Here is a 144179-nt window from a genome sequence, read left to right as displayed (position 1 = left end):
CGGAAAGGTGAAGGAACTGGATACTTTTGTAGCATGACCACTAGGAGTGTAACAAATTATTGCTTTCAGTTTAATTTAAGACTTTAATATGAGATGTTTACAAGATGATGCCCGTTAAAAGGGGAAAGATGATGTTATCAAAAAGCGCTTTTTAACAATATGTATTTAATTTAAAGTTACACAACAGAGGAACAACGTTTTTGTGCATATTGCTATTTGTGTAGTTTCTTTTTAACAAAAGGACATTTCTGCCCAGAGACCAATACATTTATTAAACTCTGCTATAGACAAGATTATTGTTTGTTATTTATTAGTTTATATTAATCATTTATTGTTTATTATTATTGTTCTTTCATTATTATTTCTGAATTTTGCCACGTAAACTTAATCGTACCCACAGTGTTGTGAGTGCATCCCTAAAAGCCTCACTTTAACCATGAAATTTTGGTAAAGTAAAAGTCTTGTAAAACCTTCCAAACTGAAGATTCGCTCTCCGAGTGCGTCCACAATATCCTTCAGCGCTGACTCGTCTGTCACATTAAAGAAGTGTTTGTCATCTGGATCGCTGGCAATGTACTTGATTTCATTGAGGAAGGCCTCAGGGTTGATTCCTCTGCGGTTGTAGTAGCCAAGAACCTAAAAGGATCAGATTAAACAGTCTGTCACTAAATGCATGAAGCCAGGACCAGCATAACAAATCTCCCATCCTTTAATTGCCCTGAACCGAGCTGATATTCGCACTCATTGAGCAGGTTTCTGATAACCAACTCCAGTTGACTTTCAGCCAAATGACTCAAAGGGTTTAGACACTGAATGGAAATATGTGTGCCCTATCTCCACAGGAGTAATGGCAAAAACTAAAAACCACTGCGGCTTTGAAGAGATCATTCACGCCTTCGTGTGTGTTTGGAGCTCTTGGAGGACTCTGAGTGTTTTGGCTCCATTTGTAACTTTTGAGAGAGCTGCTATAATTGAACCCCATGAAGTCACCTCATTAATGTTTATGGTGTTTCATTGCTCCACAGGGAATTTACTGCCCTTCAGAAAACCAAGTTCAACCTCAACTGTAAGCCATGTAATCCAGTTCAATAACTGATCTAGCAGACTCACAGCGATGGCATAACGGGTGATCCCGTCCTTCTCACTGTCCTCAATGGCTTGCTGGAGATCAGCACTGTCATGTGACTCTCCGTCAGTTATCACAATCATCACCTTCTTGGCTCCACGTCGTCCTCCGTGTTTGAAAGCTTGGGAGCTGTAAACATGTTTACTATGTTTAGTAAAATGCAGTACAGAACGGAGGATTACTGAAGTGTTCGTTTGGACTAACGGAGTTACTGTACCGTGCTGTGTTGATGCCAAGAGCTGTGTTGGTCTCCTCACCACCCCGCTGGTCGATACTGCGTGCCCTTTTCACTACTTCCTCTACTGATTTGTAGTCACTGAGTTTGAATTCATGGACAACCTTCTCACCATACTGCACAACTCCAACCTACACAAAGAAATGCAATGACAGTGATCTATAGCAACAAAAACATCGTCTTCATATTAATGAAACATAATTCTGAGGACACAAAAACACGGAACAACATAAAATACATTAAAGACTATGAACGAAGAGCAAAATGTAGATCTGTTTAACATACGTTCTCTTAGTATTTTTTTTGGTTTGTTTTTGTACAAACCTGTATTTGACCGGGCCCAATGTAGAACTTCTGAAGAATGTTGATGAGAAAAGCCTGCACTTCATACCAGGGATAGATGGAGTTTGAGCCATCGAGAACAATCACTATGTCCATGTAGGTTTCGCACCCTGGAAGGATAAGGTACAAGCTCCCAGATAAGGATCTAATCCTTTGCAGAGACTTAAAACCATCAACAACAACAACAACAACAACAATCTTTATTTATAGAGCACATTTAAAAGCTTTGGGCATACCAAAGTGCTTTACATAAAACAATAAAAGGTTCAAACATTGATAACGGATAAATAAAAATAAGGAGTTATGTTCATAGATAAAAGCTACCAATAAGAATGACTACAGCACATGGGTAATAGCAAGATAAAAGCTGTACCACCATAATAAAAAACACCAATAGAAAGATAGGAGGGAATTAATACAAGAGGTCAATAGGTCACAGCAACCAAACAAACAAACAAACAAACCAGCAATTAAAAGGTGGAGAAGGCAAGTTTAAAAAGATATGTTTTAAGCTGTGATTTAAAAGAATGAATAGAATCAGATGCCCGGATGCCAATCGGGAGATTGTTCCAAAGCACAGGAGCAACAAGAGTAAACGATCGATCAATGAATCTCATCATTTAAAAACGTACTCTGAAAGGCAGGGGCGATTGTTCTGGAGAACTTGAAGCTTGCATTGACTCTGGAGCATATGCCAGTGCTGTAGTACGAGCTTCCACACTCATACGACCATAATGGTCCACAGGCCTGAAAGAAAGCATTGATACAAGCAAGATTATTGACCTCAGCATAATACAAAAAGCAAGGTTCATGCCAAGAACAGCAGCATTAAAACCATGTAATCAAAAGACAATCTTGTGGGAAGTTTTTCTTTTCCCCCTTATTTGGACAACTGCAATCTTATGTGTTCTTACACGCTCAAAAAGTTCTGCAGCAGCAGGCCATTACTGTTTGTTATATTTCATAAAACATAACTAATTTTTAAAGGGGCTCTCACCACAAAGCTGTTGTCTTTAGGGTTAGATGTAAGCGTCATTCCCAGTCTCATCTTGTCCTTTCGCTCTGATACGTTTGTCAGAGATATCCTTCCTTGAGGGAAAATAAATTTCACTGAGATCTATGATGGACTGTTTCAAACACACATAAAGAAATACGCTATCCACAATCTGGAACTTTGGTTTGTGTCAGCAACATCTACATCCTCAGATCTAAATGTTTACTTCATGAAACTTCTTGTGAGTACCTAACAAGCACAACATGTGCAACCCGTATGAAGAGGCATGTGGTAACATTTGCGGCAAATCACACAAGTGGAAATGCACATAAACTGTTTAAAAAAATAATAAAATGTGGAATGCATGGTATGGTACCCACATTTCTGTCTGACACATGTCATCATGATGTTTACTGACACATGAGGTGAAAAGCAAGCAGGAACCGCGGTAAACAGCTTTACAAAGCATGCATTCATTTTGCATTTATGATGGTCCCTGTCAATGTTTGGACTCTTTTCGTGATGCTCTTGTAAAAATGAAGAGGTGTTTTTAATACTGCACCTAAATTGAGCTTGGCGCAACCGTTGCCGTTGGTTCGTTTGCTCAGTGAGCATTTATAAACATCCCCCGTCTGGTAAGCACCGTTCATTTCATACGGGGCACCCACTAATAACCTGAAAAACAAAAAACAGAATCCAAAAGTTAGTCACTTAAATGTTTAACAGCAACAACATCAAACTTTCTTATTTTTGCAACTTTCTGAGGGAATATGATGGTGACTGTTAACATCAAAGAGGAACAAAAAAAACACATGGGCTGACCTAAAATGCTTAATCATTCTTTTTTCCATGGAAGTCACTACGTGTAATCTAATCCAGCACTGCCCCGTCTCATAATCATTAACAGTTCCACGCAGTCACACCTAGAAGCTGGCCAGTACAACCAGTCACTGCTTATAAGCAATATCTTTACAACAGAGACATCAGAGGTGCAGGTTCAGTAACGATAGGAGGAAATGATCTTATTTGCATTTAAGAATCTGATCAAAACACTCAAGTTGCTGCAGGACATAGCATCAAATTCAACAGCAAGGCTAGAAGCCATTCATATTCAGATGTTATCGTAGTTTTTAGCATCGCTTTTTCTACGTGCTGCAACGGCTCACTGTGTGACAATCAAAACTACCGACGCAACAGCAAAGGAAACAAAACCCTTGCTTTATAACATGTAAGACAACTTTTGAAGAGTGGAGACGTGAACATTATTCTTATTGCAGGAAAAGACCATGGTGGTAAAGTGCAAACTGCAGCCAGGGCAGAAACAACTGCATTACACTCAGTGACGTTAATTTAGTTTGTTGGGGCACTAGGGGACCCCTCCAATTCATCACCACTACAGTATGATATAAACAACTGACAAAAATTTAAAAAAAAAAGTGCACTTTACTTAAAAGTTAGATTATTCAAGACTCTCTCTCACATAGTGAAGGCTAGAGTAGCAGCAACTGGAGAGAGTGGACTAAGGTTAGACCCTTGGGTGGGCTAGTTTCTCTTATTGTGACTGAAAGCTGCTGGAGTCTAGAGTTTGTCACTTTTCGGGGAACCCTTGCTGAGCAAATGCTCCAAAGAGTAAGCTGCCTTGCAAGCTCTGCCTCTGATTATGCAGCTAGCACAATATCAGCTACTTGGGCGGTCGTGGCTCAAAGAGTTGGCAGTTCACTTGTAACCAAAAGGTTGCCGGTTCGAGCCCCGGCTCGGACAGTCTCGGTCGTTGTGTCCTTGGGCAAGACACTTCACCTACCGCCTACTGGTGAAGGCCAGAGGGGCCGATGGCGCGATATGGCAGCCTCGCTTCTGTCAGTCTGCCCCAGGGCAGCTGTGGCTACAACTGTAGTTTGCCTCCACCAGTGTGTGAATGTGAGAGTGAATGAATAGAGAAACTTAAATAATGTTTTCCAAGAAGGAAGCCAGAAAAGGCTGTATCCACAGAGCTGAATACATTTTTTTAAAGTAAACCTCAGGCTGAACTAACAGGGCTACTTGTTTCTCCTGAGAAACTCATGACAGCTTGGGTAATACAAAAAAGACAGAAGTTTGGACAATAAAGGTGACCGCGCAAATATTTAATACTCCTGCTAAGTGTCTTTGGATTTGGAGACTTGCTGAAGTCTGAACGTCTTAATGTTAATGTGTTAACGCTAAGGTCTAATCACTGCTACAGTAATGGTTTCACTGGGACGTCCGAGAGGAATAACTGACTTATTTGAGAGCTGTCACATTACTAAACAGAATTTAGATGTCCTCAAAGAACAGTGCTGAGTGCCAAAGATTCTTTTCACATGACGAATGTTTGTGAGGAGTCACTCCTGTACTTGACTTCACAGTAGGTTTCCTGTGTGGGGTCAGTGAGGTCTAATAAAAGTCACTAAAAAGTTTTAGACGACTTCATTTGATGGAGAATATAAGTTATCTGGTGATTTTTCTTCAGGGCTGATGGAGGGCGTAAAGATCTCAAGGAGGACTATAAATCAAAGGAGTTTCCAACAAGTCCTCCAAGGTAAACAACAATATCAGTTTCTTGTTCCTACCTTTATATGTGACCCATTTGCTGAAGCCCCCCCCCCTCATATAGCAGAGCTATAAGAAAGAGCAAAACAATCCACAAACGGAGGGTGGAGGTGTCGTGGAGGCATATTCCCGCTGATTTCCAGCCAGGAAACTGGCACGAGATTTCCATTTTGGACCATTTCTTTTTCATTGTTAGTTTTTACATTATTTCTGAACCAAAGTTTGTTTGACTGGCTTTGTTTTCAATTTAACTTAACATTTGGTAAGTTTTATCCATCAAGGCTTGCTGTTTATAGCTACGATAATATATACTACTGTGCAAAAGTTTTGAGCCACATCTCATTTCCCACACACTGCACACCATGTCTTTTAGCTAATAGTTCACCTTTCTGGTATCTTTGGCATTTTTTGTATCTTTAATAAAATGGCAAGAGAAGATGTGCTTTTGCAATAGTCTGCTAGCAACAAAATGGGTTTATCTGCTAAGTTGTCTGTTATGTGTAGATGCAACACTGGCTCATCCCTTGAGTTAGGTGCCTTTTTTAGGTTCGAATGATTCATAGGGCAGTGTGAAGTGGTCTAACAAACAAAACAGAAGAAATTGTCAGATACAAGACTGAAATGCAAGAGACAACTAAAGAAATATTCCTGAAGAAAAAGAAAAATACAAGAAGGCCTTGGTCATTGCGAGTGAAAAAGATTAAAAAAGGAATGACAAGGACGCTTTCTGTGTACCTGTTACAATATTAACTAAGATAAGATAAGATAAGATAACCTTTATTAGTCCCACACGTGGGAAATTTGTTTTGTCACAGCAGGAAGTGGACAGTGCAAAAGTTATGACGCAAAAATTAGAATACAATAAGAATAAATACAGTACACAGCTGTACAGAATAGAATAAAATAATATACTATATACAGTAGAATAAAATAGAATAAAAATATACAATAAGATAAAAATAGAATACGAATGCTATATACAACTGAGTAAAAATACAACGATGCCAGAAAAGATTATTGCACTTAGTGTTATTGCACATGTGTGGATGTGTGTGTTTGTTCAGTTAAAGTCTTTGTTGTGGAGTCTGACAGCAGTGGGGAGGAAAGACCTGCGAAATCTCTCCGTCCCACACCGTGGGTGCCGCAGTCTCCCACTGAAGGAGCTGCTCAGTGCTGTCACAGTCTGCTGCATGGGGTGGGAGACGTTGTCCAACAGGGATGACAGCTTAGCCGCCATTCTCCTGTCACTCACCACCTCCACTGGGTCCAGAGGGCATCCTAGAACAGAGCTGGCCCTTTGGATCACCCTGTTCAGTCTCTTCCTGTCCCCAGCAGAGATGCTGCCGCCCCAGCAGACCACACCATAAAAGATAGCAGAAGCCACCACAGAGTCATAGAAGGTCTTCAGGAGTGGGCCCTCCACTCCAAACGACCTGAGTCTCCGCAGCAGGTACAGCCTGCTCTGCCCTTTCCTGTAGAGGGCGTCTGAGTTATGAGTCCAGTCCAGTCTGTTGTTCAGATGAACACCAAGGTACCTGTAGCTGTCCACAGCCTCAATGTCCATACCCTGGATGTTCAGTGGTTGCAGTGGAGAATGCTTGTGCCTGCGGAAGTCTACCACCAGCTCCTTGGTTTTACTGGCGTTGATCTGGAGGTAGTTCAGCTGGCACCAGTCCACAAAGTCTTGAGTCAGTCCTCTGTACTCCTTGTCGTCCCCATCAGTGATGAGGCCGACTATTGCAGAGTCATCAGAGAACTTCTGCAGGAAGCACTGGGTGGAATTGTGGGAGAAGTCTGCAGTGTAGATGGTGAAGAGGAACGGAGCCAGAACCGTTCCCTGTGGGGCCCCCGTACTGCAGACGACCCTGTCCGACACACAGCCCTGAGTCCTCACATACTGTGGTCGGTCGGTGAGGTAGTCCAAAATCCAGGTAGTGAGGTGATGGTCCACTCCAGAGTTCTCCAGCTTGTCCTTCAGAACCGAGGGAAGAATAGTGTTGAAGGCACTGGAGAAATCAAAGAACATGATTCTCACAGTGCTTCCAGCGGTCTCCAGGTGAGCGAGGGAACGATGTAGGAGGTGAATGACGGCATCATCCGCGCCAATGCCAGGCTGGTAGGCAAACTGAAGTGGGTCCAGTGATGAGCTTGTTAGGCGCCGAAGCTGAGCCAGGACCAACCGCTCCAGGGTCTTCATCAGGTGGGATGTCAGAGCCACCGGCCTGTAGCTGTTGAGGTCCTTGGGGCGTGAAGTCTTTGGCACTGGTACAACACAGGAGGTTTTCCAGAGCTGTGGGACTCTTCCCAACCTCAGGCTCAGGTTGAAGAGGTGCTCCATCACCCCACACAGTTGGTCCGCGCAGGACCTGACGACCCTCGAGCTGATGCCATCTGGGCCCGCTGCCTTCTTGCCATTAATCCTCCTCAGTTCCCTCCTAACCTGGGTGGTTGAGAGAGACAGGCTGGAGCCTTGTGTTGAGTGTGTATTGGATGCTGTTGTTGGGGGTGGGGAGGAGTGAGCAGGGTGAATAGAGGTGGTGTGAAGTGTCTGAGGTGTCAGAGGTGGAACAGCAGCAGTGGGGGTGGGTGAGTCTGCAGCCGATGTTGTAGACTGTCTCATGGTTGAATCAAATCTGTTGAAGAAATGATTCAGTTCATTTGCCCACCTCACATCCCTCCCAGGCAGAGAGTTCTGCTGTTTGTGGCCTGAGATGGTTCTGAGGCCTCTCCAGACTTCACCAACGTTGTTTTGCTGAAGCTGGTTCTCCATCTTCTGCCTGTAGCTGTCCTTCCCATTCCTTATCAGTCCCCTCAACTCTCTCTGCACCCTTTTCAACTCCTCTTTGTCTTTGGATTTGAAGGCCCTCCACTGTGACATAAATACAGTGGTCCCTCGCTTTAACGCGGTTCACCTTTCGCGGCCTCGCTGTTTTGAGGATTTTTTTTGGGTGCAATTTTGCATCCTTTTTTTTGTACAGCGCATTGTGTTCTGCGTCCTGATTGATTGACAATGGTCTACAGCCAATCTCGTGTCTCCTGTACAGTACAGAATGCGTTCAGCTTGTCAAATTTACATAAATCTTTGATCGCTAGCAGTGTGACTGTGACGTGCTGTACTGTATTTTTGTAAGTTTTCTCCCCAACAAACAACAATGTCAACAAAACGTTTTGCACCATCAAAGGCAACCGCGGGTGTCTTTGGTTTCATTCTATATTTCTGGACTTATTTTTCTACGAAGGTTTGAACTTTGAGAGTCGGTCTGAGCAAAGGGTATAAAGTGTGTAGTGAGGGGTTTTACAGCCTGAAAACATCTATAATAAGTTAACTACTTCACGGATTTCACCTGTCGATAAATGAGGGACCACTGTATTCAATCCTCTGTTATTATAAAACACCCTCTGCCGAATGTAAAATATCTGGTATCTGAGATAATGATGTAAAAGAAAATCACCCCCCTCCCTTGTTTTGAGGAGGGGGGTGATTCAAATGAAAACTCCACAAATAAATCAAACCTAAAGTACTGAATTAAAAAAACCCTCAGCATTAGTGGCAAATACCTACAGTTTTACTGTTACTCAGATTTCCTGAGCTCAACTAATTCGGGCATTAAAAGGCAGGTTGTATCCTAAAATACTCACATTCCTGGAAAGGCTTCGGAAAATTCTCTAAGTCTGCGACAAAATTAAACAACATTTCAGTCCAAGTGAAAATAACAGGCAAAGCAGCTGGCAAAAAACAGCTTTGGTGCCCCAAAGGAAAGATACCGTACACCACTTTATAGCAAAAACAGAGCAGGATCAACCTCCTGCATGGACCTTTAGGCCAAAATCTCACAATTAAACGAGGACGGATCTTTAGCTTAAGTACTTTGAGGTTAGGCTCATGATTGTCAGACTTTCTACCTTGTTCCAGTACTTGACATTACATGATGTCCATGATTTCAGTGGGAATCAAAGGCTTGCACTACTAGGCACTTCATTAATAACAACATTGTAACACTTTGACTGCACATTTACCATCTCAATCAGCAATCACAGCAAGAAGGTCCTGGGTTCGAATCTACTGCCTGGCTCGTCTCCGTGGAGTTTGTTTTATACTTCCTGTGTCTGCGAGGTTTCTCTCCAGCTTCCCCCCACAGTCCATAGAAATGCATGGGTTATATTAATAGGTGATTTTAAAATAGCCATAGCCTTTTATCCCATAGCAGCTAGGTTAGGCTCCAGCAACACCTGCCATCCTGAACTGGATAAAAGGAAGGAAATGGATGGATGGGTGGCATGTGTCTGATATCCCCATGTTGGTGTTGTTCCTACATCATCATAATAAAGTTGATCTAAGATCAACATTGCAACTGAACAATCACATTGTCATGATGTTATAGCTTTGCAATGTGGAGGAAAAAGAAAAAAAAAGTGAAATCCTGCAAGTATTCCTACATAATCTGTTATAAAATATATAAAAAGTACCCAATGTTTGTCCTTTGGAGAAATGAAAAGTAATGGTTACATTTTTTGTGTTTTTCCTTTTTATTCGTATTTGTTCACCTGGGAAGCTAGCTCCCAATTAACACAATTCTTCTGTATTAACTTAATTGACTGTATTGACAACAAAGTTCCCAAGCTGAACCGGACTTTGTGGTGGGAATGTTTGATTGTGAGCTTTAGTTGGGAAAGTTCTTCTTGGGCAGCTGTAGATTCACTGTAGCCACATTGTACAATCAGGGCACAATCACTAAAAACTTAGCACCAGCTGTGACATTTGACATTTTACAGCAGCAACTGCAGACAAGAGGAAATGTTGTTGTAACAGTCCATCACTGCACATCAAAGAGGACATCATATGGGATCAAGCTTCAGTGTTATTGCTCCTGAAGCCAACTTTAAAAGTCTCACAGACTCTGGAAGTCATTTTACCACAGGGGCTCCAGCAGTGCTCATATTTTCATAGCTATTAATATCACGATTATTACTTCGGATATTGCTATCCCTTGGCCAGTGGAGACACAGCAGCTTAAGTTCAGGTCAGGATACATCTACCTTGATGAAAAGGGACCATTGTTGCCTTTGACTTGGATGCCTGCCTTAGGACCTCCTGAATTTCACCAGAAGCTGTTCAAATAATCATGTTCAGGAGCTCATTATGGTCAAACGCTAGCTTTGGTTCATCATCACAGCAAGAATGCTAATGACGATGAAAGAAAGTATTTGACCCAAAATGAACACATGGAGCTTTTCTACCATGGTTACCAATGAATACAGGATTTGGGGGTTTGAGGAAGTGCCATCCCCAAGCCCAGCCTGTCATTAATGTGGTCATTTTTTTCATATTTGGAAGGCGGAGATGTATTTGCTGTGAAACCACATCCATGCCCCAAACATGAGTGTGCTACTCCAGTGTCACGCTTGCTCATCACATTCTGTCCATTGGTATTAACAGGATATGTTTCCTTTTGTTAGTGCTGCCTCATTAATTGAGGGGATTGTTATGGTCACATAATTATTTTTCCAAGACATTTATTTCCCATATCTGCTCTGCCTGGGAGCATTGAGTTGACGGTAGCAGTAATCAGAGGATTATGAGACATTAACAAGCTCTTAATAGTTTTTTTTTTTACTTACTGTCCTCAAGTACGGAGAGGGAGTGAACATCCACATCCACCTTTTTCCACCAGAATGGATTATCTCAACAGTTACTGAATGGATTAGACTGGATGACATTTGGCTCAGATATTTATGGACTCCACCAAACTTTGCTGACTTTTGTGAGGACTTGTCTTAGCATAACCAGCAGGTCCAAATTTTCAGTTGTTCAATAAGCTATTGTTATATTTACTTGGCACTATTGTGGTTTGGGGATTCAGATGATCAAATGGTGACCACAGTTATACATGTTTGTTTTACAGGCATTTATCATTCCCTGACAATGTAAAGGCAAAAAAACTCAAAACATATAACTGAATCTAAATATCTGAAAACTACAAATTTGTCTGCAGACACTATGGTTCCCAGATGATGAATCGTAATGGATTTGGTGGTAACTTTTCCTCTGGAAACATGTGGTTGACATTTGTGAAAACTGAACATTTAAATTTTGCCCTCACGATCAAATGCAATTTTTTTTTTCTGAGCCTTTCACTCTGTAGCGCCATGATAAAAATATCCAACTTCTCCAATAGCTTAATTTTCAACTAAACACCTTGGTGTTAATGGACTATAAGTAGGGAGCAATATGCTATTTCTGTTCTTTATTTTGGGTGTTTTTGTTCCTAGTCACATAACAGATACATTCTGCAATACTATATACAGAAATTAAGTTTGATAACACATATATAACAACTATAGACAGTAAAAAATATCTGTGTTTCTTCTGGTTCAGAAAAATTAAGCTAATGTGGAAGTGCCTTAAACTGGATTCTATCTGAAGGCCACCAGATTGCAAAAGTTGTGACTTCAAAAAGACTTCCAGTCCTACAGATGTCTACAGGAAAACAGCTTTAGGACTCGACCTTTTATAAACACTTTCCTGCTGAGTCTATAGGCTCAGTCACTCATTCTGGGTCATGCTGAAGTTTAATTCTACTTAAACTATAAGAAACCGATCAACTAAATTTGGCACATAGCTTCATCTTCATCTTCACCCTGAAGGTCTTTATCTATCACATATCATGACATCATCATGCAGCCTAGCAACAAAATATCATGTTAAAATGACCTCTTATTAACATTTACAACACCTTAAGAAAGCATCACAACAACAACATCTAATTGATTTTTGAATTATCATATATATATATAATTATTATTGCTGCATTATGCGTTGCATATTATGACGCAATAAGATTGCCTGGCGACTACGTACCAATTGGCTTAAATCACCTGTTTTTAACCTTTATGCACCTGAAATATTTTTTTGACTTCATGACAATACCATCTCGTTTAGGATTACATGCCTAGCAATCACCTAGCAACAGCTAAAATGACCCATCTACTGCCACTATTTTTATTTTCTTTATTTGTACTTTTCATGTGGCTAAATCCATCAGTTGCCAACAGGTAAAAAGCCAAAGAATATCATAGCATGGACCTTTAACAGTTGTAATAACATAGTGTTCTTTTAGTGCCTGAATCAAAAGTAGGTACACTGAATTCTCTTTTATAACCTTTTTTTTGGTGCAGTTCTGCACAACAAGTGAAATAAAAGAAGCACTACTTAAAGCAGAGGTGAAAGCCCTCACAGACACTCTGTAGTTATGTTTCTAACTGAGCTGAGGAGTAGATGTCAGGTCTCAAAAGAGCAGACCTGATATAACTACAGTAAAATAAACAGCAGAACAGACAGTGGGGGGCCTCTGCAGTGTATGGCACAAGTATGCAGGTTAGTGCATCCCATCAGATTCAAAGACTTAAGCTCTTTGCCAACTGGAGGTAATGTGGCCTCATTTCAGTAACCCAATGAGTGCCTGCTGTGGCAGGGTGTTTAAATCACCCCGTTGAGCAGACATGTGGAGAAATGGTGCATGCCCTTTCCTCCGTAGCTCCATCAGCAGTAATGCACAGACCTCAATAAATGTTGTTGGGCAAAATAATGTCCTTTACAGTAAACACTTGGCAAATAAAACAACCTTAAAACTCAAGAGGACTTTTCGCAACTTTTGCACATTTTAATAACTCCAATGGTTAAAGCCTCTTAAATACTGGAGATTATTTTTGAAACCAGCCTTCATTTTGATCTTGACCATAGACGACACGTTTCGTGGCTTTATTTTCTATGGTTATGACAAAATCTGTTGGCAAAATCTGTCTACAGACAGACAGAGAGGCCTGCCAAAGTTCTTAAAAGTGCCTTTGTAACAGTTCCCAACTAGCTGTCATTCCAACTGCAGTTTTGCCAAAGCCATTTGGGAACAAGGTAATATTAGTGGACACTAAGGGCAAACACTCATGTCTGAAAGAATAACACATAGGATGTGGTTAAAGCGACATAATTCACAAGACTGTTGACCAGGAGAGTGCTGTTTGAATCCTGTGTCACTTTTGAACTTCTTTTCATTGCTTTGTTGTTGTTTGCTGTTTCACTTCTTTATCCTTTTCAACTTTCTTTGGTTTTCCTTTTTACTCACTGCTTAGTTGAGCCATTGGATCCAAAGGATTTAGAAAAGACAGTACAAATTTACCCTTTCACAACATTAAATGACACTGAATGGTAGCTACCAAATTAAGATTTTGCTAACAAAGCCTTGACCAAAGTAATGTAAGTAATGCATGTCTTTTGGCCTGTCTCCCTCAGCCCTAATCAGTCACACCAGATGGCCGCCCAGCTGTGAGCCTGGTTCTGCTGGAGGTTTGTTCCTGTTAAACGGGAGTTTTTCATTCCCACTGTCACCAGCTGCCTGCCTGTTTACAGTGATTTGTGATTGTTGAGCCTTTCTCTGTATTATTGTTGGGTCATTACCTTACAATATAAAGCACCCTGAGATGAGGGTTGTTGTGATTTTGCACAAACAGAAGGGAACTGAATGACATGCACACAAAGACTCACAAGCTGAAGAAAATACCAGCTTTGCTATCAGCTGTGATAATAACCTACCTAAATGCAAAGAACCAGCAGATATCTTTGTCTACTATTCTATTTTGGTTCTCAAGTACAGCCTTTTAAATACAGCTGCATTCTTGCCTAACTTCAGGTTTTGGTCATAAAAGGCTTTTTTTTCCCACAGAGTCACTTTCCAGCTGTGATCCTGTTCCTATCCAAACATTCACAGCTGAGGGAATGAGAATTCAGTCAAGTCTGGAAAAGTTAACTGTGCTATAGATTGGCGCACAAGCTCACGGGCCCTGTCAGTAAGTGTAAAAAGTCTAGTTCTCCTGGAAGCCTAGTTGACATGAAATCAGTTGAAGGGAAACTGGAAGCCTAAAAAGCATAAATGATCTGGAACAATCCATTGCAATTTACAGAATGTGTGTAGTTTATTTAATTGACTTATTTAAATGTTAAATGTTAAACCACATGTGTAAATATACTAAATAAAAGCAGTTTCACATGATTTCAGGTCCATGCAATCAGCAGTTCATTCTGAACATTATACATACATGGAACCCAGAGATAAGGAAAACGGCATCAGTGACAATATACTGTAGTAGATATGACAAGGATTTAGTCAAATTTATTCAGTGGAGGTAAACTCCAGAAATCACCCTACAGATGTGCAGCAACTGCATAGAGGAACTAGGAACTCATGTATGCAAGTCAGTGTGGATAAAATGATAACGTAATCTAAACTTGTTTTAATGATCTGTAGCTCTCATTAAAGTGGTATTTTTACATTGGCCACAGCTCATGCGACATTCCTGCATCCAGCTGAGAGCTGTCAGACTATGTACTGTGCACACACTCCCACATGCACATACAAATATACACAGACAGTCTTGCATAAGTGCACAGCTGTTTGATCACACACCAACTCTTGCTGCTCTGACTTGCTGCTCTGACTGTGTTAGTTCCCACCCAGACAACACAGTCATCAAGTTTGCAGATGATACCACTGTGGTGGGGCTCATCTCAGGGGGAGATGAGACTGCATACAGAGCTGAAGTTCAGAGGCTGTCAGATTGGTGTGCAGACAACAACCTGGACCTCAATACCACCAAAACAAAAGAACTGGTAGTTGACTTCAGAAGGAGGAAGTCCGAGCTGCAGCCTGTCAGCATCAACGGGGAGTGCGTGGAAAGGGTCTCCAGTTTCAAGTTTCTGGGTGTGCACATAGACACAGACCTCCAATGGAGCTCTAACACCTCTGCGGTCTTAAAGAAGGCCCAACAGCGTCTCCACTTTCTGAGAATCCTCAGAAAAATGGACCTGAAGAAGGAGCTGCTGACCGTCTTCTACCGCTGCTCCATTGAAAGTGTGCTGACATATTGCATCGGTGTGTGGTTCTCCAGCTGCACCACAGCACACAGAAAGGCACTCCAGAGGGTCATCAACATGGCCCAAAAAATCATTGGACATCCTCTTCCCTCCCTGAAGGACCTGTACAGCACTCGCTGTCTCAAGAGGGCACGCAGCATCCTACGGGACGGTACACACCGAGGACACCGGGTGTTTAAGCTGCTGCCGTCTGGCAGGAGGTTCAGGCTGCTGAGGTCTCGAACAAATAGACTCAAGGACAGCTTTTACAACAGGGCAATAGCCCTGATCAGTGTAAATAGCTGACCTGACTGGATACCTCCCTGGACTTTTTAGGGGGAGGTAACAATGTTTAAAACGATAACAATAATATTTATATTTATAACAAGGTGCAATAATAATTAATGTGCAATAATAACAGTGTGCAATACACATACACTTATTCTTCTTTTTTATACTAAGTTAATATACTGTGTTGTGTTGTTTGTTACGTTGTGATGTGTCATATCGTGTCGTGTTGTGTTATATGTAGTGCCGACGTAGGACAGTTTTTCCAATTTCATTGTACTACTGTACTATGTATGACTGTGCAATGACAATAAAGAGTTATCTTATCTTATCTTATCTTATCTTAAACAGTCTTTTAAAAGCGAAATTCAACAGGATGCGTAAGATGTCTGGTGAACAGACAGACGAGTCATAACTGAGTAAAACACTGGAACACTTACTGCTGCAGGCCACAGCATTTTCAGCCAGACAGTAGACTGAGTAGCCAATACACAGAAACAGTATTGTTACAGTAACCAAATCACTGAAAAGACATCTACCGAAACCTGCACACTTTTCACCAATTTCTATTCATCATATGCGTTATATTAGATGCACAAACACCTAACAGTGACAAAATACCAATCCCCTCAACTCTATTTTGCTGTATGTGGTTTACACACTGTTTGCACCTCGTTCTCAGACATTTACAGACAGGTCTGTTGACCTTTATTCCACATGTGTCAATCTCATCAGATCTTTTCATTTCTGGTAGACGTGATCGACTGGCATGGTTGCTAAACAAGTTGGCTTTTCACCGTAATATCTTTAGTAAGTTGCAGGTCACAGCGTTTTTTAGACAGACAGTAGCCAATACACAGACACAGTATTGTTACAGTAACTTCACTAAATCCCTGAGAAGGCATCTATAGAAATCTGCACACTTCACCAAATTAGGAGTGGTATTTAGTGTCTACTACTACTACTGCGACTACTGCTAATAATAATAATAATGATGAGCAGATCCATTGATTGGACACATACAGTCCAAAGCTCTCTGTTAGCTTCTAGCTTTGCTGAGTTGCTGAGTCGTGATTTTATCAAGAAGCAGAAGATGGTAGTTTTGTTTCCACCTGGAATATTGTAAAACAGCTTTATATGAACCATGCATGCACAAGACTAAAGGCTTCACATGCCGGACTGCCATAGAAGACGTGCAGTAGAGGATGAAAAAAGTACAAAAAAAAAGTACACCATTGTATCACCATTAAGTAAAAACACAGGTATTTAAATTCAGTTCTGCTCTTTGATTGAGCTAACTGGAAACAATTTCCTAATGCGTTGTACTGCAACAGTAGTGAGATTAGGTTTTGATTAACCCAGTAACTTACTGGTGCCCACACTTTGGAAGAGCAGGACATGACCTACTAGTCTGCTGTTTTGCCATTTAAGCCTTGTGGCCGACTGCTGTACTACAACAAGGCAAAATGAATGAATGACTGAACGAGTAGGTGAATGCTGAGCATCCCACACACACACACGCAGAAAAAAGGAAAAACAGCGTCAAGATCGCAAAGCAGTCATTTTATGTGTGTGATGCTGCTCCAATGTAAAGTATATGTGGGGCAAAGATTTTTTGACTAGACAGAACCAGCAGGAGGGAAAAAAGACCATGACACTATAAATAATCATCTTTCAAATAAATAACAGGATTTGAAAGTCTAAACACGAACCTCAAAACCTGAAAATGAACTAAATGTCTGCACTTAGAATGGGTTTATATGCTTTAATAATTGGGGTATATTCAATAATGGGGTATATTTAGAGAGCACATTTTCAGAAACACTTTAGAGAAAGGCTGCAGTGAAGATACGTCATGTAAGAAAAGCATGAACTCCAAAACATCAGTGTATTCTGTGGGAGAGAATACGTCCATTTGGTGTGGTCACAAAAGCATAATAAGGGAATTAATTATAAGAATTATAACGTATAATGTTAAACATGTAAAGCTCTATAGGTCAACATAAAAAATGCGGTCTCACTATTACAATGTTGCAGTTTCTGCTGTCATCATTTAAACAACTGCAGGAGGTTACTGTCAGAAAACTGAAAGGGAGGTCATGGAAAGCCCATCCATCCATCCATCCATCCATTCGCTTCCGCTTATCCTTTTCAGGGTCGCGGGGGGCGCTGGAGCCTATCCCAGCTGTCATAGGGCGAAAGGCGGGGTACACCCTGGACAGGTCGCCAGTCTGTCGCAGGGCTAACACATAGGGACAGACAACCGTTCACACTCACATTCACTCGCACATTCACACCTAGTGGCAATTAGGATTATCCAATTAACCTATCCCCACAAGGTCATGGAAAGCATTTCATAAAATTCGTCACACTCGTTATTTTCTGGTGAAGGACTCTGGAAGCAACTGAAGTCAAGTTTTCTTTTTAAAAAGGACATATAATTATATATCTACATAAACAGAACTAATGGTTGTTGCACACACACATACACAGAAGCAAAACCTGAACATGGCACGGTGCCAGCACAGTGCTGGCTAAAAGATATTTTGGAAATGCCAGAAACTAATTCTGGCCACCACGTGGTGCCAGTTGGCCTAGTGCGCATCAGGAGTTTGTGCTATGAGGTAATATGATGAATGTGAGGTATTCGGTTCAGAGCTACAGCTTGATTTGCAAGCACAAATTACTGAGAGGAAACCACCACAAGAGAGGTGCAGTAGATCACTAGCTTACACAGGGAAAAAATAGAGACATCCCAACATCTTTGCCAAGTCAGCTGTCTCTCAGCTCCACATCTTGTCAGCAAGTATTTTACAGTCATTATTTCCTTGAACTCTTAATCTTAGCAACTGATCACTAAGGTGAAGTTTGACAGTTTTATACCAGGCTAAAAATATGCATTACAGTAGGAGATACTGATATTTTAAATAAAATAAAGGCAGTAAAAATTCTGCAATGCAATAAAAGTAGCCATTGCACCAGCAGAAACCATCATAATGTCAATATATGAGATTTCCACTTGATGAAGATGTATATCACACACAAATAAAGCCAGGCCTCCTGTCACATGGACTAAACTTGACTCGCTATCACTCACCAACAGCTTGATTTGAAAGATATAATATCTGCCAAGCTACAAAACATCAGTAAAGAGAATTTAACATGAAAAAGCTGTAATATTTTGCAAAGACGCCGTGCGTAAATAACATGAGTCCTTACCATTTTTCTCCTCCAGCAGCCACATGTTGCTGAACAGTGTATCCAAACTGTGCTTGTTTAGGGCCTTTAATGATCCTGTATTTCTTTGTGTCGATGTTAAAGCAGTCGTGGAACCCTTTGGAAAAGAAAATACAAGTCTTGTCAGCAGCGATATAAGCAGGACTTTAAATACCATCTCCAATGGAATTAGTTGAATCCAAATAGAACATCTAGATTGTATGGTAAATGTTTGTGCTGAACCTCAGCATCTGGCCTGAATACAACAAAGTGCGGCAAAGTCCTCCTTACTCATCCTCAAAATAATCCCAAGTCTCCTGCTCCAGCCTAAACACAGACTTCCCTCCTAACGAAACAAATATTATTCAGATAAACTGAGCTGTCTCTCATGTTTGACTGACACTTTTCCATTAGACATCTGCAGACCCGGAGGAGTTTTGGTTAAACGTGTGTCAACATGGCCACCAACATAGCACATTTTTTTACTTCCATGGGGCATACTTGACAGACATTGTTTACTTCATCCCAGTATGTCAGTCTAAGGTGAAGTAGAAGAAGACAAAATGAAGAGAAGCAATTGAAATTGATATTATAATTAATAGCCGGTGAAATATACTCGGATGCAATCTGAGGGCAGGAAGAATACATGTGCACTCGAGTTTTTCTCACATTTTAGGCATCTTATAAAAACGTCTTCTGCAAAAGCAGATTTTGCATGTCACTAACTTAACCCATTATATTTTATTAATGCTGACAGTAAGATTTGGCCTTCAAATTTCCATGAAAGAGGAGGATCTTTGTGGAGGTGACGAAACGTTACTTTTGGCAACAAAGAAGGGAAAAAACGTAACTGTAATGCAGCTCTGCTTTCCTCTCAATTCATCTCCCTCGCTTCATCCGTCTTCTGCATAATTTGCTGCCGAGCTCTTTTCCGCTAACTGCTATACTTTATACTGAAGAGACCCTGCTCAGTTTTTTTCGCTCGATTAATATTTCAGCTACTGTAAGTTCAGGACTCACATTTACCTTTGCACTACATGTTACTGATATCCTCAATCCAAAACTACACCGAGTCACGTTTTAGGGAAAAACCATCACCTAAAGAGAAGGACATAGGAGGGAAATTGAATCACGCTTGGGGCTTAATGAGACACAGAGGTTTCCTTAAAATTAAAGTGTTTTCTCACAGCTGGAGCTGCAACACTGAGCTGAGAGCTCAGAAGTCTCATCTTTTAACCACCGCAGACCTCTGTACTTCTTACTTTGTGGCTCTTGTCCTCACACTGTAGGGTTTATTAAGTCTCTCACACTCAAGCAAAAAACCACCACTCACAGTTCATTCCCCATGAATGAGACTCTGGGGTCACATTGAGCCAAGTGAGACGTTTTTTTCTTTGTCTGGGAAATCTTTGATAAATTCAAGTGAAGGAATGTGCAACAAAGCTGGACACATGTTCAATTAAAGTTACTCAATAAGAAACTACAGTTCAAAATTCAAGACAGCTGACTCACAGAGAAAGAGAGGGAGAGAAAACTTGCTGCTGCTGTAACTTAACACTATTTTTAATCTGATGTTGCCATAATGAAAACCTTTCAACATTTGACTGTCAAATGTTTGCACTCTAATTACATTAACTGGTGATTCTAAATTGCCCAAAGGTGTAAATGTGAGCTTGAATGGTTGCCTGCCTTGTTTGTGTTAGCCCTGTAGTGATCTGGTGACCTGTCCTGGGTGTACTTTCACCCTGTGCCAGCTGGGATAGGCTCCAGCACCCCAGCCAATCCTGAAGTGGATAAATGGTTGAGAAAATAGGTCCATGGAATCTTTTCTCTTCACTTGCATCAATGTATCTGTTTATGTGGATGTCCAGCAGCTGATCACATGGTCTAACATCGTGTACATTTCTTTGATACACCTCTCAACAAGTGTTCACTGTTCATCACTTTCAAAAAGTAAACTCTGAGATCTTCTTGGGATGTTAGATGGACCTGTTGGGTATTCACGTGTTCAAATTCTTTTTTTTCTTTTTTTTTTAAAGTATCAAGGTGTTGGTTTGGAAGCAAAATACAAAATTTTGTGGTCACCCAGAGCCTCAGCGCAGCTGTGGCAAGTGTGGCAGGAGTCTGTTTGCTGATTCATAAAGCTGTTTTATTGGCTTACGGACCATTTTAATGAGTGAACTCTTTTATTAAAGCAAATTAGGGAAAACTTTACGTTAGAAACCACTTTGAAGACATCAATTTAAGTGGTCAATATTCTGCCACTGCTCCAAATTTAAAAAGGATAAAGAATAGCATCACAAGTATTGTCAGAATGGTTAAATAACAACTGAATTGCTTGTAATTTATAAAGATGTTCTATATTATAAAAATATTGCATTTTTCTTAAATCATAAATACTGCAGAATTACCACTTTAACATTGCTTAACACAGCAGAACAGATTTTAGTTCTGCTGGTGCTTTGACATGTAGAGGAGAGGCTGGATGTTGAGTCCGAAGACAAATGGCCCCCAAATTGTCTGCATTTCTTAGATAGTGAATATTTGGACATGTTAATAGGTTGTCTAAACACACATGAAACTAAATATTTGCTTTCCCGGTTCCCTATCAAGCATCTGTAAACTGTGGCCAAAACTGACAGTTTGGGGACTGCAGGCAGTTTAAAAAAAATAAACATAAAAAAATAAATAAACTGAGACCACACTTCTACCACAGCTACGCTTGGATTCCCAGCTACACAATGAATAAGTCATTCATATATTTTTTTCAGTCAAGTGACCTCAAGTATCTCATAATGTGATTGGCATCACCGTAGACTGTTTGTTCTGCTTCATGAAAAGTTCTCTTAAAGTGAAAGGCCGTCTCTGCCACGCAAACTCTTCAAGTAAATATTGACACATGTGCCACATTGCTCATTTCCTGTGGCACGAATGGTGCACACGACCAGCTCTTCTTTCACCCTATCCCATAACGTCCCCTTAAAGTTTCTATATAGCTACAAACATATTCAGCAAACAAGGTTGAAAATAAGTCACTGGGATGGAGCCGTGTGGAAATAAATCAGAAGGTGCTGCATCATTTTATAGTTATTTTTGCTTTTTGTTTGGGGGGGGGGGCTAATTATAAAATAGAACAGAATATTTTCTGTTCTGATATCTGATATCTGGTGAATAAGCAATGCAAGCAATTATTCTCCTTATCTCGGCTGAAGATGAAGCAAGGAATATTACAGCTAATAATCTCACGGTCCTTGTAATAATAATAATAATAATAATAATAATAAACTTTATTTATAAAGCACACTTAAAAACCAAGGGTATGCCAAGGTGCTTAACAAGTAAAATAGAGTATAGGAGGAGGATAATAGAAATAGGACCAAAGCAAGTACTAAATATGCAAGCAGATAACTGTCACTAATACATAGGAAAGCAACAGGTACAGAGCAAACAAGAATTTAAATGAGCATAAAAGTGCATGATATAAAATCATAAAAGAAATATTAACTAGAGGGAAAGGCAAGATTGAATAAGTGGGTTTTTAATCGTGATTTGAACAGTGCAATGGAATCAGATGCGCGGAGGTCGAGAGGAAGGGTGTTCCACAGTACCGGGGCAGCCAGAGCAAACGCACGGTCACCCCGAGACTTCAGTCGAGATCTGGGTTGGGTCAGAAGTAGTTGAGTGGCAGATCTGAGTGTTCTAGCAGGAGTATGTGGTTTGAGAAGTTCACTAAGATAACTTGGCGCTAATTTATTAATAGTTTTGAAAGTAAGAAGTAATATTTTAAATTGAATACGGTACTTTATGGGCAGCCAATGCAGGCTAGCTACGACAGGGGTAATATGGCAAAATTTCCTGGTACCAGTTAAAAGGCAGGCTGCTGCATTTTGGACTGTTTGCAGTCTAAGAAGAAGAGAAGAGGGAAGACCATAGTACAAGGAGTTACAATAATCCAACCTGGAGGTCACAAAAGCGTGAATAAGCTTCTCCAGGTCCTCATGCGGAATATAATGCCTAGCCTTAGAGATAAGGCGCAGTTGGTGGAAGCTAGATCTCACTACAGCAGACACTTGCTTATCGAGTTTGAGCGAGCTATCCAGCAGTACACCCAAGTTACTGACATAGTCACAAGAAAAACTAGCAAAGGAACCCAGGGCAGCACAGAACAGAGAGAGAAGTGTCAGGGTAAAAAGCACGAGAACTGAGATCATCCAGTTTCCATTTAAAGACACTAAAGTAGCAAAGCAATTTAATATTCTCAGTAATATTAGCAGCTTTTAACGTAAGGTCAGAGTCTTCCTGGGTTTCCTGTGTACCGGTTTCTTTGCCCAGATAAATAAACCTCAGGCCGGTGGCTGCCGGTGTGACTCACATTAGTCTGCTGCTGCTTTTGGCCCAACACCAAGCCGCTGGAGCTCCACCGCAGACCCGCTGATATAGAGCAGCAGTTTGGATGAATTGTGCAAACTGCTGGCTTGGACACATCCTCATATCACACACACACACACGCATGATACAGCACTGTGACGTCTCCTCTTCTTCGCTGATTTTTAAAAAAATCTATCCTGACAATCAATTCTGATGTGTGTGTGTGTGTGTGTATGTGGAAACAGCATCCGACTGGTGTTACATGACCAGGAGCGATATCTTTGGCATGGGTCTTTGTATAAAAGTAAATATCAGAAGAAACAGGATGCAATGACTTTCCATTGATCCATTCTGGATTTCCAGTGATCCAATGGTTTCTCTGGAAAGATACACTTCATGGTACTTCACAGTTGACAATGTACTTTCAAAGATTTTGGCGCCTTATTTCACTGTTATCTATGCCAAAGCAAATACTGTGGGAGGCATGGGGTGTGTAAAACCAGATGCTCCAAGCACACAGGAGCCAACTGGGCACTGCTAGGCTGTTAACCTTCTGAGTTGGTAAAAGGCTCAACAGGGATTCAGACTAAATCTCTGTAGCTGAAGGTGGAGCATAAATTGCTATCGGTCAGTATAGCATTAACTAACTGTAACTAAAACATGAGCAGCTTTTAAATACAGATATAATGGATTGAAATGGCTTTTCATTGATAAGTAGGTATCAGCCTGCAGGAATTATAGGTCTTGTCCACTGATAACAAAGGAGGAACTTAAGTAAAATGAAAATCTGTGGAGGGCAATTGAAACAAATTATTTAGCCATTAATTATAGGCAAGATGTGTCCTCAAACCATTAAACCCTGTTACAGTTTCTTGGATGTGGACACACTGAAATGAGGTCATTTTTTCACACAAATACACAGAAAGAAAAATAAACAGTTCATACTGTATATTCTGCTGGCAGAGTGAATCTAAGGGACATGTTTACACCCTTTATACATATATAGAAGTTTCATATTCATCAAATCCAAACCAAATAGACGTATTTAAAGTTATCTTCTTTCAAAAGTCATGTCAGGCCACACACAGTAATCCACAGCCTCTTGCTTGCTTTCCAAAACATCTCCCGCTACATCACATCTTCTGCCGCAGACTCCAGCTACAAGGTCAGTGTCTCTATTACTGTGGCATCAATCCAGAGGTTTGCTCCAGTGAATTCCAAAACTGATACAAATATTTACAATAGACATTTCCTTTTCTCCAATCTTCAGTTTCACATTATTTACCAAACTTGTAAATTAAAGACCAGTTTGTTTCCTCTTCCAAATAGTTTGAAAAGAAGTGAATAATGCCTTTCTGTTGAGGAAAAAACAGGCAAAACATAATGTACAGCCACAGTGACAAGTTGCCCAGAATTTTATGGAAATGTGGCTGCATTGTGACTATACTGAGCTCAAAACGTAACCATACAGAAATCTCCAGCCCTGCATCGGTTACTGAAGCTTCTACAGGCCATTTAAAGGATGCGGTTGATTTAATTAGCTTTACTAAACATTGGGACTGTATATTACTTTAGACGATAATCATAATAAAGGTCTGGCTTTGAAAAGTACATGCATTTGATGCATGTCATCCTGTTTCTTTCACCCTGTCTGGATGTGGTGCTGCTAAAGTGATTACACTGGTAATTGACCACATTTCTGGCTGAGCACCACTAGTTCTCCAGTCTCTGTAAAGTTGACACTGAAAAGATGGCACGAGTTTTAAGAACATGCCTGCTTCCAGTGTGACACAGAGCTTCTTTGTGGACCTTTAAGAGACAGCGTATCTTTCAGTAAAGCAAATGACCTTTGCCTTGCAGTTTCTTGATACTCATGTGCACAAATAGCCTTTCATCCACTGAAGATACTCAAATCTCGCTGCTTTAGTACAAAGCACACAGATTTGCAAATATAATATCATAATACTAACAAAATAAGTCATCTAATGTAGTAAAAAGAGAAAACCTCTTTATTTTAGAAATGTTTCCTGCTGCTCAATTGGGACACAGTACGATTAAATAAGCATCGTATTTCTATTATTTTAAAGCTACATGAGGAAAAGCGGTTAGATCCACACATTAGTCTGATAGAAGCACACATATATAGTTACAACAATAAACTACTTTCACTCACCCAGCTGCTGGCTGTAGATCCAAAGCAGGAGAAAGCTGTAGTACTCCATATGGTCTGCGGTGCAAGCGTGCCTCAATGTGATGGTGTACGAGTGATGACTGCTGTGAGGGTGTAAGTGGTGGGCTGAGGCACGCACGGTTAAAGATCCCACTCTGATTGACTCGGAGTTAAAGTGCTGCCTATATCTCGGGGAAGTAGGAGGGGACTGTCGAAGAAGAAGGAGGTACACAAACAGCAGGGCAGGGATTCTCCGTCTCTCACAAACTCATTCAGCTCTGTTTGGCCTGACAAACGCTTTTGAAATGATTTAACTTGAGTTTTCAGTAGAGGACTTTTGAATGTGGGTTTTTATCATAGCATACATTTGGAGATTTGAGGTGTTAAGGTGAAAAGGAGATACACACATCTAGTTTCCGAACATATATTAAAAAAAACAATAACCGGTCATATTTTTAGAGTTAACTTGATTTCCAAAAGATTCTTTGGAAATAGCGTAAATCAGCAGCAGCACCACCTTTCCTTTTCTCAATACAAGACTAAATGCGCTTCTTTCAGACTCGACAGCACAAATGCTATCATCATGGCACAACCACAAACTGACAGGTATATTAACAGTGGCAAGTAATTGCGGGGTTGGTATGTTACCTCATGTGCTCTCACTTGAACCATGTTCAAATGCAGAATGTAGACTGATCTAATTTTTGCAGTAAGGCAGATTTTGTGTACATTAGCTTTCACGAAATCACTCTGTGGTCACCTGGTAGATTTCCATGTCGAGCCCCGAAGAGTTTATGTTTCCACACAGCTAAACTGTATTCTAAATAAAGGGAACATAGTTTCTGCCAGGTCCAAACTGTTTTATGGCATTTTACAAATGTAAGCTCATCAATATGCGGTAAATTTGTTATATATATTCTTCATTTCCTTCTGGTGCTTTACTGGCAACCCATCCTAAATAAAGTGGAACAGTGCACATGACCCTGGTGACCCAGAAAATAGAGGAGAGATTTTATTATAACCCAAACCCAAAGATTTTATTTTCTTAAACATATCTAAGTAGTGTTGCTAGCAAACTTTCCCAAGTGTTACCTTTTGAGGCTCCTGGATTGACAAGGTGGAAGCTTTCCAACTCCTAGCCATGAGCTTGTAGTCAAAGCACAGTCAGTTCAGATTGCGAGCAATTAGGCAATAAAGTTGCTGCTACAGACACATTTTACTTGTTAAAATAAATCTGATCCAGCAAGAGGTTTCTTCAGTGCTCAAAACACCTCATTTAGCGGGTGTCCAGGAAGCTTTCTAGACAGGTGCCCAGAAACCCAAAAGGAGCCAGCTCTACTCTGAGCTGTTTGTGGGACCAGATGTCCTTTGGAGGAAGCTCATATTTGCTCCTTATATCCACAGTGTAATTTTTCCTCTCACTAAATGCAGCTAGCAAGCTGCAATTTGTTCAGAACGCTGCTGCAAAGCTTTTGACCAAGTCCTCCAAGTACTCCCATGTCACACCCCTGCTGATTCAGCTGCACTGGCTCCCTATTAAACTCAGAATCGACTAAAAACTCATCTTTTGCTTTTGGTTGATTTTTATTTTATGTTTTAGCTTCTTTGAAGCACTTTGTGATTTTTATCCTGGAAGGTGCTATATAAAGAAAATGTTACTTTTACTTTTTTTAATAGCAGCTATAGATCAGGTTAGGAACTTGGATCAACAACTAATTTTGGGCTAGGCTCTCTTTTACTACCATTAACAAGCTGATTGTCTCCCGCTTCAATTCTTGCCCTACTAGTGAACAATATCCTGTGGTGCATTAGATAAAAGGTTAGCAGACCATCTGGTCTTAATGCTGTTGGAGCTGTGGTCCATGGTTACTGCTTTTGGCCTCACCACCAACAACTTGAAGGCGACCAAGTTGGCCACTGTGTGTGGGTACAAAGAATAAAAATGTTTCACTTCATTGCATAAAGTTAACTAACACGTGTTAGAATTTACACTTACAGAATAACAGTTTTACCAAGAGTAACATATAAATAAAAAAAAGTAAAATAAAACTCTTAGCAAAGGCAACAGCTGTTCTGCATATCTTTCCAGCACAACGCATGCACTATCTTCAAAAGTCAAATGGTCCATGTGAGACTGTGAAATCCTGGACAAACTCACCATGGAATTAATCCAAGCTGACTTGTTTATATTTCTAGATTCGACACGTATCCTGTGAGCTGTTGTCTATTTAAAAATCTGGGAAACGCACATCTATGATTCTAACAGACACCTCCTCTTAGTTTGCAATCACAGTCCCTTTCCTTTTCAACACAGAGCAGCCACAGTTCACACAAATCAAGCCAGCGAGTTGCACTCAAAACCGCTTTAACCAAAGCTTTAAAAAATAAAAAAGAATCAAGACTTGCTTTCATTAAGGGTGCTTAAAAGCTCATTGGACTTATTCCTCCTTCATCACTTCTTTTCAGTAGGCTGCTGGCTGCCTTGCTTCTTTGAAGTCAGGAAATTAAGCCCTTGCCTACTGTGGCACTGCCTGTGTGGATGTGTGTCCGCATAGCATTGCTGATATACATCTTAAAATTACACCAAGACTAGGTGAGTGAAGGTAAGTGATATTCCATGGTCCACATAGTCCACATGTCTGGATTTGATGGTGTGGACTTTCACTCAAACCTACACTGACATGCGATTGTGCTTCCTGCTGGGATTGTACTGTTTTAAAGGACAAACGGGTTACAGCAGCTTACGTTGTGAGCATGCAGTAAATTCTTCATGCAGACTACCAAAATAAAAGTACAAATTCCTCCTCCATCATAGAAATGATTTTCCATATTGGTGGTAAAATTAAAATTGTACAGAGGTTTGGCAGTCAATGTAACATAAAAAAAAGCTAAACATAAAAAGTTTCATAACATGAATTGTTTTATTCAGTATCGTGGGTAAAACTCACAGCTCAAGAATCTCCCACTGTCAGCTTGTAAGACAAATGATAGAGAGAGGAACCTGCAATTATTGGTGCTCTGAATGGAGGCTGTGTGCCAGTGGCGTTTAAGGACTTGGACTTATTTTGTCAGTGTTTCAAGTCCAGGGGGTTGCGAGCATGTTTTACTGCTTACCAAAGCTGCCATGAGGATTTTTAACTCCCTGTCTGTAGGGGAGTGTTAGGGTTAGGAGGAGCAGATGTGAACTTAACAGAGTGTGAAAAATTAGGTTTGAAAATCCTATTCTTTTTACCATATATGCCACACAGAGTCCTGCTGTGAAGTGCAGCCTGAAATCAATATTGAACAGAAGCTGCACTTACCTCAGCTTTTCAGGGCACCCCACCACAACTGCAAGAAATTACCTCAATCACCCCTGGATTATCTGCTTGTGTGTGATATATGGCTGGCTCCTCAGGCTATAATGGAACAAGTCCTATGGGACCAGACTTAAAGAGCCAACCATTCTCAAGGTTCAGGTTGGGTGCATGCCTCGTGCGGATACCCAGCATGTATCACCTATCATAATGTTGTCAAATTCGAGACCTCCAAGGTTGGCTTCTGGGGCCTTCTTTCAACTGATTCTGTCTGTGACGTCAGCGGTTCAGTTAAGTATTAGTTCAGCGGCCAAGGTCAGAGTTGATTGAGAGAGATTTTTCTTTATGACTGTTCCCACAAACATCTTCAAATATGATTTCTGTTTTTTTTTTCATTACTGACCAGAAAAACGCCGGAGAGGGATTTTTGACAGATTTGGACATTACAGTTTTGACTGGCAGCACTTTAAAGCCGCATTAACAGATGTTTGACCACAGGGTGGCAGAAAAAACACCCAATCAAGTCAGTTAAAGTCAACATAATCTTCCCAGCATCTTAACTTACAATAGGTGTCATCACCCATAGTAAGTTCAACAACCCAACAACTTAAAGACCCAGTGAGTCTTATTGTGAAAACAAAAACACAAAAACTAGTGCTGTCAGCGTTAATCTGGTTGGAGCTGCACGGTGTCAGCGCGGTTAGGTCAGTAATGCGTTAGCGTCATCCAGCCCCACTGACAGGGCGATCCGCGCTAACTCGCTAAGGGAGATTTGCCGCGTTAATGTGGTTATGGAGTTACCGTCATTTTAACCAGATTAACGCTGACAGCACTAAAAAAACCCATATCTAACTCCTTGGCTTCTTTTTTATTTCTGTCTCTCTGTCTCAGCGGATGGATTTTCCAAAGTACATGAGATCTGATGGAAGAAGACAATGCAAGTGAGTGTTTAAGTGAATCAAAAAAACGAAACATGTTCAGATTCTCAGATTTGGGCGTGAACTTCGGCCCACTAGCGACAGCGGAAGTTCTTTATGTTGTTCTCAGAAGCTGTTGAGGCCTGAGGCATTTCTTGGAAATCACTCTTGAAACAATCACCTGTATGTACTGAGAGTTACTGTCCACAGGGATGTTACTTTCCATAAATCATGGCCAAGTAAGTCAGGAGCAAGATAAAACAATGAATGCAATACAGCCCACACTCAAACTCCTCTAAGGACCTTTTTTTAAACATGTTGCTGCTCCAGCAGCTGGTTTTCGGGCCAGATCATCGGCTACAGGGACAGCAGGGAGAGATCACTGCACAGATCCAGCGAGTAGCCCTGGATAAACCATTAACCTGGAAAAATGTTTCGGAAGAGCCACTCTGCCAAATAATATGTGGTGTAGCATACAGGAACCAAACAAGACTCAACACTTTTCACACGTAATTATTTACTTTTAATTAAATGAAGAATAGATTCAACATGTGTACATTAAAGGCAATTTGAAGGTATTTACACTTGTTTATTTTTCACCCTGAATAAATGGCAGTAAAGCGTTGTATTGAAACATTTTTTAACAAATGCATCCTATTTTCATTCAAACAAATTATTAATCATTTTAATATTCATTTTCTATTGAAGCCATTAAATGTGGATCTGTAGCTTTTTTGTATTGATCTGTTAAACATTAAATGATGTTGCAGAGTTGTGGTCAAAGGGAAAAGCTGCTATAGAAACAAGACATTCAGTTTCTGGATATCCAATCTAGTAATGACTGAATAAAGGAGGTGTCTGTTTCAACAGACCCCATAGAAAAAACCCTGGATTAACGGAGATGTTCGCGCGGCACTGGCGGCACGGAGCACCGCCTTTGCCTCCGCGAACACATCGGACTACAAACACGCACATTACCAACTCCGGAAGACGATCAAAGCAGCCAAACGTGAGTACAGGGACAGGGTGGAGCAACAGTTTGACAACCCTCGGAGTATGTGGCAGGGACTAAACACGATCACAGACTTTAGAGGGAAACCCAGCACACCGCAGACCACGGCCTCTCTGTGTGAGGATCTAAACGTATTCTACGCTAGATTCGACACAGCGAACACCATGAGACCGGACAGTGTGCGCACCGCGGATGACGTCAGTGCGCACACTGTGTCTGAGGAGGATGTGCGGAGGTGCTTCAGGAAGGTGAACGCACGCAAATCTACTGGTCCGGACGGGATTCCCGGCCGCGTCCTCAAGTCATGCGCGGCTCAGCTGGCTGGAGTGTTCACGCACATCTTCAACCTTTCCCTCTCTCTGTCTGTAGTCCCAGCCTGCTTCAAAATGGCCACCATCGTCCCTGTACCCAAATCCTCCACCATCTCCTCATTGAACGACTGGCGACCTGTAGCCCTGACCCCCATCGTAAGCAAATGCTTCGAGAAGCTGGTCAGGGACTTCATCTGCTCTGCACTACCCGACTCACTGGACCCTCTACAGTTCGCATACCGCCACAACAGGTCCACTGATGATGCCATAGCCCTGACACTACACACTGCCCTGTCACACCTGGAGAAGAGAGACGCGTATGTGAGAATGCTGTTTGTAGATTACAGCTCAGCATTCAATACCATCGTTCCCTCGAAGCTGGACAGGAAACTGCAGGATCTAGGACTGAGCAGCTCCCTCTGCAGCTGGATCCTTAGCTTCCTGTCTGACAGACGCCAGGTGGTCAGACTGGGCAGCATCACCTCATCCCCCATCACACTGAACACTGGTGCTCCACAGGGATGTGTACTGAGCCCTCTCCTGTACTCACTCTACACCTACGACTGCACAGCCACCAACAACTCCAACATCATTGTGAAGTTTGCGGACGACACTACAGTGGTGGGTCTTATCACCAACGGTGATGAGACGGCTTACAGGGAGGAGGTCAGCGCCCTGACCCACTGGTGTCAAGACAACCATCTCACCCTCAACGTCGCAAAGACAAAGGAGTTGATAGTGGACCTCCGGAGGTGCAGAGAAGTACACACCCCCATCACCATCAACGGCGCTGCTGTGGAGAGAGTGAGCAGCTTCCGGTTCCTTGGTGTACACCTGGCTGAGGATCTTACGTGGTCAGTACACACAAACAAAACAGTGAAGAAGGCCCAGCAGCGCCTCTTCTTTCTCAGGAGACTGAAAAGATTCGGCATGAGCCCCTGCATCCTCAGGACCTTCTATCACTGTGCCATTGAGAGCATCCTCACTGGATGCATCACCACCTGGTATGGCAACAGCACCGCCTACAACTGCAAAGCTCTCCAGCGAGTAGTGCGGTGCTCTGAACGGATAATTGGAGGTGAGCTTCCCTCCCTCCAAGACATCTACAGGAAGCGCTGCCTGAGGAAAGCGAGGAGGATCATCAAGGACTCCAGTCACCCCAGCCATAAACTGTTCAGACTGCTTCCATCAGGAAGGAGGTTCTGCAGCATCCGGTCCCGTACCAGCAGACTGAGAGACAGCTTTTTCCATCAGGCCATCAGACTGCTGAACACGTCATAGACACCTCAGCTTCACTACTGGAACTTTAACATTATGCACTCCATACTGTACAGTAACGCCACTGTTTTGCACATATTCAACTCTGTATATTTTATATATTTTATTTATTGTTTACTCTATTTAATTTGTAAAATATGTGTACACACACACACACACACACACACACACACACACACACACACGCGTAGAAAAATATTTAGTATACACATCCAGAAATGCATATACTATTATATATTGTACATATATTTATTAGTTTCAGATGTAGCCATTCTTGTATTTTGCTTGTTTACATTATTGTATTTTGCACAACTCTGTTGCTTGTGAAGCTCGCACACAAGAATTTCACTCACATGTGCTGTACCAATGTACCTGCACATGTGATGTGACAATAAAAGTGATTTGATTTGATTTGATTTGATAAAAAACACAAATCTGTGCGTCCTGCAGAGCTTAAATATTTTCAGCACTAACGCTGATGCTCAATATAAGATTGCTGTACTGCAAACTATAGGTAATTCAAGTCACTTGGTACTTTTCACAACATTAAAATGGAGATGTTAATTAAAATAACCTAAAGTCTATATCTTTACATTTTTAAATGGTGTCATATTGACACAGACACTTTTCAGACAAAAGACAACATCTTACTGTCATTTTCTTATTTGCCAAATTTTGATAAACCTTCATCAAAATGTTTGATAATGGATGTGAAATTCTAAATTTTATTACCAACAATTTCAACTGTAAAGCATTCAACTCAATGCATGACGTATGTGTTCGATTTCTCGTTATGCTCAGGAAGTGTGATCAGGTCAAATGTTAGCAACCTGCTTCAAAACAGATTTGAGGCTATATTGTCCAAAGTGTCTTGAAACCTGTGGCTTAAGATGATTTGTAGGAAAATGATGTGTGTACTTCACATTTAACCAAGGCCATACTGTGGTGTGAGTAAATATACATTGCAAGGATCTATCTTATGCACATGCATGCTGTGTGTGTGTGCATGTGTGCGCACGTGTGTGTGTGCATGTATGTGTTAAAATGTAAAAATATTTACTTTTTTTGCTCCACATATGTGCTGTGGATGTTTTCTAGAGATGACATTTAGAATAAACAGTTTATCCTGGATGTAAACTGGTTTAAGATGTAGGGTTTCAAAAACCATCTTCCCAAAGCTCAGTACTGGGAAAGATATAATGAATCCCACATATCATTATGTGCACTGTGGCATCTTTGAGAACGGCAACTCAGAAACACAGATTTGCATGCTGAGTTTCTGTCAGTTTGGGGGTAGCTTAACTGGGCTCGCACCTGACTAAATGTTTTGTACTGGCATTGTTCATTTTTGTTGCCTAATCACTCCTGTCACGTCTCTCAAGATGTGTTAAACTGAACGAAAGCTGTCATCATGTGCAAGAGCCTTGCACAAACAGACAGGCACAATTCCTAGCTTTTGTCAATGTCTCCAATCAGACCCAAGTCTTGATGAACGTCAAATCTCAAAAAGTTAATAACTATGCGCTAACCGTGTACTTCATGGAGCATTTGTTTCCTCACTCACTGCTATTCAATTGGAGAATTTTTCAAGCTTGAGTTCGCTAGACCTCGATATTAGGCTGTTTTTATATAAACTTACCAGATACTTTGTTAGGTACATGTGGTCCATGGAAATATTTCATCAGTCAATCACATATCAGAAATTCACAACCTGCTGAAGTTTAAACTGAGTTAAACTTTGAGTTAATAGGGAGGCAACAGTGACTCAAATAACAAATTAATAATAGCCTAGGTATGCAGATGAGCTTCTCTGAACGCACAACACATTCATAGTTCATATTGGCTTATCAATGCTGCATAACAGAAGATTGGAAAAACATTACCTAGTTTGATGAGTCTTGACTTATACTATGGCATTTGGGTGGTAGGGTCAGAATTTGGTGTAAACATCTGAATCCATGGATCCGTCCTGCGTTGTATCCTGGTGGTGTAATGGCGCGGGGGATATTTTCTTGGCACACTTTGGGCTCACAGTCGACCTGAGTATTGTTGCTGGCCATCTCCGTCCCTTGTACCCATCTTCTGACGGTTGCTTCCAGCAGGTTAATGCACCATGTCACAAAACTCAGATGATCTCAAAATGGTTTCTAGGACATGACAGCGAGTTCTCTGCAGTCACATGGCCTCCAGCCACCAGATCGCAATCCAGTAGAGCACCTTTGGGATGAAGTGGAACAGGTGATTTACATCTGGACTGGCAGCCAACAATTATGCAGCAGCTGTGTGATGTTATCATGTCAGTAAGAACCAAAATCCCTGAGGAATCATTTAAGCACCTTGTTGGATCCAAGCGATGAAGGATTAAAGCAGCTCTGAAGGTAAAAGAGGTCACTAATTCAAAGATCATGAATATTTTCATAGACAGAAGTGAACTAATAGGATCAGTTCAAAAGCACAAAAACCGAATTAAGAATCTGCCGTTTAGTTTTGATCACTGTTTCACATTAAAAGCTTGTGGCTGCCAAAACCAAAATGGCACCATTGTGCTCATGACACAATACAATAAACAAAACTAAGAAAAACATTGATGAATCTACAAAACTGTGTTTTTAGACACTTAATATTGTGTTCTGGGATGCAAATACATCGGTTTCCATCTCATGATCTTGCTCAGCATTTCTGTGATTTGGCCACCAAGGAGGTCCAAATCACAATTTGATTAGTGTATCACAGGAATAATAGAAATGCTTTTTCATCCATATCAAGTTCTCTCCTGACTTTTGTAAGAAGCTTGACAGTGTACTCCCATTATTAGGTAACTGATACAATCTCATTACTACTCGAATACCAATGGAAAATCCCTTTATAGATGAACGTATTAAAGAGCTACATCCAACGAATGAGAGAAGTAAATGTTACTGTCTGAGCTTGAGTGAGTCATGCTAACTTTTCCAGATCTCTGGCGGAGCTTTGTGCAGGTTGAGTTGTGCCAGTAGCAATAGTGGGAAATAGACTAATGTGGAAACTAAAGCCACACGCCACAAGATGGACGACAATGGAACACTGCAAAGCTCACACGTCCAGATTGAGGGCAAAGCCATGTCTCTCAACACCCAGCTTAAACACAAAGCCCATATGAAAATACTTGCCCGGACGCGTGTGCTGTAGTGTATGTAAGTGAGAATTTTTTTCCCCGTCTTGAGGCCTAATATGGATACAATACAGTAGTCGGAGGCATATAATTTTCACTCTCTCTCATGCAATTCACATTCTGGTAGTATTACTTCCCAGGACAGACATATAAGGGATCTATTAGGGTCACCGCATTCCTATACCCAATCAAGCAACTCAAAACTGAGGTCATTCTGTCTTGTGGCTCAACATAAATTTCTGCCTTCGTCATGTCTTCTTCATGAGAGAGCACACGCTCCTGTTTCATTGTGTTAGGATTTACGTTCATTGTGACACAGATGGAAAAATCGAACCAGGCTTTTTTTTTTCTCCTCTTGGATCTCGATGGAAAACCAGACTGTCTACAATTTTCTGCTTGTAATTATTAGGTTTCACGAAGCTTATGTGCAATTATCTGTTGCAGGTCTACCACTCAAACACCAAGTTAAGCCCTTCTCACAGAAATTTTCAATGCAATCCTTATGACAACACATTAACGGTTAATGCAACACATCTTGTGGCATAGCGTTTCCAAAGGGGAAAGTCTATGTGTGATGTTATTTTCTGTTGTTTTACACCCTGGCAGCTACTGTTCCAATGAGAGACTGAACCTTCTGTTTATTATTTGACCACACTTGGCAGTTTCTTTGCTCATGAGAAGACAGATTCTGTTTCCCAAACTATGTTTGTGTTTTTTAAAGAAGAGTTTAATTTGATATTGCTTAAGGTGTCTGCCGTAAAAAGGCTATAATTCAGTTAAACGTTGTGCTATACATTGTGTTTATAAAAAATCTGCAGACATTTTTGACGTGAAATTTTATTGCTTACCCAGAGATTTTTTTTAAAAAGAAAGAAAACATTATCTTATATTAAATTGTGCCTGATTCAGGTAGAAACATAAGCTAAAGTCTCTGAGATACAAGAATCTAAATGGCTCAAACAATATCCACGTCATATATTCACGAGTAGTTAGTTTTAGTTTAGTGGCTTAAACATCTCATATATGTTCATGTTTTGCAGTTCTCTATATACAGACTCAGTGGGCACTTAATTAGGTACACCTTATAAGTACCAGGTTGGGCCACCTTTTGCCTTCAGAATGCCTTAATTGTTGACGAGTGACTGAGACTGATGTATTTACATCCTGAAACGCAATACTAAGTGGCTAAATACACAGTGTTGTAGATTCATGTTTTTCTTAGTTTTGTTTTGTGTATTGTGTCAACAGTATGAGCACAATGCTGCCATTTTGGTTTGGCAGCTATAAGCATTTAATTTGAAACAGAGATCAAAACTAAACGGTGGGTTCTTAATCTGGTTTTCATGCTTCTTGAACCAATCCCAGGGGTTCTCTCCACTCTATGAAAATATTCCTAATGTTTGAATAAGTGGGATACTGATATATAAAACTATAACTCGCTAGACATTTCATTGGGTACAATCTACTAGTATTGGGTTTGGCGACCGCGGCTCAGGGGGTTGGGACATGCATCTGTAACCGGAAGGTTGCCGGTTCGATCCCCGGGCTCTCTGTCCTGGTCGTTGTGTCCTTGGGCAAGACACTTTACCCTACCGCCTACTGGTGAGGGGCTGATGGCGCGATATGGCAGCCTCGCTTCTGTTAGTCTGCCCCAGGGCAGCTGTGGCTACAATTGTAGCTTGCCTCCACCAGTGAGTGAATGAATAGTGGCATTGTAAAGCGCTTTGGGTGCCTTGAAAAGCGCTATATAAATCCAATCCATTATTATTACTTCTTGGCACAAATCTGAAAACACTGGTCAGAGATTCTGGTACATGTTGACATGATAGCATCACACACTTGCGGCAGGTCTGGTTTGAGCTCTGGTGGAGCCATTTGAGTACAGTCAAGTCATTATCACAAGCAGCAAACCAGTTTGGGATGATTTGAGCTTTGTGACACTGGAAGCAGCCATCAGAAGGTGCGTACACTCTCATATTGTTTACACCAAATCTTGACCCTACAGTCAACGTGTCAAAGCAGAAACAGGCAACGTTTTTTCAATCATCTACTGTCTGATTTCGGTGTGCCCATGCAAATTCTAGCCTTTTCTTAGCTGACAAGGGTGATTTTCTGCTGATATAAGCCAACTGCTTAAAGGTTTGACAAATTGTGTGTTCACAGATGCTCTTCTGCATACTTTGCTTGTAACCACTGGTTATTTAAGTTAGTTTTGCCTTCCTGTCAGCACAAAGGACTCTGCCTATACTGAAATATAAAGGTAATAATCAAAAGTGGTAATCAACTGCCAATTATATCCTGGACCCAAAAGGATTAAGTTAATTTAAAAAGATTTACTTTTAGTTATAATGCTAGTTAGTATCTGGACTACTGTATATCAAATGTATTACGCTCAGTACACACAAATACATCCCAGCCTTGCCTATTATAACCGACATGTTACATTAAATATAGAGTATCCTGAGACGGGAGCTCTGGAACATCAACCTAGAAGAGCTAAGTACAAAAATACAATCTAAGCACAGATATTCTAACTGCAAATGAGATGTTTACCTGGAAATACCAACTCAGACTTTTACATTTTTTGAACAAACCCTGATTTACTGTAAAGGGACAACATGATTCCTGGAGCAGGGTCCAGAGCCGCACAGAGTTCATGCGTGCTGAGTGTTGTTGCTCTGCCAGGCGCAGGTAATTATGCTCCCCGTGGATGTTTGAACTCCCTGTACAGCCATGCATTTTATGACCATTCTGTACCTCAAGACTTCAGGTTACAAACATGTCTGCAGTTTTATAAACTGTTCCTGCTGCTTTTGTATTGATGGCCACATGCCTTTGGATGTCTCTAGAACAATGCTTTGATCAGCCTCTCGGCCCGTCTGATCAGAGAAATCCAACCAGAAACACGTGTATTTAGAAAATTAGTTTGTTCCTGGTATTCAACACAGAAAAATATGGAGGCCTTTCATTTAATTAGTGTGGTTATATTATTTCTCACAGCTTCAAACATTTGTTCCTAACACCAGCTGCTAATACACAGATGTGACTATGTACATGCGCTATTAGCAGCCACATGATGAAACAGAATGATCTCATGCTTTGGTCCGAAGGCTTTTATTTATTTATTTATTTTTAGCAATGATTAGTTTCACAGCTCTTCATAACTGTTCCCATTGTTTTTCTACTATGATGAGCTTCAGCTTAATATTTGACTTCTGTTTCTTGTGCTTCTCAAGTGTTTATGGAGTTTTGATCCCCAAGCAAAACATGACTTAGTACTTGGTGGAAAAACCCTTTCACAATGATAGATGTCTTTTGTAATTGGTCACCAGGTTTGCCCACATCTCAGGAGGGATTTTGGCCCACCGGTCTTTACAGGACAGGGGTCAGGAGAGCTTTGGTTTCATCTGACCACAGCACATTCTCCCAAGTCTTCCCTGAATCATTTAAATGTTAAGTGGAAACTTAGAACAGGCCTGTACACGTGCCTTCTTGAGCAGAGGAACCTTGTGGGTGGTGCAAGCTTTCAATTCATTAAAGCATACTGGTGTTCTTGGTGACTGTGGTCCCAACTGTCTTCAGATAATTAACAAGCTCCTCCCATGTAGCTTTGGACTGACCCACCACCTTTCTTATGAAGATCCCTCACCCCATGAGCTCATTTAATATTTCATCCACTTCTGAACAATCGCACCAACAGTTGCCACGTCCTCACCAAGTTTCTTGCTTCTTCTCTTTCATTTTGCCATGAAGGTGGAAATGTTGGAATGGAAGAAATTCTGTGGACAGCTGTGTTTTATCCACATAATGAGTTGAGATCATGACATCTATAACTGACTGTTTGCCACATGGGTGCACAGCCAGTCTGCGGAAGCCAGAATACTGGCTGGTTTGTAGGCGATCAAATACTTATTTTATTCAGTTACAGGCAAATCAATTTATGACTTTTATTAAATGTGTTTTTCTAGATATTTCACTGATGTCTCGCACCATTAAAGTGAAACTACCAGTTTGCTGGTACTGTTAGGATGCCTGGGTCGTTGACCCAAGGTTTTTGAGTTTATTATTTATTATTTCCAGTCTTTGGTTTTTTTTGAGTTCTGTCTTATGGTTTATGTCTCTGTCTTCTCTAGTTGCTCTGTCTCCCCTGTCAGCTGTATCCCCTTGTCTAGTTCGCGTCTCTGTGTATCCTTAGTTGCTATATCCCTGTGGCCAGTCAGTGTTTGTGTCTGCCCTGGGCCCACGTCTCTGTTCCCTCTGTTGTAGTGCCTGCATGTGAGTCTGTGTCTTTTGTTCAGTCTGTGTTATGGGTTTCCTGTTTTACTTTGAAAGTCCATGTCTGATGTTAATGTGTCTGGTTTTGCTTCCCCTTGTCTCGTTAGGCCTGATTTGCCTCAGCTGTGTTTCCCTCCTGTTACCCATTCCCTGATTGCTCCCTCTGTGTATTTGAGCCCTGTGTTTCTTTGTGTCTGTGTCGTGATCTACCATTTACCTAGCTGTGTGTTCTGTCAGTCCTCCGGTTTAAGTTTATTTTGATTTTTTCCAGTTATATTTTGAGTTTTACATTAAAGCTGTTTTGAGTTACGATTGTCTCCGGAGTCTGCACCTTGGGTCGTATTCCTGTCTGCACACAGCCACTCATAACAGGTACCAGCTTGCGTTGTAAATGAGCAAACTTACAAATTCAGCAGGGGGATCAAATAATTATTTCACATCACTGTATCACCGTGTCTTCCTATCTGTGCTGCCTTTCTCTCTTCAGGTTTAGTGTGAGAGTTCGATATCTGCATGTAGCACTAGTCTTTTGGATATTTCATGTTTTGCTACCTTATGATCTTCAGCCCTTTATCCTTTGTGATTTTTGGACTTTGGGTTTTCTTCGGATTTGGAATTCACCTTTAAAGCTCGTCTTTTGCTTCATAATTTGTATCTCTTGTATGCTGTGTTGTCCTCTACAACAGTGGTCCCCAACCTTTTTTGCTCCACAGACTGGTTTATGTCCAACAATATTTTCACGGACCAGCCTTTAATGTGTTGCAGATAAATACAGCAAAATAAAACCAGTATCAGTACCAAGAAAAAGAAGATTTATTCATAACACACGGGAAAGACCCAGGGAAACCAAGTTAACGATAAAAACGCTAAAAAAAAAAAACCACGCTAAAAACCCTGAAAACCATGAATTTCACACCGAAGCCTCAACTCCTGCGGCCCGGTACCAGTCCGTGGCCCGGGGGTTGGGGACCGCTGCTCTACAACAGTCTTTACGGCCACCACACTGTGACATAGAGATCCCAGGATTCTTTCCCAGCCTAACTGCTATAGAATATTTTGCTTTTATGTTTCATAGAATAGATGTGTGTCAGCGAAGTTATTAAAGTAATTAAATGATTTTGGTGACACTACACTGCCTGAATTATATTAAGTTTTTCATCTTTTTCCAAATTTTGATGAACATGTTTGTAACTCACTATGATCTAAAACATCGATTTGTCATTCATTGTCTTCTTTGCTTTAAGAGAGGTCTATATTTCCTCTAAAGACAAAGCAGTTTGGAGGTAGGCTGTCCAACATACTCTAAAAATCATTTACACCAACTTCCCATTCGTCATTTTAGAGCAAGCAAAGAATATTTCAGGTATCTGAATGGTTCAAATTTGAAATGACCTGAAAAAACAAAACTGCACATAAAAATGCATTCAACTATTCAGTAAGGTTTTGACATGTTTCTAATATGATCCAATAACTCGCTTGTATGTAAATTGCATCTAATTTGCTTTTTGTCATATTGAATCAAGGCAAATGCCCACACTGACCAGCACTGTCATTTGTTCCATGCGGTTGAAATATGCCACCAGTTCCAGGCGGCTGGCACTAATCAGACTTTGCATGCGTTCCAACTTTGATTACCAGCTCAATCAAACACAATCAAGAGGAGGGTTGGGATGTAATTTATGCCTTGCAAATAGGTTTCAACTCTGCAAGAAATAAACAATGTAACAGCAGACAAGAAAAAAAGTTTACAAAACAGTAGTAAATGCCCAAGTTTTAGAGATCACAAAAAGATCCATCCCCTGGTGCTTCAAGAACCACCCAGTAGGTCTGAGTCTGGCAGATTTTTGAGATTTTTGTAAGTGACCCCTGTTTTTGACCTTCAAGCATGAGTCAGTATTCAGTTTTCACTTTTGGCAACACACCAGATGAAATACAGGCTTCTGTAGAAGGTTCAATAGCATTCCAGTGCTTTTATAATAAGCTGTAGTGCTAAGACTGAAATCTTTAGGCTGGCCAACAAGCTGTGTAAGCAATGGTGAGAGCTGCGCTAATTGAAGAGCACCAGGCTTAGTACTGGACTTATAGGCCTGTCTGTCTGTCTTTGCTGCTGCTTCGTCTGCGGCATGAAGGCCACACAAGGCCATATCTACACACTATAACCATTATTTTGTATCCTTACACGGATGGAGCACAGAAAAAAAGGCAGATTTAAATGGGAATGTGGTCATTTTTGATAGATGTTTTCTCTCATAAACGATGGTAATGTGTTTTTTCCACCACACAAAAGGCTAATTTACACCACTGCTGACTTATTGATTTGTGGTTATTATTAAAAATAAGTTTTTGTCTAAAAATACATTTTTTAAATTATTGTTTTTACAAGATGTGTCCAATACTGTATTGTGTGTGTGTGTATCTCTCTCTCTCTCTCTCTCTCTCTCTCTCTCTCTCTCTCTCTCTCTCTCTCTATCACTGAAAAGCAACTTTATGGCACTGCAAAGAAACAGCTCAGAAAAAGTGTGAGTGTGGTTCCTCCATTGTAGAACCAAATGGAAACCAAATGAGCATAAAGCACATTTCAAATTCATCGGTGGGGCCGGAGCAGACCAGAGGAATATTTAAATATATGATGTCTGCCAAACTGACTCACTTCACTCAGTTCATTGAGTGATCTGTGGGGACTTGTAAATTTTGAAAGTGTTTATCCCTACTTATTGAATTTTATGAGAACAAAATATATAGCCTTTGTCCATTGTAAGAATAAAATTAGTGAACTAGAGTAACAATTCCTACTTTTATTTGCCTTATTAATGTCAATTAGTGAAAGAAAATTTATTTCAGAACCAGATAAAGTGGGGGAAAGGTATTTCTTCTGCCTGCTGTATTTGTATTTGATAATATGTTGTGTGGTGTTTCCAGTCTTTTTCTCCGTATTTTATGTCTACTGGATTTGAAAGGTCTGCTTAAGTGCTACCACATGTTAAGCCTTTATACTGCTGTCACTAACTTAATGTGAGCGTGTTGTTTTCCAGACTCTGTGTGTGGTGAATGTGTATGTGAGAGGAGACAGATGCAAAATGACACAGACAGAAAAATAGGGGCTAGATGTATACAGTATATGCATTTGGTTACTCGGATTGGGTCTTTTTCCATGTGGGAACAATCTAAACTGTAAATCACAACTATATCACACTTGAAAACATCCCAATTGATTCATCATTTTACCTTCATAGACCTATCTCTAAATCAGCAATGGGGTTAACTTATTTAGGAAGGCAGGGAGAGAGGTTAGGCATTTTTTTTCAATGTAATATTATAGTTCAGAAGCATCTTTTTTTTGACAGTGGAATTAATCAGGATCTGGGAAGGACTAGGTGAATAGGGGCTTTTTTCCCACCAGACGACTCTGTAAATCTGCCCCAATGACCGGCAGGTGAAAAAATAGTGCAAATGAGAGGCTCAGCGGAGTGAAATGTAGCAGGAGAGGAGACCTGGATGAATTAAAAACTGGTGGAAAGTAATTTCAAGAGTAGGAGAGAATGGAGTGATTCATGTGTTGAGTGAATAAACGGTGGAAATGTCTAATCATGGCTGAGTTATGCATCAGCTGCTCATATCGGCACACGGTGGTGAGAAAACTGGACTGTGTGCGTGTATCATATTTCTCTCTAATATTGTAGGGTCTTTACCTTACACTAGAAAGTGCTTTAAGGCAGCTGCTGTTAATTGGCGCTACATAAAATGAGATGAAATGAACTGAATCTAACTCATGCTTGCTTCAGTCTTCACAGGTTTTTATTTTCATGCCTGCTTCCTTATCCCTATTTTTCTTCTTTACATTTCTTCACTCATCCCACTTCATCCTCACACAGACCCCTACAGTAATCGTTATGCTAACTAAAGCTTAGTTTTGTCCTCATTCCTCCCATGACGTGGAACTATTTCCCAATCAGCTATCATGAGGGGCCTTCAGTTTCTTAATTGCAACTTGAGGAGATAAGGAGTAAGGTCAGAAGAGGCTTTTGGAGAAGCTAGAAAATAAAGGCTTCATCTTTAAGATTTCCTACACTGAAATCTAGAGCTGCAGCATGTCTTTGAGGTATGCTTATTGTCACATTTACAGTTGTGGTCAGAGGTTTGCATGCACTGATCATGGGAATGGATGCCATAGTAATTTGGGTTTTTAATGATTTCTTTTAACTTTTCTTTTTCCAGAGTGGAATGATTGTTCAGCATAGACCTTTAATGACTTTAAAAACGCAATAATTAAATCTACAAGTTTGAATTTATTTTGCATTTTTTTCTAATTCACACAGAGTCAGAAGTATACGTACAATCCACTAATATTCGGTAAAATGTCGCTTAGCAGACTGCAGACTGGTCAGACACTTACAGTAGCCATCAGCAAGCTTCGGGCATAATTCTAGCTGAATATTTGACCACTGTTCTTGGTAGAGTTGGCATTTTAAGTTCATTTTAATTGGTTGGTTTCCTGCCAAGGACCTGGGTTTCAAACATAACCTACAAATTTTCAATAGGGTTGAAGTCAAAGTTTTGGGAACACCATTCCAGAAGGTTAATGTTTTGATGCGTCTCTGGATCATTGTACTGTTTGAACGCCCAAGTTGTCAAGCTGTTGATTAGATGTGAAGTTGAAGAATTTGGAGCTAGTTCCTCTTCATTACTCCATCTAGTTTGTGCAGTGTACCAGTACCACTGGCAGCTAACCGGCCCCAGCGCATGGCACTAGCACCACTATGCTTGACAGCTGGTTCAGTGTTCTTAGGTTTGAAAGCCTTACCTTTACTCCGCCAAACATATCTCTTGTCATTATAGCCACAAAGTTCAATAATTCTCTCGTCTTATCATAAAACTTGGCATTTGGCGCAGGTCGCTGTAAATTTCAACTGAGCGACAAGGTGTTGGTTTTGGAGCATGGGCTTTGTTCTTGATCGGCACCCTTTCAGGCCAAAGCGATGTAAGACTTGCTTCACTGAGGACAGCGACCCTGGGGTTTCAGAAGTTCCCTTGTTGGTTACAGTGGTTGTTCCTGAACATCCTAACCAATTTCCTTTCATCTGAGGGTGACAGGTTGGATCTTCTACAACAGTACAGTACATCCCTGTACAACAGCACATCCCCAGCAGGTCCCTGAGGTCATGTGATCAGGGCTTGCTCGTCGTCCAACATACGAAGCTGAAAACAAAAGGCCCCCAGACTCTGGAACTCCCTTCCTTTGAGCCGGAGATCTGTGGACTCAGTAGTTTCATTTAAAAAACAGCTAAAAACTCATGTCTTTAAACTTACTTTTGGTTGATTTCTGTTTTTATGTTTCAGCTTTTCTGTGAAGCACTTTGTGATTTTTATCTTGAAAGGTACTATACAAATAAAATTTTACTTACTTACTTACTTCTAGATCTTGGTGAAGTGGTGGCACATTTGAATAACTTCTACTTACATACAGTTTTTTGAACTGATGATCTTGGAATCTTGAGTTGTTTAGAAATGGCTCCAAAGACTTTCACAGTTTGTGTAAATCTACAATTCTCCTTCTTAGATCTTCCTGAGTTCCTTGGACTTCTGATTATCAATCAGTCCAATGTCAAAGAAATCCTTTGTATGTTTGTAAAGACAAATAGATGTAATAAACCATTTTCACTGACAAGAAGTTAATAGACCAAAGTCTATTAAGCATATGTATTTTGACCCTGTGTGGATTAGAGAAAAATAAGAATTTGGTTTTGTTTTTTTAATTTTACAATTGGCATGCACATATTCTTTGACAGCTGTGTAAAGTCTTGTTGTTAGTTTAATATAAGTAACAAAAGCCAAAACAAATGTACTAATCTATACATGAATTAGAAGTTTTTAAAGTAATATAAAGAGATGATTTTAAGTATTACTTCTCTATAAGAGTCTTTAAGACAGCAGAATGGTGCAATATATAACTTCTGATGAAATTAGTTACCAACACGCAACAGTCTGAGAGTTGAAACAGCTGTGCATCTATCATACACTAGCTGATGTTGCTTACAACTGAAATTACGGAAACAAGGATTTCTCATCTTGCAGCATCAGCTCTCTCTCTCTTTCTTTCTCCCTTTCAAGGAAGCAGTGTAAAGATGCAAGTGGCAGAAACAGGGAAACACTTCTTTTCCAGATCCTCACAATCCTACTCGCCTTTTTCTTCTTCTGCACTTTCCTCAGATGGAGGAAGTGGTTTGTGAGCAGACTGCGGCTGACTGGAACACTGTGCTGCGCACTGGGGAAGCCGAAATCGGAGCTTCTGTGGATTAAATGTTCCACTAGAGCAACAATTTCTGTGAGGGGGGAATCATGGAGCGGGCTAGGAACCGAAGAGGGGGCTCACTCATGGTACAAACGAAGACAGAAAATGCAATGTAATGCAATGAAGGGAATTTCTCACAATTTTAAATTAAAAGTTGGCCACATTGTCAGTTCATTCATTTTCAGTGCTAGCCATATTATCTACGTTTGGGTAAAAGCCTAGCCACTTACCTTTTTTGTATATCACTCTCTTTCTCTGCATCATTCTTATCTCTCTCTCACCCTCTGCTGTCAGCTGGCCAGCAAAGCATCTACGACAGATCAAGTGCAAGAGAAATCAGGTGACAGTAAATTAATTACGTTCCATCTCAGATAAACTGTGACAGTGAAGGTGATTTAGTAGGTGCAGGTAAAACGTTGCTGATCTCTACACACATTATAGCAATTATGATATATGTCCCTTTCAGTGTGACCTGCGTTACCATAGGGATGAGGAAACTTTGCTGTAAGTGTGCGAATGTGGAGTGTATTTGTTTCATTTTTGTGATGGTTGAGGCTAGTGTCAGTCTGGCCATGATAGGAGAGAGCTGAAAATTCATACCACAAGCCACTGAAGATGTTCCAAACCAGCATTGTGTGAATATAATACATGTCAGCTCCCATAATAGCAATGTTATCAGTGAACGGTCTGGGGTTCATCTGAGTTTCTTCCATCATAATTCTAAAACTCCATAACACTATAACTCTCTATTATTGAATCCTGTTCAGGGGTTATTTTCTGAATGGAGCTAGAAAGCATATGATTGTCAGTTACAAAATATGATATCTCTGTTTGCTGCAATAAATGTAATGGCATGACAGCAGAAGGGAACAGAAGAAGACTGCAGATTGCAAGCCTTTCTTTTGTTACTAAAGCGGGCTATTGCACACAGTAGGACAATGTTTCTGGTTTTTACAGGCTACGTGTTTGTTTGTGCAGTTTTGTGTAGATTTGGTGTTTTGTGACCCTGTCATCACACGTAAATCTAAGTTGTCTTTTGTTTTTCTTTACAAATTGTGTAAAACGTTTTGCTCTTGTAATCAGCTTCTGAACAGTCTTCAGTAAGACAGTTATTTTTTTCAGAAATAGTCAAAATAGTTTTCTGGTATAATACAGCAGGAATTTATTCGTCAATGAGAAACATTTGAAGACAACACTTCTCGCATGAACTGTCATTCTGATGGTATATTAATAAAACGCTTGATTTTACATCATGTCGGAGGTACAGTTTACCTGTTAACCTGCAGTGTGTGGATGCTCATTTGAACTGTTCTGGGAAATGCTTCTTCAGTGCTTCTCAAATACTTTGAGAAATATACCAGAACAAGAGAAACTATTGGCTGCTAATGGTACAAGTTAGTTTCTGATATGGGAGAAACTGTATCAGCTGCACATCAAGCATGAAATAGTTTTTCACTGCAATTTTAGTCTGCTTGCATTGGCAAGATTAGTCGTCCCATTAACTGTTAATACAGCGTGGTTTCTGAACAGTGAGTCAGCTGAGACCTTAAGAACAGTGGTCCTTTCTTGTGGTTTACACACTCCTTAATATTTTCTGTGATGGATGAGTCTATTATTAGCTTGAACCAGCGGCACAGAAGTTGGTTACATCATATTATTGTGTTTTGTAACAATAATCTGCTGAGTAGATTAAATAATGGCTACCAAATAATCCTGCTATACGCTTCAATTACAGTGAAGGCCAATCATGTTTTACTCTGAGCACAGATGTGTGTCAACAGCAAATGACAATCGCGTACCAACACAGTCTGAGGTCTGCACGCAGAGGTTTAGGCTTCAATTAATCTAACAAGAGAGCTAATTGCTGCCAAATACTGTCAAAAATGCAGAATTTGTGAGGTTCATCCTCCTTGGAAAGCTCAAAAGCTTTTACCAACTCAAAAGCAGAATGATAGAAAATAGATAGTTTAAAAAGTCTTTAAAAATGCTTTTTTCAAGTCCACAATGTTTTGATATGCAATTTCAAATACTATAACTTTTGGTCATTTAACTTAAAAATGTGCAAAAATAATTTATTAGGAAACCAGGTTATTTAATCAATTAAAAAAGAGAAATAACCCTATTAGCAAAATCCTGTTTTATTATATTTCAATATCTTAATACTTTGGTTTTTGATCCTTCCTGCTAATAGATGCAATTTGAGGCAAACCTATGGGTAATGTTTTAGCTAACATTGAAGTAAGTAGTAGCTTCTGCACATTACATGTAAAAGGCCTACTACTGATAAAAGAAAACATTCGTCAACATTAGCTTGTGCTTTTTTTATTTATTTATTTTGACACATTATTTATTATCCTTTTTGAGGTTTGAAACTAGATGATGCTCAGCTAAAGAGAGAAAGAGAAAGCCACATACATATTTAACTCAGTTAACCAGTTATCACTTCCTTAAACATCCCAACCAAAAACATCACTGTATAACCTCCATAACTACTTACACTTTTACACTTTTTGTCCTCACCACCAGTATATCATGTATACCCTCTATGAGCTATGAAGCTTCAAGGTTTAAGCTAAGCTAACATTAACTGTTAGCTTAGAAACGTGGTGTTAAACTTGTAGGCCTAAATGCACCACTTCTGTTAATATGATTAAATTTGAATAGTTTCCATGGCACAAGTAAAAGGTATTTTTGCTGGAGAAGCTCCTGCATATGTAAGCAAGGCTTTCCCGGTTTCCTATTAAAAACAGAAGGAATGATAATAGCAATGCTTATATCCAGTACACTTCCACTGCTTATAAAGCGAGAAATTTATTTGAAAATCATCCACTGATAAAGACCCTTAAAGCCTCTGTGTAAAGTTGATGAAAACTTAAAACAAATGCCATGTTTAGTAGGACCAGACTATTACCTGGAGGTAATGATATTGTTTCACCACAAGGTGGAAGCAAAACGTCAAATATGGAATTCCTCGAAAAGCCTTCAGAGGGTTAGACTGCTAAACAATAAGGAAATTAAGCTCCTAATGCATAACAGACCTGGTAAAATACATCCTCTTCCTCTTTGGAGAGCATAGCTAGGCCAGATCAACTGACTGCTGTTGTTTATTATTGCATTTTTCAAACCTAATGTTGTTCACATCCGTGCATGTTAGCTGTCACCGTTAATGAAGACAAGTTCTTTCCACTTCTGTTTCTTTGAGTAGAAGCATGTAGACATATGGTGGAACATATGAGCCACGGTGGCACCTTCAGATTTAATGGTCACAGGATTTGCCACCTCCACCCTGTGGATGATGTCTTTTCCTCCCACACATTTTATATGGTGTAAAGTGGAAAATTTACTTACCTCCAAAAGCCTGAATTAAGAAGTGGCAAGAGATGCAAGTTTCGCACTGTGTTACAGAAATGACCATGGGCTAAAATCCCAAATTTTCTCAAATTTCATCATTTATCTCAGAAATGCTAATTAGTTATGATGTGTGATCATAAACTGAGAAAATCCTGATATAAATAAAATCATCATGTTTAAAATCATGCTGATTTCAACTCCCATCCCCCAGATATTTTCTTCTATATTTGAAAGACCCTCTCCTCCACCCAAAGTATGCAAACAGACACAGGAAATACTATTGTTCCAGACAGGAAATGCTGAGAGTGGGGCCATAGATGACACTCCTAAAACTCTGAGAATTAGGAGCAAAGTGACGCAGATATATGAGTGACATAAAAAACAGACTGAGAAAGAAAACTGCGTTCACTCGGGACTCTCTTTGTCTCAGTAACCTTAACTCCAGCATGTACAGACACTTACAGTACACACACGCACGCACATAAACGCAAGTAGTTACACATAAATGGGCAAAACAAAGACTGTGTTGTGGCTCGCAGCCACTAGAGAAGACTCTCACTCAGCTATTCGGGAATCTAAGCCATGGTAACTGAGCTGGAATCTTGGCCTGTCTCTAGCATCCCTCTATTCAGCCAGTTAGTATGACAAAGATCTGTTATTCTGTGAGTGTGGGTGGATGCCTTTGTGCTACTACACTGAGACACTCAGGGTGAGAAATGCTAAGAAACGTACTCCAAAGTGAAGACGTCATAGACTCTCAAATTTCTTTGAGAAAATCAATCAAAGTTAAAGTAATTGGAGTAATAAGGCAGTGAGGTGTTGTTAGCATTAGGGCCAAATCTGACTGATGATCACTTATGTTCCTCATCAAATGTTTTTCTTGGTTTGTAATGCTTTCATTTACAACAACATAATTTGGCAAAACCAGATGACGATATCCACTGAAAGCTAAGTTCTGCCACGGTTCACCATTAGGTTATAGCATGCATGAATATTAGATTAGTTGGTGTCCTCCAAGGTGGAGCTTCTACAACTTTTACCTGTGTGTCCATTTGTATCTGCCAAGGACTCCTTTATGGTTTTATATGTAGAATTAACATCCCTTCAGTGTAGTCTGAACTTGGTGCAAATATCTAACAGACTCTTGTCTCCCCTCATTATTTCCTGTGTCGTTCACACACTTAGGCACACACACGCACACGGCAGATGACGTGCAGCCGGCTCCATGCCTGAGTAGCAGACTGCGACACAGCATCTGACTCCCCTCCCTCCCTCCGTCTCTATTTCTGCAGTCCTCTCCTATCCCGGGGTCTCTGCTCCCGCCTCCTCCCGCAGCCTTGCCTCACTGCTAATAATCAGTAATCTGTATTAGCCCATCACTAATCATATTGTGATAGACAGTGAGAGAGAGTAGTGCAGTCAGGCTTTGAGCACATCATCCGCATGTGTGTGTGTTTGTGTGTGCGTGCGGGCAGCTGGGGAGGGAGGAGGGAGGGGTGTATCTTAGCAGGGAGCTCTTCCCTGTTGTAGTAACCAACCACACGTCGACTGCCAGCCATTACTTCACTGCAGCAGCAATCAGCCCTTCCGTACTTAGTGAGCCAGACACACTAACCTGTCTGTCCCCTCCTCTTTCCTCTCTCTCTCTCTCTCTCTGTCTCTCTCCCTCCCTCTCCTTGTGTGCATATTCAGCAGAGCTGCCCTCTTCTCCTCCTCATCACTTTGCCACTCCTGCGGCATTGCTCTTTGCTTGAAGGGGACACCGGCCTGCTCCTCACCCACTGATTCTGCATGACTGTCACAAAGGTAAGACCGCTTCGGATCTGGAACAACTTTTAGGATCTCCACACAATTTGGCTCAGGGATGCGCTGAGGAGACCGAAAGCATTATTTTTTCTCATGCATGTGTGTTTTTGAGTAGTGTTGGAGTTCCTGTATAGAAGCTGGTTGTCAGGATGTTGCTGCCTGAGGATGTGTGTCATGTATGGTTTTAATAAGACTACAATAATTGACATTCTCTTACCCTAACTGCATTACATTACGGGTCAGCAACAGTTCATTCTGGGATGAGAAGTCATATTTTTATCCGCATAGAAACTATTTAAAGTTCATTCAAAAAGTCCAAGATGCAATCCAGTAGGAGGCCTGGCGTCTAGTAACAAAGCAGATGCTTTGCAAGCTGTTATCATGCATATTGGACTGATGTGGTGCTAATAATGGGCTGTTAACATGTTTGGCATGTTTCTTTCATTATAAAACACGAGAATCAAATCATGAGGTTGAAAGCAATTTATGTTGTTTGCTAGCAACTGTGGGAATAAAGCATGTTTGAAAGCTCTGTGGTTGCTTTCACGAATAATCACATGTAACACTAATATGCAGAAAGATTACTTTTAGCAAATTATACCTTACATGGATGCTTAGTCCAAGTCCTTCACATGTAAACACATCTCAACTGTTAGTGGCATCAGTGTGACTTCACCCTGATCTGATGTGCCTTGGATTATATTTACGTTTGTCCAGTGATTGGAGTGAAATAATCTGCCTAATGAACAAGTGTAAAAGTAAAATGCAAAAAATGTTGTTCAGACATCAGGGGAACTCTAGCCTTATTAAGGATTAGACAAATCTGAAAATAAAGACTTTTTGGTTAAAGTTAGGTGAAGGGGTGGGGTTAGGCAAACAAATATGGTGGGAATAATGGTGCATCCTCTGGGGATATACTTTGGGGCATTATGCTGTTCTCTCAACTGACAACAAATGTGTTTGTGTGTATTAGCAGCCTAAAGCTAATCTTAAAGTAGGGTAAGAGTTCATGTGCACCTAAGTGTGTGCTGGTGGTCGTAGTTTGTGTTGACGTTCATCGGCGACTCGAATCCTCTTAATCAATTTAGCACACACACACATGCAGAGAGAGAGACAGACAGACAGAGAGAGGAAATTAGCACACCTTCTCCCATGTAGAGAATTAACCTGGACTGAAATAGATGACCTACTGTAGACATGGGATAATGGCCTATTTACACACAATCGTGGTCACACACCTCCATGTTCCACCAAAAAGTGTTGGTAATAGAAAATGAAGAGGTCTGCATTTCCAGGATGCAATCTCCAACACAAACCTGCACAGATTCACAGACAGTTGCTCTCAAAGCACAATTTTGCTGCCAGTGTATGTGTGTGAGTGTTTGTGTGTGAGAGAGAGTTTGTGTGGGAGGTGTGTGTGTGTGTGTGTGTGCTGCTGCGTAGGTGGACGTTCTCCACTATGAGAACTGAAAGAGGAAAAGGTCAGGTGCTCATGTGTTGGCACTTAGCCATAACCAAAATCTGACTGTAGACAAGACGCAAAGCACTGAAAAGAAATGTAATGAATATGACGCTTTTTTCTTACCTGTAATTATGGAAATGATGTGAGGAGGAGGAAGTGAGAGAAAAAAATTGAAAAAAAAAAACATGCTTTGCCATCTTTGTTAAAAAAAAAAAAAAGGTATGAAAGCGTTTTACCCGGTGGTATCTAAACGCTGATGGGTGTGTGGGAGAAGAAGGGAGAGAAAGAGAAGAGAGAGGGAGAGTCTTGGGAGCTGTGTTCATGGCTCTGCCTGCCAACAGCAGAGAAGTCACCTTGGGAAGGATACAGGACAAGGGCCTCTATGCTGACGGGGCTAAACACCCTTCTTCCCCTCAGCGCATAGATGCAGACTGACAATATTGTGGACAGGAAAGCCTTGAGATTCCTCTTTAGTATCAGACCAAGATCTGCATTGCCTTTCCTCGCTGTTTATTTAAAAAGTGTGGAGCTGAAATAAGAGTGTAGATATTTACACAGTTGCAGTAATGCTCTCTTTAAACAGCAGTGAAGCACAGCTCACTTATGCTGCCTCCTGAGCACCAGCATGTCAAAAACACAACAGAATGTGGATCATTTCTAAACATCAAAGAGCACATCTGCATATTTGATTATTAAAAATATTAATCAACACCGCAAGGGCTGTTAAAATCTATTTTCTCTATTTTAGTACATTATAAACATTTTAATCCTTATCCTATTAAGTAGGACAAAAGAAGAAATACAGTGGTTATATATGACTTTAGATTTATCTAACAACCAAAAATAGCTATACTTGTTATTGTTCATTCCATAAAAAGTATGTATTTGATTTGAGGGTAATGAAAGTTGCCGGAACTACAGGAACTCCTGGATGTAATTGAGAAACAGCGGTTGCTATGAAGAAGGTCCACCAACCAGAAAATGATCATTGTAAAGGTCAAAGAAGTGCGTTGCTTTCACATTGAGCTGACAGAGTGAGAAGCTACCGTTCAGTCTTTTAAAATGCTGACAGAGAAAATAGGTCATTGCACGTTTAAATCCACAGCCTTTGCTTTCAAACATGGCCTCACTGGACTGAGTTCTCTGTGAGACAGAGCCATAAGCTCTTTAGCTTTCAAAGACTGACACTTTAGAATAATTTCTTTGGGCCAAATGCTACCAGCTATTATGCTACCAAATAGCATAATACCTCAGATTGATATGATTTGTAAATACCTGAGGGCATCCCTAAACTGTATGACTTTATTATGCTGTTGGTTTACGAGCAGAATTAATGCCCTGTGTGCAACTATTCTACAGCAATATTTTTACACTACAGAGTTGCTAAGGAGCAAGTGATCTACAACTTAGTAGAGTTTTTTCTCAAAATGCAAAAGAATTATTTTAGAAATATCTACTCGTCTCCCCTTCATGTTTGTTTTCATTTGAAATCGATCCATCCCTGAGTTTTTAAGAGGTATGTACACACTGGAAGCAACTTGCAGCAATGTGGAGACTAAAGACCATAGATAGTGAAGATTTTCAGAAACTTCAAGCAAATAAAGGCGACACAACGCTGACAAAATTAAGTGGGTGGGACCCAACATAAACTTTTCTAATCAATTTAATTTTATTTATATAGCTCCAAATCACAGCAACTGTCACTCAAGGTGCTTTATATTTTGAGGTAAAGCTCTTACAGTAATACAGAGAAAACACTCAGATGATCTTCTATGAGCAAACACTTGGAGACAGTAGGAAGGAAAAACTCCCTTTTAACAGGAAGAACTCTCCAGCAGATCCGGGCTCAGGAAGAGGAAACCATCTGTTAAGTCTGCTTAACGTGTTATTTCTGTGGAGAGGTGAATTGAATTGCTAAAGGGGTGAATCAGAATTAAATAAGAACATTTCAGTTTTGCGAGCACACAAAATGTGTAGAGAAATGTTGAGTTTGTCAAAATCGCCAAATGTAGGTTTCACTCACTCCATTTGAAAGCTCTGTTGAAACCACCAGTTAAAATCGATCTTCGACTCAGTGTCCCATTAAATCAATCTCAACCTGTACTCTATTGTAACAGACACACAATTTATTTTTCCTGCCTCAATGCTTTACTTTTATGAATGTTATAAAAATCCTAAGTGTAGCAGCTGTTATACAGACATACCATGCAGCACTGCGAAATTAATTATATTCATTTTTTGACAGTCAATATTAAAACATATCGTTTAAAAATAACAGATATTTTTTAACATATTTAAAATGAATTAAACAGTAAAAGGCAAACATTAGGTTTGTGAAGTCCCACTTTGAAAACTCGATTTTTATGGGCGTTGCTATTTTGTTGTTCTGGCTGCAAAACTGTATGCTTAACTTGTTAATCATCAGTCATTAGCCAATAATATCCCAGATAATCCTCCTTTCTGAAACATATGTACAACATTTGCAAAATGGACTCAAATTTTTATTCAATATAACCTAAAATAAGTGACTGAGGCCATGCCGTCAATAATAGTGTTTACAGAGGTCCAATAGACTTTTATAGGACCGGAAGTACTTTTGCAACCACATGTAAGTGAGTCAGAAGACTCAGAAGCTGAGTCTAAAAATCAGTGCTGTGAAAATAAACACATACAACAAGTAAGTATGTACAGTACTGTGCAAAAATCTTGAGTCAAACGTCATTCCTTTATGTTTTGAAACCAAGGATCAAGACTTTCTTTTAATTTTTCTGTTTTTTTTTTTTTTTTTTTTATCTTGAACTCAGCAATAGTTTTCCAGACTTTTGGAAAACTTTCTTGGAGTTTTTTTTAATATAACTATCTCTAATCTAATACTAAAGGGTGCTGGCTCCCATTAGTCTTGTTCAACTAGTTTTTGAGAGTTGCCTTGATATCAATTTGTGTCCACTGAGATTCCAAAATATCTTCAAAAATGTATTTAAGCTCTGGTGGATACTTACTTTAAGTCCAAACAGCAGACCACCAGTGTTGGGTAAGTTACTTTAAATTAGTAACTTAGTTACATTACTAGTTCCTTCTATCAAAAGTAACTCAGTTACTTCAAGTTACTTGTTACTTTCAAAGTAACTAGTTACTAGGGGAAGTAACTTTGGTTTTACTCAGAATTCTCTTGTTAATGTGTTGCATCCGTAACTGGATACCCAGCAAGATTGCCAGTCTTCTAGCTTGCTTACTTGCCACAAGTGCACTGTGCCACCTACCAATACAAAGGAAAAAATAATGTGCATATTTCCACAAGAGAAATCCCACACCTGGACCGTCGTTGACCGCTGCCATGATTCTAGCCTACGTAAGATAAGATAAGATAAGATAAGATAACTCTTTATTGTCATTGCACAGTCATACATAGTACAGTAGTACAATGAAATTGGAAAAACTGTCCTACGTCGGCACTACATATAACACAACACGACACGATATGACACATCACAACGTAACAAACAACACAACACAGTATATTAACTTAGTATAAAAAAGAAGAATAAGTGTATGTGTATTGCACACTGTTATTATTGCACATTAATTATTATTGCACCTTGTTATAAATATAAATATTATTGTTATCGTTTTAAACATTGTTACCTCCCCCTAAAAAGTCCAGGGAGGTATCCAGTCAGGTCAGCTATTTGCATTGATCAGGGCTATTGCCCTGTTGTAAAAGCTGTCCTGAGTCTATTTGTTCGGGACCTCAGCAGCCTGAACCTCCTGCCAGACGGCAGCAGCTTAAACACCCGGTGTTCTGGGTGTGTGCAGTCCCGTAGGATGCTGCGTGCCCTCTTGAGACAGCGAGTGCTGTACAGGTCCTTCAGGGAGGGAAGAGGATGTCCAATGATTTTTTGGGCCATGTTGATGACCCTCTGGAGTGCCTTTCTGTGTGCTGTGGTGCAGCTGGAGAACCACACACCGATGCAATATGTCAGCACACTTTCAATGGAGCAGCGGTAGAAGACGGTCAGCAGCTCCTTCTTCAGGTCCATTTTTGAGGATTCTCAGAAAGTGGAGACGCTGTTGGGCCTTCTTTAAGACCGCAGAGGTGTTAGAGCTCCATTGGAGGTCTGTGTCTATGTGCACACCCAGAAACTTGAAACTGGAGACCCTTTCCACGCACTCCCCGTTGATGCTGACAGGCTGCAGCTCGGACTTCCTCCTTCTGAAGTCAACTACCAGTTCTTTTGTTTTGGTGGTATTGAGGTCCAGGTTGTTGTCTGCACACCAATCTGACAGCCTCTGAACTTCAGCTCTGTATGCAGTCTCATCTCCCCCTGAGATGAGCCCCACCACAGTGGTATCATCTGCAAACTTGATGACTGTGTTGTCTGGGTGGGAACTAACACAGTCATGTGTGTACAGAGTGTACAGTAGGGGACTCAGTACACAGCCTTGTGGAGAGCCGGTGTTGAGGCTGAGGGCTGAGGAAAGATGAGGCCCCACTCTAACTCTCTGTACACGGTCTGAGAGGAAGTCTCTGATCCAGCGGCAGGTGGTGGAAGGAAGTCCAATTTCCAGCAGTTTATCTATTAGTCTGTCCGGGAGTATCGTATTGAAAGCAGAGCTAAAGTCAACAAAGAGCAGCCTGGCGTAACGGCCCTGCACTTCCAGGTGAGAGATGGTGGTGTGGAGCGTTGTAGCAATGGCATCTTCAGTTGATCTGTTAGCTCTGTATGCAAACTGGAGCGGGTCGAGTGTGGGTGGCAGGCAGGACATGATGTGACGTCGGACCAGTTTCTCGAAGCACTTCATTATAACAGGTGTTAGAGCAACTGGTCGGTAGTCGTTGAGGCTGCTAATGTTGGTACGCTTTGGCAGTGGGACAATTGTGGCTGACTTTAGGCACGGCGGGATGCAGGACTGGGACAGTGAAGTGTTGAAGATCTTAGTGAAGACCCCAGCCAGCTGGTCTGCACACTCTTTTAGGACCTTTGCGGTTACCCCATCTGGTCCGGTGGCCTTCCTGGGGTTCACTGCCCTCAGTGTGCGCCTCACCTCATATTCCTGCACTATGAGGCTTGGGCTGCTGCTGTCCGATGTTTTTGCTGCTGCTGCTTCTGGTCCCTTCACCTCAAAGCGTGCGAAGAAGTGGTTCAGCTCCTCTGCAAGCTCCGCGTTACCCTCAGTCAACGTGGTATTGCCAGGTTTGTAGTTGGTTAAGTGCTGAACTCCCTGCCATACCTGTCGTGAGTTGTTGGTGGTGAAGTGGTCTTCGATCCTTCTCTTGTACGCTGCCTTGGCCTCTCTGATGCCTCTTTTCAACTGAGATCTGGCTGCACTGTACTGCATACCATCACCGGATCTAAAAGCGGCGTCACGTTGCTTCAGCAGGACCTGGACCTCTTTAGTCATCCAGGGTTTCTGGTTGGAATACACCCGGAGACATTTGTCCACAGTGACACTGTTGACACAGAAGTTAATATATGAGAGCACTGATGTTGTGTGCTCTTCAAGGTCCTGATGTTCGAACACGCTCCAGTCCGTGTTTTCAAAACAGTCCTGCAGCTGATGTGATGCACCTTCTGGCCAGGTTTTCACAGTTTTTGTGACTGGGGGGGCTCTTCTCCTAATGGGAGTGTATGCAGGGATCAACAGCATGGACATGTGGTCTGACAAACCTAGATGTGGTAGAGGGGTTGCTCTGTAGCCTTTTTGGATGTTGCTGTAGGCTTTATCCAATGTGTTTTTCCCCCTCGTTGCACATTTAATATGCTGTTCAAATCTGGGGAATACTGACCTTAAATCAGCATGGTTGAAGTCCCCAGCTATAATGTGCACTGCGTTTGGATGGGAGTTCTGCTGGTTGCTTATTGTCTTGTGCAGCTCCTCCATGGCAGAGTTAGCATTAGCATCGGGTGGTACATACACGGCCGTTACCATGACAACAGTAAACTCGCGAGGTATGTAGACGGGTCTGCACTTCACAGTCAAGTATTCCAAATCCGGGGAACAGTGGCTGTCAGATGACGTCACAGCGTCATGTGCGCTTTTTACATACAAAACGAAAACTGCAGTCGTAGTGCTTTCGATTGTACTCAGAACTCGGAAATTCTGCCTTCCGAATAGGAAGATGTAGATAACACCAGACTGCAGATGAGCTGCATACAGGGCTGGCCTGGGACAAAAAACCTTTTGACTAGAGACTGACCCACCATTATAGCAATAATCATAAAGCCTTTGAATGAAAACAAACGCTGTTGTGACAGTGATGTACACAGTTTTGATGGAATATATGCATCAATCTATCAATCGTTTGTTGTAAGATTCAGATAATAATTTTTTAAAAGATAGACATTTTAAATGGGAATAAGAAAGAAAAGTACTTCTTTGTGTCCCCCTCTCCCTGTTAATGCCCTACCTGGCCCCCCTGGCAACACTTTGCTAGACCCGCCCCTGCACAGTTACCAGCTGTCAGCTACCTAAAAAAGGATCCTGGGGTTATTTGTCTCTCAGAAACAGTTCATAACTTCCCTTCAACTCATTCATGTCACCTAAAAGGTAAACCTGTTTCTCCATCACCTGTTCAGCTCTGATGATCCAGTAAGGACATCTCCTGGTTTCATCTTCATGTTTCCCTCTCACCACATAACCAAACCGATATCATGACCAGCAGGTTTACAGCTGTGGCTCCAGCAAACATCAGCTGATACTAGAAATTAATATTAAATAAATTCTAACAACAGCTGATCAAGCTTAAACGTGCTACTGTTGTTTAGCGCGACATCCGCTGGTTTCTTCTTTCTGGCGCAAAGTGAGCGATAAACAAACAAGAGAGGAAAGCCGATCAGCTGATCATTGATCAGTTTCATGATTGAAGTAGAAACAGGCGAGAGAGGGGAGAGAATGAGAGAAGAAGAGGCAGCTGTGCAGCAAAGACACAGAATAACTCCAGCTTTGTGTCTTTTTCATTGTAGCTGAAGTCCGGGACAAACTGTGTTCCTTTTCACCTCAACACGAAACGCGTAATATTTTCTCTGAATACGAGACGATTCCATTTTTTAGGGGATGGTTGGCAACTCTAATAATTAACCCTATGAACAAAATAAAGTTCAACATCAGTAACATCATAGCACCCACCCAGCTGTATAAAACTCTGTCATGCTAGCTAGTACGCAGTACGAAAAAGTCAGCATAACGAAAATAAACTGCACCTAAACTTGGTTTATATCTGACCCAGATAGACTGCAGGTCATAACTTCTTACCTGAAGTTCAGTTCTCCTGACACTCGGACCAGCGGTCGCCTCGGGTCTCTGCTCCTCCTGCATCCCTTTCCCACCTGCTGGCCTCCACCACTTGCTAATGTTACTGAATCTGTGGAAGCTCCGCGATAGCCACCACACGAAGTAACAAATAACGACCCTATCTAAATCCCAGTAACGTTTAACGCGTTCCTGATTTTGGCATAATAACTAGTTACCGTGCTCGTTACTACAACAATAACGTAGTTACTGTAACGCGTTACTGTAACGCGTTACTTAATAACGCGTTAGTTATTGTGAGAGCATAGAGTACCGTTGACTGACATATGAAAAATACCCACATGTGACCAGCTGTCATCTTCAAAGCAATACAACAAGCAAATTGCTTCCAGTGTGAAGCAGTTTTAGTCATCCTCGCAACTTTGGTCGTATTCAGACCACATTGCGTGAGTTGCAGTGCTCACTGTGGACATGTGACCACTCTGTTGCAGGTCAAGCACACAGAGACTGACCATTCACTATTGACCAGGCTAATTTAGAATCACAGATTAATCTATCACGTTTGCATCTATGGGCTTTTGGAGTAAAAGGAAGGACTGGGAGAAAACCCAAACAAGTACAGGGAAAACATGCAAAATCCACACAGAAAAGCCTCATTGTTATGAAACACTTTCTGATGGATCCCTAACAGGAAACTAGTGTTTTAGTGTGTTTTACCCCCAAAAAAAGAGAAAAAGAAAGAATAAATAAGTAAAGCAAAACATGTGCTTCTCACAGAGTAATTAATACACTTACAATTATACAGCATTCAATTATAGAAGTTTATTCAGTTTAGGAGTTGTATCTTTTATCTTCCACCAGAAATCACCTTAAAGATATTTTGTGGGTAATCCATTAGAGGTCAGCATACCAAATCATAAATGCTGTGATGAGTTATTTCACATTTTATCCACAGATTAGAAAAGACATAAAAAATTAAAACAATGCTTTTCTTGAGCGAGCTGCTTCGTTCTGCACACAGCATGCTGCTCTCAGCAGGCAGCGCAGAAAGCATACTTGCGCTTGCTACCACATCAGGGAACAGCTTGAAATTATCATTACTATATCTGGACACTATGTTCTCATTTGCTGTGTGATTACGTGTCCGTCTGTGTGTGTGATGAGCCCGTGGACATAGATGGGATGGCACAAATGTGAACTGGCAGATGTGTTATGCGTAGGCTGATGGGAAACACAAATTACTATCATGAGCATAGAATATTAGAGATCTGGTAATACCAGCAAATGAAAAAAAAAAATTAAACAGTTTACCTGCTGTGTTTTTACCTCAAAATTAAGGCTTTAGCCAAAAAAAACCCTGTGGCTCACAGCTACTCCGTGCTCAGACAGTGAAACCACTCGGCCTTTGGTTTGCTTCATAAAAGACCTCTTCAGAGTCCTCCAGCAATGCAGGGGGCAACAGACGCTCGCTTCAGCATTGATCGTTGCCCAGAGTTACCTTCCTGTCAGTTTTAGTTTTACTCTCTGTCCATAGGACACATGGGAGAGTCATATTAGCCACAACGGGAATTCTCTGTGAAAGAAACAAACCTCTTCAGAAGACTGAGGTCACCCAGCCCTTGATCTGCCAAATGACCTCCAGCTAGAGACGCTGGGCAGTAAAAGCACAGATGGAAAGAATTCTGTTTCAAATTTTAAGCAATTTCTGAGCATTTATCAGACTATCCAAATGTGCCACAGTGCATTAAAGAAAGGTGCCACTTTAGAAATTTTTTCCACAGACCATTAGCACTGTTCTCTTGAATACCCGCTTGATTAAAAAGCTGAAATCCCTTAAATGGTCCACTTGTTTTTGGTAAGTTACCACAGAAAGGGCAGTCTGCCAGGACTGGTGAGGGGGCGGGAAGAAGGACAGAGGGACGCTGAGGGAAGAGATGAGTGACCAAGATAGGGAGGGGCAAGAGCGGCCCCTGGTGTACCCCCTGTTTTGTTTTTTCGTTCCTTTACAGACCAGTAAAAATGATCCTCAGCTAACACCATGTGGTGATAAATGATGTCTGGCCCAACAGGGCACACAAATACGCTTACATCTAAATCTCAGTCCTCATAAAGTACGCGAGCGCACGCATATAAATGCACTTTAGTCTCAAGCAAAGGCTTTACATCTAACTTCCTGACACGAATCGAATATAATTCAAAGCAGCATTCCAGCTGTGTTGAGTGTGTTTGCAATTACATATCTGCAAACACCCCAATTATGAAGGAGGCCCACGCTGCTCTAATGTCAAGCACACATGTGGTGGGAAAGACGTCTGAAAGCCATTTTCAGAGTGTTTATGGTACAGCTTCTGCTTTTAACTGTACGGCAGTTAAGTCTCTTATAGCAGAAAGCAATTCCAGATCTATTTCAAGGTATGGAAGCTAGATTTTTTTTTTTCTCAGTAGACATGCTGATAATAGGGACTTAACATGTCCAAGTGAAAGAGAAAATAAACACTTGCTGCAGAGAAGGCTGACACACGCACACACAGAAATCCACACTCAAACTGCCTAAATTCTTAAGTAGCGGCACCTCGCCCACCATAAATCTTAATTGAGTCTGATTTAGACCACTGGCCATTTGTCAGGGGTAATGTTTACCCTGCATGCTCACTAACTAACACACACACCTTGACACACAGACTGGAACATTAAACTAAATGCTAAATCACTAACCTAGCAACACCAAAACCTGCTTTTCCTGAAGCAGGAAAAATACACAACAGCTTAGTGGATTAAGAATGCTAAATCCAGAATTAGGCTTTTTTCTTTAAATATTCACTCTAAATGGAGCAGATAAAAGAATTAACATAGGGGAGCAAGTTGCATGAGGAGCAGGAGCTGACGAAAAAGTGTGAGAAAATAGAGGAAAATAGGGGAATAGTTGTGAGAAAGCCACAGAAAAGCATTCACCACAGGAAGACATTCAGATCTCATGAGCTCATTGCCTGTCAGAAAGCTTCCTTACGCTGCTCTGTGTGTACGTGTCGGTACGTGCAAGTGTCTGTGAAATCTGTGCTTTTCAATTCTGTGTGAAAAACCTGAAGTAGATTTCCAAAAGTTGGGAAACTCTTCTTTCCTTGTGTCACTGCATAAATCATTCCACAACTTCAAACGCTTTCACACAGCGCAGGCTCCTTTACAGCAGATGACCTTCTTCTCAAAATATGACTTGAATAAATTGGGCAAAGTGTGCAGGAGAAAGCTTTGGTGTGGCTAAGTTGGATATGAGTGTTCATTTTTAGATTCCCCTTTGGGAAGCTGCTGAAATGAAAAAAGCCAAAATCATGTGAAATTATTTGTGAACATCCTCCGGAGGGAGATAAAAACAGAGTAGAGGCTGACCATTATGAGCATTCCTATTCCACAGCAGCTGAGATTGAATGTACATCCCGTGTGTGTTTGTGTAGTCTGTAGAATCAACACATAGGATGTGCTTCCTGTTTGTAGGCCTGCGGACAAAGAAATAAGTAACTCCAGAGAGAAGGGGGCTTTACTTTGTAAGTGCAAGTGTGTATTGTCGAGTGTAAGTGGGAGATTGGTAGCAAAACCTATTCTCAACACTGTCCAGTGTGTGCAGCCTTTTTGTCAGATGTAAGATGAAATATTTCAGTTTCAAAGTAAAATGTTTAGCATTTATGGTGTATGTATTTATTTATTTTTTGCGTGCATGGAGAAACTGATAGTAAGTGTTTTGAGCAAAGTATAAACATGGCCACTTTATGGGCAGCTTTATTGGGCCAACTGCTCATTAACGCACATATACAATCATCCAATTACATACTGTAGCTGCAACCCAGTGCATTTAGGCGTGTCAGTATGGTCACGTTAAGGTTCTGAGCAGAAAGGGGATTTAAGTGACTGAAGGTGGCATGGTTCCTGGTCTCAGGTTGGCTCGTCTGATTATTTCAGAAACTGCTGATCTACTGGAATTTTCCCACACAGCCATTTCTAGGGTTTACACATGATTTGGGCTTGTTTTTCACCCTGCAATACTGGATTCTGACTTGATGACTTAGGAGATGCTGTCAGGCATTCATATGAAGATAGATTTTGGCTTTATAAAATAAAATAACTGGTTTGTGGACTAATGTTTGAAGGCTTGACTTTGGCATTTTGACCATTGGTGGCTTTGTGCTTTGAAGAATAACTCACTTTTCTCTGATGCATCACTGTGATTGCACCTGCAGCAGTGCATGCATGCCCATGCAGGGCTTTGCAGTGGCACTGCAGACTCAGGGTGGTCCATTTTCTTGCTGAAACAGCAGCTGCCTGTGAGACCAAGCTGTCATGGAAGTATCATGGAAACATTTTGCACAATGCTATCACATTCTCAGGTGTGAGGCTGACAATGGCTGTGCTGTGTTATTCTTTCTAGCATGCTTGTGCAGGGACAACACACAATGCAGATGCATAATGTTTTGTGATTCAGGTATGATGCACTGGGACTGTCTTGTGTATGTTACATTTAAACATGCACATTATGCATTCCTGCAAACATGCTTCATACTTCAGGTATTCTACGCTGAATATGGCGGCACTAAAAAGCTGAGTGAACATAAGAGAGCAGTGAGTGAGGAGTAGGGCAGCTAGGGAGAGCACATCCATGGAGGATGATACTTCCACCCACACTCGCGCTCACACACACACAAACACTCAGACATTCCCCATTAGAGTTCATCGGGGTCAAATTCAGCTCTGTATTTTGCCCATGGGCACTAATCACAGTGTAAATATAGAGATTCGTTTCTGAAACAAAGAAAACGTTAGTTCTTTTTTTTTTTGTGCCAGTTTCTTACCACATGTTTCTACTATTCCCACTCGTTTTCCTCTCATAACAATCTGTGTCACAGTCTGCTCAGTGCTGTTACAAATAAGACACATCGAAAGTATTCAAATGGATTTTAGTTAGGTCTGTACAAACTGATGAGCGAGCGCATCGATCTCAGAGTGTCAAATACTGCTGTCACATACTTGCGTTCCTGCCTGATGTGCTGGGTTTAGAGAATACTGAGATAGATCTGTGCCTTCCAGCTCATCTCACATGGACTATTTTAGTATCCAGCATATTTTGACCCAAACTACTACCTTCTTCTAAAAGTAACACGGTAGTTTTTACCGCTCAACCCTGAAGAGTGACTCAAAACGTAACAAATCAAAGCCCAAAATATCCTACTGCTGACTTTTTGATCCTTGAATGAAAACCATTAAGACACAAAATCCAATATTGCTAGAGCCTCAGCCAAACGGTGCCAGAAGGAACCATTATTGAATGGCAGTCTTTCACCCCCCTGGGTTAAGAATGTGGTACAGCCTGCTCTCATGAAAATGGGATGAGAGGGATGAGAATAGTTGCAGCTTCCTATAAGCTCCTTATAAAGGCTGCAATTCATGATGAAAGCGTCAACTTTAAGGCACACGTAAAGCCTTGTGTGTCAGCAGTTTGTTACATGAGTTTAGCCAAAGCAACACATTTTAATAGTAGGGCTTGTTAGAGCTCAGTTGTAATTTGGAAAGATCAGGAATCAGGAGGTGGAGGAGAAAGAAAACAGCGTAGCAGAAACCTGAGTTCAATTTCAGCAGTCTCTCTGACTATGGAGTGGTAGTGTTGCTTTTTTGGCCACATTTGTGTCATTTGAAACATGAGGTAAAAGTTGTTGGGTTTTTTATGCTATACAAGTGACTTTTTGTGGTTGGTGTTGTATTTAGACAAATACAACCCCCGTTCAAAGTAAAAATCTACAATGAGGCAGGTAAACTCAGTGCCTAGATTCTTCTCCTACAAAGCCATGTTATTGTAATAGATGCAGTATGTCTTAACAGTGTCTTGCTGAAATATGAAAGACCGTCCCTGAGAAAGTTGTTGCCTGGATGGGAGGGTGTACTTATCTAAGACTTCTATATATCGTTCAGCATAGATGGTCCTTTTCCAGATGTTCAAACTGCCCATTTCATAGGCAAAGTTCATTCATTTTAAGTTAGCTTTAGGCCAGAGAAGAACGTGCCATTTTTAGATCACGTTCACATACAGCTTCTTTCGGTGACAGAACTTTAACCTGCATTTGTGGATGGCAAGCTGTGTTGATGGACAGTGATTGCACACGTGCAGTGATTTCCATGACAGAATTTTTACATCTTTTTAATGCAGGGCCTGAAGATCACCAGTATCCAGTCTACCTTGTCCTGTGCACATAGAGATTTCTTCAGATTCCTGGACTCTTGCATGATTTTGTGTACTGCAGATGATGACATAATGAGGTCTTCATAGATTTACTTTGAAGAACGTTGTTATGAAGTTGTTCCACAGTTCCAGGTTTTCTGTTTATGAAAATCAGCTGTGTTTGTACTTAAATTTGGTGTCCCCTTTTGGAATTGGTGTTTTAGGTTTACAGACAGGTGGTTTAAACAGAGTATTATCTTCTGAAAGGTTGGCAGGTATAAAAATATGAAAATAAGAATCATATGGATGATTACACCCTGCAACAGGCGGCCAGAGAAGTTAGTAGCTCCTCCGTATAAAAATCAAGGAAATACATTTATAAAAAATCATTAATTTTATGATTTAATGATCTCAAAAAACCACTAGTTGGTGCACTAGGTTAAGATTTTTTTTCTTCTTTTTCTTTTTCTTTTTTTTCTTTTTATTTTCACTTACTGAATACGGGACAGACTTGACTGGGGGAAAGAAGGGGAGAAAGAAAGAGGGAAAGAGAAACAGCTGAGAAGAGGGACGGGGGAGAAGGGCAAAAGACAAAAACCAACAGAACGGGCAGAGAAAAGAAAATGCATATATCAATCACCTGGATCACCTGCTGAGAAAGAAAAAAGAAAACAAGCAGAAGAGAACAAGAGTAATAGAATAAACAACATCACAATGATATATGGGAATATGACAGTAAATACTAAATATTAAACATTATTGTGCAGCACATAAGATCAACAGAACACAGTGTGCTTTGAGGTAGGAGCCAAAAAGGGTGTAGTTTGTGGGTGTGATCACCCGTGTGTACACCTGTGAGCATGGACGCGCTTGTTTTTTGTTTTTTAAAAGGTTCCTTCATGTAATAATCTGCTAGAGGGTGTGGGGGGGCCACAGCCCCGTCCTCCAGGGCATGAAGCAGGTGTGGAGGAGATCAAAACTCCAGACATCCAGAGGCCCCCAGAACACAAGAGACCAAGGAAGACCAACAGAGGGGCAGCCGCGCCACTGTCCCGGAAAGAGCTGAGGAGAGTCCCAGATGAGGGCTCACTCAGCAGCCGCGGAGCAGAAGCCAGGGGGAGTTGCAGTGACGCGCCCGTGAGCTCCGCCGGCAGCCAGCCGCGCCTGAGTGACCGAGCCCCAGGCCGAGAGGCCGGGGGCACCCCACCTCCGAAGTGGCCCGAGCGAGCCCCAGGCTCCAGGCCCCGATAAGCGGCCGCCAAGGAGTGAGCCGGTGTGTACCTGGACGCCCATCCCCGGACACAAAGAACCACCAACGCACCGATGTCTGAGGGGGTCCGCCACTGGCAGGGGAAGTGGTGGTGGGGGGAGATAGGCCTCCATACCTTGGAGGGCCTGAGATGTCCCCAGAGAGGTGGCGCCTGACACCCAACCTGACATATAGACACAGACATACAGGCACACACAGACACAAACATCCATTCCCACCCTCATGCGCTCATATGCACTTACTCCACACTCAACCAACGTGGAGACAGACATAAAGAGACGCTGTACACACAATCACACCCCCCAAGCGTACTCTACAAACCGGATTTTTTTTTCTTCTGAGTAATATATTTGTGGTCCGCAACATGACACTGTACCACTGGTTTGATTTATAGCCTACTGGGATTTGTTTCACAGAAGATCATCCCAGATTTTTTTTTTTTTTTGCCAGATATTTTTGGTCACAGCTGAGAAACGTTGGTATTAATGTCAATTGGCTCTTATGTTTGGAAAAATGGTTTTTTTAACTCCAAGTGTCTGGGTTTCACTTGCTGTCACTATAGCAACTCAGTGGGCATGCCAGTCTAAAAAGGAACAGTACAACAATTGAGGCGGGAAACAAAGAGCTTTTGGAAACGATTGGGCTTTAGAATTCATAGTTACGTCAAATATGAACTGCTGCAATCGTTGATAGCTCTGGAATCATTTATGATTACTGTAACACGTTAGACACATTTTTCTGGCAATCAACATATTTTTAAGAAGTTATTATCTTTATGCAGTTTCTACAGAAAGCCCAACATTGATCTTAATTTAAAGTTTTAAGGAACGAAAAATCTTTTTTGCTAGACACATTTATAATGTTGTTCTCACTTTTTAATAATAAGATCTATATACTTTGCACTAGACGACACATAGACTGTAGCTAACAGAATTCCTATGGGCACCATATGTTGACTTACTGTATGAATTTTCCTCGTCTCTTATTGTTTATCAGATGGATTCGCCAGCTGAGAGCCAGCTGTGTCTGCATTTCAGCTGCTAGTTTTTTCTCCGTGGGTGGTGACTGCAGCTGGGAGGATTCACTGGGTCTGTGCTGATGCCATTTATTTATGTAGTTGGTTCGTGGAGAGAGATGAAGTAGAGCGTAGGAGAGAAACAAAAGAAAAAAAAATGGCTACTTAAAGTTTCACTTGCTGGGCCCACGTCCTATTTGAGGCTTGAGACTTGAATTGAGCTGCAGTTTGGGGAAGGCCGGAAGACCTGGCAGATCCCCATGTACTAAATAGAAGTGAAGAACTTAAAGAATTAAAAAGAGGAGGGAGCACGGTGGGGCACGAAAACGAGAATGAACAGATTGTAGAACTGGGGGAACATATATAGATGAGAACCGGAAGGAGCGTGTTTGGAGGCGTGGTCCCGCTCCTGAAATTCAGATACTTTATCTCCAATTATGTTTGTAGTTTCTTTATTTTGATACATGGTTCATACATTGATGCGTCATTACCTTTGAGTCTGAGAACCTATTAAACAGAAATCTGTGGATTTGTTTTGGTTATTTTGCATTTTCTGAAAAATAAACATAAATTATTCTTTAGTGAATTAAACCTAAAATAATAAAAGAACCAGTTTTATTGTTTTAGGTTTATTATTGATTATTTCCCTTTAACTCAGGATTAAACCTCTTCTGGGACACCAGAAATCCCCACTGATAGCTATGGTTAACATAGATAATCCTCAAGTTAAAAGAATGACGCATGGTTAACATACTGTCTCGTTATATTTGAATTAAACCTGCAATTGTAATTCTATTAAGCCATTAAGAGCACCACCACACCTATGTTTTTGGCTGTAAAAATTTATATTTTACAATATAACAACCTTTCCAATGCCCCTGACAATGAAAAGTGGGATTACTAAATAGCAATGAAGCAATGATTCCAAGCCTTCACAGCATATAGGAAACAGAACATAATAGAATTATAAGCCTTGAAGTTTATCTTAATTTAGGATATCACATATAGCTCAATTAACCCTCATCCCTACAGCCTTATTTCTCTGCTACCACAGGAAAAAGTAAGGTATTTGCTGGTTGAAGTTCCCATCTATCAATCAATAAAATCACATCACTGCAAAACTCTTAATGGTTTGGCAATAGAAGCTACTGTGCCCTTACACAATTGAAACCATAGCAGATAACATCAACATTTAAATGACACAACTTGGAGGGACAGAGAGCTTACCAGGACTGCTGCTGATATCAGCTGCCTTGCTCTTGTGCTGACAAATTAGGTGCAGTATTTTGGCTTCGGTTATTTTGGTGCAAAACAGGTGCACAAAATGACAAAGAAAAATAACTCAGGCCTAACTACTACAGGCAATGCCTGGCAATGATTTTTGACCTAAATGTACTTTCTATCTACTGCAGAAGTTTTTCAGGCACATTTTTTTAGTCTAATTTTAGTATTACAAGCATAAACTAATGTGCATTTCTATGCAAGAACACTGAAGTTTATTATTTTGAACTTCCGTGGAAGATGGACTCACTTTCTAATTCATGGTGAGTTCTTGAATGAGGTTGGTGTCAGACATATACAACCTCATAATTGTGTAAATAGATTAAGATATGTGGAAATAAAGGGGGATAAACTTGGCTAAAGTATGACTTGGGAAGCAACCAAATTTAGCATGTTGCTAATAGAGACTTCCTTATGGAATAACATCCAAAATTAAATATTATTCTCCATAGAGCATGGTGAAATTAGGTCTGTGCTTTACATATGGCCTTTAAACTGGGACACATACTGTAGCGTAGAAACCTAATTAACAGACTGGCAATAGAAGGATCGATGAAACAGACTGGAAATATGTGCATGAGTGACTGAGCTTTTAATGGATAGCTAACACAGTCCGTGGTCTTACATAAACCTCATAATAAAATTCGTCAGCACGGGAAAACCTGTATTGGACATATGGAGGTTTGCTTATGCAGAATGACAGCAGCATGAGTGCTATAACCCTGTGGTTGGTTTTCTGTTGGTGATCTCTTCAGCACAGTGGAGGCTCAGAATTAGGTCAAATTCACAACACATTAACCTTCACCCTCATATGGGGATACTGTCGTTTCAATGTAGCTTATGAAGCTCACACATAGATCCAAAGGCGATTACTGATGGCTGTTTCTGCATGAGCGTGCTCTTTTTTTTGTAAGAAAAGGTCACTTGGCTCATTTTCCTTTATTTCTGTCTTTCTTTCTTCTTTTTCTCCTTTTCTTAAAACCTAAAACTGAAGAAGACATTATTTTGGAGGCAATGGAGAAATGATCCCGGATATGCAGAAGTACATACAGGTTGAGATTCTGTATGTGAGAGTCAGAAAACTGAGGAGATGGAGCAGTACGCAATAATCTACGTTGGCTTGATTTGTATCCTTGTCTATTTGGACTGGGGATATGACTTTGAGTCAGCTATATTTCAACATGCTCACTTTAGTAGAAAAACTCATTAGACGTCCTTCCTCATGACTGCTGCCCTGGATAAGTCGTAACATCTGGAACTTCCCTTCCCCCACATTGGTGCCAGAATTGCTGAAATCTGTCTGTCTCTTTGCAGCTTGCAACTTCTTTGTATGCTGCTTAACAGACTGTTGAATGCCTAATTTGAATTTATTTTAAAGTCCCATAAAAGAAAATCCTCTATATTGATATGCTCTCGTTTATTACTGTTCTCTTCTGAAGTGACTCGGTTCAATTTCTCCAGCACTGGCAAACCACAGCTCACCTTTTCCTGGCGATAGTTTAAAAGGAAAGACAGTAATTTTTTTGGTCCTGAGCTAAATTTCTTTTTATATTTATATCCTTTCCTAGTTTCCTAGTAGCTGTCATTAATTTGTGGATCTGCCCTCCCTGTGTATTAACTATTTTATTCAATTTGATGTAACCAGTGCTTAATATGCAAATTTAGCCATCCACTGAAGGTGCTGTTCAAGCACAGCCGGAAACAGAGGAAGTCATGAAACACATCAAAAAGTGACTGAAACACATTACACAGCATCCCTGTAAACAAAAACAAAACAAACAGTTATTCAAATTTAATGATCACAGAATTCTGATATGAACTTAAGATCAGCAGGTGGAGAAAAAAAAAACAATGTCTTGCATGAACTGCTTCATTAGAGGTAAATGGAATTGGGGCCAAAAGTTGACTTTGCATTCATATAGGAAAAGAAACCAAACTACACCAACCAGACATGAAGACCACCTGCCTTAACTGTTGGCCTGCTGGTCCCCCTTTTGCTGCAAAAACAGTCCTGACCTGCTGAGGTATGGACTGCACTAGACCCCTGAAGGTGTGCTATGGTATCTAGTCCCAAGATATTATCAACTGATCCTTTAATTCCTATGGCACCCATGGACTGGATGGGTTTTTTTTCAGCACATCCCACAGATGCTTGATTGGATTGAGATCTGGGGAGGACAGGTTAAGACCGCTAACTCATTGCTGTCCTCCTCAAACCATCCTGAACTCTTTTTGCTTTGTGGCAGGTAGCATTGTCTGGCTGAAAAAGGTACAGTCTTTTCTTAGGGAATACCATTTCTATGAAAGGTTGTACACAGTCTACAGCAATGCTTAGATAGGTGGTACGTGTCAAAGTAACATCAGGCAGGACCCAAGGTTTCCTAGCAGAACTTTGCCCTTAGCAGAACATCACACATTTGAGCCAGCACTGTGTGATCTGAAAAACTGACGTCTATCTTTGTCAACATCAGGCTTCTAATATATCGAGAATAGGGAAACAAGCGATTTACAGTTAACTTCAATTTCAAACAAAAGCATGGAGGCGCTTTTCTTTCCAAGCTCCTTAGACTACGATGACCTGGATGACTGAGAACCTTCACAGACCAAAGCATGGATGGATAACATTAAATATTACAGACGTTATTGATAGTGATGACGGAGGTACGTGGTGCACTCTGGGAGGGTCTGCATCCTGTCTCAACAGGATGCAGAACAAATTAAACCCTGGAAGTAGGCATAAACTGATTAAGAAGAATCAACATGATGAACTACTATGCGAGAGGCTCCTGTACAAGGACAATGTTATCTCATTGCTCTGGATAACTATATCACACAAATAGCAGCATTAGCTTCTGGTATCTGTACTGTCACTAATACAGAGTTAGTGTCGCCATCACTCTGATCTAAAGCAAGATATCTCAACAACTGCCATACAGAGTGGAAAGGAAATGTTGAGGCAATTCAAGGTGACCTCATGATTCCTCAGATATTTAGCAATTACCTGTCTTCTTGTGTAGCCATCATTAGATGGGAATATTCACTTTTACAGAAGATAAACAAATCAAAAGCAATTATCATTTTTTATGAATTGTGATTCAATGTAGGACATAACCGCACACGTCAGCACAGGGAGATAAACACATTTTTTGCCTAAAGGCCGACCATGTAATTAACATGTGATTGCCTAAGTGTTAAATATACATTGCAGCTTTGTGGGTGCTCCTTTATTTAATAACCTAAATGTGACCTTTCAATTTGCAGTGTGATTGGCTTATCTGTTAATGGACAAAGTACTGACTGACATTCAAACATTAAGATGACTTATTTGTTATTGGGTCTGATGGATATTAGAGCTTTCTCACTCTCTCCCTTCTTGCATTCATTATCTTTAGCATTATCTTCAGTATTCCTACAGCGTGAACTAGTCTCGCCAAGGTTCAGACAGTCACTGTCTGCAATGTAGAAGTCCTTGGCTCGGCAGATGGTCTGGCACTTCTCTGTCTAGGTTTGCTTTTTCACGCTGTCCATCTCTCCAATCCTGTGAAGAGAGACGGAGTGAGAGAACGAGCTAGTGAAAGGACATAGGAGAGAAAAGAGAGAGCGAGACAGACAGGGAAAGATCGAAGAGGCAGTAATACCAAAAGGGTGTTGAGTCCGTCTGGTGCTGGGTGCTGACACAGTCGGGCAGGAGTGCCGAGCATACTAAAGCTCTGCACTTCTGAACCTCAAAGCTGAGCGCTTCATCCAATTTGGAGTGAGTAGCTTTTCTCAGACATGTGAAAAAAATAATAAATACACTGTAGGCCTTGTGTGAGAAGGAAAAATCAGACGAAGCAGTTGATGGATTGATGTTTTTATGAAAACTGGTGGCTGGCCATCTGTTTCAGTCTTCCCATGTTGTAGCATCTGGTTATTTTTGCCTTCTGTTTTTTATATTTGCTTAAGAAATGTTGCAATGCACAATAATAGGCCAGGTTAGGCCTTTCTTCACAGGAGACTTTTTGGCTTGACATTCTAATAAAGCACATGTTTTACTCATAATATTCACGCCCTTTTTTTGTCTCTGTAATTTGTAATTCTAAAACTGAAGCAGCTTCTATTAATTCACATCATTAACGCTGGTTTCTCATGCCAACATGTCGAAATGTCTCCTATGGCAAATCCTGGTTATAGAGTTGTTTTCTGCCAAGTTTTGACTACGACTTATTTAAACTGATAGGAAACCAGACAAGCTCTTCTTTGTGTTTCTTCAGTGGGTAATCCAGAAATGTGTATGGGTGTGCAACTAATTTTCTTCAATCCTCCAGTGTGAAAATGCTTTGTTTTGCACTCCACAACTAGCAAAGAAACAGAACACCAACAAAACAGCTCATCCACCTACAGTCTCTTAACTCTTTAGCATCAGACAGAACTGCTGTTTGTATCTGACTCAGAGGAGGGTGGCTCTGTGATTAGCACCGCTGCCTCACAGCGAGGGGTTCACTGTGGAATTTAAATGATCTCCACTAAACACAACTTTTCTGCAGGAGCTCCAGCTTCTCCCACCACCCCAAAAAACCTAGGTTACATCTCCAAAAGACCTAGGTGGCTGCCTGCACAGTGGCTGCCCACTGCTCCTAATGAATATGATTGATTTAACGCAGAGAAAAACATTTCACTGTAGCAAATCTAGGCATGAATAGCAACTTTCATCTTCCCTTGATTGTGGTGTCAGGTTCTTGGCACTCTCCAAGCGCTGTTATAAATGCCTGGTGATCCAAACCTTCTGCAAGTCAATATTCCCCATCAGCATTCACCAAAAGCAATACCTTAACAGATCTGAAATCATAACTCACTCACTGATTAATCACTCCACAGAGCTGTTCCTGTGCTCTTGCTTCAGCGATGGGTTTCAATAATCTGATGAAAGTGTTCCTTCATCTTCTGTCTCAGACTCTGTGCCATTTTTATTTTTTCCTCCCCGTTTTGTATCGCTGCCAGACGGCTTTCATTTCAGAGCTGATGCGATTCGTGCAGCGTGACATAAAATAACTTTTGCCCATACTGCTTCTGTCAAAGTTCTTTAAACACACAGGATGAATTGGTTTATCTGTTAGCTTTACACAAACAGATGTTCACCGTGTAAGATGAGATAGTCACACATAGTACAATAGTACAATGAAATTGGAAAACTGTCCCAAGTCAGCACTACGTACAACAACACGACACGGTAACTTAACTTATTGATAAAATGAAGAATAAGTGTACGTGTATTGCACACTGTTATTATAGCACATTCAGTATTATTGCACCTTCTTATAAATATAAATATTATTATTGTTATTGGTGCCCTGTTGAGGCAGCGCGTGCTGTACAGGTTCTTCTGGGAGAGAAGAGGATGTCCAATGATTTTTTTTGGGCCATATTAATGATAAAGGATGGAAACTGTGTATGTATTCAAACAGACTGTATATAGGCTGGGAGTAGTCGCTGTAATGTCAGCCATTGGTTTGTTAAGTCCTGTTATGAAGCACTGACCTGAGACTTTTTCCATCCATCCATCAATTTTCTTTATATGGTGGTTATATGGTTTATATGGTATATTTCTTTTAACAAATCAGTAACCAAAGGAGTCGCCCCCTGCTGGCCATTAGAAAGAATACAGGATTAAAGCACTTTTGCACTGGCCTAAAATGTTTTATGGATTTATTAGGTTAGTATTACTAGACATTTGTCCTTTTGCTGGATTGCTGTCAGGATGTTGTTCATTAAATAATGAAGCTTAAGTGCTTTTTGGGTGATAATATTTTAATCATTTGATGGTACAATAGAATCACGCTCGCTGTGTATGCGCGTGTGCTGCAGAGCAGGCAGGTGGTCTGACAGAGGGGAGTTAATCTCTGTCTGGTAAGAGCCTCCTCTGCTCCTCCTCTCTGTCTGCTTTTTCTTTTTTTCTTTAAATATTTCATCAGTCTCTGTCGCCCAGCCTGCCCTTTTCTTTCTCTTTATTCTCTCCTTTTCTGGTCTTCCCTTTCACCTCAAATACCTTATTCTCTCTCTTTTAGTTAGCTTTTATCTCTATTTGTCTTTCCCCTCTGGACCTCCAGTGTCATCTTCTGGTCTCTCTCTAGACTTTTCCTTCACCTTAAATCTGCAGCCCCCTTCTGTTATTCAGGGTGTGAGGCCCAGATCGCATCATTATGCTCCAAAAAGCATGTGGCAGAAACTCCTGGGGGAAAAAGAAAGGCAAGCACAGAGGGAGATTATTAATTTAGACCTTTCTTCTTGGTTTTGGATGACTGACCTTATAAGTGGTGCAGGGTAAAATGTGTCTCTGGTTTGTGTTTGTATGGAAAATATGGCATGCGTTAGTAAGAAGGATAAGCAAAAAGGCTCAGAACTTGTATCTGAAACTATATCAGAATATCTAGGAAATAATATAGAGTGTATCCATAGTAATTACATTACCTGGACGATAGCGCTGCTGCTAATAACAACCTCCTTTTACCCTCCGGAGGGATAGATGGATTCCGGGACACCCACTTCTTCGTGTACTTGTGCTCTGATAAGTGCCCTTGAGCTGTGTTTCAGTGTTTCCTGTCCATGGGCAGCGTGCTCTTTGCATTACAGCTGCTTAATGGGCCTGGCTAAGAGCAACCATTATCTGGGCTTCTGCATCTCCTGTCATTATTCTGAGTGATCCCCTATCATCAAGAAAGCACACTCCAAGAGTCACACAGCACTTGTTGTTACTGAGGCATTGACAGAGATTGATTCAGTGAGTTTCATGATCTGGTTACTATATAAGATAAGATAAGATAACTCTTTATTGTCATTGCACAGTCATACATAGTACAGTAGTACAATGAAATTGGAAAAACTGTCCTACGTCGGCACTACATATAACACAACACGACACGATATGACACATCACAACGTAACAAACAACACAACACAGTATATTAACTTAGTATAAAAAAGAAGAATAAGTGTATGTGTATTGCACACTGTTATTATTGCACATTAATTATTATTGCACCTTGTTATAAATATAAATATTATTGTTATCGTTTTAAACATTGTTACCTCCCCCTAAAAAGTCCAGGGAGGTATCCAGTCAGGTCAGCTATTTACATTGATCAGGGCTATTGCCCTGTTGTAAAAGCTGTCCTTGAGTCTATTTGTTCGGGACCTCAGCAGCCTGAACCTCCTGCCAGACGGCAGCAGCTTAAACACCCGGTGTCCTGGGTGTGTGCAGTCCCGTAGGATGCTGCGTGCCCTCTTGAGACAGCGAGTGCTGTACAGGTCCTTCAGGGAGGGAAGAGGATGTCCAATGATTTTTTGGGCCATGTTGATGACCCTCTGGAGTGCCTTTCTGTGTGCTGTGGTGCAGCTGGAGAACCACACACCGATGCAATATGTCAGCACACTTTCAATGGAGCAGCGGTAGAAGACGGTCAGCAGCTCCTTCTTCAGGTCCATTTTTCTGAGGATTCTCAGAAAGTGGAGACGCTGTTGGGCCTTCTTTAAGACCGCAGAGGTGTTAGAGCTCCATTGGAGGTCTGTGTCTATGTGCACACCCAGAAACTTGAAACTGGAGACCCTTTCCACGCACTCCCCGTTGATGCTGACAGGCTGCAGCTCGGACTTCCTCCTTCTGAAGTCAACTACCAGTTCTTTTGTTTTGGTGGTATTGAGGTCCAGGTTGTTGTCTGCACACCAATCTGACAGCCTCTGAACTTCAGCTCTGTATGCAGTCTCATCTCCCCCTGAGATGAGCCCCACCACAGTGGTATCATCTGCAAACTTGATGACTGTGTTGTCTGGGTGGGAACTAACACAGTCATGTGTGTACAGAGTGTACAGTAGGGGACTCAGTACACAGCCTTGTGGAGAGCCGGTGTTGAGGCTGAGGGCTGAGGAAAGATGAGGCCCCACTCTAACTCTCTGTACATGGTCTGAGAGGAAGTCTCTGATCCAGCGGCAGGTGGTGGAAGGAAGTCCAATTTCCAGCAGTTTATCTATTAGTCTGTCCGGGAGTATCGTATTGAAAGCAGAGCTAAAGTCAACAAAGAGCAGCCTGGCGTAACGGCCCTGCACTTCCAGGTGAGAGATGGTGGTGTGGAGCGTTGTAGCAATGGCATCTTCAGTTGATCTGTTAGCTCTGTATGCAAACTGGAGCGGGTCGAGTGTGGGTGGCAGGCAGGACATGATGTGACGTCGGACCAGTTTCTCAAAGCACTTCATTATAACAGGTGTTAGAGCTGCTAATGTTAGTACGCTTTGGCAGTGGGACAATTGTGGCTGACTTTAGGCACGGCGGGATGCAGGACTGGGACAGTGAAGTGTTGAAGATCTTAGTGAAGACCCCAGCCAGCTGGTCTGCACACTCTTTTAGGACCTTTGCGGTTACCCCATCTGGTCCGGTGGCCTTCCTGGGGTTCACTGCCCTCAGTGTGCGCCTCACCTCATATTCCTGCACTATGAGGCTTGGGCTGCTGCTGTCCGATGTTTTTGCTGCTGCTGCCTCTGGTCCCTTCACCTCAAAGCGTGCGAAGAAGTGGTTCAGCTCCTCTGCAAGCTCCGCGTTACCCTCAGTCAACGTGGTATTGCCAGGTTTGTAGTTGGTTAAGTGCTGAACTCCCTGCCATACCTGTCGTGAGTTGTTGGTGGTGAAGTGGTCTTCGATCCTTCTCTTGTACGCTGCCTTGGCCTCTCTGATGCCTCTTTTCAACTGAGATCTGGCTGCACTGTACTGCATACCATCACCGGATCTAAAAGCGGCGTCACGTTGCTTCAGCAGGACCTGGACCTCTTTAGTCATCCAGGGTTTCTGGTTGGAATACACCCGGAGACGTTTGTCCACAGTGACACTGTTGACACAGAAGTTAATATATGAGAGCACTGATGTTGTGTGCTCTTCAAGGTCCTGATGTTCGAACACGCTCCAGTCCGTGTTTTCAAAACAGTCCTGCAGCTGATGTGATGCACCTTCTGGCCAGGTTTTCACAGTTTTTGTGACTGGGGGGGCTCTTCTCCTAATGGGAGTGTATGCAGGGATCAACAGCATGGACATGTGGTCTGACAAACCTAGATGTGGTAGAGGGGTTGCTCTGTAGCCTTTTTGGATGTTGCTGTAGGCTTTATCCAATGTGTTTTTCCCCCTCGTTGCACATTTAATATGCTGTTCAAATCTGGGGAATACTGACCTTAAATCAGCATGGTTGAAGTCCCCAGCTATAATGTGCACTGCGTTTGGATGGGAGTTCTGCTGGTTGCTTATTGTCTTGTGCAGCTCCTCCATGGCAGAGTTAGCATTAGCATCGGGTGGTACATACACGGCCGTTACCATGACAACAGTAAACTCGCGAGGTATGTAGACGGGTCTGCACTTCACAGTCAAGTATTCCAAATCCGGGGAACAGTGGCTGTCTACAGTCTTTGTGTTTTTGCACCAGCTGTCATTGGTGTAGATGCATAAACCCCCTCCTTTGATCTTACCGGAGTGGCCGTTCCTGTCGTGACGGTGAACCGTGCGGCCTGCTAGCTCAATAGCCGAGTCCGGAATTGATGGCTGCAGCCAAGTCTCTGTGAGTAATATTATGCTGCTGTCCCGTACACACTTATTGACTGCAATTTGTAATCTATGCCAAGACTAAAGAAACTGCGAGGTGTTCATCCCTGGGTATTGGCCGTGTAGGAGCCATATGAGTTGTTCCTTTTTTGACTAAGTGGGTTGGTTTAAATGGACTCACTGTATTGGTGCACGGGTGTGGGGCGTGTCTCATGGGTGAGGTAGTTGATAAATGTGGTTGCACTCACCTGTTCACAGCACCTGATGTTGATGAGCAGAAAGGTAGGGTGAGCATGAGGCAAAACTTTCTGTTGACCGCAGCTTGAATGATTTTGAGTTGCATGTGGAATAAAAGGAGCAAATGATACAGAAGTGTATTTCATGCGTTTATTGTTGCGCGTCATCTGTGTCCTCATGTTTAGCCTGCCGCGGCCGTTGGTTGAGACGGAACAGGCCGAACTTTTAAACGAATGTGCCTGATTTATTCGGTCCTGTCTGATTAGTTACAACAAATATTTCCACAGATATGTTTTTCTCTCTACTGTGGCTTTTTAAGATGCCGTATGTCCACTTTAAAGGCTTTTGAAAGCTGGGGTCTACTGTAGCTTTATATGGTACACACGTGGAGTTTATGTAACAACACCCCACCTCATGGATACACCAGCTACTATTGGCTGAAATGCTGACATGAAAAATGGGAATATTTTGCCCCTTTGCCCAAACCTCGAGTCTTGCTGATGCTTTAATCTGTATTCTTCACTTTCTGAGAAACTCCAGAAATGATATAATAGAAATTAATGAGCAAGATAAATGGGAGCCAGTGAGTTCCAACAGCTCCTGTGACCCTTCTTTTTAACTGATTGAAATTAATGCAGGCTCAAATAAAAGATTAGCTTTCCAACATTCCTGAACAGGCCATCTGGAAAATCTGACAAAAACTCCAGATGGGCCGATTCACTTTAGGCTGCTGGAGCAGGTGTGTTAAATCTATTCTGTTCTGTTTTATTTTATTCCATTTGCCGCTCGCTCACAGCTGCTGTCCTGTGCTGCCTCTGCCCTTCCTTTACTTCTGTAAGTGTTAGGCTTCAAATTAGCTTTGCATTCATGACTTCTGTGAAAACAATCAGAGTGCTTGCAGCGCTTTTTCTGGCTGCATCATATATTATAATTCAGTTTTGAGGTCATTTGGCGTGTCAGTGTGCTTATAGTATCTTGCAAGTCCATAAAGGAATGAGGGGCTAACCTCTCATTTCTTGACAGCACATATTTTCATTTGGGATTTTGATTCAACTGCTTACTTTGGATCTGTATAGATGATAAAGTTAGGTATTTACATGCATGTAAAAGTGATGAAGAAGTCCTGCACTCATCTTCGGTGACTGTCTTATCGTAGCTCTTGTTGCCATCTGCTCAACAGCAATGCTTGCTACCAGGCAAGACAGGCAACTGCTTGTGTGGGGCCCCGAGGGCTGTCAAACTTTAAAGTACAGCACTGGAAATGTGCGAAATTTGAAGTGACGTTAGACAAGAGCTGACTTCCCTAAGGGGCACCCACTATTCATTGTAAGTGGCACGCATGATTTTATTTAAACAAACCTAATAACAACAATGAAAGCCATCCAAACAAAATGAAGAGGCGTTATCCTTATGGGAGGGGAAAAAAGAAAGAAAAGACACGAAAAGGAAAAAAAAGCAAGACAGTGGCAAATAGAGCAGATAATAAGGGTTAAATATGATGCTAACTAATTGCTGCTAGTTTAGCCTTAAATGTGGGGGAGAGACACTTGAATAACATAACAATACACTAGCATCACATTATTTCATTTATTTACTTTGATGTTTAACATTAGTTAACTTAGCAGAGCTAAGCTAGAGTCTAGTGTGTCTGAGCTCTGCTGGCTGATGTGACCGATCCGTGAATCTAGAAGCGAGTAGTTACAATATTAACGCTTCATAACCACTCAGCTCACCTTGGGGCATTGTTACTAAAATACCTGTCATCTCTGCAATTTCTAGTTTTACCTGTCATTTTATAGGACTGTGTTTGACCTTGTTGCTGTCAGATTATTCATCAAATATTTGTGATGAAAGCTGGTTAGAGGGGTGCTTGTGAATTTTTGCATAGGCCTCCAACAGACACCAGAATTCTCGCTGCATTGTGTTTGATCAGATCTCTGAAGATGGCTGTTTGGCACTAGCTGCTGTTCTAAGCTGCTGTTTGTGGGAAAAGGGAAAAATGATGTCCTTTTGCATTTAGGTCATTAGATTTTAGGGCTGTGCGATATGACCAAAATCTCATATCCTGATATAGAACATCTATCATCCCGATAACGATATAAATCACAAAAAAATTAATATTTTCTGTAAATTCTGTGAATCTCGGGTAGGTGAAGTGTTTCCAGCTGGGCGCCGTGTACCTGCAGTTGAGTGTTTTAACCGATACATGAAACTACACATTTTTAGACATAGGTTGTAACGGCCACCGTTTTCTTTGTGAGTATTTATTACAGCGTGCTGCAGGGAAAAGCCTGTTCTTACGGAGCCCCCCAGGGGACATGGGAGAAAAAAAAATTACGGAGGAAAAAAAAAAATTAGGGAGAAAAAAAATTAAGACGCAAAAGTATTGCGAGATCTCGCAAAAGTAAGTATGGTGTTACCGTCGCTGTTGGACAACCCATAAAAACAGGCGCTTGTCTGTCCATAGTGTGGTTATATTAAATATAAGAGAAAGAGAGAACTTTAAGAAATTAATTTAGCCACTACAGTGACCATCAAAACGATGAAAAAAATATTGCCGTAAACAGTTTATTTTGTGACACCACAAAACAAACTATAGCGTAAAATGAAACTAGACGTTTTTATATCGTCATCTGATATATATCGTTATATCGAACAGCCCTATTAAATTTACATGGTAGTATATTTATTCTTTATTCTTCAGTTAATAAAAAGATGTAGTCCACCCATCTGAACTGGACTAAATAAATTTGGGACAGTTTATTGTGATTCAGGCGTTTATATGGAGGGCTTTTATCCAGTTTTGGCTTTTAAAACAGCGATAATTAGTATTATTATTGCAATGCTAAGCTTTAAGTAAATGTAGCCATTGTTTTCAGCTTGATTTACTTGATGCCCTTCCTTATATAGAGCCTCTGCAACCAGGCTAATCCCACTTCCTTTGACTCAATGCAATGCCAGCAAAATAATCAGAATTAACTCTATGCTGGAAGAAGTATTCATAAAAACTGTTTACTGATCCCAAAATATTTCTGTTGGATCAGAATGCGGGAGAGGATGTGCGTTTGTACTCAAACGTATTATTTTACTTACGCAACTAGCTTAGCTTCAGTCGTAAACATGTAAGAAAATCTGCACGAGGCAATGTTAGGATCAGCACTGCTGCTGTAAAGAAGATTAACATCAACCAATGATGCGGACTTTCAGCTGATAGCGTGTAAAATGGAAATACTTTGCTTCAATAATCTGCAGCTTCACAGCACACAAAGGCCTTTTTATAACCTCAACTGTCCCATCAGGCATCGCCATAGCACTGTAGAAAATATTTTAGCACTTTCAGCCAAGCTGTGATACTTCCTGTGTGACTCAGAAATACAGAGCCCACTTCACGCTGAGACACATTTTAGCTGAAATAACCAATAGTAAAGCTCTCTTTTTGTGGAGTTTGCTCCTCGCAGAGATGGGAAATCATCATAAATGACTGTACAGTGTCAGTGCCAAGGGAAAGGAAGAAAAGACCAAACATGACACGGTGGCTTGACAGGGCTTCAGTGCGTCTGAGTGACAGGACATGCAATCTCCCCGTGGATTTCCCTTTTGTGTCTCCTGAATGGGAACGCAGATGGTTCTACTTCCTTATTTGGCACCAACGCTGATAAAATCCTGATTGGAATATTTGAACCCTATCATTTGATTTAGTGTTGTATGGATTCCTTTTTAGGGTTTATTAGGAGTCAAAGAGCTGCTCGTTTCACTACTGCTGAGGCCAAAATGAATATTCAAAAGAGTTTTTATGTAGCAGTTAGACAAGTAGTTTCAGATTTTGGCAGCTATTTAACTGAGAAACAAAAATCTGCTATTGCATATGAGGGGGAAAAAAAACCCTCAGAAAGACAAGAGGGGTCTGGTGCTCACAAAGAGCAGCAGCATTGTCTTGAGGCAACATGTAAAAAGCTCAATAAACACACTCTTCTCTCTGGAGTGCTCTGCCTTGCAGCTATGAACACTATACTGAATGTATACTGGTACAAATAGACAACAAATGGTCAGGCATGGATGCAGGTGCAGAAACCAGCACAACATGCTCACACGAACACGCACCAAACTAAGAAGCCTCTGGATGTCTCTTTCACACTGAGCCCGAAGGGGGCCCGTCCACATTTCAAATACACAGACAATCATCGAGGGAGGCAATTTTCACTACAACACCTGCTTCAGTATCGAACTGACCTTTTAGAGGGTGTATGTAGTGAAAGAGTGGAAGCTTGCACAGTTATCTCTATTTCCATTAAATCCTTAAATATTCTGTAGGTTGCAGACATTTTTTTGAGTTTACCAGTGTTGTTAAAACAAAACCCTTGAAGAAAAAATGTAATTTTAAATGTAATCATCTCTCCTGCTAGAGTCGACTTAAATGGGCCATAATCTTTCTACTTTCAGTTACTAATTAATTTAACAGGTTTTCATTTTGTATATCAACTGTTCTTCTTCTTTGCCTTCGCCGCCGCCTATCCATAATCTTTGTCCAACAACAACATTTTATCTAACTCTACCACCCAGTAATCCATTCATGGCACTTTATAATACGTTTTTTTTTAAGTTTGTTACAGGAAATTTTAAAAAGAATTATAATATAAGTACATTAAGTAACCCAGCAGAAAAACAAAGTATGTAAAAAAAAAAAAAAATTAAGATTAATCCACGCCATAATACAGCCCGCACCCCAAAAAGTACAGCTGCTCGTTATGTAAGGTGGGAAAGTGCTGTTTGTTTTTCTGCAAAGTTACCAGTTATGTGCTGACATGGCATATTTAGAAAGTAAATCTGGTTTGTTGCAGCCAAAAACCAAACAAAACAATATTACATTCAATCACAATCAGGTTTTTGTAGTCAGATGCCCACTTAACCATGTGACATTAACGTGTTGGCCATTTTGGACATGTGACACGGTAGGTTCAAGGAAATAAGGCAGCAGTCACACAGCCCAAGATATTGGATTTGGGAAAAATAAGTATTTCGTGACTGGATGTTGATTGGCTGCCAGAAGCTGATGAGCAAGCACTTGGTGACAGTGGGAAGGAAAAACTCCCCCCTGCACAAACAGGCTCAGGGAGGGGCGGCGATCTGCTGTGGCAGAAAAAAGGCATGCTGTGGAAGAGAGCTAGAGCTTAAATATCTAGATAAGCTGGATGTAACTGTTTAATTGAAGACTTGTTTAATTGTGGTGTCTTCTTCATTTCTTGTCTGTGAATATTTCAAGTTTTACGCAAAATTCCTGATTGAATTTTACTGTTTCTGTTAGCTACAAAGTCCACAGTTGGGAGAAACGAGATTAAAAGGAAAAAGATATAAGGGCTGAAAAACTGTAAGCGTTGCTGGGAATCCGCCAGAAAGGCCTTCTGATTCCAAACAAGCAGTGGGTGGGAAAGGAAAGAGGATGAATGGGTACTTCTCTGCTAGTCTGCCTGAGCTGGAGTTTCAACTGTAGTGGACACAGAAAGAGATGCAGAGGGCTGACTGAGTGGCAGGATGGAAGAGAAGGGTAAGAGGAAGAGGAGGGGGGTGCTGGCCCCTCAGCTATCAGTGCTCGTAGGAGGAGAAGAGGGTGGGAAGAGTGAATTTTAAAGGGGAGGGCTGAGAAAAACATGAGAGAAGGAGGTAGAGTAGACACAGGCCGCCAGCTTACATTCGAAAGGGAAGGAAGGAAGAGAGAAGGTCCTGCGGCTTGTGTAGATAGGAGGGTGGATGTTTGCAATCTCAGAAAGCAGCAGGAACACTGTGACTGGAGTGTCATTATAAGGACACTTGTAAGGTAAGGCGACATTTTCAGGTGTGGAATTAAAATATGTGATGTTAATGAAATATGAAAGTGGTGAGAGTGAAGTTTATATGATTCAAACTTGGCACAAAAACCTTCATATTGTGAAAATCTGCAAGTCTGCAAAGTCCTGAAGGATTCACAGTGCATACCGCGAGAAGAACTCATGCTCACAACCCACAAGTCTTGTGATATGATGGATACCAAATCATTTCTTGACTTGCTGTCTTTCTGTGTATGTGCATGCTCTGCTCATGATCTGCGTGTGAGCTGGTGTGCCGCAAACCCTCGTGAGATAAGAAAGACACAAACACGCTCAGACAGACATCCTCTCTGTGCCATACGCCGGGGACCGATGAATGAGCATCCTTGTAAAGAGAGCTCAAAGCGGACGACTCTCCTCTAACTGTCCCTTAGGCCAGTTTCTGCTGCTCTTCTGTTCCACATTAATTCTTTAACAAGCAGCTACTATTGAGCTTACACAGACCTAATATTGTCGGATCTTTACTTAACAATGTGAAGTTCTTGGAGACAACTGCTTTTTTGAGCTGGAATTAAAAGGATTTGAATGTTCGTGTGAATGTTAAATAAAGAATAAATGTTTTAGTTTTCATACTCCTGAATATGATAGGAGCAAAATTCATGCCTGCACTTTAGAGTTTTCTTTATATTCTGTTTCTTTAGACCGTGCATGTGGTTCAGCTTGCTCTGTGATTAAAGGTGTTGTTTTAAACCTGTGGCTCGTTCCCCACGACAGCCACAGTCCTGCAGTGTCTGCCAATGACAAGCCAGCACTTTGCATGGCAGCACAGCCTCCACTGGTGTGTGAGTGAGAGAATGAATAGTGAGAAACACCTGCTTTACATTTACCATTACCATTTGGGTTTTTGGGTCTGTTTGTATTGCCGGTACAGATTCACATAGCTAATCTAGCATCAATAAACACCTCGGACGGTTTATGGTTTTAGAGAAGATTAAGCATTTTTTCTTTGTCTTATATTTGCTCGCCTCAGACAGCTAAATCACAGTAACCCACAGAAAAACTAGTAATATAAAATAAACGTATTTTCCTGCCTACGTTTGATTTATACGGGGTATAATTCATGCACTATCTTGAGTGTTGAAGTGAGGAGATGGAGGTCAGCCACACTGTAGCCTCCTGGATGCTACTTCTGCTGTCCAGTGAGAAACAGGAAAAGACAACGGTAGCAGCATGGTCAGGGCATGTTTCTATTTGCATGCATACACCCCTCCCACCAGTTCCCCTCCTTATCCGCAGAACAATGCTGAATAGAGGATTGCCTGATGTCATCCAGAATTGCAGCCACTGATCTGACAGCGGTCATAAATTCTCTTCCTCCAGTCCCCATCGCAAACTGATATAGTCTAGATTAAGTGTCACTAAAAATATGTCTTTGAACAGATCTCCCTTCAGAGAATTTTTTTAGAAGAAATTCTATAGCCACATTCATTCACCACAACTTCTGTCCCGTTGGGTCAAAGGTCATTTAACATCCTTGTCCTGTGGCTGAGTCAACTGTTAAATCCCTATGCAGAGCCAGACCATAGCAAAAATCAAGCACTCCACCAGTGCATTCTTGTGGTGAAGTGGCAAACAAAAGAAGCATCTTGAGTCAAGACCAACCACTTCTCTTTTGTTGTGAGCAGCAGCTGCAAACAATGGTTGCTATTCTGTTGTACAAGATCCATCTGAACCAAAAATAGAGTGACAAACAATAGAATATGGTGTGTTTGTCAGAAATGAATGATTTTTGTTCTTGATTGAGATTCAGTTTGGTTTTGTTTTGTTCCACGCGTTAATCACTGACTCTGTGGCAGCGTGGAGTAGCATGAAAACATTTTCACCCAGTTTTCACCCTTCAAAAGTCTCACACCCATGACCAGTTTGGATGATTTCCCACAACTGTATGTGTGACTCTTATCATATGTGCACAGATGGGACAGCCCACCCTGCAACTGTGCTTGGAAGATGGGGAATTTTAACACAATCATAATTATGCGTGCATGTTTTCTAGCTTCTAATCACCAAAATAAGACATTTTTTCCATTTTCTATTTACATTTGTCTTCTCTTTTTATATAGACTGTATATAAACAATGTCATCATCCTGATTAACTAGCTTGTAAGCTGTCCTTTTTGAAGCCTCTCCATCTATCATTATGGTCAATAGTCAAAGGAGCTTGCAAAGAAAAGCGTCTGGACTTCTTTAAGTTACTTGAAGACGTTTCACTTCTCATCCGAGAAGCTTCTTCAGTTCTAAGGTCAAATGGTGGAGAGTCCCAGATATAACCCTAGTGGGAGTAACCCCCCACAGAGGGACAAAAGGACCCCCTGATGATCCTCTAATCGCCTGAGTCAAGGTGTGAAACTGGGTGTGGGTCCCAATCAGCCAGAGTTTCGGTGTGTTCATTGTGAAACCTGGCCCCACCTTATCATGCAAATTCCTGCAGTCGGATGGCCCAGGATGTGAGTGGGCGTTAAGGCATCTGGGAAGGGATCTCAAAACTGGATTATAGATGGCAGAGAGTTGGTGTCGTAAACCACCGCCTCTGTTCAAAGATGGTCGCTCACAGTGGACATAGATGGCTTCTTTCACTCCTCTTTCAAACCATCTGTCCTCTCTGTCCAAAATGTGAACGTTGGCATCCTCGAAAGAATGTCCTTTATCCTTAAGATGCAGATGGACTGCTGAGTCTTGTCCTGTGGAGGTGGCTCTTCTGTGTTGTGCCATGCGCTTGTGAAGTGGCTGTTTGGTCTCTCCAATGTAGAGGTCTGAGCATTCCTCGCTGCACTGTACAGCACACACCACATTGTTAAGTTTGTGTTTTGGCGTTTTGTCTTTCGGGTGAACCAGTTTCTGTCTGAGCGTGTTGCTGGGTCTGAAATACACTGGGATGTCATGCTTGGAGAAAACTCTCCTGAGTTTTTCTGATACACCGGCTACATAGGGGATGACAATGTTGTTGCGTCTGTCCTTCTTATCCTCCCTCGCTGGTGTCTGGTCTTCTTTTCTGTGCCTCTTTGCTGACTTTAAGAACGCCCATTTAGGATAGAAGCATGTTTTGAGTGCTTCCTTTACATGTGTGTGTTCCTTCTTTTTTCCTTCAGGCTTAGAGGGAACATGTTCTGCCCGGTGGTGTAGGGTCCTGATTACCCCAAGTTTGTGTTCCAAAGGGTGATGGGAGTCAAAGAGGAGGTACTGGTCCGTGTGTGTGGGCTTCCGGTAAACTTCGATGTTGAGTTTGCCGTTCTCTTCAATGTGCACGGCGCAGTCCAGGAAAGGCAAACAGTTGTCCTTTGTGTCTTCCCTGGTGAACTTGATGTTTTTATCCACAGCGTTAATGTGCGCAGTGAAGGATTCCACTTCTTGTGTCTTGATTTTGACCCAGGTGTCGTCCACATATCTGTACCAGTGGCTGGGTACTCTTCCTTTGAAAGAGCCAAGAGCCTTCCTTTCCACTTCCTCCATGTAAAGGTTGGCTACAATACGTGACGCGGGGGAGCCCATGGCACAGCCATGTTTTTGTCTGTAAAAGCCTTCGTTGTACTTGAAATATGTAGTGGTGAGGCAGAGGTCTAACAGTGTGCAGATCTGATCGGGTGTGAAGTTGGTCCTGTCCTCCAAGGAGCTGTCTTCTTGTAGTCGTTTTCTGACAGTCTCCACTGCCTCCGTGGTGGGTCAATACCATCTTTTTATTTTTTTTAGCTAGAAGTGATCATATTCTACAACAAGGGTAAATGCTAGGTTTTCAACTAATGCTAGCCAACTTCGTCAGAGAACTGCAGCCATAAACAAACACAGATGCATCCCAATTATTAATTTACAAACCAGTACTAGTATTTCACGCAACAAAACTCCAGTGTAGACATCAGACAATCGTTTAGTATAATTAGTCGCAAAACACATCATGTTATTTATCAGATTACTGCCTTCACTAGAACTAGTTTCCTGAAATGTTAGGCTTTTTCTCCCCTGTTTTATATCATTGCGTTTTATAACATCTTTGATTTTTCAGATTGTTTATCTGTGACACATCTCTCTTTTTCAGATGTCATGGCGTCCGACGTACCGAAGCTCCAAGTTTCGAAATGTCTATGGAAAAGTAGCCAACCGGGAGCACTGCTTCGACGGTATCCCCATCACCAAGAATGTCCATGACAACCACTTCTGTGCCGTCAACTCCAAGTTCCTGGCAGTCGTCACAGAGAGTGCCGGCGGAGGCTCTTTCATTGTTATACCTGTATCCCAGGTAACACTGAATTAGCTCTTTGCTCCTATATCCTTCAGAATAAGAAAAATGAGTAAATTTTACAAAGTCAAACACAAATAATAGCGTGAGTAACTCATAATTAAAGAGAAATTCTTGCAGGATAAATCTGCATTCGTATGCATTTTTTCCTCTTGCTCTGTAAAATTTCTGTTACTTTAATCTTCTTTGACTGCACAGTGAAATCGGCAAGTTGCAGAGCTCTTTCCACACAAATGAAGCACAGTTTAACTGCCACTGCAAAGCCAGAATCTAAGGCCAGCATTGTAACTGGGTTGTGCTGCCAGTAGCACAATATAAAGGCATAGTGATATTGCTTATAAACACTACAAAAGGTTTCTGTTTGCTGGAAAGTTCAAAATTCCTTTTCTTATTATGGGAAAGGGGATTGTGCCTGTTCTCAATGATATTTCATTTCACACTTAGCAAACAGACCGTGCATCACTGCTTTTTGTAGGATATACAGGATGCAACACTAGTCCTGATTTGAGTAGCAACGGTAAATAGCAGCAGTAAGAAAGTGAAAAAGTTAGCTAAGAACATGTGTTCATGTAAATTTTACTGAAAGTTGTTCCCACATATTATGTGTGTTGGTTATTTTGGGTTTGATAAAAAGTTTCTGATGATCATTTTGGGGTCTTCAGTCACATCCCAATTGTTTCCAGCTTTATATCAATTGATAGTGTGTTTGTGTGAGTTCAGTGTAACTTTTCAATAAGGAGATGTTTTAGTTTGAATATCATTCCCATTTTTAGATGGCTTTGTGGGCCTTACAGAGTGCTTTGCCTCTTTAAGAGAGACCATGCCAAGGTGCTTGCAAAGCTCTTGGCTGCCAAGCAGGGTCAAGTCTGGTTGTTATCAGGCAGTAGAAGCATTCAGTAAGCTGAACAGTTTTGCTGTCCGAAGCAGAGAGACTTCAGCTAGATTTTACGTCACATCATCGTGAGCTAACGTGTTCAGTCATGGAAAAAGACCGCCTGTGTGTGCATGTGGGCGTTTGCTGTTTAGCTTATTAGATACTTGGTGTGAGTCTCTCAGATGATGTCATGCTTTTTATGCATACTCACCCGTCACAGCACTGGCCAGAGGTAATTATGCTTTCTGAGCTGCCGGTTTTGTGAAGGTCACATCTCAGGGGCAACTCTGTTTAATAATGCACTGATAATGTTTTATACAAAATAGGTCGAAGGTTGATTTTTCTGGTGATTATTCAGTGCCTTAACACAGGTAGAGAAGGGGTGATTGTGATCAAGTTTCGCACAAATCTTGGGTCAGTGGTGTAGTTTATTTATTTGAAACATTGTTTTAATGACTGTCAAGGCTCCAACTTTGTTTCCTATTAGAATCTTCTTTTCTGGTCATAAATAAAGCATAAATGTACGTAACACCTGTCATTAAATGTATTTAAGTAGATCTATTATATGAGCCTGGTTATGTGTGAATGTAAAGTGCAGCTGAACTGGTAGACAGAGCCACAGAGTGGTATTTCTAAATAAATCAAGTCCATTGATCGTCAGGTTTGGAAAGTCCAAAGCTGATGATGGCGTTATCACAGAAAACTGAAGCAATCCCTGTTGCCAGGATGCATAACTTTATATACAGATGTATCGAGTACATAATGTGCACATACACTTAATAAGGCGTTTCATGACTTTTGTCCAGTAAAGTTCTGCAGATCTGCTGTTATATAAATAGATAAACTCAAAAAATATGGGTTATATACACCATATATATACATAATATGTTTGTATACACTTTTTGTTTTAGGTACACTGTGAAATGTTACATTTAATGGAATCTTTGGTAATCAGTTTACACCAAGCACATTTTCCATAATGTTTAATTATTTGAACAAATAAACCTTTGACTGTATATAATTCAGCTGCTTTTTACTCCAAATAATTGCTTCATTTTTATGAGTGCAGAGAATCATTTTTCAAGTGATTGGTTTTGTCTGTTAATAAAAGTATTTTATTTCCAATAAATTTAATTAGGACAAGATGTTATCATTTTGTTTATCCATGCTGCTTCAGGTAGATTCATTAGAGTCTTTAAAACTGGTGAAGCTGTAGATAACAGTCAGGGGTGTCTTAGAAGTCTGTGCAGCACTGTTTATTTAGGCTTTTCAAGGAAGGATTCAGTGAAACAATAACACAAAAATAAAATGAAAAGACAGAAAGAAAAAAGGTTGCTTCCACACATGGAAAGAGAAAGTCTGACAGATTTCAGTGACTAAAAGAAAGAGCTGAATGTTTTTCAGTCCAGCCAGTCAGTCCAAGAGGAAGTCTCGTGAGTCAGAAAATTCACACACAGTGAGCATCAAAATGAAATGATTATGGCAGCAGTTTTATAGAAACTGTATTTTGTGACAGGAAAGAAATGTTTTTAATTATTAACCTGGGGGAAAATTGCAATAATCTAAATCTTTTGAATCTGAATCTCCAGTAACTATTAAAATCAAACAACCCAAAACTTGTATTTCCCCACTGTACTTTTGCTGCTGTGTGTAAAAACCCAGCCAACAGCTAGAACTTAATAGATTTCTTCCTACAATGAAAGTACTGGACTTGAGCGTTTGCTCAGGTTTCCGCTGAGTGGATAAATTCACAAGTGGCATTTATCATATTCAGCAACAGCACAGCTTCTGTGTGATGGAGGCTGCTGTTTAATGCAGGAAGGCAGACATGAAGTTTATTTTGTGTTTTCAATCTTATTTTACAGGCTTCACCTAAAATAAGGCAGCATATATAAGATGGCACGTGCTGTTGTTTGTATGAAAGGGGCCATTACATGGTTACCACAGGAAAAATAAACTTTTTATTTATTTTTTACTTCTTTACAAAAGGCACCCACGCTATTTCAAAATGAAGCTCTGGCTCCTCTGTTAGATAAACAGACCAATCTGTAGGGGTTTGGCTAATGGTGAGGTATGAGCATGGCAGACATATTATGATGACAGCTGGCGAGACAGCCATATGTTTGCCCCTCAGACAGAGTCGCTAGAAAGTGGATGGACTACTGCTGGCACCACCTGGCACACAGCCTGGCTCTGAAAATGACACACAAGGTCACAAACACCTCTTCATCACCTCAGACAAAGAGGCAATTGCAGTGGGTGTGGTGCGTTGTGAATCAACATACTATTATTCCTATTACTACTGCTTTACTCTGTATGATGCAGCGTGTGGAGGATTTTAATTGGTTGGAATTCATTTCTCTGATAAAGTCATTGAGCTAATATTTTACCAGCAGATATATGCGTAATAGTGATGCATAGATAGATAGGTGTGGTATCTATCTAAGTTAAGCGTGACTCAGCGGGTTCACTTCAGCTGGCTGAGGTGTCGTAAGGCACATGGGAGATGCGCCACAGAGTATACATAAAAATATCAGGTTTATAGAACAGTGTCACCATGGCTGAGTTCGTCCTGTTCTGTTACTGAAACATAATTCCTCGTTCTCATCGGGGGAACCATATTACATTTTGGAAACATGACTCTGTTCGATGTCAGCTGTTAGTATTGCTGCAGTGACAGAGCAGCAGTGGTAAGTTGCATTAGTAAAGATTTATTGGGAATAACAGTTCGATAAATGTCTGCAGCAACCGCAGCGTGGTGCCGCTGGCGTATTGGAGATGCTGGTACCTGGCCAGCACATCTGCTCTTCTCAGAAAGTGCTCATATGTGCCACAGCCTCGGGAAATGACTAAAGACCATCAGGCCTAACGCTTTTCTGTCCGATAAAGTCTAGCGGGTGGTTGCAGCTAACGAGGCTATTTTATGTTATATTAAATTTCATGCGTGGTAGAAAGATAAAAATTGAGGGTGAAATCCAAGCTGTGAAAAGTCTGTTTTATTCATTTTATGTCCTATTATAAATGTAATTCCTTATAATACCCCTTAGAGCCTCTGAACCCTCTCATTCCCAACGGATGTTATGTTCTGTGCAGGTAATTAGTTCCACCCAAATAAGGAGTCCCTCAGATCCTGTTTCATTAATGATGAAAGTTCCCTAATAATAATGTGTCATCAGAACTTATATTGGCACAGCTTGTCATTGTTCTTTGGGGGGTTTTTTTTCAAGGGGAGATTTTATTACCCCAGTGCTCTACATTAATTATGAACTCCTGATGTGCCTGAGTTAGCTGTGTTTATTAAATCGAGTTGCCTTGCTTAGTCATTTCTTCTCTCATGCTGACTGATTGGATGTTCAGCTTCACGGTGGCTGTGTTCTGCCGGAGACTGATTTTGGCTCTTGTTCTTTGATTTGTTTGCAAAGCCCTCACTGTATTGGCAGTGTGTTACCTTGAAACTTACCTTTATTTCCCGGGTTGACTTCCTGCTTTGCTCTTTTTGAGCTGGTTGACTACAGCTAACCAAATTTGGCATTCACACAGACAAAGAATTCTTTAAATCTAAGCTTCACTGTGAATCTTAAAAAAATTTTTTCAATATTTTATCTCCTGTTGTAACAAAATTACATTTATTGTTTTCATTTTGGTGGGAAAGATTTGCAAGGAAATAGCTTGAAATTTCAATTTAATGCATTCTCAAAGATATTTATTATGAAAATTTTGCTAAAGCTTGGCAATGCCTCCAAAATAAGTCTTAAGGGTTCAGCAAGGACCGTGCATGCAGACGCACATGGGATTTCACAGGTGCATGACCCAGTGCTCTTAAGCAAATCTCTAAGGAAATCAGAAAAGAGGTCAGTGGATTGAGTGGACATCAAACATTCATGACATCATGACCGATATGAAGAGCTTCCTGTCATCTGCTGTTATGAGCCAGTGCCCCTCTGTGGACTCTGTAGGTTATTGCAGTAATAATAATAATGTGCCTCGGTTGTCCCTGTACAATAACCGGGTTTGCTTTGCTTTGTTCAGAAGTGATAGAGACATCTCACTGATGTGAGTCTTTCATGTTCACATCAAAAGGAGCAAAGATGAGTTCTGCTCAGTAACATTCTCTAAAAATTTATGCTATTCTTTAATATTGTCTTTAATATTGTCTTTAAAATGTCTTTTGTTTCGACTAAAGTTTTGTGCAATTTGTGATGATTCTGATTCTTTCCAGTAATATTCCTTTATAGTGATGCGATTGCAAACAATACCTCTTCATTTATGCATTGACATACTGTATGCGTTTCATCTGCATGTTGTACGTGCTTTCAGTCTGGCCGCCTGGACTCTCATCACCCGAAAGTGTGCGGCCACAATGGCAACGTGCTGGATATCAAGTGGAACCCTTTCTGTGAAAACATCATAGCGTCCTGCTCCGAGGACACTTCAGTAAGTGATCCACTTTATTCTTTTTAACTCCCATTTTTATGAGTTGATGACTTTTAAGATTCTAAAAAAATTCTCTTGTATGTGCTTAAATGCTGAGGTTGACAGCCACTAGTCCAGAAGGTGAATGGGTCGTCAGTTTAATATGGTCAGAGGCAGAGGTGTGGACTCGAGTCACATGACTTGGACTCGAGTCAGACTCGAGTCATTAATTTTATGACTTTAGACTTGACTTGAAAAAATGTTCTAAGACTTGTGACTTGACTTGGACTTTTACACCAATGACTTGGGACTTGAATTGGACTTGAACCGGTTTACTTGAAAAGACTTGATATTTTACCCCAAATATAAAATTTAACATGCATATTATATAGAGATTGAAAATGTGACGTCATTCACGGGTAGAACCGCAAAGGATTCTGGGAACTCGTGGCAAGAGGTACTAGCGCACGCAGGCTTTCAATTGAAATCAGTCACACAGCGATAAAAAGAAACACAAAAATGTCAAGAAGCTGTTGTATTATTAACTGCAATAGCCGGTCGCATGACAGCCACGGGAACCCGACGGGTAAAGAGATCGGTTGTTATCGGATTAGGTCGTTGAAGAGAAATTGTTCGAGCCATGTTTCCGAAGTAACAAAGACGCGACGGATGGCCTGGATTGCAGCCATTCAAAGATCAAATATAACGTCCCAGAACACTCCAGCTCACAGGTTAGTCTGCTCCAAGCATTTACACGAAGGTCAGTCTGCTGTTGTAGTTAATGCGTCATTTTCATAACATAATTGGTGATATAGGTTACAAGCAAGTCTGGCGCTGAACAGAAATTGTCGCGCTATGCTCCTTTGTTTATTGTGCATAAATAGTGAATTGTCCTGACACAATATTGCGTTTCGCTTCTGTTATTATGGTACATTGACAAAAACATATACTTTTATTCACAGAATAAAACAGTTGTTTTGTATCACTAATTGTCCAGTGCGATTACAGCATACAATATTATTGTCACTGCTACATTTCTGTGATGCTACCAGAAATTATTTCCACTACTAATTAATTACCGTTAAGCTCAAAGGTTATATTAATAAACGGTTAACGAATGTGTATTTATGACGACGATTTGTGAGACTGGTAAACTTATGATACGTACGATGGTCTTTACTTTCTACACGGTGCATTTCAAGGTCCTGCACCCATCCGTCGGTAAACTGTACCTGGGCTTGTTGCAGTGACCTGAAGTTACTAAACTTCACGAGTGTATGCACTCACTCCAAGAACCGTATGATTATAAATATGCATATAAATATGCTACGATGAGATAGCTGACTTCATCTAACTAGCAAATGTTGTCCAGGCTACGTTGGTGATGCAGTTTTTTTAATGTATATGATATTTTTGTCATGCGATTTTAAAGCCGGTGTTGTGCCAAAAAGTGATTGTCTGCCAAAAACTGATTTCCAGTGTTTCTGTGTATTTTTTATGTGTAATATCTTTACGTATGTTCGTAAATAGACTTCGGTGAACAGGGGATACAAAGGGGTTACATAAAGAATTAAAAAATTAACTGTTTTTTAAGTATCTTTACAACTTGTACTTACATTATAACCAATCCGGTCCTTTATCCCCACTTAAAATATTTTTACAGAACTATTGTAATATTTGCTACCATTTCTGCTGTGCTCTTGGGCAACTTACTCTTACAAAATACATTTTTAATGTTAATGAGATTTTTTTTACTGCATAAATAAAGGTTATATAAAAGTCGCTGCCAAAAACTGATTGCGGCTTGTATCTTGCTACACGAATGTTGTTTGTGGCTCAAGATGACTTTATGTCATCCATAAGGGATGCATTTGACATATGTTTAACATATTATAGCCCAACAAGTTACTTATAGCACTTTAAATATGAGCAATCGCTTTTTGGCAAATACCGGAAATCAGTTTTTGGCAGACAATCACTTTTTGGCACAACACCGGTCCTACAACCGCATCCAAGAATAACATGCAGCTTATCTCAGAACTGTCGGTGAAAATTATTCTTGGAGCTAAGTTTAATTGAGCTGCATTTTAAAGAGGTGCAATTTCACAATTTGTGTATATTTTCTAAGTTCACTATTTTGTCATGTGTTGAGAAAAACACAGATTTAAAAATTACATGGTCTAATATTTACATTTAGCATAACTGCAACATTCTTTTTTCTTTTTTTTTTTTTTTTTAAAGACTCGAAAGGACTTGAAATTCAAAATTTCAGACTTGTGACTTGACTCGGACTTTTACACCAGTGACTTGAGACTCGACTCTGACTTGCCTGACATTACTTGAGACTTGACTTGAGACTTGAGGATAAAGACTTGAGACTTACTTGAGACTTGCAAAACAATGACTTGGTCCCACCTCTGGTCAGAGGTTACTGATTCATACGGTTTGTACTGGACACGCGCTTCTGATCCGATCCTACGGTGTGCTGTTGTTGCTGCTGTGAGGTTTGAAAACGACAAATAGGCAAACATCAGTTAGCTTTTCAGCAGCTTGCTATATTAATGACATTAGGCACAAAATAAAATAGCAATCACTGTTACCCTACAGGCTGTTTTTTCGTGATACATGTACCTGTTACATTACTCTAGTGAATACTGCACAGCATTGGTAGCACTGTGCTCTGTGTAGTACTTTCACATGTTCAAAGATAATCTGATCTGGTCTGACACAGAGCCTCTATCCATAGCAGTAATCCTGTCTAATCCTAATGCAACGGGCTACATTGATAGCTTGTGCTATTTCTGATCAGACGATTTCTAGCTGTGTCCTCCTGATTGTGGTTTAGAGTTCATACTAATGTGTTGTGAAAGCACGCAGCAGTCCTGATAATTTGCTAACAAAAACAGAATAATAAAAATGTCACTTGTTATCATGTTTTGTGAGAATGAGCAAACCTGTAGGTATATTTGTGTATCCAGTAACAACCTCGGTGTGCGTTGGTAAATGTTGCAGGTGCGAGTATGGGAGATCCCAGAGGGCGGCCTGAGGCGCAACATGATGGAAGCAGTGCTGGAGTTGTACGGTCACAGCAGACGGGTGGGTCTGATCGAGTGGCACCCCACCAGCAGCGGCATCCTCTTCAGTGCAGGCTACGACTACAAGGTACAAAAACAACACAGCCACACCCCCAACAACCACAGTTATATCTCTATTTATGATCACTTTAATTGAAGTACAGCAGCCCTCTAACAGCTCCACCAAAACAATTTTTCCCGACTGAGTTAGATCCTCATCTGGAACCTGGAGATAGGCGAGCCGGTGAAAATGATCGACTGCCACACTGACGTCATCCTCAGCATGTCTTTCAATACAGACGGCAGTCTGCTGGCCACCAGCTGCAAAGACAAGAAGCTGCGTGTCATTGAGCCACGCTCCGGGAGAGTCCTTCAGGTGAGGCGGACCTGGCTGATGACGATAAACTGACATGTTTTAGTGGTTTCTGAAAAACGCTCTGCTTTCTACTGTCACAAGAATATTCTGTTAACATATTAGAGTGTTAACTTCCTTGCAAGTGTATGTTGCCTCACTCTCTCTATGTGTGCTGCTCCATCAGCAAGCCAGCTGCAAGAACCACCGCGTAAACAGAGTTGTGTTCTTGGGCAATATGAAAGCGGCTGCTCACCACAGGGTTTTCTCGCTGGAACACTCGGCAGATCGCTCTCTGGGATCAGGTCAGACAACACTTCTCCATACATGCATACAGTGCCACAGCAGGTAGATCAAGTGTGCATGTGTGTTAAAAACAATGTTTGTATACATTGTTATTCCTAGGAGGATTTGTCCATGCCGATGGTGGAGGAGGACATAGACGGGCTCTCAGGACTGTTGTTTCCCTTCTATGATGCTGACACACACATGTTGTATCTGGCAGGCAAGGTCAGCCCCGATGTCCCTACAGTTGTACAAAAGTAGTCTAAAAACTGAACTGTGTTTACCATTCATTTATTGCATATCTAATACATTTTGGATGACTGTGATTGGAATTGATGATTTATTTTTAAGGGGTGTGTGTGTGTGTGTGTGTGTGTGTGTGTGTGTGTGTGTGTGTGTGTGTTCGTGTTCGTGTTCGTGTTCGTTCAATTTAACTTGAGTAATAAAGGGAAGTCAAAGTCTGAGAAGCATTGCTTGTTCTGGAAATCTGAGCACAGCAGCAAAAAAGATGTAGCTTCAATTGCTCAGAGGTAATGACCATGTTCTGTTGCTCTGGCAGGGGGACGGCAACATCCGTTACTTTGAAATCACCACAGAGAAGCCGTACATCCAGTACCTAATGGAGTTCCGATCCCCTGCCCCACAGAAAGGACTAGGTAAGCCAGTTGCTGAACAGCAGTATCTGATCTGTCCTGCCAGAGGAGAAAGAGAAATGCTAACCCAGTCATTAACTGTCTTTAGAAACGGAGAGGTGGAATGAATCACTGTGAAAATGAGCTCAGCCCTCAACACTCCTCTAAAAACGGTGTTGCGTAGCTGAAAGGATCGTATTTACTGAAGAAAATAAAAATGAGGTGTCCGAATTGGAAATTTGCTCAAAAAAGCTTAAAGAGCTTCACTAACTTGTCACGCTGCAGCAGGTTGTTTTTGTATCTTGTTGATGAGACAAACAATGAATTCTAGGAAAGGGATGTTGGCAAAACAGCCGTCACCACATGCCTCTTTTCCTGTCTGCAGGTGTGATGCCAAAGCACGGGATGGATGTGGCAGCTTGCGAGGTGTACCGCTTCTACAAACTGGTCACCCTCAAGGGTTTGATTGAGCCCATTTCCATGATTGTGCCAAGAAGGGTGAGTGGGAATGAAATTAGACTCCATTCTGTTATTATCAGTCTCATCTTCAGCAGATGATAACCAGCATTTATTAAGTCAAAAAAGCTGTTAGATTTTAGCCAACACCTCTTGGGAACACTGGACTTATAATACCTTGGTTTGTGATGAATACAAAATCAGAGCAAGAAGAAACAAGAACAGGAATAATTAATCTAATACCATTTATTTGACCTAAGACGTGTGTTTAAAAGCAGACTGGTGAATGAGCATCTCAAAGTCAAAAGGTGGAAAATTATCAAAACCGTATGTAATTCTTTGAGATAAAAACTCTTTACCAAAGACATCCGAACGTTGAGATAATCAGCAGTGCTGAGCAAATGGTTGCTGAGACATCTGAAAATGTTTGTTTGTTTACAGTCAGACACGTACCAGGAGGACATCTACCCCATGACGGCAGGAACAGAACCGGCCCTGTCAGCCAGCGAGTGGCTGAGCGGAATTGATAGAGGTAAGCAACCCGTCAGAGACGCACTTGTCTGGCTTGTTAAACAGCATTTTAATAGGGGAGCGGCATCTTATTCATTTGCTGCAACTGATTTCCATGATGACTTGCATGCAAGGTTGCCTCTAACAAGTAAACAAAGCTAATGTAGATTAATTTACAGCAAACTTCAGTCACTGAGTGTTTTTGTTTTGCTGAATCATGCACTGACAACATGTAGCTTGTGTTATCACCAGCATGGTTAAAAAAAAATCCCCACAGTTGATTTATTTTAATTGATGCAATCCAGTCCAGTTCATTAACATTCAACTTTACTATATTGTGAGCACTACTTCACAGCAATAGTCATCTCAAGCTTCTACAGTAAGAGTATTAGAGAGAAAATCCTCAATAACCCTCTAACTAACAACAGCAGGGAGGTAGAACTCCATTTTAGCAGGAAGAAACTTTAGCTGGTCTCAGCTATCAGCTGGGGTGGGGGAAATGAAAGGAGAGAAATGTGGAAAGATGGTAAACAAAAACAAGATAAAGCACAAACTACAGGACAGAGATGACAAAGTGAATGTTGTTCTTAACAGTGGCATAAAAATGCATTGGGAGTAAGAGAGAAGGGAGTGATGGAGAAGTGATCAGTGCTTCATGGGCAGTCCCCAAAGAACCCGGGCCTATAGCAGCATGGCTAATGGACTGGGTCATCTGATCTGATAACAGTAAAGAGAGTGTCTGCCCTGAACCCAAGCTGGCTCGACAGGAGAGTAGTCAGATAGATGAAGGTGCTACCCCCCATTTTAACTGTTACAACATCTAAGCTCTTCATGTTCATGTTTCATGGAGCTTTAAAATAAGAACTCAAACCAAGTGAACACTAATGCAGTTCACTTCAATTTACGTTTTTTTCATATACTGCCAAATCACCTCAAGGTGCTTTATACTCTAAAGCAACACACACACACACACACACACACACACACACACACACACACACACACACTCACTCTCAAGCATGAGCAAGTAGGAAGGAAAGTGGGAAGGAAAAACTCCCTTTTAACAGGAAGAAGCCTCCTGCAGAACCAGGCTCAGGGAGGGGCGGGGCCATCTGCCGCAACCAGTTAGAGGTGAGAGGAGGAATACAGGACAAAAGACAAAAGTGAAGGCTCTGCTTCTCATTTTACTTTTAAATATCCTTGGAAGCACAAGCAAGCCGGCAGTCTGGGGGTAAAGTGCACTATTGGGGTGGTATGCTACTGAGAGGTATTAAAGATAAGATGCGGTCTGATTATTCAAGTGAAGAGAAATGAAATTCAGGATGTTAAAAGTATGTTTTGAAAGTCCCGTTCTTTCCTTCTCACATTGTGTTTGCTCTCAGTGGGTTAGGGTTAAATATCTGCATTTGCAAAAATTACCATCCGATTCACAAAACCCACACACCTGCCAATTTTGTTCTTACAACCACGCGTATTTCACTGAATCGGAATCAATGTAAATAGACAGGTTTTTTTTTTTTTTTCTCACGAGTGTGATTTTAATATGCTCGGCAATTAAAACTATAGTATGGTCACTATTTTGTAAAGGAAATTTTTTTAAATAAGAGATGCTTTCCAGTCAGTATTTTGTATTATTGACATTTACATTTAGTTTTTTAGTTTTGTGAAGATTTTTTGGTTCATGGGCTTTTTGGAAGATCAAATAATGACCTACAGGAGTTTTTATTATAACTAATATTGTTTAGTTTATACTATTTAAATTGTATTTGAAGAAAGTTGTCTTCATTATTTGTGTGTAGACATGGGCTGAGATAGTACTATATATATATATATATATATATATATATATATATATATAATTTTTTTTTTTTTTTTTTTTTTTTTTTTAAGAGAACAAATGAACCCAATGCTGATACTGAAATACTGATGAAGTCTGGATAACAAAAGCTTAGTAACTTTGGAAATTGCTTTAGGCACTGAATCCATATCCTAATCATGTTGTAGAATAACTAAACACTTGAATATGTGGATGTCCTGAAGAGCTGAAGACGTGCATGGATAAACGGTAGATTCTCTGGTGTTGATCTGTGGACGGCCGAAGCCTCTTGCTGCTTTGTGTTGGTTTTCACAGGGTTCATTTTCTCCCTGCTTTTCAAACAGACCCAGTTTTGATGTCCCTGAAGGATGGTTACCACCGGCCAAACCAGGTGGTGTTCAAGGTCCCGGTGAAGGAAAAGAAGAGTGTGGTAGTGAATGGGATCGACCTGCTGGAGAACGTACCACCCAGGACAGAGAACGAGGTGTGTGAAGGATGACAAGTATAATATAAAATAATTGCAGCCTTTAATGGAGTGTAATAACGCTGTAACTGAACCGCAACTTGTTTTTGTTGTACAACTGATTCACTTAAAGTGGATCTCTATACATTTCTTTCCTTTTCTTCTGTATAATAGTTCAAAGTCATCTTTATTACATTATGCATGCATTAACCAAAAAAAATGTGAAACGTGCTATTTTAGCGCTCGCCCTTTGAGTCAGCTTTCTTCTGATTGGCTGCCCTTTGTGAGACTGAAAAGCCTTTGGTGACCATTTTTTGGATATCCACTGTCATACAGTTTGAATAGTAAAAAAAATAAAATAAAAAATCAGAAACTAAGCTTTTAGAGCAGTCTGACCTTTTGGCTCATGGGGTCCATGTAGTAGCTGTTCCACAGCTTTCGATCATAAGAGTAGAGCATAATGTACTGGTGCAAATGATTTCAGAAAAAAGCTGAGAATGAACCCAGCCTTACACAACTTGCCATTAAAACCAAATGTTTCGTCCTTCATCCTGCCAATGTCCTCTTTTCCTTGTTTTGAGAGCTGCCGTTGCGCTCATGTTCTTCCACGCGTTTCCCACCTTTTCCACACAGCTCCTGCGGATGTTCTTCCGGCAGCAGGATGAGCTGCGGCGGCTGAAGGAGGAACTGACCACCAAGGACGTCCGAATACGCCAGCTGGAACTCGAGCTCAACAACCTGAAGAACGTTAGCCCCAACAACGCCTGACCTCTTAGACTCCTGGACTGGCAAAGCCTCGCTTCCTTTGCCCCCCCCCCCACTTCTGACCTCCAACAACCTTCTGAGCCCTTCGCCCTGCTTTTTTGATATATTTCATTATATCATAACTTCATTCTTCCTGCTGTTCCACGTAGTGCACACAATAACATGGTAACCATTGGATAATGTTAACTGATCCAAATACTGCAATATTGCAGTAGTGACAAATACAAGTAATGAGGCATGACAGATCAGGGATTGCTACTTAAGCATTAAATCGCTGATATAGAATGCAGAGAATTTTGGTATTTTCAGTTTTTATAAATGTAAATGATTGATCTAGCAGTGTTATTCCATGCCGCCTAGGTATTCGTCTCACTTTGCCTACCCTCTTGTCCATGTGGCAATGCCTTGATCACCATGCAAAAAAAAAAAGAAAAAAAAAAAAAGTCCTGTACTGACCAAACCACCTCTGAATTATAATTTTTATGTTGAGGTTAAAACTGGAGAAGACTATTATTGCTCCTATTTTTCTTCCCCAAGGCCTTAGACCCTGCTGCAGACCCAGTTTGCAGCGAGCTGCAACATTATCTCAAAATGGCGGACGAGGAGAGCTTTGCAGACATGGACCATGTTTTTCCCACCGGGCTGCTTATCCCATTACCTACAAACAGTGGCTAGAGATTTACTTTGTCACACTGACACTTAGCTACTCCAGACAGTCTTTCCCCAAGGACAGCACATAGCTCACTTTGTTCAGGTATCTCTTTATTTAAACAATGGGGACGCAGCTGAGGAGACATGGATCCGAGGGAAGCTTTGCTGGCTGTTACTGGTTTTTAGGGCTAATTTTGATGGGGTAATGTATATTTGCTTTTTATTTATTATTTGTCACATCTTACCTTTTTAGCTAATAACATGTATATTTCTTAATCCCTTTGTTTTTGTATGACACACTGCGCAAGTAATGATTGTGATGCTTGATAGATTTTGCTGAATGTTTCCGGTGGAAATGGTGCAAGACTTGTGTGAAACAGCACCTTAAAAAGGTATTTCCTATTAGCTCTTTGTCTCCAACAACGTAACTTCAGATAAGTTATGAAGCTATATAATTTCCTACTTTTAAAAGTGCAAACTGGAATAATAACCAACCATTTGACATTTAAACCAAGTATATTACTATTACTGAGAAATGTTTGTCTGTAGCCGTGTAATTTTTGCTTTCAAGACGTCAGGTGACGTGCCTCTCCTCCACCCGTACCGACAACACATACAGGAGAAATTTGCGCTGCCTCATTCAGCTTTACATTTGAGCATTCGAATTTAATTGGCACTATTTTAAGAGCCGAGCTGGAGAAATTCCACTGCATGCATGACAAGGATGGAAATGGTAAGTTAACAGCGAGTTACGGACTAAAGGTCACAAGTCTTTCCTCATAACATCATCGCAGGCACATAAAGGGCCAAAGCTTCATAGCTTTAGCTAGAGAAGATGAGCCCTTAACAATGAACAATGGTAAATATCTGTGTTAAATAAAAGGCTACAGTGAAAGTAGACAGATCGATGAGCTGCAGTGACAGACAGGAGACAGGTCGAGTAACTGTTTAGTCATGACATTTTTGACCAAACAGTTACTGCTGCAGACTCAAAGTAAACCCCAACTTAGATTTGCTTAGTGTGGTAGCAGTGTACTGTAGATGTATACATACGAGTTCAGTATTGTGGGAAAAAAAAGGCATTCTGTAAATTCTTTTCTTGATTTTCCATGTAGAGGATCAAAAATGACAACTGTCATCACTCCCTGGAATTCTGTATACACTTTTTTTTTTTAATATATTAAACTGTGTACAAGGACCACAAACGTCAAACACATATATAAAAGGGATTTATTGAAGTGAATGGAAGGGGAAAAGAAAGAAATCAGCTGATGACAGTGGATTTAACATGTAGTGAAAAAAAATCACTGAGGTAGGCCAATTTGACCATTGCGTATACTGGAGGAAAACAAAGTCCAAACAGCTGACCGTTTTCCAGAGTTTACATTTTGCAACAATAAATTTTCGATGCACATACGTTGTGGCTGTAACCTCCATTTAAATCAAGCACTCCTCTACACCACCAGCACAAAATTCAAACATTGCCATCTGTGTGTGTCACAGAAAAGAACATGGGGGGGGGGGGGGGAGCAAAGAAAGCAATGAGCTCTGATGTTTTGTCCTTATGGAAAGATGATGCATACAAAGTTATGTTCAAATTCAAGAAATTTCACACTGCGTATTCTTAGATAAAGCAGCATACATATTTAATATCTTATTACAATTCATAGTTTCACCTCAGTTGTCTGTTCAATGTCTGCCGTCATCAAAGAGAATACAAAAAAATAGATTTGGTCATTATTTACAAGAACACGTAATTTCCGAACTATCAAAGCTGAGGGTTTAAGAGGAGGAGGAGCAGCTTTGACAAGGGCAGACATTTTTTTGCTAGGATTTAAAAATATGTCCCGTGAGGGTCACACTGCGCATGTTCAGACAGAAGTTTCACACCAGGACAGCAGAGAGTATTGGCATACTGGTGACACTACAAACACATAACTTACATTAAAAAGAAAAAAAAAAAAGAAATACAATTAAAAAAATAATAACAAGTTTAAGACGAGGAGAGGACAGCCATACATGAATCCAGTAGTTGACTTTAAAATGTATTAGACATGCACTCTTTATTTTAATTTTTTTTCCTCCCCTCTTTTTGGGGCGGTCTTAAAATACATCAGAAATTGGTCTTACACAAACAGTGAGGAAACAAAAACGTCTCTCAAAAAGGTTTATATTTGCTATTATTTGATATTACAAAACTGGTGTCCACGAAGCAGTTAAAAGTGGACAGTAAAGACTGGAACACGGGGGTGTCAAAGGTACACAAATGTAACCTTTTCTTTCCCTTCAGGAAAACCCGTCTACCTAACTGGCCAATAACAAAAGAAACCCACTCCTACTGCAATATGAAACTGAGGGGAAAAAATACATGGGGGCTGTTGGGAAGTGACTGGGAGATACAAGTTAAAAACAGTTCACAACTTAGCTTAAAGAAGACTCTCAATCGTCATCATCTTCCTCCCCTTCTTCATCCAGGTCCCTTTTTCTCTTCTGACCTCGCTCTTCTTCTGAGAAATAAAAGTCACATTTATAAGACAAATACAGCATTACAGATGAAGAAAGCTCCACGTGACCAAAACACATTATCCTTGTCCTCGTTTCACACTTGTCTCCCTGTTTTGTTTGTATCACGCACACATAAGCTCCCTCTGAGGCTCAATATGAAGCCAGCACACAGGGGTGAAAACTGCAAATCATTTGAATGCCCACTAGAGGCTAACTCCCAAAGGATTCACTCCCTATATTTATTTTATTTAACCTTTATTTCTACATTTACAAGAGAGACCCGTTTCCGACAGTATAATGAAATTACAATTAAAGAAAGTAATAATAAAATAGCTTTTGGGGGACAGCTCCATATTTATTTGTACATTACTTTCCATTAACTATAAAATACCTCTGTTTGTGCACAGATAACAATACACTCTGAAATGCACCTTGCTAACAAAGCGTGCTAGCCATAGTGGCAAGGTTTAAGCATTTTTAGCATTAACTTAGCATTCTACAGTCCCAAGCACAGTCATTTCTGGCTCTCCAAAAGACAAGCTTGCAAAAACCATAATACTGAAGATCAAGGCTTCAAAACATGAGTTTACGACCTACAAGGTGCTGTCACTGTGCCTACTCCCATCCTTTATATACCGTCTATGGTTTATACATGGTGTATATATAGTGGACACAGAAACTGTAGCATCTCTCCATGTTAACGCCATGTGTAAAATATCCAAAGGGCATATTTAAATTTGCTAATTCATAAAGGTTAAGAAAAACAAAAGCAGTCCACTATAAAGAATAGCATCAAGCGTGTGCACTTATTATGCATTTGGAGAAGTTGCTCACCTTCGTCATCTTCATCGTCAACCTCTCTGTCATTCAAATCATCCTCCTCTTCCTCCTTTGTTAAAAGACAAGGCAAAGTTAGTGAGATGATTCACTTCCGGGTCTCGCGGAGTTGAAGCCAGAGGACGAGAGGCGGGATTCACCATGGCAACCAGTCTACTAACAAGAGCATTTTTACATAACTATTAGAAAAAGCACATCTCATTTATTCTCATCTCACCTCTCCACTGAGGTCTTCCTCTTCTTCTTCTTCATTCTCCTCTTCTTCATCCTCTCCTTCCTCCTCCTCCTCATCTCCCGGTGCTGCATCTTCATCATACTCCTCATCATCTACATCTGGGTGAAAGTGGTCAGTTAATATAAACACCAGCATTAGCGTCGCAAAGACATACATGAGACCCGACATAGTCTTGGACATACCATCTTCATCTTCCTCATCATCATCCAAGCCCTCTGCATAGACCTCAGCATCAGAATCGGGTGCTTCTTTGTCATCTTTGTCATACCCATCCAGGTACGTGAGCTGGGGTAATAGCTTGAACACGTTGTCTCTGTATTCGTTCAGGTTTGTCACTTCACAGTTAAACAGATCTAGGCTTTTCAGGGTCCCCAGTTCTTTCTATCAGAACAAAAAACAAACAAAAACAATCCAGTTTGATAAACAACAACGAGCTGTTTTGCATGTTGTGCTTTTCCCCCCCCCTCATATTTCTGGGACTCACCAGTGGTTCTATTGTGCTGAGGTCTTTAATCTTGTTGCCACTGAGGTTTAGATGTGTGAGATTGGGGCACTTCTCCGCCAGAACTTCCAACCCTCCTGAGATCCTGTTATCGCTGAGTTCAAGCTGTTGGTCAATTAAATAATCAAAACCTTGCAAAACTTTACAGTCTGAAGCTACAGAGATTTGTCACGTGATGAAAAGCACCCACCTTTTTGAGTTTATTTAGCTTCGGCAAGTGGGCAACTGTCGTCAGACCAACATTGATTGTGCTTAGAAACTCCAGCTCCTCAAACTCGTCTGTTAGACCCTCGATCTTGCCTTCATTTGAGCGACAGTTGTCTAGCACTAGTTCTTTGACCTGAAGCGTAATCAAAAAATTAAAATGGTTAGAATTTGTCAAACTGCAAACATCATATTTGTTAATCCCAATCAACACATTACATTGTTGCTTTGTTACAGCAGTCAGCAATGACAGGAAAAAATGCTAACAAAAAGCAAGCACATACCAAACAACAATCCATACATTTCTGTAAATTCAAGACACATTTTATTTTCATTACTACATTCGTCTTTGACACTTTAGTTAAATTGTATCAACAATATTTGGAATCAGCTCTTAATTGTAAAAAAATATATATACACATATAAACATTTAAATTGATTTACTTTTACCATTTTTTAAGAAAATAAATAAATAAATCTGAAGAAAATAAACAAACGTCCTCCTACAGATGAACCAGCTCAACACTGGGCGGATGCCACACTTCAGTGTAGCAGCAGCAACAGCGTTAATTTTGGCCCTGCGCACTGATATTTAAATAGTGTGATATGCGGTCACAGGTGGGCTGTTATCGGATATTTCACCTCGGCCTTGAACGTGACTCAGCCAATCAGCAGTGAGGACCAGAACTATAAAAAAAAAAAAAAAACCCCAAAAAAAACCCCACTGTCCATCAGCGGTCATTGTACCGCTGTAAATATCGCGATGCGTTGACTCTTTCCATTACGTAAATATGACATTTATCTCGCTTTTTTGACACATTAGTAAGAAAGCGATAAAGTACGGCTGCCGTGTTTAAAGCGCAATAAGAGACGTGCGCGTGAGCTATGAGCGACGCAGATGCACATTAGTCAAAACAAGCCGGAGCCAAACAGACCTACGAGTCGTGCACAGGGTCATTTGTGAGTAGGAGGGGCCGCTAAAGCCGATTAGATAGCTGCCAGGCAAACGTTTTCATTGTTGCTCGCGCTAAACACTTCCCGATTGGACTGATGGTGTGTATAGACCTCTATTAACACGAAGGTATGATGACTGGTTCGTCGTTTGTGTCGAATGAACGGGATTTCGGTGTATTTCGAATAGCCTTTGTTTCTCGGTAAAATGGCGGCTTGTCCTAGTTCTGGAAAACTAGAGCAACAGCGCGGCTCGACGATTTCCCCCCCTGTTTTCACCGGGGGAGCTGGGACGCCTAAGCTTCGAGAAATCCCGATGAAAACGAGTGAATAGCCACACGACAGTTGATAATGAGTCGGGCGTAGCTCGTTTTTGATCTCTGCGTGGGGTTTTTTCGCGCAGCTTGGTGGCCGCTAACGGTCCACGGTAACGGCACTTTTATTTCGGCCATCTGTGCGCACAGTGACTCCGGATGGAGGTTTGCAGGCTCCCCCAGCGTAAAAAGCTGCTCCCTGCAGACATAAACGACTTGAACCGGACGGTTTGTGCAACTATAGCAGCGGTCTGCAGTTGTAAGGCGATAATTCGAGGCTGTGATCTTTATGCATCACTGATAATGTTCACGACTTTGAGTGCTCGCATCCTCAACGCGCCAAGTGCACGGCTTAAACTGTTTTTTTTTTTTTAGGTGAACGTATTTCCCAGTCCAAGCATGCACACTGAGCCTCAGACAATGACTAAAAACAAGAATCCCGACAACGCGGGGTTCGTGGATCAAAAGTTACAAATATGGCTTCTCACACTGCTTGCCTTGTTTATACCGCTGGCATTAAAAAAGAAGCTGTGGTGCATTCTCAAACTGCACATTAAAACGTGAAGCTGGAGCCGCACTAAAAAGTTCAAGCAGCGGACCCGCGGGGCACCTGCCCGCTGTAAACACGACGGCAAAAGCAACAATGTGACCCGACGTCCCCCATCATCTTTTTAACTTGGAAGAAACTTTGTATCCCCACGCCAAGGCATCACGCGAAATATTCTCCATTAGCCGAGAGTGAAGCATTATTACAGCGAGCCGCGAGGCCAACTTACGTCTGACGGAGTGCGGTTCCGCAACTCTAGGTGAATTCTTTTCTTCATGTCCATCCTCGAAAGGCTCACCCCGTGATACGATACACACTTTTAATAATTACTGCAAATGCAACTACCACCTCCAGAGCAGGCTGCTGCTGTTCATTCAAACTTGATCCGCTCGGTGGGCGGGAGCACGTTTCAGGATTGTCGTCACCGCCGACCAATGGCACGCGCCAAATAAAGAGGGAACGGATTTACAGACGCGCGGGCCAATGAAGGCGCCCTTATCAAACTGGGTGGGGTTTTGTTGTCTAAGTTTGGTTGTTTGTTAACTTAAGTTTACATGGAAATAGTAATACTGTAATGTTTTTCACTGAATACATGCAGTCGATGCACAACCACCACCCTTAAACCTCCACCTACATCGAAGCCCAGCCCCATACGTTTTGAGGTTTTTTGAAGCTTAATTAATTTTACATTTAATTTATTGTTAAATTTAACTGACATATTAATTGTACAGCTTTTTAATTTTCATCATTTAAAAATGCACACTGTTCCATCCTGCCTCTGTACAAAACAAAAAATATAAATTATTTTAAAAAGCATAGAATAATGACACACTAAAAAATATTTTTTTTCCTCCATAAAACGTCTAACAACTATAAAACAACAACAGCTATTGCATGTAATGTTAGAAAATTTGCCCAAAAAAGTTGACATTGTTATTGTATGCTATGCAAAAACAACTTTAATGACCCATAATATATAAAGAATAACATTTTGATATTAGAACTTACCATTTTTCAAATATTACTGATCCAGAGTGGAGAAGCAAGAATAGATAACCTAATAGTAAAATAACACCAACCGGGTTGAAAGACCTGATTTTTCTAAGTCGCATGTGATAACTGGCATTACTCATGTCTTTTAATAATGCTAAGAGCTCCTTGTGTGGCTTTGAGGTACAGTGGGTCATCCACTAATAACAGGTTGGCCAGCACGTAGACTGATGCCATGAATGCTTTGGAATAAAGGGCTAGATTAATTTAACTATTCTTCTCCAAACAAATAAAATAGCACAGTGCTGAGTTTTTTGGGCAGTCTGAGATCCACTAGGGGTCTTCTTCACAGTTTCACTCAAGTGCTGGCAGGTCATGAGTGCTCTGCGTGTTGCTGTGTGCACCTTTTCCACAAGGGGGAAGCAAAGCCTCAACTGTATATCCAGTGACCACCAGGAGGGTGTTTAAAAAATTTCAGTTAAACTCAATTCAAATTTTTCTTTGTGTTTTTTTAGCAGAAGTAATGGGTAGAACGGATCCTAGCACAATGTGGTGAAAAGTAATGGCTATTAATATACCACAAACTTCCTGTTAGTTAATTTAATTGTAATTTGAACAGAAAATGATGAAATATATCAGCACAAAGAATGCTTTGTTTCTGCCAAATAAATACATGTCACTGGTTATCAATAAGGAGGAGTGTCCGTCTCTCTTTGCGCCACTGTCTCACTCCATATCCATGAAACTTGTCTGTGATAAATAACCTGCATGCTCATGATAAGGGCAAATGAGAGTAACCGCCAATAACGGAACTGCTGCCTTTTCATTGCCCACGGCACTCTCAGCAGCCCTTAAAACCATCGTCTTTCTCTTCTCTGTTTCGCTCCATTAATGGTGAACAAGTTGCTGTCTAACAGGAATGCTCCTGGTTAACGGAGCTAACCTTAACTACAGGGGACACCAGCCCGCTTTCTATTATAAAGTTGTGAAATTTTGTGACTCACATGTACCCTACAGTTTAATAACAAGATACAGGATGAGATAGTCAATTAAAGCCATTACCAAGTAAAATCATATAGTACAGCTACCTTCTTATATTTGCTCAGTGTTGGGGGGGCTAGCATACAACCACAAAGAGGCACAAAATAACAAACTATTATGCAGCATTAACCCAAAGAGACAGGAAAACACAAGTTTTGTGATGCAAGTAAACACAAAAGAGATTAAAATGCGGCAACAACTGAAACTGTCACAAACAGAGCTGCATTTTTGTGTGTGTTGGGTGTACTCTGGGTAAGTGTTGGCCTTTGATTTTTGAATTGTGCATCAGTTTTTTCCAGATGAAATATAATTCATTATTCCCTCATCAAAATGTTTTTGATTAGCCTCTTTGGAAAAGTTGGCACCTTTACAAAGGTTTATAATGGTTCTGTGTGACAGTGAGCCCAAGTCTAAGAATTAGCTGGGAGAGGATTGAGGAGATGAATGTAAGAACTCTGCTACTAGAGGGCGACTCTGTGCTTTTTCTCCTGGCACTTTAAACTCTGTGCACATCATATAAACAATCTGTTTACCACCTTTAGGTGTCACATTGAAGTCAAATAGGTGAAAATGGTTTATAAACGAAACAAAAACCATAAAAAGGATGTATTTACAAAAGTATATAAGAGCTTAACAACAACAGATCCTGTCACATACTGCAGAATATTCAAATGAATTTATTAGGCAAATCTGTTCAACTAGTTTTTTGCATTTGGCCTGGTTTTTCAAAAACTGCAAAGTTGAATGTTGAATGTCCACCTTTCATAGTTGTTTGCCTATCCAGCTCAATGGTTTACTGCCAACCCTGGATGGTAGGGTCAGTATGGGTCCGTCCTTGTATCAATGTTTCAGGATAGTGATAGTGATGAAACGGTGTGGAGAATCTTGGCACACTTTTGGCCCCTTTAGTCTCAGTTGAGCAACATTTAAACCACACAGCCTATTTGAGTATTGTTTCTGAGCATGTCAATCTCACTGATGGCTACTTTCAGAGGAAAATGCACCACATCACAAATGTCATATATTCCCAAACTGGTTTCTTCAGCATGACAATGAGTTGTGGCCAGAGTTGTGGCCATCACAGTAATCAGATCTCAATCTAATAGAGCATGTAGAGGAACGGGAGATTTACATCATGAATGCACAGCTGAAAAATCTGTAGAAACTGTGTGACGCCGTCATATAAATATGGAGCAAAATCTCTGAGGAATGTTTCCGGCATCTCGTTGAATCAATGCCACAACTAATTAGCACAGTTCTGTAGGCAAAAGAGGGTCCCAGAGTCACTACTAGCAAGGTGTTCCCAATGAAGTGTCTGGTGAGTGTGTGTTATTAATACATAGTGAAATCAACCAAATTAAGACACAAAGGCAGAAATAATTCTCAAAAATGATCTTGAATAATGAACATTAAATGCTAAGTATTCCCTATGAATGACATTTTCAAAATCTGGTCAAAATTCACCAATATGGTGCTGCAGTAGCGTGGAACAACGCAGCTGGTAAACAAACAAGCAAAAGTAATGGTATCTTGTGCTGAAAATAGTTGTGACTAAAAATCTTGATAGATTTTGAATGACTGATAATTCATGATGATGTGAAAGGAACGTTTTAGTGCTGTTTTACCCAAAATAAAAATGGTTTAAGAGTTTTTAATGGTGGTTTCCAGAATGTACAACAACAGACAATGTTCAAGGCCAGTTTTCCAGAGATCAGGTCAGCATTCAGGTGAGTATTTCCATTTATCCAACACAGGGTTAATGCATCTAGTTTTTCCAAGAGCGGTAAATCTCTGAAAGAGACAGAACAAGACTGGCTCAGGCAGGCACATCAACAGGTTTTCTGCAAGGAGGAAAAAGACAAACACATAAGTATAAAGCACGTGGACATCAGGATAATGGGTGAATTTAAGCAGAGTAGAACCTAATACTGTTTATCTCTGTATGCTTGTTCCAGCAGAGATATCCTGCTGGAGTTTCTCCATTCCCCTGGCTGATGGACACAAGATGTTTACATCTTGGTCAACTTACCAGAAAAATCACAACATGATATCAATGACAGCTCTCTTCATCAAGTTATCAAGCATAAGAGATTATAAGGACACATATTAAAGTACCCTGGCTTCAACTAAAACATTAGAAATACTCTTTGCTTTCACTTTATTACTCCTGAGTATCTGATATTGGTTTATTTGTAATATCAGCTTGCTCACCAGCATCAGTGGTATTTCAGAAATTGCATTTGTGAAGTCATTTCTAAAATGTTTTTTTCTAAGGCTGAGGCTTTTCAGTTCTTTTTTAGATTGTTAATAAAAATGTATGGCTCATTCAAGTAATACCAAGTGTAGTTAAATCTATAATTTTCTGTCTATAATCAAATTTTAGTGCTTGAACAATCTAACAGCTTCAACTGCACTAAAGAGTAAAACAGTAACATGTGGATTATTAAACATTTGTCTCTCTCTTCTAACTCTCTGTTAGTAAACAATTTAATTCAACAAATTAATTTACTCTGCCTTACAGAAAAATGGTTACAGCGGGATAATTATATTAATTTAAATTAATTAACACCCTCAAGTTGTACTAGGCGTCAGAATCCTTGAAGGACAGGTCAAGGAGGAGGAGTAGCAGCAATCTTCTCCTCCACCTTATTAATCAACCATAGATCCAGACAGAGGTTTAACTAATTTGAAGGCCTGACTCTTAGCCTTTTCCACCCTATTTGGAAAACTCAAAAACCTGTTTAATTTGTTGATATCTATTGTCCACCCAGCCCTTACTAAAAGTTTCTATTTCAGGCTTTTTTTTTATCTGATTTAGTGCTCAGTTCAGATAAAATAATTATAGGGGGAGCTTTTAACAGCCATGTAGATGCTGAAAATGACAGCCTCAACACAGCATTTAATCTATTATTTGATTCAATTTTCTTCTCTTAAAATGCAAAAGAGCCCACCCACCTCTTGAATCACACTCTGAATCTTGTTCTGACATACGGGATAGAAAGTGAACAGCATTCTCTGAATGTTGCTTTTGTCTGATCGTTTCTTAATAAGATGTATATGTACAATAATGGATTACACATTAGTGAGGAACACATTTCACTACAGTAAATATCTTTTTGAAAGTGCTGTAACTCATTTTTAGGATATAATTCATTCACTGTTATCGTCAATGCCATGTACCAACACGGTGCAGAGCAGCTACTTGAACTTTACTCCCACAGAGGTCGATTAACTTGTTAATAGTTTTACATCTTCACTCTGTACGAATCTGGATACTGTAGCTCTTCTGGAATAGAAAACCTCAAATCAGAAGTACTTGACTTGATAGTTTCAAGTCTCAAATGTGCACCTTACAGTAGATCATTCGTAAGTTGGAGAGGAAAATGTCATATCACTGATTTACAAAATGATCATTTAACCTGGAAAAAAAGTTTGTTGCTCTATAAAAAAAAAAACCCTCCATAATTAATCACTGATTGAAGAAAACTGAAGCCAGGCTGACAAAGAGTCAATGTTCTGCAGAGCCAAGCATGTCTTTAACCTTAACTAGTAATGGCTTCAGCAGTTTCTTCACAAATAAAATTTTAACCTCTACAGAGAAAAATACTCGAAACCACCTCACAGACATAACATAACCACAGCTACTTTCAATAACATTGATATTTATTTACAGTTTCTCGCTGATTCGTTTTTTGGAGTTAACTTCAATAGTTACTTCTGCCAAACCATCAACATGTCTTTTACATAATAATAATAATACATTAGATTTCTATAGCACCTTTCAAGAAACCCAACATCCCATTCCTACAAGATTGCTCCACAAAGTCCTACCATCAACTAACATTTTCAACCTTAAATATGATCAATCTATTAATAGGGTACCACACGCCTTTAAGGTTGCAGTAATTAAAACATTACTTTAAATGCCTTCATTGACACTTATAACTATCTAGCATTTAGCTAATTGAAGTAATTTTTACCCGAGATATGTCCTTCAATGTGCAAATAAACAAATACAGGACTGTTCTTGCATATACACAATATCACTAAAGTTACAAAGATCCTGTCTCAGAGTGATACTAAAAACTAGTTTAAGCATTTATTATCTGTTGGACTATTGTAATTCATTATTATGAGGTTGTCCTAAAAGCTCCCTGAAAAGTTTTCAGCTGATCCAGTGCTGACAGGGACTAAAGACAGAATATATTTCTCTTGGCTTGGCTTCTCTTCATTGGCTCCCTCTTAAATCCAGAATCAGTGGAACCAGCTCCCAAATTAGATTTGGGAGACAGACATCCTTTCTCACCTCTTTTCACTCGCCATGCATTTATACACCACTCTGCATTTAATCATATTATTATTATTCCCTGTCTAAATATATTATTAATATAATATATATATTATATATCTCTAACAATATATTAATATATTATAAATATATTATTAATCTCCGGCTCTCTTCCACACTGTCTTTTGTCCTGTTATCCTCCCCTTACTGTGAAGATAGCTGCCCCTCTCTGAGCCTGGTTTTGCCAGAGATTTCTTTCTGTTAAAGGGGAGATTTTCCTTCCCACTGTCGCCAAATGCTTCCTCATAGGTAGGTCAGTATGTGACTGTTTGTATGTGAATAACTTTATGCATTAACATGTAGTTTTTTTTTAACTATGTATTTGTAAGTTTATATAAACATATATCGTATGTGGACAGTAAATGCATGTTTACATATTTTTTGTCATTTAGCAGTCCATTTCACTTTTACATTAATACCTTTAGTTTCTTGTTGTTTCCAGTTCAGATGGCAAAAACAATGCATACTCATAGGGAGAATGAAGCCATGCGATTGATAAGTGTGAATTTGATAATCCATGAAAATAATATGCATGCGTGGACTGTATCTTTACAAAAACTGTGACTTTGCATGTCTTTCATACACTCCACAGTCATGACACACTCCCAGCAGATGTTTTTAACTTTATTTTCAGAATGAGACCTTGTTACAGGCCTGTGTGGGTCTACACAGACTGGGACCTAAACTAAATTTCGACGGAGCCAGAAAATCAAAGGTGTTAAAAAGCAACGAATTGTTTCAGGGTCCTGTTGTTGCCCACACTCCATCAAGCTATCAGGACTTCAGAATGATGCCTTGTTGTCTTTAAACCATATGTACTTATCTTTGTATTCGCAAGCGCCTTTATTTGGTTTTGTTTCATGTTTTAGCTTTTTCATTCATTCCCTTTACAAAAGATGTCGATTCAGTGAGGCTAATTGATTAAATAGAGATCATATGGCATACTGGCAGGATGATTATAACTAAAACACCGTCTGAGAAAATGTTTTTAATACATTGAAATGAAGATAAAAAATTATATTAGCAAAACTGATATGGAATAATCTTGAAATAGAAAAATCTTTATTGTGGTCGATACAAGTACAATAAAATTTAGACTGTTTTTGCAGGATTGTGTTAGTCTGCCTGATGACAAAAGGTCAAATAGAGAGTGCCCTGGGTGTGAAGTGTCTGAAATAACGCTGCTGACCTTCTTACTCAGACATCCTTTAAGTGTGGGAGTTCCAAGGCCACCACACATTGTACAGTCTTCATACTTTGTTGTTCCTTCAGCTGAGCAGCTGTGCAGTGTCTGCACCCCATCATGATGTTGTTTGTGCAGATGCTCTCAGTGGTGGTTCAGCAGAAGTTCAGCACAGGTTTCTGGGAGAGCTGCACTTACTTCAGCTTCAGCTCCTTAGGAGGAACTGTCTTTGTTGGGCTTTTTTGACCAGGTTTAAGATTTGGAGCTCCATATGAATGGACAAGTTGAGTCCATGGAACTTTCGTTTATTCACACTATCTACTACTTTTTTGTCTATAGAAAGGAGGAGGTGGGCTGAGCTTCCTGTTCTTCTGAAGTCTATGATTAACACTTTGGTCTTGTTGGTGTTAAGCACCAGGCTGCTCTTCCCAATCAGCCAAGTGCATCTGCGAGCAGTTTGTCATTGCCAGTCACCAGGGCCCTATTCCAGAAGGCAGGTTTAGCTAACAACTCTGTTTCAGAAAGAGAGTTAACTTGGACTCTGAGCTCGTTACTGAGGTAGCGAACTCTGTGAACCTTAGGTTGCTATCAAAGTGCACAGACGAGTGAATTAAAGTTGCAGAAGTTTACATTTTTAGAAAGACTGAAATCCCAAATTTATCCTATTTTGCTACTTTGAACAGTTTTGCAGTCATTCAGTTGAAATTCATGTTGAAATGTGCTCAGCCATATAACATCAGTCAACATTTTGAAATTTATGGTGCTGAAATTCAGGGTCTGAGGCTCCACATATTTTCTACTGAAAATCACCAAAATCGGTCTCAGTGGCTCAACCGGAAAATATCATAGCCTCTGTAATGGGTCAGCAAACTGTCCAGTTGCATGGCTGGATGGATCCAAAAGGGACAAGGATCACAGATTCAGGTCAGGTTTTCTGTATTTAAGCATTTTATTCTCACCCACAAATTTTATTATAGCCTTGAACAGATGGGAGAAGAGGGTGAACAGTAATGGGCAAAGAGGTGCACGTCCTCAGCTGACTTGCTGGTGGAAGTTTAAAACCTGTGACCGTAATGAGGAAACCTCAGGCTTTGTAGTTCTGCAGAAAGGGTACGCTGCCGAGGAATCGAACCCGGGTCGCAAGAATGGGAATCTTGCATGATGCCACTACACTAGCAGTGCCTGTACTAGTGGGCCATAGCTATATAAAATAGCATGCATGAGGTACACCTGGAAGTTAGTGTTTGTCAGTTTGGTCAAATATATGACCACGGAATAAACTTGAGGTAGACAAGTGAAAATACATTTACATTTATGAAGAATGTCTTGTCTACATGAGTCTAAAACATGTAGGTAACATGTGCTGGAACACCTGCTCTGACTTTCTTAAACATTTCTCCTCTTGAATACCCCGACATTTTAATAAAATCACTTTGAAACAAAAGAAACCTGTGAATTTTTACAACACAATAAAAATGGATAATTAAAAATACAAAAGGATCATGATAATAATGATAATAATAACTGCTTATAGTTACTATTTGGGCCTCTGTAGAATTGAAAGCACCCATCTTTCTATATTACACTAATTCAGACTCCATAGGCTACACCTCAGGCTTTAACCCTTGCTCTGGTTTCTGGTTTGCATTCCTGTATTTTTGCATTTAGCCATGTTATTTGTGGCTCATTAAATTATGATTTACAGTCAAGTGTGACAAATAATGTGGCCCAGAAGGGTTTTATATTCTGTTGTCCTATATACTGGTACGCCTTTTCAAATTTAAATAAATAAGAAATCCTGTTGGTGTTTTAGTGTTTTAGATCTGAGAGTGCATGATGAACTGAATTTTAATAACTGCTCAGTGGAAAATGTGATTGGTGTATGTTAGTGTTTGTCTTCATCTGTCAAAGCCGGGTCTGTTTGACTAGAATAACGAAAACATCTTTGCGATCCTGTACAGGGCCTTTAGCATGACTTTTCCAACTTCAGTTACTTGGTCATAATAATGCATGCATGCGAATTAAATGTAAATAATTTCCCCAACCAGGATAAACTTTTATAGATTATTTTTAAAACCAGAAAATTCAATTCAATTTTATTTATGCAGCGCCAAATCACAACAACAGTCACCTCAAGGCACTTTATACTGTAAGGTAGACCCTACAATAAATAAATAAATAAATAATATTTGAACAAATATAAATGTAATGGTGCACATAGTATGGGATTGGGATGCAATGTACAAGATAAAACTGAACAGAAGGAAATATGTGTTGTGTAGGAGTAGGTTTACCACAAGAGGGAGGCATTTGTTAAGGTAGCGAGCATCAGTAGTCAGTAAAGGGGACATTGAAATGTAATTGGCTAGTAGGCATTAACTTTCAAGATTGACAGGATTAAAGAGCAAAAACAGAATTAAAACCTCACAAACAGGCTCATGTCTAAAATAAAGCGTCAATCATCCGTTTGAATTAGTCTGACTACAAAGAGCAACTTGCATCTTCTTCATCTGTCTTTAATTAATCACAAAACTCATCTTGTTTAATGACATGTGGTTTAAAGAGGTGAGGCTAATAGTATGTTGCTGTATTTATGGCAAACGGACGGCAGAGAGGAACAGCTGCTAAAGGAGCAATCCTGCTCTTCCACTTTTCTCCACATGGAAGCACTTTATGCCCGCAGTAACCCCGAACTCAAAAGCTGGCTCATGGTAGCTGCTGCGTGAAGTCTTCTCCGTGATGTTTCTTCTTTGTCAGTTTTAATTACCTCCTCTCCCACCAGCAGCTGCCTGCAAATTCAACAGAATAAAACTGAACAGACCCGATTAGACTAAAAGTTTTCCTCTGTTGGAGTTTGGCAGCTTTCCTGTGCGGCAACCTGATGTTAAGATGCGGAACTCAGGCAGATGTGCTCAGATGGGTGAAGCCAGAACAGCTGCTGTCCTGTCTAAATATCACTTACAGTCTTTCTGCAGGTAAAATGACACTGAAGAAACTGGGAAAAAATACATGAATCTTGAGAATAGTGCACTTCACAAACAGCAATATGCAGTATTGGTCATGTGATAACACTGCTCTTTCACACTATCAGTGTTGCTGTAGGTTTAGGTTAGCCCTGTCCATGGACACGTCCTTTAAAACTGTCCACTTTGGCATGTTGACTGTCACTTCCTGCTTTTTTTCCTTTCTCCCAAAAGGATTACATCTTTATGGTTACTGTGAGTCATGCAGCTGTTATTTTCACTTCAATATTTAAATAATGTTTGGTTAAACTGGTGAGAAACTCGGTGCACACTTATTATACACCCAGCCTGAGTTTACACAGTAAACACAGCACAGATATTAAATTTGCTATGCAAAGCTAACAGAGCTTCAATAAAAGGGATTAATTTTGAAATGCTAATCTCTGGACTATTTCCAATTTGAAGTAAAAAACAAATTTTTTGTTTAATCACTTACTAAAGCTTTGTCAGTAATGGATTATATAAACATTTTCTCTGTTACTGGTCTCACTGCGCAGGATCATTTTGAAGCACGCTATAAAGAGCAAAGTGTCTTCTGGAGCTTGGTGGCGACTGCTCAGTGCCTGCTGACTGGGTAATATGTGTAAGCCCTACAGCTAAGGGTGATGCAGTGGGTAAAGTGATATTAGTGGGGCAACTAATGCCATCAGTGTTTCTTGATGTAGTGGATTACATTCCTTCTCCATGTGAATTAGATCCCTTTTAAGAGCCACATTTAGCTGTTGTGGTGAAGGAGAGTGCAGAGGGTTTTTTTGTGGTTTGAAGCTTTTTAGGAGCATCTGGTGCCTTTAAAAAAATCTTAGGACCTGCTTCATATCTATAAAAAAGTTCGCTTCTTGTACCTGCTGCAAAATTAAACTGTTCTCCTGCACGTGCTGGAACAATGGGAGCTGGAACAAAATGAACACTCAAGACCAACCGCGTCAGAAGACATTCATTATTCATGTTAATTGATTCTGGCAGTTTGGAGACAGTACCTTGTAATGCAACACCCATCCAGGACAGGAAGACGATAAACACACACAAATCTCATCTAGCATGAATACAGAGTAGCCTGCTTCCTTCTCATGTGACTCGTTCTTCTCACATCAACCTGGAACTGCGAGGCACCGTGTGAGCCGGAGTATATTGTTAACATTGGAGTGTGATTTGCATCGTCACTGTGCGTATGCATTAATGTTTATCAGCGAATTGGAAGGCAATCCTTATTTTCTGAGAAACTGAACAGAGTTTTTTCTTTTGATTTGAATTTGGAAAAAAAAAGGACTAAACTATTAAAATGAACGAGAACGTTTTTCATGTGAGATCATTTCAAATAATCAGACCCTACTAAATTGACAGCACTCGCAGTGCATGCACTCGTTTGTTGGAAATGGGAAATGTGAAAAAAGAAGGTCACATGCATCTTGATGTAGATGGCAATGCACTCAACATCGTGCCGCAATTAAATTTTAATGAGGCCTCTCCATTCTACTCAACTGGAGATGCTACTGTGCAGACTCTCTCCTCTCCCTCCTTCCATGACTTCGCAGCACCCAGTAGCTTATTTCCACTGGTGTGCAGTGTCAAAACAGACCATATGTGAGGCCCATTGAAGAAGAATTCATCCATGATAGATCAGACTAATGTAGGATGAGATTTCTTTTGTATTGTCAATGTGAGATCCAGTACAGGTAATGGAAGATTTTCAGCCTATTTCTCAGTCACTGAGAAAATGTGGAATACAAATGAAGGCAAAAAATATTCACATTCACCTGCGTCATGATTTTCAAATCCACTCCTGCACTCTAAGAACTAAAACTGATAATTACTTAAATATTTTGGTGCAACACTTTTACACTCAAAAATAATGAGTAAATGCAAAAACAATCACATCTCTTAAATACACCTTATTAATTGAGTAAATCCAACTAAAATGGAATAAGTTGTTATGAACAATTAAAGATGTTACAGTAACATACAAAATTGAGTAAATACAATTGAAAATCTAAGTTAAAACAACAGTAACCAAAAGTTCAAACTACATAAAATATTAATTAGGAAATGCTGAAATGCTTGGCACATTTAACCTACACCATTACAATTATTTGTTTTTAAATAATGGTGCAATTTACTTAATATTTTTAAGTTAATTTAAGCAAAAACGTTAATTACAATTAAGTGTTTATTTTATTTATACACACACACACACACACACACACACACAGGAAAAAAGAACCACGTCAATTCAACATTGTTCACAATGATTTATTTTAAACAGCTTTTTTATGAATCACACATTTAGCAGATTCCTTCTCTGAACACAGTGAGCTGAAATCTGTTCTACATTCAGTGGATAAAACTTGGATAAAATTTCAGTCACAACAGCCTTATATAATAAAATTGCATCCAAATTGGCATGCTTGATAAAACTCTGTAAAACTGGCATATTGATGCTAACAACAAGAAAAATGTACCTGCCATACAAAGAATAAAAGTGGCTCAAGTGAACGCAGTGCTTTACCTTTTCAGAAAAGGTCAAATGACAAAAATAAAATTAAGATCCCAAAAAGATATAAATCCTGAAAAAAAAAACCCATTTGCACTGTGACATAGTTTTTGAACATCTTATTTTGATTCCAAAAAATTGGGAAGATTATAACTAAAGAGTGACCAAAAAACATCCATAATGATACTCTACCATTTACACCTTAATGTGAATCTGGAAAGTTAATACAAAAACACAGTTTATGGTACAAACATTATTTATGAACAGGAATGTCAAAACAATGTAATGTCGCAACTGAACCTTTTGATGAGCATTACATGTCACTTAACAAGTCTAACACTTTAAGAACAGCCCTGTGAAATTTTGTCTACAATGAACAGAGGTCATTTTTCAGTCTTTGAACCTTGACAGAAAGGTTTCCTGGATCCAGCTCCATGAACACTTTTCGAAATGCTTCAAATGTGCATTTGAAATTCTTGGGGTATTTCAGATCCAGAGCATAGCACAGTCCCAAAAGATAGCAACAGGCTTTGCTCAGATTCCCAAGTTTGCCCAGAACAGTAACGCCTTCAATAACAATACCCACATTAGTAGGTTCGCCTGACCTGTCTTGATTCTGCAGCAGGTAAATCTTCATCACCTCCTCAGCCAAAGCCTCTTCAACAAAGACAGCATCAGCACCGTCCTTTAAAAAGAGAAACAACTGTTTTAAGCTCACATATTTCCAAACATTGAAACAAAAAGTTTCATTTGTATGACATCACCGGTACTCATAATATGTAGACACTGTGCTCCAAAATCTTATAGCAATAGCAAATGCAAATGCTATTCTTTTGTATGCTTTGAAGTGTTTTTTTTTCTTTAGAACAGTATCTTAAAACTTTTCTATGATCTCACAAGCTAAAATAAACTACCGTAATTGTCGGGCTATAAGCCGCTACTTTTTGCACAAGCTTTGAACCCTGCGGCTTTTAGTCAGGTGCGGCTTTTCTCTGGATTGTCCATGATTTTTGTCATATCGTAAGATTTGTTTTGTTTGTTCCGCTGTTGCCTGGCGGAAGGGCATGTGATCAGACACACAGTATCGGGGTTCAAGAGTGGTATGTTGGTCACATGTCCATCCGCCAGGCAACACAGTGCCGTACAAGTAGCGCGAAAAACAAACTTCAAAGTAGCGCTACGCGTTCAGCGGGAGGCGTGGATGACGAGCGGTGATAAACTTGCGAAAAGCAAGTTATGCTCAATTCCACCGGTGGATTCTGACAGCGTGGAAAAGTGTGAAAACATCCACGATCACCAACGGATTTGAAGGGCTGGACTGCTGCATGATGGAGAGGAGGACACCGCCACGGCCCTTCTGAGGGTGTTCGACTCTGACACTGACAATGAGGATTTCTTTGGTTTTGAAAGTGACAACGAAGGAGAGAAGCGGAGAGTGGATGACGAAGCCATCCTGAGCCTGTTCGTTTCCGACACTGGAGGAGAGGACTTTGGTGGTTTCAGTGCGCAGGAAGAAGAGAAAGATGGTGAATGACTGACTTTTCTTCTTGTTAAAGCCGTGTCGCTGCACCTGAGCCTAAAAGGTAGTCTGAATCTATTTTTTTGGTGTGCTGCAGGTTATTGTTATGTACTACATTTGTTACTCATTTATGAAGCACAGTACATGTGTCCTACTTGTAATTACCGCTACTTGTACATATACCTAAAAAGTTATGCAAATATGTACCCATAACTTGTTTTTCAAGATATTAATAAAAGGGGTGTGTCTCCAAACAGCCATCTCTTTCCTGACAATTCCCTTTGTGCATATTCTCTTACATATGATGAGTCAACATTGAAACACCTGCGGCTTTTGGTCAGGTGCGGCTAATGTATGTACAAACCAGGATTTTCCCCTGATTTTAGCTTGTGCGGCTAATATTCAGGTGTGCTTTGTAGTCCGGGAAATACGGTACTAATATTCCTAAAACAGATTTATTGCACCAACCTCAAAGGTTTTGATTAAGGCACTTGGATCCTCTCCCAGATGGTCAATGAAACATCTGATGATGACTTCTCGTTTTTTCTCGATGGAATTTCCACTCTGTAAAACAGGAAGTCTCAACTGAGGCAAAATTTGCACATTTAAAACATGACTTACCATTTCTAGCTTAAACATAACTATTTTTTTTCTGTTGTTGACCTGTTTTCACACCCACCATCAAGGTAAGAACACCTGTGGAGCTAAAATATTGAACAGAAACCTAAGAAAAGCCGTTTTTAGTGGAAGGGCCTCTTCAATGCTGTGTTGGAACGTTTTTGTGGTTAGAAAATGCAATCTTCCTTACCTGAAGCAGAAGGTTTAACTGTGCCCTGTGGCGTTGTCCAGCAGCACCTTTCTTGGCTTGAAACAAGGACAGGAGTTTGGATGAATACAAGTCCAACGATGACATGAACTTTGGTTCAAGGTTCAGGGTCGTGATCCTATGAAACGCTGCACTGACCTGGATGGGAGAGGACAAAAAATCTGAAGGCCAAAATTCTGATTCAATCAAAAAAAATAAATAAAAAAATAAAAATCTACCATTTTTTGCAACCTGGACCTTATTTTCTAACATGCAAAAGATTAATTTACACATCCAGACATAAATCCATATAAGTGGAGTTGTTCAGTATGCAGACTAAACCCTCAACATAAAGTATTATCTTCCACTAAGCTTCTAAATTTTATGTTATGAATTGCTTGCACTATTTCCCTGTGAGATTGTATAATCTTAGAGGGAAGAGGCGGAGCCAGGTTGCCCTCTGAACCATCGTCTGCCAGGCAGCGATGCGAGAGGAACACACCGCTGAAGTGGCGCACATATTCAGAATCGTGTCAGCGGCTTTACAGAGAAAGCCTTTCAGCTCCTCTGGCAGCTCTGCTTCCTCCACCTTCCTGGAGATGACAAACGCTAGCAAATCAGTGTTGTTAGTCAATGCAGCTGACTGAACAGTGCATTGATGTGCGCGATCAGTGAACCTTGCTATCAGCTGGTCAAGTTTGGCGGGATGGGCCGGTCGCTGTCCAACGACCTTGGTCATTTTGGTGCCGAAAACTGAAGCGAGGCTCGGCTCCAGAGGGGGAACAGGCGGAAAACTCCGGTCTGTGAAGCCCTCTGTGAAGCCCTAGGTAGAGACCGGCGCTCTAATCTTCGCTGGCTCTGCTGCTGCCTCAGAGAGGTTGGTCATCATCCCTGGGAACTGAGGCCAGATGGGATCTGGGCAACGAGAGTGAGTGGAGCCATACCTTCCCGCCAGATCATGGCCTGTATTTATATAGCGCTTTACTAGTCCCTAAGGACCCCAAAGCGCTTTACATATCCAGTCATCCACCCATTCACACACACATTCACACACTGGTGATGGCAAGCTACATTGTAGCCACAGCCACCCTGGGGCACACTGACAGAGGCGAGGCTGCCGGACACTGGCGCCACCGGGCCCTCTGACCACCACCAGTAGGCAACGGGTGAAGTGTCTTGCCCAAGGACACAACGACCGAGACTGTCCAAGCCGGGGCTCGAACCGGCAACCTTCCGATTACAAGGCGAACTCCCAACTCTTGAGCCACGATCATCAGATGGGGGTGGAGCAGGCTGAGGGACGGGAAGTTCCTTCTCACCAGCTGCCTCCTGGATGATGCCAGGCAGATCCAGGAGCAGCGCACCAACAACTGGGAGCGGTGTCCTTGCCGACATGTGAAGGCCAGGGGTGGATGAGCGTCGGCTCATCCACCCTTCTGTCACCAGGCTGCCCAGCTGGGAGGCAGTGGAGCTGCCACCACTGCCGTTTTCCTCACGGTGGGTGGAATCATCCAATTCCGGCCCACCATCGAAGAACTCGATGGCTTCTTCCAGCGAGTGCCTCTCTTAGTGGGAACGCCTCCTCAGCATCAGCCTTGAAAAAGGCTGACCTCCGCTGCTTTTCCTCTGGCGGGAGGAGCTAACAGGAGCAGCAATAGGATTAAGGTGTGAGGGCAAGGTCCGCATGGTGAGGACCGAGGCAGCCCACGCAGACGGCATGTCGGTCATACGACATTATGTAGCCAGTCTGGCAGGATGGACACAGACGGATGGTCTCGCTGGACATCTTCTGGCTGGCTGAAGAAAAACGGTAGAGCCGATTTCCTGGTCTCACCGTAACTTATACTAGACCAGGGTGAGGCCCACACAGCAGGTGGGCGTGGACTAAAATACTTCAGTGCTGCGCGCACAAGGGGAATACCCACTTAAAGGGCTGCGCCTATACTCATGGTGACACTGGATGACAGGCCATGAACTCATCAATATATTTACCGAACTGAAAAATTCTCAAAATTTAGATTTGGCATTTGTATGACTAAAATAACCCACCACAAAACCAGTATAAATATTTAGGTGGTATCACCATCCACTACTCAGCTTGTATAAAACAATATCATATCCTTCCAAAATTTAACACATCAAGTCCTCTGAGTAAAATTACCTGCTTTACTTTGTAGTTGATGCAGATTTTTTTCCTGGTGGTGAAGATGGTGCTGAAAAAATACAAATCAAAACTTTATCATTACAAAACATGTCACTGAGTAATCTGCCATAACACCAATCTCTTATAAGAAAGTTTAGCTTGGATTGAAATAAACATTTATTTATGTAAATTGGGAGTAACTAGGCAAGGCAAGGCAAATTTATTTGTATAGCACAATTCAACAACAAGGTGATTCAAAGTGCTTTACAGAGAAACAAAAACAAATAAAAAGCATGATTTAAAATTGATTAAAGCAAGCAAACAAACTAACTAACAAACAAAACAGTATATAAAATCAAAACATAAAATCACAACAGTAGATAAAGTCAGTAGTTAAATGTAAGTTTTGAAATTTAAGCTTAAAAGTGTGGATTTGGTGCTTTATTCAAATGCAGCAGAGAATAGGTGAGTCTTCAACCTGGATTTAAATAAACTGAGTGTTTCTGGAACTATACTATACTAACTATATACTAACTATACTGGAAATGATGGTACTTTTGGCTTGACCAAAAGGACCAAAGCTTTTTTTTTTCATTATTTTCTGGGATCTGAAAGGAAGTAGGGCCCCCAGTCTAAATTTACTTAAGGCCCCATAGTACTTTGGACCGGCCCTGGATGAGGTAATCTGCTGACCCGGGCGGTCCTCTCAGCGTTCTCTCAAAAACTGGCCCTGTTCGGGACAAAGCTGAAAGCAGCGTCTTATATGCTCTGAAAGACCCCACATAGAACAAGAAAGCTAAGCAGCATGGTTACTGCTATGAACTGTTCCGCGGGCAGGTCTTCTTAGTTACCAAAGCCATTGATGACGTCTGTTCATCTCCTCCTGAACAACCTGACAGAGTGAGTCAGGCCGCGTGACTACCGCAGCTCCCGCACCGCGACTCAACAGGGCCATTTTCTAGAAATGTCTGAGCACACCTGCTTTCACGTGGTTCCTAAAATGCCCCCAATTAAACGGTCAGGTCGCTGGTACCGGGACATTCCGGTCAAATTACCCGGAACGCAGATAGCGACTCAGAACGTAAAAGGATAAAAGGGTGCGGTTTCCCGCCGCCTTGACTGGAAGACGGGTTGAAAACTTAAATTAACGTGCACAAACACGCTGCGACAAGTGAGCCACCATGACAAACGCTTTCTTCAGAACATGTTATAAAAGAACGGTGTGGATAAAGACAGCTAATGTAAGAATTGGTCACTTACCTGAAAACGTTACCAAGTCTGCAGTGGATGTGTGTCTGTCTCGTTCAACGTGCAGAAAATCTCCCATGAGGCCATGCTCCTCGCGTGCGGTACATGCCAAAGGTCATTAGTCTTACTCAAAGTTTTAAGTTAGTATTGGGGGACAAAATTATATTGATTTTTGAACCATTAATAATTAAAGTTAAAGACAATGATAAGTATGAATACCAGTGTCTCAGTTATGAGTACTTTCTATGAGATATATTGAGTAGATTTAAATAATGCACCCTGTGTTTCAAATACAGATTTTTTTCTTTTAAATAAACTTGAACAAAAGAGCTCAGTTCAACTCAAAAACTGGTGTTGAAAATTTAAGCATTCTTTTCAGTATTTTCAACTCAAGATAACACTTTTGTGATTTTCAAAGATTTAATCAAGGTCATCTAACTTAGAATTATAATGATATTTACTAAGCCCCTGAATAATTTTTTAGGGTGTGCTTCTGTTTCCTGTAGCTCGCTTTCATGACATTGTTTTAGTCTACAGTGTTTCGCCTTACACTAATACATAGGAATACATTAAATCTCTGCCTCGCATATAGATCATCAAACATCTCCGCCTGTGGCCAATTGTATTTAAACATGGTGAGTGATGCATAATTACATATTTGCCTTGTGCTAATGTGCAGCAGTGTCCTCGTGCTAATTATGTGTCAGAGGAGCATTTGACACAGATCTTATCATCTGTGCAGGTTGTGGGAATGACTTTCAGAGGCTCACAATGTGGGTCAGTGGATGACAGTTTCTACTGCAGATGAATTAAACTCACCTTAAGACAGATAAAACCTTTTGTAGCACTTGCACAGATTACACATTTCCTCTTTTCTCTCTTGTTTCTTCTTTTCATCCATTGTCCTTTCGCTGTTTTCAGTCTTAGACTGTGAAGCAGTTTGTGATGGAAGTTTTATGAGACCAGGTTTCTCTCTGAAGTTTATAATTCAGCAGTTTTATTTATCACCTTCCTGTGCCTGCTCTCATCTCCTGATAAGAAACACAGTGAGGTTGTGCACTATAAATCCCAGCACAGACAGCAAGTAACCAGGCTGTCCTCGAGACCTTGATGGAGGCAAAACAGAAGATTTCGACGAGCCTGACCCTTTGAGGCACAAATTGTGAGGCTTCACTACACAGAGGGGTCAGTACCAACACACACACACACACACACACACAAACTCCACTGCACTCTGAACATACATTCAAGTCTCTGTTTGGTGACTTTGGTGGTCACCCTGAACTTTCCTTTAGCAAACTAGCTGGCTGGATTCCATCAAGCTTAGGTACAGTCGATGTGTTCATGTTTACCTCAGGATAATAATATTACCTCTAGCTTTACTATCACCGATAATACAACACACTGCTTTTCATTCATCAATAAGCAACAGAAAATAGGATAGCAGTCCTATTAGCCTCAGCTTTACTTTGTATTTTAAACTAATTAGCAACTGCTGCCATGCTGCCAAGTATTAGTTTTTTGGTTTTTATCTGTATGCAAGCAGTAACAGCACAGGCATTTAGTCTTCTCATCCCTGAAACAAATCAACACTTGTAGTTGCAAGTCTCCCAGTGCTCTAACTGTTGGGGTTTTCTATATAATGTTGTGGTTTGAGGGGTGGTGTTAAACATTTGCACGCCCCAAAAGTTGGATGTCAAGTACAAGAGAAAAGGGAATTCTGGAGTAAGCTGGCTGAAGTGGCAGAGAGTCCTCCCAGGGGGAAAGAGTGATGATTGGAATAAGGGTGATGAGGAGGTGTTGGGTGGGTGTGGTGTTAAGGAGAGAAATGCAGAGGTTCTTTGCGATCTGAAAGAGATACAAGACTGAAAGGTGGTGTCAGGAGAGAAGGTGGCAAGGTGGCATTGGATGGTTGGCTGTAGGATTGTTTTGGAAATCAAGAAGAGGAAGCAAGTTAAGGTGGAGGTAAGGACCAAATGCTGGAAGTTTGTTGTGTGGATTTCTGGTTCTTGGTGGTGTTGAAGAGTAGCCTGATGACTGGGAAACTGCCAAGAATGTGATTGGTATATCCTCTGGACACTTGGAGAATTGGTGGTGGAAGGAGGAAGTACAGGTAAGTATTAAAAGGAAGTGATTAGCAAAGAAAAAGTGGGATAGTCTGGAGGTGAAGAAAGTAGACATGAGGAGGCTAGGCATATGGCAAAAAGAGATGTGGCAAAGGCGCGCCAAAAGGTTTATAGTGAATTGCTTCAGAGGGTGGACACTAAAGAAGGAGAAAAGGGGCTTGTATCGACCGGGTAAGCAAAGAAATGGAGCTGGAGAGAAGAAGAATAAAAGTTGGTGGGAAGCAAGACAGAGTACATAATGTGTGAATGAGAGAGAGACAGGTGCAAGGACAGGATGAGCTGCAAGGAGCAGAGATAGTGAATGTAGGCGAGTTTAAATACCAGGGGTCAGCCATCAAAAGTAATGGACGGTGCAGAAGGGTGGTGAAGAGGAGAGTGCAGGCAGGGTTGAGCGGGTGGAAACGAGTGTCTGGGGTAATCTGTGACAGAAGCATAGCAGCGAGAGTGAAAAGGAACATTTGCAACATGGTAGTGAGGCCTGCTATGATGTAGCAGATGTGGACTGGAGATGGTGGCACTGACAAAAAGACAGGAGGCCGATACTCGAGGTGGCAGAGCTGGAGATGTTATGATTTTCACCGGGAGCGACCAGGATGGACGAGATTAGAAATGAATATATCAGCGGGACAGCTCAGGTGGAGTGATTTGGGAAGAAAGTTAGAGAGGCAAGGCTGAGATGGTTTGGACATGTGCAGAGGAGGAATAGTGGATAACGAAGGGTGTTGAAGATGGAGCTGCCAGGCAGGAGGAAAAGAGGAAGTGCACATAGAAGATTCATGGATGCAGTGAAGGAGGACATGCAGAGGGTTGTAGTGACAGAAGAGGAAGCCAGAGATAGGGTGATGATCTGCTGTGGTGACACCTGAAGGGACCAGCTGAAATAAAAAAGAAGAAAAGCAAGAAGAAGAAGCACATTTGCACTAATTAGATATTTAACTGAACTAAAGTAAAAAAAGCTACGCTGGACTCGGGTCAGCTGCGATTGGCAGTTTGTTGCTTCCTAATGAAAGTACATTTTGTAATATGACAAAAGCACAATCACAACCATATAACTCAGTCATAGATAACAAGCTCCTACCCTGGTGTACCGTGCTTTGACAATCTAGCTTTGCTACTTTCAGTGTACTGCAGCTAGTAATGTCAAAATTATTTCCATCTCTGACAGCAGTGTCTGTGTTTTGGTCCAATTTAATGTCCGTGTATGAAAACGGCACTCTGTCAACCACAGCTGCGAAGCAAAGCATCTTAAAGCAACATAATAAATCATTACGTATCTTGCACACAGATGTTTCACCAGTTTGTCTCACAGACGCTCTTTACTTTTTTGCAGAAATGTGATAGTCTCGCACTGAAGCACCCTTTGTGATATGATTGACATTTAAAGACAGCCACTTGTTCCTGTCATACAGGCTGTATGACAGGAACAGGAGGGCATCGTGCACAATTTCTTTAGTGTGCCAAGAAAGAAAAAAATAAAACGGTTTCAGCTAAATTACTCCTTAAAAATCACTGCAGTGCAGAGCGATTAGTCAGTTATAATTTTTCCGGTATCAAGAACTTTTGTAATTTGCATGACTTCTTAATGTTTTTTCAAAGTTTAGTCCTCATTTGCATAATTTTCATTATCCCATAAGAAGTGGCCCCAGCTTCATAAAGCTGCTCTCCATTCCTGCTTGTAGCAGTTAGTTCTAGCTGTGTTGTAGAAAATTTGTCAGCTCGGCTAATTTTACAAGAAAAATCAGCATTGTAGTTTTTATGAGGGAAAAATTCCATATCAAGAAAGTCTTACCGATGCATCTGTAGTTATTTGTGCAGTATGTTTTTATCTTTTATACCTCTCACTTGTGGATATCCCTCATCTTTCTTCAGTGAACGTGACACGAACATGAATTTTACTTTAAAAACTGCAGTGGATTTTCTCTGAACCAGCTGCCAATGAAAACACTACACAGCAACAGCCAGTTTTATTGTTATGTGTCTGAAAAGCGTTATCTGTCCTAAAGCATTGCCATTTTAATTTACCAGTACTTATTCCAGAGTGTTTGCATAGCTGTAACAATGGCAGTGCTGATCTGATGACACAGCTGTAGCCTCCTATCTACTTTATGCTGTCTCTTCTCGCCTGTAGGAGGTAAAGAAACAGGCAGCCATTGGTAGATAAACATGCAAGCATGACTGTTTTCTCACCGGTGGAAAACTGGACTGAAAAATGGAAATTATTATCACAGTAACAGAACAAAAAGTCACCAACCGCCTGTTCAACCGTATAAGAATAACAACCAATGGACACGTTTCATTAACATGCTGAGTAAACTAAGCATGGGCCAGAGTGTGGCCCCTCGAATAAACTGAGAAATAAACCATAAAGACAAGCTTAGATTGAATTACATTTACAGAGGTCCTGTTATAGACTAACATGTCACGTGTTGTGGAAATGATGACCTGCATTAGTATAAAGCTGGGGTCGGCAACCCTGATCACTTGTGTGCCACAGCTGGCTCGCGAAGGGTTAACTGATGGCACGACACGCAGGGAATTAATCTGAGAAGGTGCATTAAAATAAATGGCTGGGCCACTGGTGCACATCGCAAATTAGCTCGCATAGACACATTAGTTGTGCCGCTTCTTAAAACGGTATCTTAGCTAAAAAACCCAACTACTGGATTCCACTTGTAATTGGCTAAAAATCATTTAGCCTACCGGTGAGAGAGATGTTGCTAGCTGACAGTTTTTTAAGTGATGTTGAAATTTCCACGTTCCGCTACTTCAAATGCTTCAGGAGCTGCCCGCTCAGCGCAGGACCAGCACCTCGGACATACACACAAATACAATACTGCACTATATGCCAACATCTGCGAACAAATATAGTTCTATAAAGTTGTTCTATATAGTGTGTAACTGTTCACATAGAGCGTTATTAAATGTATTGCTAATGCAATGGTTGATATGGCACATTGAGATGGCACTCATCATCAGAAAGGTTGCCGACCCCTGGTATAAAGGCTTCCATTAGGTGATCTTTACCAATAAAACTAATATCAATTAGTCACTTTCTCTTGCAATAGTCAAAGTATTGAAATTTAAAGCTCTTGTCAAAATTTTCCATCCACTTGTTATGGGCATAAAAGTCATGATAATTTGGGGCTTTGAACTCTTCATTTTCCATGGTGGAATGATTGTACAGAGTACATTTTTAATTACTTGGATCCACAGTTTTGAATTTATTTTGGATTTTGTGTGAAAACGATACATGCAGACTCAAATATATACATACACTCCCACTAATATTTGGTTAAATTTTCCCTAGCAAGTGTCTTGGTTTCCTTGCACAGACACCTTTTAAGCACAGCCCACATATTTGCAATAGGCTTACAGTCAGGGTTTTATGAAATCCATTCCCAGAAATTTCATAGTTATCTGAAACTACTATGCTTAAAATGCCTTTACGTTCTAGATAAGAAATTAAGTAAGAGAAGCTTAAAGTTCTTTTCTTTTAAAACCCAGGAGGCAACCAAAAGCTCATTAATGACCAGCTACATTTTTATTACTATATTAAGGCTAACTTTTTATAAAGGTGCAATCCATTCTACCTCAGTGATCCAAATATTTCCCACAAGTCCTGGTAGAACGTGATATATTTTTAATCCACTACTAAAAGTAAAATGGCAGAATGTAAACAGCGACCACGATTTACGCCAGCCGTCTCTGACTTTGGATTACCTCTTAAAAAGTCACGACAGGTTTGCTTTCAGTGTAACTCTGAAAGATACAATGTGTGCACCCTCTGAAAAGTGCACAGACTCAGATTTGTCAAACGTATGCCTTGGCTCCGTGATAGATTGTAAGTGAAAAAGCTGAGCTTTCATTTGGCTGTCAGGAGGAGCTGCCAGCTTCAGCAGTTCTATAACCTTTTAAAAAATGAACGGCTTTATGGTAATGGCTAAAAAAGTCGTAAATAACAAAAATGAAGTGTTGCAAGTGTTTCAGCCAAAGCAATCAGTTGTATTCAAATCAGGTGGGGTAAGAGCACAGTCACATTATAATTGTTGAGTCTTTCCGTGACGCTTTTCAGAATTTCATCCTGCTCAAGGATGCGTTTTACAATGTCTTTGTTGAAGAATGTATAATTTGCATTTAATTTAAATTTAGATGCTTACACTTCTTTTGCCTCATCTCTGAATCTGTTGTACAATTAACTCCACTGGAGTTTGTGAAAAACAGTCCTCAACACAGCAAGTGAGCCTGTTTGCAATAATTTAAAGTTAGAGCTGATCGAGTGGGAGTCAATTTGCATATAAAGATTCAAAACTGGCAAATGTTACTTGGAAAATATAGTTCAAAAATCTTGTGTTTCCTCATTCATCAACTTTATTACATTACCTTTAACATTAATCAGCTTAACAGACCTTTTTTTGCGGATGGAGGATGTGTCAAAAATATATAATATATAAAATCAGCTCGCTTCTGTTCTGTCTTTGTGGCTCTCTGTTTTACGCTACTTAATATAAGTGAACTAACATTGGAAGACATAGTACATGAATCTTTTATGACCCTGAGACAGCAGATAAAGTGGAAGACAAAAGAAGCTCTGCTCACAGTGCACTCCGGACGCCGAGATCAATCAAATGTCAGTCAGACAGACTCACCTCTGTGTGGAATCTTAATCTGAGAGAGTGTGCCTTTGAGGCGAGCCTCAACTTTTAAAGAGCTGTTGTTCTATGCAAAGGGATATAAACTATATATAAACTATGTCAGATGACAGTGTGAGAAGCTGTTTTGCTGCACTGAAGATTTAACACTTATACTGCGCAAAGTGTTGCTATATTGATGTACTTGTGTACTCGTATTTCTAACCTGACTCCTAAAAGTACATTTTTACAGAATGATTATCATAGTGAGTGTATCTATCTGTCTATGTCTGTTCCCCAACTCTTCCTAGACACTCAAATCTTTACAAATTATATACATATTATCCATAGTAGCTGATCTCAAAACATTACGTGTACGTTACATACTTTTTGCCAAGCACTTTTTAGTGCAGTGGCACTTTGGGGTCACTGGAATGTGTCGCATATATATATATATATATATATATATATATATATATATATATATATATATATATATATATATATATATAGCTCTGAGCACATACAAGCTCTGAGCACAAGATCCATAGAGGCTGGGGTCTATCACACCAGGCAAGACCCCAGGTGCAGGCTGTGTAAAGATGCCCCAGAGACAATCCAGCACATAACAGCAGGGTGCAAGATGCTAGCAGGCAAGGCATACATGGAACGCCATAACCAAGTGGCCGGCATAGTGTACAGGAACATCTGTGCCGAGTATAACCTGGAAGTCCCGAGGTCAAAATGGGAGATGCCCCCAAGGGTGGTGGAGAATGACCGAGCTAAGATCCTGTGGGACTTCCAGATACAGACGGACAAAATGGTGGTGGCTAACCAACCGGACATAGTGGTGGTAGACAAACAGAAGAAGACGGCCGTAGTGATCGATGTAGCGGTTCCGAATGACAGCAATATCAGGAAGAAGGAACACGAGAAGCTGGAGAAGTACCAAGGGCTCAGAGAAGAGCTCGAGAGGATGTGGAGGGTGAAGGTAACGGTGGTCCCCGTGGTAATCGGAGCACTAGGTGCGGTGACTCCCAAGCTAGGCGAGTGGCTCCAGCAGATCCCGGGAACAACATCGGAGATCTCTGTCCAGAAGAGCGCAGTCCTGGGAACAGCTAAGATACTGCGCAGGACCCTCAAGCTCCCAGGCCTCTGGTAGAGGACCCGAGCTTGAAGGATAAACCGCCCGCAGGGGCGTGCTGGGTGTTTTTCTATATATATATATATATATATGGGATCAACACTAATGATGGGATCGGCACTGGGATCAACACTAATGATGTTGAAGACACATCGCAAGTCTACTGGCTGAAAATGAGGAGCACGTATAGTGTGATTCACATTTAACTTTTTGAATGTAAAAGCATACAGGCACTCACAGAGCATTTCACGTAGCCCTACTTGACAATATGAATGCGCTTATGTGCCAAAAATAGCATGAGCAATCTAAGCCAACAGGCACAGTAGAAAGACTGTAGAGTTCAGACCTGCACAAAATATGCTATGAGATGTTGGATGAAAAGAGCAGGTATACACAGACAGCAGATGATTGAGGGTGTGGGTGTGACAGACATGTGACTGGACAGAACATGTGGAGGATGGATGGGGTGATAAGGGGAGGTAGGTGTGAAGAGTGGAACATAAAAAGAGGCTCAGAGTAAAACTGACATGTGCTATCTCTGCAGTGAAAGATAGCCTTATTGTTTTAGACAAACTGGAAATCCAATTGTTTAGTGTTTTGTAAAGCGCCCTTATGGTGGAGCCTCAGATAAATCAGCTACAGCTGCAGAGGCAGGTGTAGCTGATAGCGTTGGTATCAATCCGGTGCTTTTAACCTATAAAGGCAGCTTACACATGGGAGAGCAGTGTGCCATGATTTATGAGATGAATTGTCATCAATTTGCATAATCTCAACACTAAATCAGTGTCATTCTTACTCTCCACAATAAATAGTTAACACAACAAAACACAACTTTCAGCTTTTCATGTATTTTGAAACTGGATTTTTTCCCCCCCTAGACCTGGAATGTAAATGTGCTTGTCTCCAAATCACTCTGGGTTCAACTTTGGTTGATGTGCTATAAGCTATAAATTAGGGATGGGCGAACTCCAGGCCTCAAGGGCCGGTGTGCTGCAGGTTTTATCCAACACAGCTGATTTAAATGGCTAAATTCCTCCTCAACATGTCTTGAAGTTCTCCAGAGGCTGGGTAATGAACTCATCATTTGATTCACATCTGATTCAGGTGTGTTGACCCAGGGTGAGATCTAATACCTGCAGGACACCAGCCCTTGAGGTCTTGAGTTCCCCACCCCTGCTATAAATAAAATAGGTGTGACAGTCAACACAGTTCGAATGGTTCAGACATTTTTCATCGTCCATATTTGTGGTATATTTTTGCCATTTCCAAAAAATGTTATTTATTTAACACAATCAATACTACTGATACCATGTTTATACATATATATGGATCGATTCATATTGGACTGATATATTGTTAAGTACAAAGCTGTATGTTCTTCACCTTCAGATGTTTTGTCGTTGCAACATTATGGTTGCTGTTCAGGTTCGGTTTCAGTTTAACTCGAGCATCTGCACCCTGCCACAGACGTCCTTTTCGGCAACATTAACCAACTCCTTCAATCTTTCTTTTTTACTTGCTCTTGATAAATCTGTCTCTGTGCATCTTATAAATATAATACAGAAAAGCTTCCAGGCATATTAATTTGTAAAGCTTGCTGCAGCCAGGCCTGTATCAGACAAGTCCCAGGGTGCCTTGTGTGAAAATTAGCATTTGATTATTTCCCTTTGCTCTCTTCTTCCATTAGCAACACAACTTTACTGTTCTCAAGGACTGAGAATGCAAATTAGCTATGTAACTAACAAACTGTTATCAGTCTGAATGGTCTCTGTGGGTTTTGCCATCTTTTATGCGGCGGCGAAAACACTCTTCATTTGTGCAAATTGTATTATGTTCAGTAATTGTGGGAAATAACTGGTGGCAAAACCTCTGAAAAAGAAAATTATGTTGTCGGACTGAAGAAAGAAATGTGTTTTGAACGCCTTCATCCACAGGAAGACCTCCCCTCCACCCACTATCTCTGTCCACACAGAGCTGTCAGTCAGTTTATATCTCTTTCTAGTGCCTGAGGTTGATATCAGATACAGAGAGCAGCGCATTAAAGTGATGCCGCTACCCTCCTTTTCCAAAAGTTAAAATGAGAAACAGACTTGGAATACAAATAGCCACAGATCAAATGAATGGTAGGGATTTTGAGCTCCTTATCTCACTCAGTCAGTCATTTTGGAGCCCAGACACCAAAAGGAGAGACTATGGGCTCAGAGGTTCTCTCAGCAAGCCCTCTGGCTGCAGCGCAAACAGGGACATCTTACACACATATCGCATTCAATTTTGCCTTCAACATTGTTATTATATTTTTGACAGTTTCTTCAAAGAAGCTATTTTTCTGCTCGTGCTTTTGCTACTGATACCATATTTTTGCCATATTTCGGCCTCCCTTTGCTTTTGGGAAATCCAGAGAAAAGTTGAGCCCCTGAGACTTCACTTTGTGCATCATTTGTAAGAAAGGATTTTGATTTTTAAGACAGGGCGTTAAGCCTGCTAATCCCCAATTTATGCTGCCGTTGCTCTGGAACGGTTCCTGACAGGTATTAAAAGTAGGACTGGTGTTTGAAGTTCTTTTCAGCAGCTTCAGTGAGTCCACATTTCAGTGGTGAGGTTAGTTTAGACTTTGAGTGTTTGAGCCACAAAAACACACTCAGAAATCTCCTCAGCTGCGATGTGTTTAATCAGCCTTTGAATGAAATTTTTTTTAAAAAAAACCAAAGAACAAAAAAAAGCTTTTAATTTCCATAGAATTTAGTCACGGGATGGGGCAATGGTGCTCAGCAAGTGGGTTTGATCGAGAAGGTTGCTGCTGCTTGTCAGAAATATGATTAAGCTCTGAAATAGTCTCTGCTGACTGAACGACCCTTGCTGAGTGTTCACCAAAAGCAACTCACATTTCAGCCCTGCTCCTTGGGTTCAACAGTTGAAGAAATGAAAAGAGAAAACGATCGCTTTTGAACTGCCTATATTTAATACCACATTCAAATTCTTGGGTATGTGTGTGTGTTTGTGTGTGTGCATGCGTGTGTTTCTCTTCTTTTCAGCAGTGAACGTGCACGATATCGCTCTGCACAGAATGAATGACTGAATAGCATCTGTGCATGCTGACAAATGGGCTATAAAACCACGTTTCCTTTACATTTCAGTCCGTTACCAGTCCCATTATTGTCTTTTTGAGTTTTGACAGTTAATAATGTCCCTTTTGATCCAAATTTGTTTTCTGATTTGAATCAATAAAGTTTATCAGAGTACTCATCACAGTACAGGGACACAAATACACAGCACAAAATCAAATAGCTTTTTTGTACCACGCTTAAATATATTTCGACACACTCAAATATCTTCTTTCTTCATTTATTTGGCAATATTGTCTCTCATAAAACCTCTCTGAGAGGTAATTACATTAACTATAAAAGAAGATGTAATATGAAGTTTCTATTGCCAAGTTGTTCATAATGACAATAACGCCCCCTCCCCCGCAGCTTTGTATAACGTTTTAGGAGAAACATCACAATGATTTGTGTGTGTGAGTGTGTGTACACACACGTGTGTGCATTTTTCCTTTGGTTTTGTAATAAAGGAATATTAGAAAACTTATAGAAAAACAACATTTTAAAAGGAATGGAAAATAAACTCTGGACTTAAAATTGGTGCTCAAAGAAACACATAAATACCTCTGTGAGTATAGAATTATCTCCATCTTCCGGACTGATTCTAGCTCTGTGTTGCTGTAGTATGCCCTTTGGAGCAATAAATGCAACCAAGCTATCATATTTTAGTTTCGTGGTTTATCATTGCTATTATCATTATTATTTATCATTAGATCCCAGTTACAAGGAAAGTCTAAAGCAAGTGAAGAAAGGAAAGGAAGTCTGGACCGGCTTTCCATCTGAAGGTCAGAGTCTGGTCCTTTTCTCTAATAGGTTAATAGAAGCTGATAGAGATCGGTGTTGAAGAGACTGGCCTAGCTCTAACTGCCTGTGTCTAAATGCCAATCCCACTAAAACTCTAATGATGCAACTTACTAGCAAACCTTGAGTGCAATCAGCTGCCACACCCGCTAACAGTAGCTCTCCTCATTGATCCTTGCACTTGGAAAAATTGCTAGGTTAAACGTTAGTGACCAGGAAATAGCCCCCAAGGATGTGTTCAATTCAAGGGCTGGAACAACCCATTAAAACTATTTGAGAGATGTAACATATAAAAAGTTTTACCTTTGTCCACAATGTTAGACTTTAAAAGCAAATGGATATTATATTTAAGCAGTTTAGCAAGGGTAAAGCAACTAGCTCGAACAAATAATAGGAATCATGACATGTGACATTCACTCATAGAAAACCTATCATTTCCTTTGCTTGTAGCTAAATACAACCGTGCTATTTTATCTTGGTTTAACGGTCTATCTTTGCTAACATTCTCCAAGTAGCACTAGAACAATCATATAGCTAAAATTATATAATATATAGTCAATAGAATTTTATTAGATTAGATTAGATACATTTCTTAAAGTAATGGCAGTCCTAGATAATTTTTTTAAAAGAAGGAAAATAAATATGTTGGTGTTGCCATATATAATTTGGTCCATTTGTTTTTGAACAATGGTAGCTTTGCCTTCACACACCACCACAGTGGAATTTAAATCAAGCGGTCAATATGTGATCGAAGTGCAGATTTTCAGCTTTGATTAAAGGGATTCAACAAAAATGTTGTATCATCTGTTTAGCAGTTACAGTCATTTTTCAACATGGTCCACAGTTTTCAGAGGATCAAAATAAAACAAACAACCTAAAATAATTTCAAATATCATTGTTTTTAATAATGTGATGAATACTATGATGACCCTACCCACTCAGCCTTCTCTGTTCTGCCTCTTTCTGGTCTTGTGTTGAAGGCAGCAGGTTGTGATAGGCAGATATTGAGAGACGGCACATCTGTTGGCACTTGGCTAATGGTTGGCTAATGGTTTAATGTTTAATGTTTTCACTTCTTTCCAGCAGGCAGGAGAACAGCTGGTTTGGGTTTGGCTTTGGATTAACTTCACTTTTCTTTTAGAGACCTTTGCAACATACGTGAATTCACACTCTTCACGTGACTGATCTGGCCACTACATTTTTATTTCTTTTAATTTACATTTTTATTCCTCTAAGACAAATTTATATGTGTGATCTCCCTCCCTTTGTCTGACCTTTGGGCTGGTTTGTGAGAATATGCTTTGCAGTCAATGACTGCCTGATGTCTAGAATCAGACACCACCAAATGCTGTCTTTCCTCTTTTGAGATGCTCTGCTAGGATTTTACTGTAGACACCTTTATTTGTGGGTCCCTCCAGTTTTGTCTTCAGTTACTGAAACGCATGCTCTGCTGGGTTGAAATCAGATGACTGACTTGGCCTGAACAGCAACCATAATGTTGCAACGACAAAGAATTTCCCATTTCTTTGCCCAGAGAAACTGCTGGGTTGATTTTGCAGTTTGTTTAGGATCATTATCCATTTGCACTGTGAAGCAGTATTTATCTGAATCTCAGCAGAAAGTATAGCCCTGTAAACTTCAGAATACATTCTGCTGTTCCTATCAGCAGTCACATCATCAGTGCTAGTGATCTAGTTAAATGCCTATGCCATAACACTGCCTGCACCCTGTTTGACAGATGATGTGGTATGGATTTGATCACGAGAGGTTCTCTTCCTTTCTCTTCCCATCATTATGGTATAGATTAATCTCAGCTTTATCTGTCCAAAGAATATTTTTTTCAGAAAAACAACCGGGCCTTCTTGATCCTCAGTGTAGTCAGTGGTTTGCATGTTGGTGTAAACACTTAATCTTTTCCATTCTTGAAGGTCTCTCTTGATTGTAGTTTCATGGTAAATGGTAAATGGCCTGCATTTGTATAGCGCTTTTCTAGTCCATAGGACCCCAAAGCGCTTTACACTACATTCAGTCATCCACCCATTCACACACACGCGATAGCAAGCTACATTGTAGCCACAGCTGCCCTGGGGCGCACTGACAGAGGCGAGGCTGCCGGACACAGGCGCCACCGGGCCCTCTGACCACCACCAGTAGGCAAACACGGGGTTAGTATCTTGCCCAAGGATATTTGGCATGCAGCCAGGATGCAGCCTGGGATCGAACCACCGACCTTCTGATTAGTGGCTGACCTGCTCTGCCACCTGAGCTACAGCCACCCCTTTCACAATATCTCCTTGAGAGTGTTCTTGACTACACTTGACTTCTTGACTAGAAACTATGAACACTTTTTAAACCAGTGAAATAACTCTGCAGTCATCCACTGCAGTTGTCTTCTGTGGGCTCCCAGGAATTTTGCTGTTTATGAGCTAACTGGTGGATTGCTTCTCTTTTATGAATGCACCTGTGATGGCTGCACTTACAGCCAAACAGTGGTAATATCACCATGTTAGTGTAGAGGCTTATAAGTAACCTTGCATTCACATTTCTTTCTTTAAATATAGGAATTTATTTACAGAACAATAAATAACTGGTTTTGGTTTAGAATTATTCACATATCCACATAACACTGCATTCTAAAATAAGTGCGCACATTTTAGTTTACACTGTTATGTATAATAAATTTTTTGTTTTCTGAGTTACCTTACTTGCAACTGTTCCAGTCCCTTGATTTAGGAGCCAAGAGGTGGAGAAGGGGCGGAGTGAGCTTTAAAGGAAGACTACAAATTGGTTCATGCCATAACTCAGGACCATGGGGGGGGGGGGGGGGGGAATTGGAGTTCATTATGTTTGGTTTAGTTAGGTTTTGTGTGTTTTACCCCTTCTCCTGTTTTTGTGGGCTGATCAGCCACTATTTAAGTTTCCCCTTTGTCTCGTTAAGTTAGGTCAGTTTTTTTTGAGTTATCAGTTGTGTTGTCAACTTTGAGTGGAGTTTTGTTAGTTTGACCTCTTTTATGGGCCCAAGATTTTGATTCTTTTTGCATGAGGTAACCAATTATGTTTTTTGGGTTAAATAAAAAATCATTTTTTGGACTTTAACCTGTGCCTAAGTTTCCTTCACTGCTCGGTCCATCACAGCACCAGATTGTTGGTTTGGCAAGGATGATATTCATCTTCTGGGAACATGAATATCAGCACAAAGAAAGTCATCAGCCAAGAGAATTCTGCACTATAGACCAACTTAGGGGACACAGCAACTTTGCCTTTGTGAAAAAAGAACACCTCATCAACAAAGGCAAATGCCATTAATTAATTGTGCAGCTTAAAATGTTATAATGCGATGTGATGTGCTGGTTGTGGTTTGCTTACTTTAGATGATCCTGTTCATTGACTTCTAATTCACCAAAACAAAATCATTTCAGTATTCAAACCATAATGAAAGAAAAACATACAGGATCTTTCTACATGTTTTTAAAAAAACAAACAAAAAAACAAAACAGAGCTGACTGAATTTTAAACATATTTTTAGATGAAAGAAGGGCTGAAGATGCTGGCTTGCTAATCTTAAAAGTAAATTTAAAAAAATAGGAAGAATTTAAAATAAAAGAAATCTGGATTCCTCTGAGTCCACTAAACTATTAAGCACCAGTGGACTGGAGAATCTATACCTGATTTTAATGAGCATCCACAACTAGGACAGCTAAAGCTACTGAGACTGCATTAGTGCCCGTTAAGTTAACTGCGGGGATATGCGACACTCACAGAGAAAATGTGAGAATGCTCAGATGTTGTTTTTTTTTCCCCATCAGAGAGTGGTGCAGTCTTGCATCATGCATGTGCTGCACTCTGGGTTCCTTTTGCCTATGATGATTCTTTCTCACGTTGTACTTCATAAGACATGGGATATAGTGAAGATGACTGGATTTCTCATTTATTTAATGCTTTACTGAAATACCCTCA

At 40.7% G+C, this 144179-nt stretch overlaps 4 protein-coding genes and 1 long non-coding RNA gene across 7 annotated transcripts in view; 1 reads left to right on the top strand and 4 right to left on the bottom strand.

Annotated features, from left to right (window-relative positions):
• Positions 1-33955, bottom strand: part of itga11a (integrin, alpha 11a) — a 63068-nt gene extending 29113 nt beyond the window's left edge. Inside the window, exons 1-9 of one of the 2 annotated variants that reach the window (XM_082526564.1) lie at positions 25215-25362; positions 18677-18791; positions 3260-3372; positions 2701-2792; positions 2336-2450; positions 1686-1813; positions 1344-1492; positions 1111-1255; positions 471-636 (exon numbers count right to left, since the gene is read on the bottom strand). In XM_082526564.1, coding sequence (XP_082382690.1) covers positions 471-636; positions 1111-1255; positions 1344-1492; positions 1686-1813; positions 2336-2450; positions 2701-2792; positions 3260-3372; positions 18677-18791; positions 25215-25263 — 1072 coding nt within the window. In that variant the 5' untranslated portion in view covers positions 25264-25362. Of the gene's footprint in view, positions 1-470; positions 637-1110; positions 1256-1343; positions 1493-1685; positions 1814-2335; positions 2451-2700; positions 2793-3259; positions 3373-18676; positions 18792-25214; positions 25363-33908 lie in introns of those variants that run through there. The other variant, XM_082526565.1, reaches the window with a different exon arrangement.
• A 16687-nt stretch (positions 33956-50642) lies between these two features.
• Positions 50643-105069, top strand: LOC309702167 (coronin-2B-like). The gene is given in 13 exon segments (XM_082526625.1): positions 50643-50897; positions 89051-89251; positions 94443-94559; positions 97551-97700; positions 97824-97988; positions 98152-98205; positions 98207-98269; positions 98370-98474; positions 98809-98905; positions 99267-99379; positions 99779-99869; positions 102008-102147; positions 102760-105069. Coding segments are annotated over 13 exon segments (1446 nt in total). The 5' UTR covers positions 50643-50882; the 3' UTR covers positions 102895-105069.
• LOC309715652 (uncharacterized protein) lies at positions 77585-78956 on the bottom strand (the record flags this gene model as incomplete). The annotated part of the gene is made up of 2 exons (XM_082548938.1): positions 78561-78956; positions 77585-78389 (listed from the first exon to the last, which is right to left on the bottom strand). Exons 1-2 carry the CDS (start codon positions 78701-78703, stop codon positions 77585-77587), a joined length of 948 nt encoding a protein of 315 aa, XP_082405064.1. The 5' UTR covers positions 78704-78956.
• anp32a (acidic (leucine-rich) nuclear phosphoprotein 32 family, member A) lies at positions 104759-110389 on the bottom strand. 2 transcript variants are annotated; one of them, XM_082526668.1, is made up of 7 exons: positions 109867-110389; positions 107812-107961; positions 107604-107726; positions 107302-107500; positions 107102-107217; positions 106882-106936; positions 104759-106046 (listed from the first exon to the last, which is right to left on the bottom strand). In XM_082526668.1, the coding sequence occupies exons 1-7, from the start codon at positions 109918-109920 to the stop codon at positions 105982-105984; spliced, it is 762 nt and encodes a 253-aa protein (XP_082382794.1). In that variant the 5' UTR covers positions 109921-110389; the 3' UTR covers positions 104759-105981. The 2 variants fall into 2 exon arrangements, with proteins under 2 accessions (XP_082382794.1, XP_082382793.1); XM_082526667.1 differs by having other exon boundaries at positions 104759-106049; positions 109867-110382.
• Positions 110390-123306: 12917 nt separating this feature from the next.
• On the bottom strand, positions 123307-128635 carry LOC309702208. The gene is made up of 5 exons (XR_014275396.1): positions 128438-128635; positions 127196-127247; positions 125038-125193; positions 124698-124793; positions 123307-123395 (listed from the first exon to the last, which is right to left on the bottom strand). It is a non-coding gene; the product is annotated as an uncharacterized lncRNA (long non-coding RNA).
• Between the last annotated feature and the right edge of the window lie 15544 nt (positions 128636-144179).

This window comes from Aulonocara stuartgranti (genome assembly GCF_965226115.1).
Source record: "Aulonocara stuartgranti genome assembly, chromosome: 1".
In the NCBI taxonomy this organism is placed as follows: Eukaryota; Metazoa; Chordata; class Actinopteri; order Cichliformes; family Cichlidae; genus Aulonocara; species Aulonocara stuartgranti.
The sequence above is the reverse complement of the archived record's forward strand: the minus strand, read 5'-3'. Positions and strand labels throughout refer to the sequence as shown.

Bases quoted from the DNA above. Each gene is read 5' to 3' on its own strand.
- anp32a (XM_082526667.1), bottom strand. From the start codon at position 109,920: ATGGACATGAAGAAAAGAATTCACCTAGAGTTGCGGAACCGCACTCCG. The intron at 107,727-107,811 runs GTGGGTGCTTTT...ATTGACCAACAG, and splicing joins AGCTAAATAAACTCAAAAAG to CTTGAACTCAGCGATAACAG. The intron at 107,501-107,603 runs GTGAGTCCCAGA...TTGTTCTGATAG, and splicing joins TCAGCACAATAGAACCACTG to AAAGAACTGGGGACCCTGAA.